The 140,610-nt window shown below is 47.8% G+C and overlaps 3 protein-coding genes and 1 pseudogene across 4 annotated transcripts; 2 read left to right on the forward strand and 2 right to left on the reverse strand.

Moving 5' to 3' along the window:
• Positions 1–761: 761 nt before the first annotated feature.
• On the forward strand, positions 762–874 carry LOC126015356 (uncharacterized; annotated as a pseudogene).
• A 6,762-nt stretch (positions 875–7,636) lies between these two features.
• On the forward strand, positions 7,637–22,502 carry SHCBP1L (SHC binding and spindle associated 1 like). The gene is made up of 9 exons (XM_049776498.1): positions 7,637–7,792; positions 8,260–8,468; positions 9,663–9,749; positions 9,820–10,038; positions 13,306–13,411; positions 14,329–14,482; positions 15,933–16,183; positions 20,005–20,127; positions 22,164–22,502. Exons 1-9 carry the CDS (start codon positions 7,664–7,666, stop codon positions 22,413–22,415), a joined length of 1,530 nt encoding a protein of 509 aa, XP_049632455.1. The 5' UTR covers positions 7,637–7,663; the 3' UTR covers positions 22,416–22,502.
• A 1,022-nt stretch (positions 22,503–23,524) lies between these two features.
• Positions 23,525–54,340, reverse strand: DHX9 (DExH-box helicase 9). Its single transcript, XM_049776414.1, has 28 exons — positions 54,218–54,340; positions 51,132–51,264; positions 48,195–48,335; positions 46,244–46,412; positions 44,697–44,812; positions 43,924–44,072; positions 41,469–41,515; positions 38,597–38,733; positions 38,275–38,364; positions 38,021–38,182; positions 37,817–37,894; positions 36,835–37,026; positions 36,243–36,384; positions 35,864–35,946; positions 34,934–35,090; positions 33,553–33,653; positions 32,326–32,539; positions 31,938–32,032; positions 31,166–31,239; positions 30,542–30,694; positions 28,086–28,246; positions 27,891–28,002; positions 27,371–27,532; positions 27,136–27,263; positions 26,288–26,517; positions 26,072–26,187; positions 24,904–25,104; positions 23,525–24,242 (listed from the first exon to the last, which is right to left on the reverse strand). Exons 2-28 carry the CDS (start codon positions 51,240–51,242, stop codon positions 23,792–23,794), a joined length of 3,972 nt encoding a protein of 1,323 aa, XP_049632371.1. The 5' UTR covers positions 51,243–51,264; positions 54,218–54,340; the 3' UTR covers positions 23,525–23,791.
• A 2,837-nt stretch (positions 54,341–57,177) lies between these two features.
• On the reverse strand, positions 57,178–77,754 carry NPL (N-acetylneuraminate pyruvate lyase). 2 transcript variants are annotated; one of them, XM_049776584.1, is made up of 11 exons: positions 77,687–77,754; positions 72,931–73,004; positions 70,511–70,598; positions 68,996–69,053; positions 66,801–66,876; positions 66,279–66,371; positions 64,027–64,175; positions 63,866–63,912; positions 61,614–61,698; positions 59,773–59,812; positions 57,178–57,362 (listed from the first exon to the last, which is right to left on the reverse strand). In XM_049776584.1, exons 1-11 carry the CDS (start codon positions 77,752–77,754, stop codon positions 57,178–57,180), a joined length of 963 nt encoding a protein of 320 aa, XP_049632541.1. The 2 variants fall into 2 exon arrangements, with proteins under 2 accessions (XP_049632541.1, XP_049632542.1); XM_049776585.1 differs by lacking the exons at positions 57,178–57,362; positions 61,614–61,698 and having other exon boundaries at positions 59,791–59,812.
• Positions 77,755–140,610: the final 62,856 nt, after the last annotated feature.

The raw sequence follows: 140,610 nt of genomic DNA on the forward strand, positions 1-140,610 counted from the left end.
GAGGTGCCCCTGGGGATCATATAGGCTCTGGAGATCAAACCTGGGTCAGCCCCATGCCAGGTAAACAAATACCCTTCTTGCTGTGCTATAGCCTCCCAGAGTCCCTGTCTTTAATCATGGGGGCAGAGTTGCTGTTGTTTTTTTTGGGGGGGTCACACTCAGGGGTTACTCCTGGCTCTATGCTCAGAAATTGCTCCTGGCAGGGTCGGGAGACCATATGGGATGCTGGGATTCGAACCACCGTCCTTCTGCATACAAGGCCCTGCCCTGCCTCCATGCTATCTCTCCAGCCCCTGTTGCTGTAATGTTAAGTCTTCTGCCACACTTGTCCCCCTGAAGACCTTGAAATGAAAAATCTGTACTATGGTGAAGAAATAGGGTGTTTGCCTTGCATGCAGAAGGACGGTGGGTTCGAAATCCCGGAATCCCATATGGTCCCCCCGTGCCAGCCAGGGGCGATTTCTGAGCACAGAGTCAGAGTAACCCCTGGGCACTGCCGGGTGTCTTCATCCAGTGTTTTGTTTGTTTTTGTTTTTGTTTTGTTTTTGGTTTTGGTTTGGGGCCACACTCATTTGACGCTCAGAGGTTACTCCTGGCTATGTGCTCAGAAATCACCCTGGCTTGGGGGGACCATATGGGATGCCGGGGGATGGAACCGCGCGGTCCTGATCCTTGGCTAGCGCTTGCAAGGCAGACACCTTACCTCTAGCGCCACCTTCCCGGTCCCGTTTTTTGTTTATTATAACTAAAACTCAACTACAGTGATTGCTTCGGCAGCACATATATTAAAACTGGAAAGATACAGAGAAGGTTAGCATGGTCCCTGCACAAGGATGACGTGCAAATTTCGTAAAGCCCAACTATAAACATGCTTGTAATCATGGTGCTTAAATAAAGATACTTAAAAAATAAAGAAGCAGAGCCCAGGGACAAGCGTGGGTAGGGGTTGAAAATTCTTCCTCCCTAAGACTGCAGGCTATGCTGGACATCAGAGAGGAGACTAAAGAAGTTTCAGACCTCAGAGGATTATGCTCAGCCATACCGCTCAGTATTGCCTTGTCCTCAGGCAATACTGCTGCTGAGTCAGGCTAAGAGTGGCCTGGAGAAATGAGTTTTCCAGCCTCCATCACCCCACTGATGAACAAGCCTGAAAACAGGCTCAAAGCTCTCTCGTGCCCCTTGCTGGCAGAAAGGAGAAACTACAGGCTTCTTACAGCTCTTAACTAGCGTTTTTAAAGATTTGATTGTTTACAATTGATGGGGAAAAAAAAGGATTTGCAGAAAATAACACCCATGTATCTACTCTGCAGATCTCTTCTTATTGACTTTTATTACAATAAAATGAACCAATCTTCACACATTATTACAAACCTAATTCCCAGTGTGATCCTTTTGAAAAAGAGTAGCCAAAAGGGGGCCGGGCGGTGGCGCTAAAGGTAAGGTGCCTGCCTTGCCTGCGCTAGCCTTGGACGGACCGCGGTGTGGCCCAAAAATCAAAAAAAAAAAAAAAAAAAAAAGAGTAGCCAAAAGGTACCAGAGGGATAATAGTTGGCAGGGTGCTTGCTTTGCATATGACTTAGCTGGCTTGAGTTCTGAAATCCCATATGGTTCCTGAGCCTGAGCCAGCTAGGAGTGACCCCTGAGTGCAGTCAGAAGAGAGAAAGAGGGGCCGGGTAGGTGGCGCTGGAGGTAAGGTGTCTGCCTTGCAAGCGCTAGCCAAGGAAGGACCGCAGTTCGATCCCCCGGCGTCCCATATGGTCCCCCCAAGCCAGGGGCGATTTCTGAGCACATAGCCAGGAGTAACCCCTGAGCGTCAAACGGGTGTGGCCCAAAAACTAAAAAAAAAAAAAAAAAAAGAAGAGAGAAAGAAAGAGGAGAGAGAAAGAAGGAAGGAAGGAAGGAAGGAAGGAAGGAAGGAAGGAAGGAAGGAAGGAAGGAAGGAAGGAAGGAAGGAAGGGAGGGAGGGAGGGAGGGAGGGAGGGAGGGAGGGAGGGAGGGAGGAAGAATGGAAGAGGGAGGGAGAAAAGGAAGGAAAGAATGGAGGAAAGAAAGAAGGAAGAAAAAAGGAAGGAAGGAAAGGAGGAAGAGTAAAGAGGGGAGGAAGAAAGGAAAGAAAGTAGGATGTAAGGAAGTAAAGAAGGAAAGGAAAGAAGGAGGAAGGAAGAGACAAAAGGCCAAAAAGGATTGAAGGGTTGATGTGGCTGGAGTAATTGTACAGCAGGAAGGCCATTTACCTTGCACACAGCCAACCCAGGTTGGATCTCTGGCATCCCATAGAATCATCCGAGCCTTGGGGCTGGAGGGATAGCATGGAGGTAGAGCATTTGCTTTGCATACAGGACGTTGGTTCGAATCCCTGCATCCCATATGGTCCCCTGTGCCTGCCAGGAGCGATTTCTGAGTGTAGAGCCAGGAGTAACTTCTGAGCACTGCCAAATGTGACCCAAAAAAAAAACAAACAAAAAAAGAATCCTCTGAGCCTGTCAGAAGTAATTCCTGAGCACAGATCCAGGAGTATCCCCTCGTGCTGCAGGATGTGCACCCCCAAAATAGCGCAATGGGGATGGCACTTGCCTTGCATATAGCCAACCTGGGTTCCATCCCTGGCATCCCAGATAGTCCCCTAAGCACCATCAGTCATAATTCTTTTGGGAAGGGGGGTTGGGTCACACTCAGCAGTGGTCAGGGATTATTTCTGGCTCTGTGCTCAGAAATTGCTCCTGGCAGGCACGGGGGACCATATGGGATGCCAGGATTCGAACCACCGTCAGTCCTGGATCAGCCACTTGCAAGGCAAACGCCCTACCGCTGTGCTATCTCTCTGGCCCCCACCAGTCATAATTCTTGAGTGCAGAGCCAAGAGTAAGCTCTGAACATCCTGGGTGTGCCCTCCCCCAAAAAGAATGACATCAGGATTCAAAAACCTGGGAGGCTAGGCAGGTGCTCAGTGGACATTTCACCTACCTTTGTTGGTTTTGCATATGGGAACCTTGGGTTTGATCCCCAGCACTTCATGCTCCCCAACCCCAAGCCCCAAGCCCTAGGTGCTGCGGCCAAGTGCCATGGTGAGACCCCCAGAATTTCTGGGTGTAGATGCAGAAGGCAAAAAGAACATTAGACCCAGATTACGTCCTCTGGGCATGGGCGGTTAAGAATGTAAAGAATGTTCCCTTATCTTGTCTTCCCCCACAAGCCTGTGTAAGAATTACACAGGGGCTGAACCAGGAATCTGAAGGTCTCAGAGACCGGCCCATGGGGGGTCTGATGGTATTGCACTCCTGCCAATGGTCCCACCTGACTGCCACTGGGGGTGGCCCAAAAGACAAACAAAAAAACCCCCACATCTTCTGGGAACAGAAAATTAGAACAAGACTTTATATGCCCATAATGCTGGTTTGATCCCTGAAATCACAGGACTCCCTGAACATAGCAGGTTTGGTTCTAGTCACTCCCACAGCATACACATCTTCAGGCCCTGCCAGCCCTGGCGATGCTCAGGGTTGACTCCTAGCTCTGCTCTCAGCGATCACTCTTAGCGTGCTCGGGGGACGATAACAGTTCTGGTGATGGCTGGGTCTGCTGCCTCCAAGGCAGGTGCTCTGACAGCTTCACTGTCATTCTGGCCTCAGTTTTATTTGTATTGTATTTTATTTGTATTGCTTTAATTCTTTGCAGAAAGTCACACCACACCAGTAGTACACCACACCCACACCCACACCCACACCAAACTTCAGTAAAGAGGAGAGAGAGAAAGAGAGAGAGAGAAAGAAAGAGAGAGAGAAAAAAGAGAGAGAAAGAGAGAGCTCAACCAGCTAAACCTCTCAATAGGATGAGCCTAGGCTTTGCTTGCAAGAGATCCAGGATTTTTGAGATCATTATCCAAAGTTGGTACGGGGTTTAAAGGTGAGGGAAAATTGATGTGCAGAGAGGTGAAATGGAATTTCCCTTTATCTGCAAATTCTTCTGACTAAGCCAACTTAGTGCAGAAGCAGATAGCATAAAGAATGGTAATAAATGGATGTGTTGGAGACAGACCCACAGTGCATCTTCTACATAATCTTATGAGGAATTAGAAGCTCCTACAAGTAGTTGCAGTTCTCTCCAAGCTTCTGAACATATGTTGTTCCTTGGACATGTTTAGGAAGCTGGATTTCAGGTGCTGCTGAATTTATCTGCCCAAGGTACACATTCCTGGTAGACGCTGCAGGCTCCGAATTGTGGAGAAGAAAGAAATGATAGCAGGAGAGATTTTGGTGGGAGAAAGAATCGCATTCAAGTCACCATGTGGATTATTAGGCAGAGAGGAGCTGAAAGGGCAGGTGTGGATCCATTGACCAGATAGAATAATCTAGAGCGTTATTCCCATAAACTGCACCCCTGCTCTTGAAAACATCAGAGCCTATGTTTACTTTAGGGATGGGGGACAGGCCTAGCAGGTCAAAGAACAGGAAACACAATGAGGTCAAAGAAAAAGTTAGAGTTTCCCAAGGGCGACCTAGCGCTCTGCCCTGCCCTGAATAGAAAGAAGGAAAAACCTTCTTTGTACTCAAAGCCCAGGATTTTATCTCGAAGTTATTGTGTTGAGCATTTGGACGGCTTTAATATTAACGGTGGGTTGGCGTTCCCAGCCTAAAGGCTTTTGGGCAGGGCTGCGAGATGGCGCCAAGGACGGGATCCCTCCCTGGCTTCTGTGCTCCAGGGGTGCTCTTGGCCATGCTGGGAGCTCCATTCAGTGCCAGGGATGGAACCCGGGTTTCTTGTATGCCAAGCAGAGTTCCACTGAGCTCTTTTGAGCCCGTGTAATACTGTTTATGTGAGAATTTGAGCAGCACGACAGGCCTGGAAACAGACCAACCCTCCTCGCAGAATGCGGACCTGTGCAAAAGGGCTGGGATCAGCTTCCTGTGGTCTTATGCAGAAGGCTCCAGTTACCTAGAGGCCTAGACCTTAGACCAGGGGTCTTCAAACTACGGCCCGCGGGCCACATGCGGCCCGCAGAGGAGTCTGATCCGGCCCGCCAGCATTGAGCGCTATTTGTTTGCCAAGATACCTGTCAGCATATACACTCAGTGTATATCCAAATATCAGGAACCATGCACTCAAAATGGTAACCATCTCTGGTAGCACTTATGCCTGTGAACAGACTTTTTCAAGAATGAAACATCTGAAATCTCCAACCAGATCAAGATTAGCTGATGCCCACTTGCATCACTTGTTACGGCTGGCAGTGACAAATATGGAACCGGACATTGACCATCTCATTAGCCAAAAGCAGGCCCACAGATCCCATTGAAATACTGGTGCGTGATCTGTTTATTTATAAATGGTTTTCATTTTATTTATATAAGATATGTGCAGTGTGAGTAGGAATTAGTAGCTCATATAGTCCGGCCCTCCAGCTCTCTAAGGAACCGTAATCCGGCCCCCACTTTAAAAAGTTTGAAGACCCCTGCCTTAGACTAACTGACAGGCTGAGGCACTACCTAATGGGGGCGCCGCACCGTGCTCCATCCACTGCATCCCCTCATCCCTTCATCTCCGAGGGAGCTCTCAGCGCACAGCGCCCCGCACTGCACCGCATTCCACGGCTCTCAAGTACCTGGCACACCCCGCTCCATCCTTCAGGTCTGAAAACCCTCTCAGAGACGGCCCCACCAGGATCCATCGCTTGAGTCCCGCCCACAACACTCTTCTTCCAGAACCCACCCACAGCGCCCCAACCTTCCTAGAGCCCCACCACAACCCCTACCCGACCTGAGCCCCGCCCCTCTCCCGGAACCCCACCTACCGCGCCCCACCTTCCCCGGGCCCCGACCACAACAGCCACTCCTCTTCCAGAGCCACACCCACGGTGCCCCACCCTTCCTCTGGCCCCGCCCACAACACCCTGCCCCTCTTCGGAACCCCACCGGCATCCCAGCTTTCCCTCTGAGCCCCGCCTTCCTGGAGCCCTGCCCACAACACGGCCCCGCCCACAGGACCCGTCCCTCTTCCAGAACCACACTCAGTGCCCCACCCTTCATCTGGCCCCTCTTCCGGAACCCAACCCGCAGCGTCCCATTCCCTCTGGGCCCCGCCCACATCACCACGCCCTCCACGGGCCACGCCCACTCACCCCACCCACACACACACACAGCAGGGCCCCGCCCACAACACCCGCCCCTCTTTCGGAATCACTCCCACAGGGCTCTTCATCTGGCCCCGCCCCATTTTCTCCATGAGCCCGCCCACAACAGGGCCCCGCCCACCAGCCTGCCCCTTTTCCAGAACCACACCCACAGCGTCCCACCTTTCCTAGTTAGCCCCTCCCACAGCCCCAACCTTTCCTGAACCTCGCCCACACTCCCCACCCACATCAGGGCCCAGCCCACAACACCCCGCCCCTCTTTCGGAATCAACCACCGTGCCCCTTCCTCTGGCTCCGCCCACTTTCCCATCTGAGCCACGCCCATAATGCCACGCCCTTCAGTCCCCGCCCACACCGGGCACCGCCCCATTCCGGGGCCACACCCCTCTGTCCCCGCCCACCCGGGGCACGCCCATCAGTGTCACTTTGTATTCGGAGCTCCGCCCCCACCTCCCTCGGCCTATCCCGAGCTCCGTTCCCTTCCGCTGGCCCCGCCCCGCCCCCGCCGTCCGGGCCCTCGAGCCGAGCGGGCGGGCGCTCGTTGCAGCCGGTGGCCGTGGCTCTTCGGGCCGCGCTCGCCCGCGCGGTAGCCGCTAACGGCCGCGGCGGCCTGGGGCGCGGGCGGAGGCGATGGCGTCGGGATCCTGGGCCGCGGTGCCGGGGGACCCGCCCGGGACCGTCCGCAGTACGGGCGGGCGGAACGAGCTGGCGAGCGGCGCGCTCCCGGGGCTCCCCGCTCCCGGCCCGGCGCCCGTGCGGCCGGTGGTGGCGTCGCCGCGGCCGGTGAAGGGGAAGGCGGCGGGCCGGGAGGGGGCGAGGCGGCGGCGGCGGCGGCGGCCGCTCGGGCCCGGCGCGCAGGCCGAGGAGGGGCTGGAGGCGGTGCCCGAGGAGGACGAGGACGGGGACGCGGACGGGGACGGGGAGCGGCCCGAGGATCTGGAGGAGGCGGCGGCGGCGGCGGAGGAGGAGGCGCGGCCGCTGCCCGCCGTGTGTGTGTCCCCGATGCGGGGCATGTGGCGGGAGGAGACGGTGGCGCTCTACTGCGACGAGGTGCTGCAGGGCTGCAAGGTGACAGTCGGACGCTGGACGCCCTTGGACGTGGACCCCCGGGGCTTCGGATCTCTCCTGGGGTCCTTATCAGGCCGGGGGTCTCTCCGCTAGCTCTGGGGTCTCCCAACAAGCTGGGACCTCTGGGGTAGAAGATAGGTTGATCCTTCCATCTGAGCCTCCAAACCGGCCCATCACCCCAACCCCGAGTGGGGTGAGCCCTTGCTAGACCTCTCCAATGACTTTTGCGGGGAGATGGCACACCCTCAGGGGTTACTACTCTTGGCAGCCTTGGAGGGTGGGCCTATGGAATGCAGGGAATCGAACCTGGGTCGGCCATCTGAAAGGCAAATGTCCTCCTCCCGGGTCCAATAACTCTTCCAGTAACTTCAACCCAACAGTTACCGACACAAAGCAGCGAGCAGCAGGGACCTTGGGGTTCATGCAGACCCTCCCCCCCTCCACTAGGCCGAAGATGCCGACCAAGCTATGAGCAAGTACCTCTCTGAAAAGCTCAAGTTCCGAGAGCATTGGCTGGGCGTCTGGAAGACAAACCCCGAGCTGTTCTTTGTGAAATATGAGGAATCTTCGATCCCTTTTGTTGGTATACTGGTGGAGGTGAATCTTTTTTGGCCTCACCTCTGTGTTCTTGAGGGAAAGAAAGGGTAGATCGAGATAGATTAGACTGAGGCCTGATCCAGGATTTGTCCCACTCCATGGCCAGTGGACATTATCCATCATCCCATCTTCCTCCAAAAGTAGATTATGGAGGCATAATTTAAAAAATTGGGGCCACAGTGAGAGCACAGCAGGGCAGGGCGGGCACAGCCTTGCAATTCACTGACAAAACCAAACCAAAAAAAGGCATATCATGAAATACATTTCTTTTGTCTTGGAGCCACAACTGATGGTGTTCAGGGGTTACTCCCGGCTCTGCACTCACCGGGGATTGAACCCTGTGGGCTGTGTGCAAGGCAGATTCCTTACTGGCTATACTATTGTTCCTCCCCAGGAAAACACTTTATAGACAGCATATATCCGACATAAAAAGCCCCATAGTGACAATGGTCTAATATTCATCTTAGGTGACCTATAAACCATGCCAAAGCTCATCATCTTGTTTCAAAGTCACAGTGTCTGTGGCTGAGCCCTTTTCATCCAACATCGCAAATATTCCAAGGAAGCTGGTGCATGAGATCCTGGAAGAGCTGGAGCATAGCGTACCCCTCTTGGAAGTGTACCCCGTGGAAGGACAAGATACCCAGGATATTGCTTTGGCATTGGAAGTTGTAAGGTAGTGGGACTTTTTTACTTTGTGGACCTCTGGAGCATTGTTCAATTGAAGTTCTGTGCAGGGACTCCACGATGCCATAATGCTTTGGGGACCAGGAGGTGCTGGGGATCAAACCCAGAATTCCTGCATACAAAGCCTATACTTTTTAGTAGTAATAAGTTCTCAGATTTAGGGCCAAGGATATGACTCATTGATCCAGCACTTATGTGAGGCTCTGGGTTTCATCCTTGGCACCTCATGGTCTCCCAAGAAGCACTTGGGAACTGCAGATGTAGGCCCCTCACCCAATAGTTCACACTTAAGCATCTTAGCATATTTTCGTTTTTCACATTTAAGGACATTATAAACCTAGATTCATTATGTTTCTCAAGAATTAGGACAATTTGAGGAAAGCTCTAAACACAGAATTTGGGGCCTCAAATTCCACATACAAATTTGATTTATATCTTAATTTCATTGTGATAAAATAGGAAATCTGGAGCTTTTATTGTATGATCGTCCTTCAAAAAATTGATCTGAAAAAGGGGCCAGAGAAATAGCATAGCTGTAGGGCATTTACCTTGCAAGTGGCTGACCCACAACTGGCATTGGTTCGAATCCCAGCATCCCATATGGTCCCCCATGCCTGCCAGGAGCGATTTCTGAGCGCAGAGCCAGGAGTAACCCCTAAGTGCAACCGGGTGTGGCCCAAAAACAAAAACAAACCCAAAAAACTGAAGTACTTAAAATAGGATCCGAAAAGATAGTACAGAGGGTAGGGTGCTTGCATTATATGCAGCTGAGCTGGGTTTAATTCCCAGCACCACAAATTGTCCCCTGCCCTGACTCTTAGGTGTGATCCTTGAGCAGAGAGCCAGGACTAAGCCTGGAGTTCCATTAAGTGTGGCCCAAACTCATCCCACTTCCACAAAATAAATCCGATTTTCAGAATATTTTTATGGGAAGAGGCATAGCCCCCCATACAGAGGTACTCAGGGCTTATTTCGAACCCTGTGTTCAGGGATATCTCCTGGTGGTGCTTGGGGGGGGGGGCATTTGGAATGCTGGGAGTTAATCTGGGACAGCTGCCTGCAAAGCAAGTGCCCTACCCAATTTTCTATTTCCTAGGGTCCCCCCACCCCATGAATTTTTTTAAAATTGTAATCATGGTAGTGGCTATCATCACTCTATCCTCTTGATGTAATTTGATCACAGGTTTTTTTATGACTTTCTTTGGAGAGCCTGGGATGATGAAGAAAGTTGTGAGAATTACACAGCTTTGATCGAAGAAAGAATTAATTTGTAAGTATGATGAAAACTCACTCAGCACACTGTAGCAGAGGAACACTGCAGTTACGTGGTTCCTTTTCAGGTGGTGTGATATCCAAGATGGAACAATACCTGGGCCTATTGCACAGCGGTTTAAAAAGACTTTGGATAAGTATAAAAACAAACGTGTCGAGCTCATTGAATATCAGAGCAACATCAAAGAAGATTTGTCTGTTGCAGAGGCTGTTGAATGCTGGAAAAAATACTATGAGATTGTCATGCTCTGTGGATTACTGAAAATGTGGGAAGATTTACGCCTCCGGTAATGTATGATCATTCTACATTGGTAGAAAGAGCAAGGTTACATGCAGTCATTTCATTCATTTTCTTGTCATATTTTTTTGTTTTGTTTTGTTTTTTTGGTTTTTTTGGGCCACATCCGTTTGATGCTCAGGGGTTACTCCTGGCTATGCACTCAGAAATGGCCCCTGGCTTGGGGGCACCATATGGGACGACGGGGGATCAAACCTTGGTCCATCCTATGCTAGCACTTGCAAGGTAGACACCTTACCTCTAGCGCCACCTTTCCAGCCCCTTTGTCATATTTCTTACCCTGATTGAAATAACAGAAAGCACCAGCTGTCCAATTTGGGGTAAAAACAGTGCAGTTGGGCCCGGAGAGATAGCACAGCAGCATTTGCCTTGCAAGCAGCCGATCCAGGACCAAAGGTGGTTGGTTCGAATCCCGGTGTCCCATATGGTCCCCCGTGCCTGCCAGGAGCTATTTCTGAGCAGACAGCCAGGAGTAACCCCTGAGCACCGCTGGGTGTGGCCCAAAAACCAAAAAAAAAAAAACAAAAAAAAAACAGTGCAGTTGCTAATACTGAAAAATATCGTTTTTAGGCTACAACTAGTAGTGCTTAGTTGCCTACTCGTGGCCATGCTTGGGGGGCTATGTGGGGTGCTAGGGCCTTGTGGAAACTATTTTTAGAGGAAGTTTCGGACATACCTGGTAATGCTCAGAGGTTACTCCTGGCTCTGTTGTGGGCTTGGGGACCAATTGAGATACCAGGGATGGAACTGTGTTGGGCACATGCAAGCAAACCTCCAGCCCAGAAACTATTTTTCGGAGTGCAATTCACATAAACCCTTTTCTTGGAGGGGGAAGTCTTTGTTTTTTTTTTGTTGTTGTTGTTGTTGGTTTTTGGGCCACACCTGGCGGTGCTCAGGGGTTACTCCTGGCTGTCTGCTCAGAAATAGCTCCTGGCAGGCACAGGAGAGGGGGGGGCATATGGGACACCGGGATTCGAACCAACCACCTTTGGTCCTGGATTGGCTGCTTGCAAGGCAAACACTGCTGAGCTATCTCTCAGGGCCCGGGAAGTCTTATAAACCTAGTCCATTTCAGATTTGAAAATCTTTTTTTTTTTTTTTTGTGGTTTTTGGGTCACACCCGGCAGTGCTCAGGGGTTACTCCTGGCTCCATGTTTAGAAATTGTTCCTGGCAGGCACGGGGGACCATATGGGACACCGGGATTTGAACCGATGACCTTCTGCATGAAAGGCAAACGCCTTACCTCCATGCTATCTCTCCGGCCCCAGATTTGAAATTCTTTAGCCAAAGAATAATAAAAGAGGAGGGCTGGAAAGACAGCAGGGGGTTAAGATGCTTTGCACACACTGACCCTGGTTTGACTCCCAGACATCGCATATGGTCCCTGAACATCACCAGGGATCCCTCCTGTGTACAGAGCCAGGCATAGCTCCTGAGTACTGTAGGATGTGGCCCTGAGCCAAAATTATACTCACATATTTTTCTTTTTCTTTAAACGTTTTATTTGGTTGGTTGGTTAGTTTTGGTTTTGGGCCACACCTGGCGGTGCTCAAGGGTTACTCTTATCTCTGGGCACAAAAATCACTCCTGACAAGGTCAGTGGACCATATGGAATGCTGGGGATAAAACCCAGACTGGCTGTATGCAAGGCAAATGCCCAACCTGCTGTGCTATCTTTCCAGCCCCTCAGATTTTTTCTTTTTTTTTTTTTTTTTTTTTTTTTTTTTGGTTTTTGGGCCACACCCGGTGACGCTCAGGGGTTACTCCTGGCTATGCGCTCAGAAGTCGCTCCTGGCTTGGGGGACCATATGGGACGCCGGGGGATCGAACCGCTGTCCGTCCTAGGCTAGCGCAGGCAAGGCAGGCACCTTACCTCCAGCGCCACCGCCCGGCCCCCAGATTTTTTCTGATGACACTTATATGACTAAGAGGCAGGAAATTGGAACTGTAAAGAAAAGCCAGAACTAATGGAGCAGCAGCAGTAGTGCAGAGGGGAAGGCATTTGCCTTGCATAGTGACCTGGGTTTGATCGTAAGCATCGCATATGGTCCCCCCTGAGTACAGAGCCAGGAGTAAATTCCTTAATACTATCCTGTGTGGCCCCGAGTCTTTTATTTATTTTTTTGTTTTTTTTTGGGGGGGGGCCACACCCATTTTATGCTCAGGGATTACTCCTGGCTTGGGGGGACCATATGGGACGCCTGCGGATTGAACTCTGCAGTCCTTCGTTGGCTAGCGCTTGCAAGTCAGACACCTTACCTCTAGCACCACCTCACCAGCCCCTATTTTTTATTTTTATTTTTATTTATTTATTTTATTTTTTGGTTTTTGGGCCACACTCGGCAGTGCTCAGGAGTTACTCCTGGCTATCTGCTCAGAAATAGCTCCTGGCAGGCATGGGGGACCATATGGGACACCGGGATTCGAACCAACCACCTTTGGTCCTGGATCGGCTGCTTGCAAGGCAAACGCCGCTGAGCTATCTCTCCGGGCCCATATATTTTATTTTTTAACAAGTTCATTTTATTTCTGTTTTTTAGGTCACACCTGGCAGTGTTCAGGGGTTACTTCTGGGGCTTTATGTTCAGAAATCGCCCCTGGCAGGCACGGGGGACCATATGGGATGCTGGGATTAGAACCACTGTCCGTCCTGGATTGGCTGCATGCTAGGCAAATGCTCTAATGCTGTGCTGTGTCTCCAGCCCCTCCCCCCAAGTCTTTTAAAAAAACAAATCAGGGGCTGGAGCAATGGTGCAAGGGGTAAGGCCTTGCATGCGCTAGCCTAGGATGGACCACAGTTAGATCCCCTGACGTCCCATATAGTTCCCCAAGCCAGGAGTGATTTCTTTTTTTTTTTTTTTTTTTTTTTTTTTTGGTTTTTGGGCCACACCCGGTGACGCTCAGGGGTTACTCCTGACTATGCGCTCAGAAGTCGCTCCTGGCTTGGGGGACCATATGGGACGCCGGGGGATCGAACCGCGGTCCGTCTCCTAGGCTAGCGCAGGTAAGGCAGGCACCTTACCTCGAGCGCCACCGCCCGGCCCCAATTTCTGAGTGCATAGTCAGGAGTAACTCCTGAGTATCACCAGGTATGGCCCAAAGTTCCATATTGAGCTCAAGGTACTGAAATGTAGTGAAACCTCTATGCATGCTTAGCACCAAGTTGTTTTATTCTTTAGAGGGTAGACTGTTTTTCACACCTGTTATCCTAATTTATTTTTCTTCATCAGAAATGTATTATTTTCCACTCTCTAGAGTTCATGGTCCTTTCTTCCCAAGAATTCTGAGGCGAAGGAGAGGAAAAAGAGACTTTGGGAAGACAATAACACATATTGTGGCAAAAGTGATGACCACTGAAATGGTAATAAAAGAAACGCCTTTGGTTCTCTTTTCATATAGTCAGAGAAGAATTTTTATTTTGGTTTTTGGGTCACACCCAGCAGCGTACAGGGGTTACTCCTGGCTTTATGCTCAGAAATCACTCCTGGCAGGTTCAGGGGACCATATGGGATGTTGGGATTTGAATCATTGTCCTTCTACATGCAAGGCAAATACCATACCTCCATGCTATCTCTCCAGTCCCAGAATTTTTATTTTTTTATTAATTGATTGGTTTATGGCCCACAACCAGCAGCACTCAAGGGTTGCTCCTGGCTCTGCATGCACTCAGAAATGACTGCCAGCAGTCTGGGGGACCACATGGGTTCCGGGAATCGAACCAGGTCCCTCCTGGGTCAGCTGCATTCAAGACAAACACTCCATTGCTGTGCTATCCCTCCAGTCTCCAGAAAAGAAATTTTTGTTTTTGTTTTTTGGGTCACACCAGCAGCTCTCAGGGGTTCCTCCTGAGTCCACTCAGAAGTCACTCCTGGAAGGCCTAGGGAGATGCTGGGGATTGAATGCAGGTTCATCCTGGGTGGGCTGCACACAAGACAAATGCCCTACCACTGTGCTATCGCTTTGGCCCTGCAGGATAAATTCTGTTTTCAGGGCACACTTAGAGATAATCACATAAAGAATAAAACTTGGGGGACCTTGTGGAGTGTTTGAAATCGAACCCAAGCAAAGCAAGTGCCTTGCCTTACTTGCTATGCTCTCTTTGGCCCCCATGAGCTTTTCTTAATTGATGGATTGATATTTTGGGTATTACAAGCATTAGTATATACAGTATTTATAGTTATAGTGTCATCTGTAAAAAGCCAGCCTTTGAGAAGAGGCTGTTCATACAGATCGACTATTTCCTGTTTCACTAAAGCTACATTGATGGCTCCTTTTCAGGTAAAGGACTTGTCTTCAGACACACTTCTTCAACAGCATGATGACCTGGATTTAGCTCTGGACAGCTGTTACAGTGGAGATACAGTGGTCATTTTCCCAGGCGAATATCAGGCTGTCAATCTGGCTTTACTGACCGATGACATCATTATTAAGGGTTAGCAGGGCTCCCTTGGCCATCTTTTCATAGCACTCAGTGTATGGTGAACACTTTCTTTTTGCTTTTTTGGGTCACACCTAGCAGTGCTCAGGGGTTACTCCTGGCTCTGCACTCAGAAATTGCTCCTGGCAGGCATGAGGATCATATGGGGTGCCGGCAATCAAACTGATATAGTCCAGTGTTGGCCACGTGGCAAAGCAAATGTAATAGACTTTCTTATACAGTGTGCTTTGGGGCCAGAGAGAGCACTGTGGAGAGGGTGCTTGCCTTGCATGCTGCTGACCAAAATTTGATCCCCAGCATCCCAGATAGTCCTCTTGAACCCAAGTACAGAACCAGGAATAAGCCTAAAACACTGCTAGGTATGACCAAAATATTATAATATATATGAACTATCTATATGAGAAGAAATAAGACTAGCAAAAATTGGGCCAGAGGGAAGGACAGTGGGTAAGGTGCTTGCCTTGAATGTGGCTGATCTGGGTTCAATTCTCAGCATCCCAGGGTTGCGCAAGCCCACCAGGAGTGATTCTTTTTTGGGAGAACTTGGGCCACATCTAGTGGCACTTGGGTTGCACCTTGTTCTGTGCTCAGAAATCAGTCTTGGCTGGACTATATAGGATGTAGAGGATCGAACCTGAGTCAACCATGTGCACAGCAAACATCCTACCCTACTGTACTATTGGCTCCAGCTCCCAGAAGTGATTTTTTTTTTTTTTTTTGTTTTTTGGGCCACACCTTATGTCGCTCAGGGGTTATTCCTGGCTATACTCTCAGGAATCATTCCTGGCTTGGGGGGACCATATGGAACACTGGGAATTGAACTGAAGTCCATCCTGGGTCAGCCACGTGCAAGGCAAACGCCCTACCACTGTGATATCGCTCTGGTCCTCCCAGAAGTGATTGAGTGCAGCATCCTGAACACAGCTAGGTGTAGCCCAAAGTCAACCCCCCATATTAAAAAACAAGATGAGCAAAAACGAATACGCATCTTAAAACTGTGGGTCTAGGGGCCCGGAGAGATAGCACAGTGGCGTTTGCCTTGCAAGCAGCTGATCCAGGACCAAAGGTGGTTGGTTCGAATCCCGGTGTCCCATATGGTCCCCTGTGCCTGCCAGGAACTATTTCTGAGCAGACAGCCAGGAGTAACCTCTGAGCAACGCCAGGTGTGGCCCAAACACCAAAAAAAAAAAAAAAAAAAAAATTTGGGGTCATGGGCATGGGGCTGGAGTGGTGGCCAAGTGGTAGGGCATTTGCCTTGCAAGCGCTAACCTAAGACTGACCACCGCGGTTCGATCCCCCTGTGTCCCATAGGGTCCCCCAAGCCAGGAGCTATTTCTGAATGCATAGCCAGGAGTAGCCCCTGAGCATCACCAGTTGTGTCCCCCCCCAAAAAAAAAAAAACAACCGAGTCAGACTGAATTCTGGGTTTCCTCCCTACACACAGGAGTTGGGAAGAGAGAGGAAATCGTGATCACTTCCGAACCATCCCATGACAGTTTCGTGGTGTCCAAAGCGCAGAATGTGAAACTCATGCATCTGTCTTTGATCCAGCAAGGGACGGTGGACGGGATTGTGGTGGTGGAGTCGGGGCACATGACCTTGGAGAACTGTGTGCTCAAGTGTGAGGGCACAGGAGTGTGTGTGCTCACAGGTGCGGCTTTGACTATCACAGACAGCGAGATAACTGGTGCCCAGGTATTTTATCTTATTAGCAATCACAGAAAGTTTTTTTTTTGTATTCAGGCTGCTCCTGGTTCTGTGCTCAGGGAACCATGAGGTGTCAGTGGTGGAATTAAGCAAAGAATGAGTTAAATTCTTGGCAAGTGGTTCTGAATGAGACAAGATATTTTATCAAATATTTTAGTTTTCTTTTCTTTCCTTTTTTATTTTTTTGATTTTGGCCCATACCCAGTGACACTCGGGTTACTCCTGGCCATGCACTCAGAAATCGCTCGTCTTGGGGGACTATATGGGATTGAACTGCGGTCCTTCCTAGGTCAGAAGCATGCAAGGCAAATGCCTTACCGCTGTGCCTTGGCTCCAGCCCAATTTTCTATTGTTTTTGTTTTTGGGCCACACTCAGTACTCAGGGCTCAGGGTCATTCCTGGTATACTCAGGGACTATATGGGATGCTGGGAATTGAACTCGGGTCTGCTGTCTTTTTGTTGTTGTTTTTGTTTTTGGGTCACACCCAGCAGTGCTCAGGGGTTACTCCTGGCTCTATGCTCAGAAATCGCCCCTGGCAGGCACAGGGGACCATATGGGATGCCGGGATTCGAACCACCGTCCTTCTGCATGAAAGGCAAATACCTTACCTCCATGTTATTTCTCCAACCCTGGGTCTGCTGTCTTTTTTTTTTTTTTTTTTGTTTTTGGGCCACACCCGGCGATGCTCAGGGGTTACTCCTGGCTGTCTGCTCAGAAATAGCTCCTGGCAGGCACGGGGGACCATATGGGACACCGGGATTCGAACCAACCACCTTTGGTCCTGGATCGGCTGCTTGCAAGGCAAACGCCTCTGTGCTATCTCTCCGGGCCCGGGTCTGCTGTCTTTAAGGCAACTTATTCGCTATGTATGCTCTCTCCAGCCCCTAATATTTCACTCAGCAAGGCAATTAAGTGCCTTAACCTCTATATTAGCTCTCTGGCCCTAATTTAAACATTAAAAAAAAAAAGTGCTTTTTTGGAAGGAGAAAGGGAAGTGGTGGGGGGACCAAGGGTCGGGGCTCCTGGGGGGTGGAAAGTGGCAGAGCTAGACCCAAGCAGACTCAACTTTGTTTCTGTTTTTTTTTTTTTTGGGTGGGGAGCTCTTTGTGCTCAGGGGTTACTTCTGACAGGTTTGGGGCCCCTATGGGGAGCAGGAAATCAAACTGGGTCCTACCTGGGTTGGAAGCATTGCGCAAGGCAAATGCCCTACCTATTGTGCTATTGCTCCAGCCCAACTCAACCATTCTGGACAACACAAAGATCTGAGCTGAAACCACTGAGCTTAACATGCCTGTCAAAGGGGGGTGGTGGTGGTGGTAGGAGTAAGGTGGGATGGGTATAGGAGCACTGGAGCACTGGGAATGGAACTGATATAGAAATAAAACTCAATTATCCATTACTTTATAAACACAGTTCTTTAAATTAGATAATGGTGCCTGGTTCGATTTGAAATTTTTTTTTTTTTTTTTTTGGTTTTTGGGCCACACCCTGTGACGCTCAGGGGTTACTCCTGGCTATGCGCTCAGAAGTTGCTCCTGGCTTCTTGGGGGACCATATGGGACGCCGGGGGATCGAACCTCGGTCCGTCCTAGGCTAGCGCAGGCAAGGCAGGCACCTTACCTCCAGCGCCACCGCCCGGCCCCCGATTTGAAATTTTTAGTCAGGCTTTTTGTTTTTGTATTTGGGCCACACTCCGTGATGCTCAGGGCTCCTGGCTATGCGCTCAGAAATCACTTGTGGCTTGGGGGACCATATAGGATGCCTGGGGATCTAACTGCCGTCTGTCCCAGGCTAGCACACGCAAGGCAGACACCTTACAGCCTGGGCCACAGGTCCGGCCCCTAGTCATTTTTTTTCCTCATGTGGTTTTGTGACTTGAAAAATCTTATTGCAATTTCCAGACTAGTTGAGTAGAAACCAAAGAAAACCAGACTTTGACTTGCGCGGGACAGAGGTAAACCAGGTTTTCTCTTTTTGGTTTTTGGGTCACACCCGGCAGCACCGAGGAGTTACTCTTGGCTCTATGCTCAGAAATCGCTCCCGGCAGACTTGGGGACCATATGGGATGCCTGAATTCGAACCACTGTCCTGCATGCAAGTCAAATGCCTTACCGCTCTGCTATCTCTCCAGCCCTAAACCAGGTTTTCTAATTATGAAAAGAATTGCTTTGGGGCTGGAGAGATAGCATGGAGGTAAGGTGTTTGCCTGGCATCCCATATAGTCCCCCGAGACTGCCAGGAGCGATTTATGAGCTTAGAGCCAGGAGTAACCCCTATGTGCTGTGGGGTGTGACCTCAAAAAAAATCCAACAAAAAACAAAAACAAAAAAAGAATTGCTTAAAGATTTTATAAGATCAACTTTTTATAAAGAAAAAAATTTTTTTTTGGTTTTGGGACCACACCTGATTACTCCTGGCTCTGCACTCAGAAATTACTCTTGGGGGCCGGGCGGTGGCGCTAGAGGTAAGGTGCCTGCCTTGCCTGCGCTAGCTTTGGATGGACCGCTGTTCGATCCCCCGGTGTCCCATATGGTCCCCCAAGCCAGGAGCGACTTCTGAGCGCATAGCCAGGAGTAACCCCTGAGCGTCACCGGGTGTGGCCCAAAACCCAAAAATAAATAAATAAATAAATACATTACTCTTGGCAATGCTCATTGGAGTACTGACCTTATGGGGATGCTGGGAATTGAACCTGGGCCTGCCACATGCAAGGCAAAAATATACTTTACCTGCTATACTATCCCTGGCCCCAATATTTATTCTGGGGGAGGTCACACCCGTGGGCACTCGGGTTACTCCTGGCTCTCTGCTCAGAAATCACTCCTGGCAGGAGACCAGATGTGAAAGAGGGAATTGAACCCAGGTCCATAGCACACACTATACCATTGTGCTATCTCTCTGTCCTGCCCCAATATTCTTTTTAAACATATTTTACAAAGAAATTTTCCTTTTCTTTATAGTACTTGGGAGAGGTTGGAGAACAATGGGCTTTAACCTTCACCTAATTGCTCATTTTCAGCATACTTTTCCCGGTTTTGGGACCACACCCACTGATGCTCAGGGGTTACTCATGGCTATGCACTCAGAAATTGCTCCTGGCTTGGGCGACCATGTGGGATGCTGGGGATAGAAACCGAGGTCTGTCCTGGGTCAGTTGCATGCCTTACTGCTGCGTTATTGCTCCAGCCCTGATTTTCAGCATTTTTGGAGGAGTGATCATAGCCAGCAGCGCTCAGGGGTTATTCCTGGCAGGCTGGGGGACTATATGGGATTCTGAGAATTGAGCCACTATCTGACCTGGATTGGCTGCAAGCAAGGCAAATGCCCTACCACTATCTTTCTGGCCCCTCATTTTCAGCATTGTATCGTGTTTTACGGATTGTGCTCAGACATTATTCATGGGTCTCAAGAGTCTCTAGGGGCTGAACCTGGGTTAGCCACCTATAAGGCAAATGCCATACTGGCAGTATATTACCTCTGGCCTGCCATTTTCAGTATTTTATAACAGGTCTGACCTGTGGTTGAAATTGCTGAGAATCACCATCAAGTCCAAGGAAACTCAGTGATGCATATGCGTGGGATGCATATGCGTGGGTTCCACCTCTTTTCTTTTTCCCCTTTTGCTAGTTTGTTTTGAGGGCCATGTCCTGTGGTGCTCTGGGTTTGACTTCTGGCCCTGTGCTCAAAGAGCTGGCAGGGCTTGGAGAACCATATGGGGTGCCAGGGATTCAAACCTAGGCAGGCCACATGAAAGGCCAGCATCCTCCCTGCTGTGATCTCTCATTTTTAGGATTGTTTGTCTCCCTAGGGGGCAGGGGTCGAGCTATACCCTGGAAGCACAGCTGTTCTGGAAAGGAATGAAATTCACCATTGCAATAATCTTCGAACTACTGACAGTTCCAAGAGCACTGTAGGTGGAGTAAATATGAAGGTATTCTCTCTTTTAATACAGAAATAGGTTTAAGAAAGCTGAGTATAAGCAAGGTTAGCTGGGTTGAGTGGTTATTTGGGGGGGGGGTGGTTTGCACACCTGGAGGTGCCTGAGGGATGAACCCAGGCTTCAGCCTTTGAGCTCATTCCCTGGCCTTTTAACTGATCCTTTCTATTTGAATTACCGTATTTTCCAGCGTAAAAGACAACTTTTGAAACAAAAGTCAACCGAAAATTGGGGGGGTCATCTTATACACCGAGTATATCCTGAAAAATGTTTCAATAAGCTGCTAAACGAAAATTGTCTGAATATTGCCACAAAACGAATTTTCCAACTCAATCCTGCACCAATCACTGCAAGGCTGCTCGGACCGCCTCTCTTTTTAATATATTTTTTATTTAAGTAACATGATCATAGTTGGGTTACAGTCATAACCAAAACACCCCCCCCCCACTCACCAGTGTAACATTACCCCCTTCCCATCCTCTGCCTGTATTCAAGACAGGCATTCTACTAGTTTTTTTTTTTTTTTTTTTGGTTTTTGGGCCACACCCAGTGACGCTCAGGGGTTACTCCTGGCTATGTGCTCAGAAGTTGCTCCTGGCTCGGGGGACCATATGGGACACCGGGGGATCGAACCGCGCAGGCAAGGCAGGCACCTTACCTTTAGCACCACCGCCCGGCCCCTAGTTATTTGTTTTTAAGTTCAGTAAGTTGTATTTTTTTTCCCCTAAAGGATTAGTAAAAAAAATATAGTAAAGGTGTGATAGTGGCAATCACCGTTGTTTGCATAGGTCCAGAAAAATGGGGAAAATGAAAAAGAATCCTTGACCTGATGACAAAAAGGCCTCACAATAGAAGTTTATTGGCGGGGCTGGAGAGATAGCATGGAGGTAAGGCGTTTGCCTTTCATGCAAGAGGTCATCGGTTCGAATCCCAGCGTCCCATATGGTCCCCCGTGCCTGCTAGGAGCAATTTCTGAGCATGGAGCCAGGAGTAACCCCTGAGCACTGCCGGGTGTGACCCAAAAACCAAAAAAAAAAAAAAAAAAAAAAAAAAAAAGAAGTTTATTGGCATAAGACCGACTCTGGGTACCAGTCTTCCAACTCGAGTCATTCTCAAGGTCGGACCGCCTCTCTTAACTCAGCCAATCGAAGCAGGCTTTTTATGCATGCAAATTAGACAATATTCTGTACTGAATCTACACTGTAAAAAGCCTGCTCAGATTGGCCAGTCAGAGAGCCTTTGTTATGATTGGCTCACTGTGGTATATGAGCACAGGAACGTTGTCTGATACAGCGAATATAGGCCTAAACCTATGTTTTAACTGCAAAATTAGGGAGTCGTCTTATACACCGGAAAATACGGTATTTTGTTTTTTGGACCACACCCAGTGGCGCTCAGAAATTGATCCTGGCAGGCTTGGGGGACCATATGGGACACGGGTCCATCTGGGTCAGCCACGTGCAAAGCAAATACCCTACTGCTGGTTATCACACTGGCCTTCTATTTGAATTTTTTTTTGGGTCACACCCAGCAATGCTCAGGGGTTACTCCTGGCTCTGCTTTCGGAAGTCGCTCCTGGCAAACATGTGGTCCGTCTTGTGTTGGACGCATGCAACCACTGTGTTATTGCTCCGGTCCCAGTTTGAATGTGAGAAAGGGGCAAATACAAGTGTTTCAAACATGCACATACTCATTCTCTTACAGTTGGATTTTGGGCCATACTTGGCAGTGCTCAGGGATGGCTTTTGGCTCTATGCTTGGCAGTGTTAGGCAGACCATAAAAGGGGGCCGGGATAAGGCAAGTGCCTTTACCCTGTCCTATTTCTCACACCGCCCTTTTTTTGATAGTAATTGAATTCAGGGTATACAAGGCCTGAAGGATGGCTGGAGTGGGAACATATATACCTGAGTGCACTAAAGAGCCTGGTTCTGTGCCTACACTGCAGGTTGTGTGACCTAAGAGATCGGTGTATGAGCTCTCTGGTCATTTTTTAAAAACCACAAAAAAACTGACCTTGATAATCTGACAGGTTCTTCCGGCCCCCAAACTTAAGATGACAAATAACCACATTTACAACAACAATGGCTACGGTGTAAGCATCCTTCAACCCATGGAGCAATTCTTCATTGTAGCTGAAGAGGCCCTCAACAAACGAGCCGCCTCAGGAGATAAAAAAGAGGATAAGATGCTGGCCAAGGTGATGCAGAACCTGAACGTAGAGATGAATGACAACAAAATAGAGGCCAACCTGAAGGGGGATATCAGGATTGTCACAAGCTAAGGCCAGAGCCTAACCTTCCAGCTTCATAGCTTAAGAGAAATTGTATCTTACATGGATAAACGTAACAAAATACACTGACTGCAGTGATTCTGCCTGATGACTCATTTTTTCGCTTGTTGAGGTTGACATTTCTGCACATCTTCAAATTTGCATCCCTGAAACGTCTGCTTCTGTGCAAAGCTAAAAAGTGCACCATTCGACCCCTGGCCCGTGTATCCTTTACACCTAGAAATTCTACATGGCTGGAGGGGTTGGTTAAGTGTTCTGCAACTCTTTTTTTTTTTTTTTTTTTTTTGGTTTTTGGGCCACACCCATTTGACGCTCAGGGGTTACTCCTGGCTATGTGCTCAGAAGTCGCTCCTGGCTTGGGGGACCATATGGGACGCCGGGGGATCGAACTGCGGTCCGTCCTAGGCTAGCGCAGGCAAGGCAGGCACCTTACCTTTAGCGCCACCGCCCGGCCCCAAAAGAGAACCTTTTTTTTTTTTTTTTTTTTGGTTTTTGGGCCACACCCTGTGATGCTCAGGGGTTACTCCTGGCTATGCGCTCAGAAGTTGCTCCTGGCTTCTTGGGGGACCATATGGGACGCCGGGGGATCGAACTGCGGTCCATCCTAGGCTAGAGCAGGCAAGGCAGGCACCTTACCTCCAGCGCCACCGCCCGGCCCCTGTGTTCTGCAACTCTTAATAAAACTATGAGTCTAGTAATAGTACTCTGTAATCTGAGACAAAGCAAGCAAACCACCCAAGAATTTTGTTATGTATTACACTGACAAATTTTATTTAAACAGAAAGGTATCAAGTCAATAAGAATTAAAAAGGGTTAAGAAAAACTTAATTCTGTCTACAATGAAATGAAGAGACTGCTCACTTAAATCTTATTAGAAACTGTTTAGCCCCAGTTCATTCACACTTGTGTTCTGGAGAGGGTTCACGTGAACAGGTAATTTTCTGCAAAAACACTTCAACTCCAAGGCTGGTATAGATAGGATCAAGCAGTAGTTTTGAAACAGGAAGTAAAATTTTTTTCTTCTGATGTTTAAAACAAGTGTAAAAGGCATTGTAAAATATTCTCAACTTTGAAGGTCAACCATTAATATAGGGCCAGTATTCAGTGTAATACTTTATTCCCTACTATATTCATAAAACAAGAGGCAGGAAAATACTTTAAAGAAAAAAAATACAAACTGTGGTACTATCTATCATTATTTTACATAATATAAACAAAAATCACTAATGGGCCTATATGCTTGGTTTTGCAGCAACTACAAGCACAGAACCTGGGAACCCTGGGCTGAGGGGAAAAATGGGGGAGTGGCGGTGACACCCCAGAACACTCGGTAGCATGCATCCGCCAAGGTCTCGATGTGCTTGTGGCTAATAGCCCCCACCTCTTCCTTGTCCAAAATAACCCCCACCAAAACCTCCACCTCGTGGGAACCCTCCAGCCCCTCGGAAGCCTCCCATTCCCCCCCGGAAGTCCCCTCCTGCACCTCCCCGGAAGTCCCCTCCTGCACCCCCTCTGAAGTCCCCTCCTGCACCCCCCCGGAAGCCCCCACGCATGGGGCCCCGGAAGCCCCCGCCACCCCCATAGCCACCCATGTAGTTGTTGGAGCCACCATAGCTGCCGCCAAAACCGCCACCCCCACCACCACCCCCATAGCCCCTGCCCATGCCGTAGCCTCCAGAGCCATAGCCTCCAGAGCCGTAGCCTCCAGAGCCGTAGCCTCCAGAGCCATAGCCTCCACCTCCCCGACGATAGCTGCTCCCGTAGCCGCCACCGTTGTCATAGCGTGCCATCTTGGGGGGCCGGGGCCCATCTCCGTACCTGGGGAGATTTACACAGTAAGCACCGTATGGAAATCTTGCTCCCCATTCTCCCACTGGAGCAAGAGATTCTGCCCTCCAGCTTCCTGCCTGTGCCCATTCCCCAGTATTTTTTAACTTGCTGACTCATTTCTGAACAATGGTCTTAGCTTACACTTCAGTGTTCTCTGCAGCAAACAAAAGATTGGGGGGTGGCACAAGCAAATGGGCAACAGAACACTCCAGTAACTCAGGTCTTCTGGACAAGAGTCCAAGTGTTTAGGACCTGCTGGCGCAGTTGCCCGGAAACTGCTACCCATCCCCATTTCAGTCTTATTCGGGGCTGCCTCCTCTCCGACTAACTCACCTACTCCCTCCCTCCCTCTGAACCCTACTTGCAGCCATTTATTCAGGCCTCCAACCTGCACATACCCCCTGCAGCGTCACTCCCAAGAAACAGGTATGTGTATGGCATACACATATAAACTATAAAGTGCTGATCATTACTACATGGAGGTCAAGAGACTGTGGGTGTTTGCTGGAATATTTTGCCTTTTCTGTAGTTAAATCCCTTCCCAAGTGTGCTGGCCAGAATTGGCCTGAGCTACTGCCTTAATCCAAGGCCTCCATCAGGCCCAAGATCCTCAGTGTGCACAGGGGCCGGGGTGGCATGGAAGTCTTACCGGACACTGCCGATCATGAGATTGATGCCTGCAGCTGAGGGCCGAGAGATCTGGCGGATCATATTTAGCATCCGCTCGTTGACTGGGTCCAGCTGGCTGATGATGTCAGGCCGCTTGGTGACTTCCACCACCAGAGCCTCCATGGCGGCCCGGAGGCCTGTGATGCAGGCAGCAGCTTCATGGGAGATTTGCAACCTAATCCTAAGAGTGATGAGAAAAACACACCCTTTAAAACCAGCACCTCCTAATCGTAAGCATAGCCAGTGATGGGATAGATGCACCTCTGGCCGTGTGTCTGCCTCAGTCTGGTGCCATTCCAGTCATCGGAAGGGTTTTAAGCACATGGCCAGAGGTGCATCTATCCCATCACTGGCTATTAGGAGGTGCTGGTTTTTAAAGGGTGTGTTTTTCTCAGGAGCAGAAAGGCCTGCCACCATTGAACAAAAGACTTAGTTCTCAATGGACTCAAGATGGTCGCCATTTTCTTGGTTCTATGCTCAGAAATCACTCCTGGCAGGCTTGGGGGACCATATGGGATGCTGGGATTTGTATCACTGTCCTTCTGCATGCAAGGCAAATGCCCTACCTTATGCTCTCTCTCCACACCCCCCATTGTTTTATTAATATTTAAAATCTAAAGTCCTAGTGTTGGGTGAGGTCTTCCTCGGTAAGGTTAAGAGGCCAAGCCCCTCATTAATCCTCACCCCATGTATTAAAGCTAGTGGACACGGGCAAACCTTAAAGGCTTTTGTTCCTGCTGGCCAGCTTTTCTCAGGACAAGAACATGAAGGCATTTTAGTGTTACAAAGGACAGAAGAGCAGGAGTGAGATCCCAAGGCTAAGGGCTCCTTTGGATGTCACATGGCTCTAGACACCTGCCCACATTTTGAATGGTATATTGGTTCTCGCCCCTCTGTAAAAGCCAGTGCTCGCTTTCTTTCACACATGACATCTTATTTTGCAGGGGTAGACCCCACAACATTCTGGGAGTTTATTCCCAGCTCTACACTCAGGAATCAGTCCTGGTGGGCTTGGGGGTCCATGTGGGTGCCAGGGATGGAACCCAGATAAGTCACATGCAAAGCAAGTGCTCTCTCCCTGGCTGCTACACCACTCTGACCCCTGTGCATGGTATCTGGAACAACACCAGAAAAATCCACCACCCTACCAGTCATCCACCAACACGATCTGGCCGTCAGAGAAGACTTTCTTGGAGGCAAAGAGCAGCAGCTGCAAGGGGGTGACCAAGGTCATGCCTTTTGCAGAGATGGCCCGAGTGCGGATCTGCAGAAGGAAGGGACAGTTATTGCACCTGCGGCAATCTGGGGCTCCACAGCGATGAAGCATGTGGTGGAGACCACCAGCTGATCCAAACATGACTCACCTTTTCACCAAAGACAAAGAAAGGTGAAGGGTACTTCATGTCCTGACTGCTGAAGGGGCAGTTGACTGAGGACTTGTGGATGAGCGCATTTCGGCCCTCTGTGGTGAGGATCTTCCGCTTCTCCTTGTGGTAACACACATTTGGGTATACACCAAAGGCCAAGAGAGAGATGACGACGTCCAGGTTATTATCTGGTCCGGTGTTTGTGAATACCTGTGTCAACAGGCAGTCTTCAAAGAGGAATGGGGAAACATTAGACACTGCCTCTCTGGGATTTTGGTCACATCTCAAGACCACCATTCTGAAGTGACTTCTCTCCCTCATCAAAGTACCTTGAGAAGCCCTGACACCCAAACCAGAATTTCTTTTTACCCAGCAAGAGCCAGAAAAACTCCCAAGGGAGCAGTGACTTGCTTTGTGATGGGGCACCAGATTGTTCAAAGTTTGGATTCTATGGTGTTAGTTTGACCCTTGCGGTGCTGCAACACTCTGGTCCATGGGATGTGGGGGCAAGATTCAGACATGTGCCCCAACTCGCTGACCCATGGCCCCAGTACCACCCAGACACTACACTGGCTGCCCATCCACAGTGCCCCTGAGCACCAGCACCTCCTTCAACAAAGTTAAATTAGGGACTATGGGAATAATACAGGGACGAAAGTGTTTGCTTTACTTGTGACAGGCTGTTTCTCCTGATCTCCTTCCCATATGAGCATTGCTAGAGTGACCCCAACCGAGAGCCAGAGGGGCGCAGGCCTGTACTGTTGGTTATGGCCCAACAAAGGCTGTCTAAACCCCATTAATAACCAAGAAACCACCAGAGTGCAGAGGAAGCTCAAGCATGGTACCTTCAGGGAAGCCTGAATTAATGAGGATCTCCTTGAGCTGGACCTTGGCCTCCCAGGTCATCCTCAGAGTGGCCATGTTGAGCCTCTTGTGCTCGCAGAAGCGTATCTCTGCTTCTTCACCTCCCATTCTGAAACACACACAGCAGCTGAAGATCACCGCCTTTGTCCCCAGCAATGCCTCCCCTTCATTCACAGCAGCCCTCTTCTCTTCCCTTCACCTCCTCTCCCGCCATACCGAGCATCATCCCAAGCTTGGAACACAGAGAGCAGGGCCACATGATCAGAAAACCGGTTCCCAGCGAAGTTGCGATGGATGTAGCCGAGCCGCTTGCCCTCACTGATGAATGGCTCAGGAAAGCAGGTGGCAGCAGAGATAGTGCACACAGCATCTCCCACACTGTGAAATAGGGTAGGGGGGGCCCAGCACGTTAGACAGGGGAGTGGAAGTACACCAAAACTATCGAAACAGCCCATTTCATTAGCCCACCACTGGCTGACTTAGGAGAACCGGACAGCTGCTCTCTGCAGGAGCAGAAAAGAAATCTGGCACCCATCCTGACTAGTGGGGTGGGGGGCAGATGTGGTCACTTTTATCCCAAGATTCCAGGCCCTTTCCCCAAGTGGCCTACACTTCTCACTCTGCTCCCACAGCAGCTAATGGCTAGAGGACACAAATTTCTCCTCCCCTACACCGGAGGAGCAGCTTCTGAAGTTCTTCTACCGTTCTGCTGTGAGTGATTGAACATAGCACTTACTAAAAGATACACCCCATTATCATCATTTTGCCAAGACGGGGCTCAATGGGAAGCTTCGCCAAGATTCGGCCCAAGGGAGTCAGCTCATCATTGGCATCTAGTGCATCCAACTCTGTGGGCGCAAGGAGATGCCGGTGAGCAGATGGGGCGGGCCCGCAACCGCCCCCCCCCCCAATCTCTACTCCAGGCATGTACCTCTGAGTGTGTGCTCAGCTTCAATCACAGCATCCAAAGGCGGAGGCTCTATGGCCTTGGCTAGGAACTGGCCGATTCCTCCCAAACGGAGAAGCTTGATGCTCAAGGCAATCTCATGTAGGGGGGTTCGGAACATCTCAGGGATCATGTGTGTCTCAAGTCTAGGGAGAACAAGGGTGAAATAAAGAACTCTCCCCCACAATGTCACCAAGGCAGACCAGGCTCCTGCAGGACAACCAGGGGTCCAACACTTTCCACAAGCACCCACCAAAGACTAAGACTCTAGGCACCACAGTGAAAAGCTGAGCAAGGGAAGCCATGATTGTGATGGTGCCTTTAGCCGAGCAGTGGAGGACACAGGACAGCTCAGATGTCTGTAGGGACTATGAACACCCAACATTCCCCTCAAAATCCGCTTTTCAACATAGCCATAATTTTGTTTTGTTGATGACTCTTAACATCCTTTCACTCTACAATAATACAGGCATGTAATGATTGCATACTATGTTAAGCACAATTCTCAGTGTTTACATTATTGGCTCACGCAGTTTTCAAATGTCCCTTTGCGTTAGCCATTAAACTCTTCCTTTGTAACAAGGAAACAGGTGGTTTCTCATTTCATAGATGGGAGAAATATTGCAGCATTGTGCATTGTACAGGAATAAACAGTATTTAAATCTGTTAGACCCGCCGGCTGGAAGGGCTTCCAGATGTGTGGCCTGGGATGGAGGTGAAAGGCCTCTCCATCCCATCACCATCCAGCCCCATCCAAGGGCTGATATGCAACAAGAATCTAGATATGAAAGCCTCAAATTTAGGCTTTTTCCTATAAATATTCACAATGCAGGTTCCCATGATCCAGTTACAGTGATACCAACACTGCTGGAACAAAGTGATCAACTTCGGGGCCGGTGAGGTGGCGCTAGAGGTAAGGTGTCTGCCTTGCAAGCGCTAGCCAAGGAAGGCCACGGTTCGATCCCCTGGCATCCCATATGGTCCCCCCAAGCCAGGGGCAATTTCTAAGCATTTAGCCAGAAGTAATCCCTGAGCATCAAATGGGTGTGACCAGAAAAAAAACCCACAAAGTGATCAACTTCGACAGATAATGAACTATCTACACCACATGATAGTGAAAATTAAAACTCCCAGGGCCGGAGAGATAGCACAGCAGTTTGCCTTGCAAGCAGCCGACCCAGGACCTAAGGTGGTTTGTTCAAATCCCGGCACCCCATATGGTCCCCGGTGCCTGCCAGGAGCTATTTCTGAGCAGATAGCCAGGAGTAACCCCTAAGCACAGCCGGGTGTGACCCAAAAACAAACAAACAAACAAAAAACCAAAAAACAAAACAAAACAAAACAAAAATAACCAAAAAAAAAAATTTATAACTCCCAAGGTAAGATTCCCCATGCCTTTACATACACACATACATAAGGCAGTGGTTTAACTTCCTTATCAAGCATGTAAAGCATGGTGCTTATTTCTGAAGATCACACGACAACTGAAATCATCATATGTACTTTTTTCTTGGAGAGATGGAGGTGGGACACACCTCCAGTGTTTAGGGGGAACATGTTATTGAGGACAAAATCAGGTTGGCCAAAGCAAGTAAGTGCCTCACTCACTGCATTATCCCTAGCCCCACCCTTAACTTCTGAGGCTCAATAGCCCCATGCTCACCAGCATGATAGCAAATCCCCATTAGTCTGCCTAACAATCTCTCACATAGATTTTATGCTCAACTAAGTAAAAGGACTTAAAGGAGAAAAAAACATGCCCCTATCTCAAAAGGCCTTGAAGCTTCAATGCAAGAAACCTGGGCTTTGGGCCAGCGAGGTGGTGCTAGAGGTAAGGTGTCTGCTTTGTAAGCGCTAGCCAAGGAAGGACCGCGGTTCGATCCCCAGGCATGTCCCATATGGTCCCCCCAAGCCAGGGACAATTTCTGAGCACTTAGCCAGGAGTAACCCCTGAGCATCAGATGGGTGTGGCCCGAAAAACCAAAAAAAAGAAACTTGGGTTTTAATCAGGCTCTAGGGCAGTACTACTGTACCCTTAGGCAAAGATTTTTCTATGGTTCTATGGTGTTTTTGGGGGGAGCGGGGCCATACCCGGCAGCGCTCAGGGTTTACTCCTGGCAGGCTCCAGGGACCATATAGGATGGTGGAATTCGAACCACCATCCTTCTGCATGCAAGGCAAATGCCCTACCTCCATGCTATCTCTCCAGCCCCTGTTCTATGGTTAACCTGAGAGAAGGTACTACGAGAAGAACAAATATCAATGACAGTACGTTCTCCTCCAAGTCTGGCCAATATCCGCAATATCTGATTTCAACCTCACCTTCAATAGTCCAACAACCCAGTTTCTCTTTATACACAAAGTCAGCAGCAACAATAGCTTCTACCATGTGGGGGTAGGGGTGAGGGTGAGGAGAGAGAGGAAAGAGAAAAAATGGGTACCGGTCAAAGCGAGCACGACTGCAGAGGTGGAAGCAGAAGCCAGGGCGTACTCGGCCAGCTCGGCCTTTGCGCTGCTCCAGGTTGGTCCTGGAAGCCCACACCGTGGCATAATTGGTCATGTTGTTGTGAGCAGTGAACAGCTTCACTTTCTGCCTGCAAAACAAGAGCCTTTTGTTCACCTGGGGCAGGGCAACTGGGAGAGGTGCTGTGCAGTGAGCCAGGCAAAGGAGATAGCTGTACTAGTGCCTGACAAGCTCAGTTTGATGGAGCCCACTACTTAAGGCCAGAAGACCCCTAGCCAAGTGACCCACCCGCTGCACCTACTGTGCTCATGTTGGAACAGCCTCTTCTCTGCCAACTCCTGGGGTCTGAGTCCTCAACCAAGAGACTGCATTTACGCCTGGTGATGCTTAAAGGACCATATGGATCACCCATGGACCAAGTACGCAAGATTCCCACCTTGATCTCCCCCTCTGCCCCTGGAATTGCCTGTTTTTGGTGAGTAGCACAATGATCACTAATCTTTGCAGAGAAGCGATCAGCAGCATTGGCAAGCTAAGATGCTTTTCAACTCTTAATAAAATATTATTATTTATTCTAGGATGAAGAGGTTCCCCGACTTACTTGCAGGAGTCAATGACATAAACAACATCATTTATGGTGATGCTTGTCTCGGCAATATTTGTGGACAAAATAACCTGAAGAGCAATGATGAGTAAAACATTACAAGCTGAAAAGTATTTTCCTGTATGACTTAAGTAAACTTAAAAAGGGTTAAACAAGGTGCCCGGAGAGATAGCACAGCGGCGTTTGCCTCGCAAGCAGCCGATCCAGGACCAAAGGTGGTTGGTTCCAATCCCGGTGTCCCATATGGTCCCCCGTGCCTGCCAGGAGCTATTTCTGAGCAGACAGCCAGGAGTAACCCCTGAGCACTGCCGGATGTGGTCAAGAAAGAAAGAAAGAAAGAAAGAGAGAGAGAGAGAGAGAGAGAGAGAGAAAGAAAGGGAGGGGGGAGGGAGGGAGGGAGGAAGGAAGGAAGGAAGGAAGGAAGGAAGGAAGGAAGGAAGGAAGAAAGGAAGAAGGAAGGAAGGAAGAAAGAAAGAAAGAAAGAAAGAAAGAAAGAAAGAAAGAAAGAAAGAAAGAAAGAAAGAAAGAAAGAAAGAAAGAAAGAAAGAAAGAAAGAAAGAAAAAGGGTTAAACAAAAAGCAACACCAAAAAATCTTATATACTGCTCCCACATAAGACAGGGATACTAGAATACCCAAGAAGACACACAGAAGACTGAAATGAAACCCTTTCAAACTTCTCTTAAAGTAGCACCAATTCAGAGGAGAGCTCTGAAGGTCCCTATATTTGACTAGTGGCTCCTCTTATAATGGCACTGATTTGTTTTTACCTTGGTCACTCCATCTGGTACTGGATCAAAGACTTTGCGCTGTTCCTCCCGAGGAATCTGAGAGTGCAGAGGTAGGATCTGGTACCTGTGGCTGCCTGCAACAGGAAGGCAGGGTGAAGGACAGCTAGAAACAGCTCTGCAGGTTTGTGTGCACGGTGGTCCCTGGGCCACCCACCAGCAATTGCTCAAGGGCAGTAGTCCTTGGGGTTTGCTCTTGGTAGTGCTGGCAGACCCAAGGATACTGGGAATTGAACTGAACTCTTTCTCTCAGAGCCAAGTATGTGCTCCAGCCCTCTATTTCTCTCTAGCTTGCCAACACATGTATCAATTTACAAAATCTTGTAGTATGCTTTTGTTTTTAGATTCATGAGAACTAAGAGACCCATACCAAAATGTGAATTCATTTCTAAATGCTTCTGCATGGTATAAATCAAATTCCAGCCAGGCAGAAAAACCAACACGGCGCCAGGAACGTTAAGTGTCTCGATGTATTTAAGAAGAGCCTCGATGAGCTCAAAAGGAGTCTCTTTCTCATTCAACAGAGACATGCTCATCTTCGTTTCTGGGCCATACTCTTCACCACAGATCAGATTGCAGTTTGCCTGAGCAAAGAAACAGCAAAATATTATTAGAGCAAAATTCTTTTTGATTTGTCCTTTATTTTCAACTAATGGATATACAAAAATGCCTTTAATAATTCGACACATTCTATAGAAATTTAATGCCTCCTTACAACAGAACACAAAACATTATTAGAGCAAAATTCTTTTTGATTTGCCCTTTATTTTCAACTAATGGATATACAAAAATGCCTTTAATAACTCGACACATTCTATAGAAATTTAATGCCTCCTTACAACAGAACCTTCCACCTATTTTTTTCTGATTAGACAAATACTTCCCCCCACTGAACAATGACTAAAATCATGGAGCCAGAATAATAGAGTAAGTGTGTAGGCATTGGCTGTGCCCAGAGCTGACCCTGGTTCAATCCCATGTCCTTGAGCCCGTCAGGAGGGATCCCTAAAACAGACTAAAACTAAGCAGTTCTGCTTCTATAACCACTGGGTGTGCCTGGCTTGGCCCAGAGTTATGTCATGTAGTGCCTGTGCTTAAGGGGGCATCTATTTGCATCAGCCACTGCCATCACCCAGGCACCATAGACATTGCCTCCCTATTCCTTTGCTGTAATCCTCCCCTTCTTACTCTGTTTTGTACTCGTTGCTCCTTCACTCAAGTCATATATTTAACCCAAGCCACAGACATGGCCTCCAAGTGTCCCTGCAGACATGGATCTCCAGGAAACTTCGTTAAGACCTGTCCATCACTGTGCATGTAGCACTCAGACCTTCAGAGTGGCAAAGCTTGAACAGTGATCTTTGCCACACATGCCAACAGATAGCTTGACTCATGGTTTAAAAAGAGCTTCTGACTTATCATGAACTTTTTTTCATCATGAACTTTTTAGGGATGAAATATACTGCTTAATCCAAAGACAAACATAACTTAGTTTCTAAGCCTGCTGTGCTTTTTAGTATCCTTTGACTACAAAGCACTCCTTTCAGAAATACTAATTTTTCCCAGAATAATTTCATTCTCTAAGAAATTCACTTACATCATCTTCATCACCACCATCATCATCCTTGTCTTTCTTCTTCTTGTCTTTGGGTGGAGGAATAAAGTGGGTCATCTGAATACAGTCTTCCAGAAAGTACTCTGTGAGGACAGGGGTAGGTGAGCAATAGGCACTTTCCAAGCAAAGTTGCCCTAGCACTGGAGCTTAGACACACAGCTCACATGCCTGAGCACCCTTTAAGGGGACTGAGTGGAATTCCTGTGAAAAGTGACCCATCTCTTGGGTCTAGGATAGTAAGGGCTCTTGAACATGTTCCCCAAATGAGCATCAAATAAGCTTGTTTTACTCAGTCCCTGGAAGGAGGGCCAGTGAGAAGAAGGGAACACTCAGATCAACAGCCCTGAGATGCTTGGCTGGACTCAGCCCATTGTCTTTGTTTTTTTTTTTGTTTGTTTTTGGGCCACACCCACAAACACCTAGACAGAAAAGCCAAATTAAAAGTATAAAGAGCCACATGTGGCTCGCAAGCCGCAGGTTGCCAACCACTGACCTAGACCATGGACACTTCTTGCATCCTTAGGATTCTAAGATAAGGTATCGGTGGTTTCTATGGTACCAACTGTCCCAGCATTGACAATTAACAATGTTCCAGTAACCTTGTATCCTCCTCTCCCCCAAATTTTCTTTAAATAAGCTCACACTTCCTCCCCCTTTCTTCTGGCACTGCTGGGAAGTCCCCTGACCCAATACCACACAACCGTCACATCTTGTTCCCCATCACACTCTGCCCACATCTAAACCTTAATTTGACAGTGGCCAGGGCCCCATTATGTCGTCTTTCTGAATTCCCCACCCAAGAGTAACACAACTAATTCTCAAAATTATCCTGTAAGCTAGAGTAACACTTGTTTTGGAGCATTAAACACCACTTTCTGTTTTTTGTTTTTGGGCCACACCCGGCGATGTTCAGGGGTTACTCCTGGCTGTCTCCTCAGAAATAGCTCCTGGCAGGCACGGGGGACCATATGGGACACCGGGATTCGAACCAACCACCTTTGGTCCTGGATCAGCTGCTTGCGAGGCAAACGCCGCTCCGGGCCCTAAACACCACTTTCTACCTACATAGTATCCTTCACAGCTTTCTCACACAAGGTCAGAATTCACTTTTTTAGCCAGGCTACTAGAGCAGCTTTTCTCATCCAGGGGCCATGTGGCTTCATGTAGATCCCCAGGATATTTCAACAGGACAAGTGAAAAGCATGTCCTCTAAATAAACTATTATCAGAGACTACCTCAAAGGACGCTATGGCTCTACTTGCTATTGTAATTTGGCCTGTATTTAAAACATCTTTTAAACTATTGCTCCCAATGCCAGTGAGATGAAACCTTGTAAAAGATCCCCCACCCCAACAACGCCTACCTTGTACAGGGAAAGTCCTCCCATACACTTCAATGATGGGGCAATTGAAGAAATAGTCACGGAACATGGTGGTGTCAATAGTAGCAGACATGAGAACAATGCGAACTTCGGGGTAGGCCTGAACCACATCCCGCAGCACGACCAAGAGGAAGTCAGTCTACCAAATCAAACAAGCCAAGTACTGCATCAAGCTCGTGTGAATGAGAAACGGTACAACAAAAGTCCTAGTGTTTTCCACTATATGTGTGAAATTAAGTTTTAGTCATGGGGTGAGGTGGGGATTGGTTTGGTTGTAGTATTTGGAGTCTGGAGGACAGCAACTACAGTACCATAATAATGGATTAAAAAAAATAAATGTTGGGCCGAACGATAGCATAGCAGGTAGGGCATCTATCTGCCTTGCACACGAACGACCTAGATTAGATCCCTGGCATTCCATTATGATTCCCTGAGCTTGCCAGGAGTAACGTGAGCATACCTGCCAAAAGAATGCTATTGGATTCAAGGAAGGATAATTGCCAATTCTATTATTTATTCTATAATTCACCATAAATTCCTGAGTTTCCCACATAAAGTGACTAACTTAGGTGTTAAAACAAAAACAACACCACCACCTAAAAAGCTTCTGCAAAGGCATTTTCTATCTATTAACATTTTATAATGTGGAGAGTATATACTACATGGTTTAGAGAGACAAATAGTCCAGACATGAAAATCTTTCAGAGAAAGGAACCATTTAATGCTTTCTTTGTTTGGGACCAAACAGGCCAAAGCCAAAGATTACCATGGCCCCACCCAAGTTCTAATGTGCTCATTTTTTCGGTTTTAAACAGTAATAGTTCCCCCATCTGGCCCCCCAAAAGAACACAGTAATTTAAACTCCATGCTACTACAACTACTTCAGTCAAGGCACCACCTTGCGGTACTCACGTTAATGTCTCTCTCGTGGATTTCATCTACAATCACGTGACTGATTCCACGGATGCCTGCCTCCAATTTCCTCAAGAGCACACCTGGAAAAGAAACCGAACCAGGTTGTGGTGATTCAAATCGGAATCATGAAAATGGCACAAAGAACTCTCTTCAGATACTCAGGCTCTGGTAGCATTTTAGGGGAGAGTGAGTGTTTGTTGTGCTACTAAATACAGAAAGACAGAAATCGAGCAATCTCAGACGGTTAGTCTTTCTGAGCAACATACAGCAGGAGGTGCTGTGGATGGCACCTGCCATTCAGTTGGTGATCACTGAGCTTTCTGAATCACAGCACTCCAGCAGCCCAGAGAAAAAAGCAGAATAAGCAGTCACTGACCCACAGTGCAGAACATGATGCTGGCGTGCGGGCGGGGAAGGACGGACTCGAAACGCACACTGTAGCCACAGCTTTTCCCAGGCTCCTCTCCCCGCTCGTATGCGACTCGCTCTGCCACAGACACAGCACTAATTCTCCGGGGCTGAGAAGGGAAAGAGAAGTGACTCTCAGTGCAGTTACAGGAATCACCTTTAGGAAGTTCTAGTAAAAAAAAAAAAACCATCCATGAGACCCGAGAGATACCATGGAGGTAGAGCGTTTGCCTTTCATGCAGAAGGACAGTAATTTGAATCCTGGCATCCCATATGGTCCCCTAAGCCTGCCAGGAGCGATTTCTGAGTGTAGAGCCAGAAGTAACCCCTGAGCGCTGCTGGGTGTGACCCAAAAACCAAAACAAACATCCCTGAAGGATGCAGTAAAATTACCACTTAATTCTACAGCAGACACTGAAAAGGAAGCTTCACCATAGGCCCCAATTTCTCCTGCCTCTTGGTGCTTTATCCTCTACCTTGATGGAGGTGAGGTTGGCAAACGAACAAATAGGGAACATATACTTATTCTCTCCACTATGAACATCAACTGTGGCCCCTACCTGAGTCACAACAATATTGCATTCAGCCGCTCTGTCGCTCTGGATAAACTCGTCTAGAATGAACTGAGGCACCTGAGTGGTTTTCCCACAGCCAGTAGCACCTCGAATAATGACAACTGAATTTTGACTAATTGCTTCCAGAATTTCATTCTCAAATTTCTTCACAGGCAGTAATTCTCTCTCTTGCAAAACCTGTAGCCGGAAAAAATAAGACAACTCAGATTTCTACCAACAGCAGCAGATGCAAACATCTTTATATTTGCCATTTCTGGGTAACTTAATCCTTACCAAAAGGTTTAGTACAACAAACACATAATTTCTAATTTTTCCCCCTCAAAACACATAAACTAACCATCCCAGTGGCTTCTGTCCTACCCTATTTTCTTCCTTCTCTCCCCCAACATCCCTATATGATCTTTCCCTCTTTTTGAAGTATTATGAAAGCACTATACAGCTGTATTTCTGGGGACAGAGCGATAACACAGCAGTAGGACATTTGCCTTGCATGCAGACAACCTAGGTTCATCCACGCATCCCATATGGTTCCCCGAACCTGCCAAGTGTGCTCAGAAGCAGAGTAGGAGTAACTCCTGAGCACTGCTGGGTGTGGGCCCCTTCCAAAAACTGTATTACTTGGTTGGACTATACTGGTGACCATCAGGGGTCAGTCCTGGCAGGCTTAGAGGACCATATGGGATGCTAGGGAGTGAACCCAGGAGGTAGGCCACCTAAAAGGCAAAAGTTCTACTCGCTATGCTATTGCTCCAGTCCTAAAAAAAAAGTTGTATACCCCAAACACTTCACTTTCACTCACAAAGAATTCCAGGCTTTTAACCGAAGCACAACTATTGGTGCTAAGTAGAAATAAGCAGTTCAATGATGCCTTCAACCTTCCCTCCAGGAAGAACCATTGCTTCTTCACTGCCCTTTTCTGCCTTCCTGAAAGCCCCAAAGTGCCTTCTAGAACACACCACAGACTTACTGCCTGCAAGTCCCGATCCTGCTCCAACTGGTACATGAGCTCATTCTTGAGATCCATGCTGATTTGCTCCGGAGTAGCCTAAAAAAGGGCAAGGCCACACTCAAAAGCAGAGAATTCCATTGCCAACCAGAATACTTTTTCGTTCCACCAGGTTAAAAAAAAAAATCAAACACCCCAATCTGGCCTCAAGGAGTCAGTACTCACAAAAGCGAGGGGTCCCTCGTCAATGTTGCTGCTCGTCCACGGGTTCCAGTTGGACTGTGGTGGGGACCAAGGCACCACACCCACTTGGTTCTGGCGCTGGGCTGGCTCAAAGTGAGCCAATTTACCAAGATTGAGTGCAACAGGCGCTGAAGGATCCTCTGGCTATTAACATAAAGAGAAAAACAAAGATATTCAGACACTTCCCTGGGCCTAGATGTGACATGGAAAGGTGAGTTCTAGCGTCAGGTGCTTACCAGGGGCGGGATCTCCAGATCCAGCTCCTGAATGATGTTTTGTAGCTGGTGCTCTAGATCCTGAGAGATGTTGACTTTGTAAGGCTCCACCTACAAGACAATGTCCATGAATACCATTGGGAGTGGGGGCCTCTGAGCATAGAGGTTAACTTGGGGCCTGCACTCTTCCTATTAGTAGGCTCTCTAGTCTGCCTCACTCCTATCCAGCTAGAGTACAGCAACCCGCCAGCCCAGGCCATCAGTAGGGCTGTAAGTGGTATAGGGTCCAATCACATGCCAAACCCTCCAGCAGCTCTCTGGGCTCTGACAGCTAAAGACTCACTGTCTCTCCTTCTTTCTTCTTGGTGAGTCCAGAATAAGCTTCAATCACTTCAAGATGGTAGAGCTGTCTGACAAGTGACAGGGCACAGGACTGGGCTGCCAGCTTCTTATTTGACCCATGCTCTCGTGCAAAAATCCCTAGGAGGGTGACCAAAGGATAAACGAAATCAAGAGAATGTTAAGGTACAAAATCTGTCTGTAGGGGCCGGAGAGATAGCATGGAGGTAAGGCGTTTGCCTTTCATGCAGAAGGTCATCGGTTCGAATCCCGGCGTCCCATATGGTCCCCCGTGCCTGCCAGGAGCAATTTCTGAGCATGGAGCCAGGAGTAACCCCTGAGCACTGCCGGGTGTGACCCAAAAACCACAAAAAAAAAAAAAAAAAAAAATCTGTCTGTAAACAGTCAGGCTTGATGTTCCTTTCCATGCTATGTGCTAACCCTCCAACAATTAGTCTGTCAATTACACACTGAGCAACTTAATTACAAGCTAATTAAGAATCCAAGTCATTCCAGTGCTACATGGTCTCTTTCCCATACCTTCCCAGCAGGAAGGTTATTTCTTTTTTTTTTTTTTTTAGGAAGGTTATTTCTAACAGAGAGCAGGCTGCATTTGACCAAATGACTGTTGTCAGCTTGCTTATGTGGCATTAAACGGAAATAAGCATATCCTCAAAGAAATCATTAACAGAAAATAATCCAGCTTTAGAAAAAAAATAAAGCTGACACACACTCTCTCTCAATGGCTTCCCACAGCAGGGAACAGGATGGTTGCTGCCTCTACCCGGGTGTGTGCAGGGAGCCAGGCATGTCTTGAGGACTTGTTCCCTCGCTTCCGCCTGGACCCTGTGCGCCAGCATCTGCCCTGTCCTGGCCGCGGTTGCCTTGAGGACTTGGAGGCACGCAAGGCGCATCTTCACTGCTGCAGGTGACCTGGTGACTGAGGCTTCACGCTGCCCTCCCTCACCCCCCCTGCATGTCAAGGGCTCTCACTCCTGGGGGTTGGGGGGGAGCGTCCGGTGCCCAGTGGTCTGGCCCTAAGTGGCGAGGCAGCTCGAGGCTGAAATGGGCTCCTACCCTCTCCCTCCTCGGGGTCTGGGTTGTTTGTCCTCTGCCCACCTCCCCTCGGGGAGCGATCCCCCCCAGTAAGGGGTTTCAGGTTTTTTTTTCCTCTGCTTCTCTGGCAGCCCGGGGGGCCGTGCGAAGTTGTTCCTCCTAGCCCCCAAAACTGATGGTTGTGGTGGTTAAAAAAAAAAAAAAAAAAAAAGGGCCCGGAGAGATAGCACAGTGGTGTTTGCCTTGCAAGCAGCCTATCCAGGACCAAAGGTGGTTGGTTCAAATCCCGGTGTCCCATATGGTCCCCCGTGCCTGCCAGGAGCTATTTCTGAGCAGACAGCCATGAATAATCCCTGAGCAACGCCGGGTGTGGCCCAAAAAGCCAAAAAAAAAACAAAACAAAGAAAGTATACAGATTACCTTCTTTTTGTGCCATACACAATGGTGATCAGGGGTTGATTACTTCTGATTGTGTATTCAGGAATCACTCCTGGAGGGGCCCAGGGGACAATTACGGGATGCTGGGGATCATGCTGGCTACATGCAAGACATGTGTTCTCTCTGGACCTAGATACCTTCCTGTCTAAGTAGCCATATTATGGAAATCAATTCTTATGCTCTGATCAACAGATGGATAGAAGTCAATTAATCTTTATCCTTTTCCCTTAACATTCAATCCAGAGCAATTTATACTGTGGCCACACCTGCAATGTTCAGGGGACCATATGGTATGCCTGGGATTCAAACCCAAGGCAGTCATTATATAAAGTGTAGTATTGCTCATATGCTGTACTATCACTCTGGCCCCAAATCAACTTATTTTTAAAGTCTTAGGTTTATCTTAAATAGAAACACCAGCTGATGATTCATTTAAAGATTTGAATCGGGCCAGAGAGATAGCATGAAGGTAGGGCTTTCGCCTTGCTGAAAAGAAGGACGGTGGTTTGAATCCCAGCATCCCATATGGTCTCGAGCCTGCCAGGAGTAACCCCTGAGCAATGTGAGGTGTGACCCAAAACTCCGCCCCGCTAAAAGAACAAAGTTAAAATGTGATGCTGCCCCATCATATAGCTCTCCCTTAATCTACCTGTACTTCTCATGCAAGAGTCTAATCCCTGTATCATCAAATTTTTCTCTTGGTAAGCTTTTTCTGAGGGGGTGGGGAGGTGGTAGTGTATGGCAGCAGGACAGATGTTCACTCTCTACCTGGCTTTATCTTAAGATATATGGGGCCAGGGCCCGGAGGGCGTTTGCCTTGCAAGCAGCTGATCCAGGACCAAAGGCGGTTGGTTCGAATCCCGGTGTCCCCCGTGCCTGCCAAGAACTATTTCTGAGCAGACGGCCAGGAGTAACCCCTGAGCACCGCTGGGTGTGGCCCAAAAACCAAAAACCAAAAAAAAAAAAAAAAAGATATATGGGGCCAGAGAGATAGCACAGCATTTGCCTTGCACACAGTAGACCTGGGTTAGATCTCCAACATCCCATGTGGTCCCCTGAGGCTGCCAGGAGCAATTTCTGAGTGTAGAGCCAGGAGAAACCCCTGGGTGCCACCAGGTGTAGCCCAAAAGCCAAAATAAAAAAATTAAAATACAAACAAGATAAGACAAAAATGTTTGCCTCTGGGGGATGCCAAGTTGGCCAGCCATAGTTCCCCCTTTAAAGTATTTCTCTCGTCCTATTCTTACAAGCACATTAGATCCAATTCATATAAGCACTGTTATCCTAAAACATCCTATATGCTATCCCATGCATAAGGCTGCTGACCACCCGGTACAATTATGACACCCGTAAATCAGTATCAGGGAAGCAGTGGAACTTACTTCTGCCCAGCTGCTTGATATAAATGGTCATTTCTGCAATAAAGCTCCTGTAACAACATACAACAAGATTAGAAATTATGAAATTACTGTGGAATTATGAAATTCAGGACTCTCAAATTGGGCAGGCTTCTCAACTATTTAGGCAAATCCAAGCAAAAAACCACAATGACCATTTGTGTTCGATCCTAGACCAAACGAAATACGTAAACCTCAAGTAATATATAACATGGTACAAGATAGCGACAATCAAAGTTGATGAGCCAGTTGTTCTTGAAGAGAACAGGTAAGGGTTTCTGGAGCTGCTTTTACTTACTTTCTTATTCCAAAGGCTAAAGGAAATCCAAATAGCTAGAACATTTCCCACTTTAGTTTGAGGCAGAAAAATAGAACAAGCCTGAAACTTGTCATACTCGCAATTACCTTATGATTCCTTTGCACGGGCCATACATGCCTGGATGTTGAAAAGCTAAATATACAAAGCAGGCACACACACACACACACACAGGGACAGACAAGCATGGGCCGGGGGCACTCAGGCGGGCTTCTAGGATCTGCCTGCAGTTGGAAGTAGCCCATCAGCATTAAAAACAAAAAAAAACAAACAAAAACAACAATAAAAAAAAAACCCTAGCTAATTTATAATCAATTGTATTGATTTAAATTAGGTCCCAGCAGACTCAACACTTTGGAACCTGAAAGCTTAAAAATCGCTAGTAGATTCTCAAAAATGAATTTAGGTTGATACAAAGGCAAACTGTCCTTTCTTTGTCAACCAGGCCTCCTGGCTTTCTGACCCTTCCACTGCTCAGGCACATTCTAATCTTGCCTTTGTGCTGTGAATAGAAGGTTAGGTGAGGCTGGAGGACAAAGGAATGTTAGGCTCCTTCCTAGAACTCTGGAGAACTGACCTTCAGGCACAGCGGCTTCGGGGGTCAAAGGCCACTGGCTTTCAGGGAAACAACATCCACCCTTTCATTAATGCCACCGCTGCCAGTATGTTTCTCAGCCAGGCTTAAAGTCAGCACCCAATCTCATCCTCCTCCACCTAGGGGGAACAGCGACACCAGAAATCAGTTTACAATAGTCTCCCATGTGATTGCTTAGTTCAGCCTAAGCAGCAGCACATGTGTCTGAACACAGACCTCTGGTGTTGCTGTCTTTATGCCTTTAAAGAAAGGACATATGAGGAGCTGTGCAGCCCCACTTCCCCCACTCAGTGTCACATCCTGAATTCTTCTACAAGTCAATAATGACAATCAAGAAATAACAAGCGCCAGGCAGGACACCAGGTATTTCTTTTTGCTTTGGGGCCACACCCAGCAGAGCTCAGGGGGTTAACTCCTGGCTGTGCTTGGGGGACCACGTGGGTGCCAGGAATGGGATTGGGGTCAGCCACATGCCAAGCAAATGACTGAACCCCTGTCCGATCTCTCTGGCCCCCAGATACTTAATTTCTTAATGCCATCAAGCACTTTAGTTCAGATGGACAGATCATTTTGGAAAACTAATCAGTATCTTTGTTACAGCCTCTGGAGGACTCTACTAAGAGTCTGATCTCAGAACTGAGGATGAGAATTCAGGATGGAACGGAAATGAAGGAAGCAGAGGCAAACATGCTCCAAGCAGCCTTTAGACCACCAGGCCAAACTGTGGTTCTTATTCATTGGCTTTTGGGTTGCTGAATGCAGAACCCAAGGAGGATTGGTTTTTTGATTTCCAATTATTTTTTCATGTGTTTTGAAGAATTGATTTCATGTTTATTGAAGGGCATCAAATTAAATCATTCCAATTTTCATCATTTAACCTGCCCTCCCTCTTCCAGTGGAAACACGGTGCCCCCCGGAAGAGTCTAATCCGTTTGAGCCAGTCCTGGGAGTAATAATTACTACACCCTGGAACGCTCTCAGGAGAACAGCAAGCAGGCTGAGAAACATACTGTCACTCTGACCCCTCTGCAACCGCAGAGATGGAACCAAACTAACGGTGGCCACACGCCCAAGCCAAGAGTCAGGCCAGCACGAGCTGGACAGAGCCCTCTGAACCTGCACAGACACACGGCTCTCCGGCCAGGCCACCAATCTACCACCGCACCACATCACCACAGGAAACCGCACTGCCTGCTACACCACAGAACACACCCGCCACTGCTGCTGGTTTGCCAGGCGAGCAGACAAACCAGCACTCGTGGCTCGGACTTGGATCTCTCCGATTCCTGCCAGGACCATGCAGGTCTCATGACACAGCAGGCCCAGCAGCTCTGGGCAGACGTTCTGGCACAGTTCAACTCGCGCCCAGGAAGGCAACCACGACAAATCACACGGCCAAAATCAAGTAATTTCTCATCTGCCACCGAGTCACAGCTAAGCCACCAAGAGAACCAGCTACCAGACAAAAAGGAAGCGAAGGGTCCACAAAGGCGCCGAGCAGGCCATGAGGGAGTGTGAAGCACGCAAACCTGTTGTGATCAGGGCCCACTTGGGTGTACTTATATTCTCCCTGGATCTTCTCTTTCTGAAAATACTGGTTCAGACGAGCCTTCGCATTTTCCAAGGTCCAGTTTCCATGAAGTCCAGCATTTAAGTCCACTTCTTCAGATTCCAGAGTCTGTTGAATCAATGATAATGAAATGAGACCAAGAAAAGTTCTGTTCTTTCCTGCATATTGGTAGTACAGGAACAAGACCATGCTGTTTATAAGTTTCTAGGCAAAACTGAGCTGGCATGCTTGCCACTGTTTTTTTTGTTTTGTTTTTTTTTTTTTTTTGGTTTTTGGGCCACACCCGTTTGACGCTCAGGGGTTACTCCTGGCTATGAGCTCAGAAATCGCCCCTGGCTTGGGGAGACCATATGGGACGCCGGGGGATCAAACCGTGGTCCGTCCTAAGCTAGCGCTTGCAAGGCAGACACCTTACCTCTAGCGCCACCTTCCCGGCCCCAACTTGCCACTGTTTTAAAGAAATCATGGAGCACACATCATGACCCTGGCGCTTTCAGACGCACAAGCCACACTGGTCTTCTTCCCTTCCAGCACCCCAATTTGTGTGAATTACACAGGTCAGCCCCATTTACCAAGAAGCTAAGTTTAACACAATGGAAGTATTCCTGAGCGACCATTAGTGATTGCCTGGCACCTGTTTTAATGCTCCAATTGTGCCAGAAACTATGGCCCACCTGAGCCCTAAAACAACACATGCCCAGGACAAGCACGAGGGGGGGGGGAGATGCTCACCGCTTGGACTTCCTGTTCTTCCTTTTTTGAGTAGTAATCCTTCATGTTGGTAGGAGACCTGTCCCAGGGAGGCACAGGAGGACCATAGCCAGAGGACCCTGCTGCAGAATTGTTTTCTGTGTGAAAAAAAAAAAAATGACATTCTCAGGATAATCAGAAGTATGACGTGAAAGCACAAGCACACTCATCACTGGATCAGGCCGAGCACTTTGACATCTAGGCAGCAATTCCTGGATAAGGGGCCGTGACTCCAACACTGGGGGCAAGTGCCAGCAATGAGCCCAGGGCACTGCTTCTTGGCTAACCAAGGTACTGGCAACAGTCACAGGGAGCTACTGAGAAAGGCCAGGAAAGGAAGACTCGATGCCAAGGACTCAGTGGAAAGAGCACTACATGAGGATACTCTCAGCTGCGGTAGATCATTCTTCTCTTTTCATCAACACTGGGTTCCATGGTCAATACAGGCCTAGCTTGTGGACACAGCATACCCAAATGCTGGTTATGAAGACCACAGGGGAACCTGGACCCAAGAGGTAAAGTCTCTTCCACAGTGGAAGTTATGTTGGAAGACCAATTCTAAAGCCCTTTTATCCTAAGTTCCGGCCTGTGCCAGTATCTACATCAAGGGGAGTCTTGCGAAGCTAAGGAAACAGCATTTCTCAGACAGGGAACTATCTGAGATTGTACACGCACAAAGGCTCCCTGTTCCCTGTGGCTCATTCTTTTTTGTTTCTTGGGTCACACCCGGCAGCACTCAGGGCCACATGGGATACCGGGATTCAAATCACTGTCCTTCTGCATGCAAGGCAAATGCCTTACCTCCATGCTATCTCCCCCCATTCTTTTTTTTTTTTTTGGTTTTTGGGTCAGCGCTCAGGAATTACTCCTGGCAGGCACGGGGACCATATGGGATGCCGGGATTTGAACCATTGTCCTTCTGCGTGCAAGACAAATGCCTTACCTCCATGCTATTCCCCCCCCCCCAGTGGCTCATTCTTGAGCCTAGCAGTTGTAGTGTACCCAAAACCCACCCATTTCTGGGAGGGGTCTTGGGAACCGGATAGTAGGTGTAACCCTACCTGCAAGACCCGGCCCATTCCTGGGAGGTTCCTGGGAGGGGTCTTGGAAAGAATAGATAAACCTCTGAGCCAGGGGATTGGCCCTGAAGATGGCTGAAGTGAGTTAAGACGCAGGGCTAGCCTAGAATGGCTGAATGCTTGAAAGGTTATGAGTAGGCCACACACATGTGGTGAACAGGGCATGAATAAAGTTGTTGCTTCCTGACGCCTGCCTGTGAGTGAGTGATTACGCCGATTACCTGGGCCTGAAACCTGCCGGCTAAATGGGGTTGCAGAGCCATGTGGCCTGGGGTGGCAAAAAGAAATCCATCGCCATCCAGCCCCATCGTTAATTATTTCATGCTACCGGCTAAATGGGGTTGCAAAGCCATGTGGCCTGGGTTGGCAGAAAGAAATCCATCGCCATCCACCGCCATCCAGCCCCATCGTTAATTATTTCATGCTACAGCAGTGACATGACAGCCTTACCTGCCTGGAGAGCCAGGTGTGGTGGGAGAGGGCCTCCCATGGGCGGTGGAGCACTCCCTGCAGCTGGGGTGGCAGTAGTGGTGGCAGCAGCAGTAGCAGCACCAGCAGTAGCAGCAGCATTGCCAGTGGAGTCTGGTGAATCAGTGAGCACAGGTGGCGGTGGGGCTATCTGTGAGACAAAGGCAAAGAGCAGAGTCAGTATTTTCTCTGCACTAGAAGCAGCACCACTTGGGTACTTAAGGAACATATCCCATCCCATTTCCCCCAAATACTGGCATCGTTTTCAGTGATCCTGGAAAGTCCCATTTCAGACAGAAAACTTTGTATATGGCAAGATGCAGAGATCATCAAATGCGGGAGTCTTATCTGCTGAAATCATGTCTATGTTGTAGCAGGGAGGGTGAGACTATATCCCCATGGAGCATTGTCTGGCATCCAAAACTATATCCAAACAGCTATGACTCTTGAGTGGTCTAGTGAGAGGTTTTAGCAGGGGAAAAATAACTTAAGGGGCATTCAGAAAAAGACAAAGGAGTTGGTTAGAAAAGATGGAGTAAGCAGAGTCTGTGGAGGATAAAGGATATGAAAGCCAGATGGGTGCTGCTCAAAGTTCTCAATTTAAACGGTTGAGAGCACACGAAGTATCAGGCTTAAAGCATAGGGCTGGACTGGGGCAAACAAAGATAGTACAGTGGGAGGGTGCCTGCTTTGCACATAGCTGACCTGGATGTGAGCCCCAGTACCTACCAGGAGTGATCCCTGAGCACTACCATGTGACCCAAAAGCAGAAACTACAAAATCTAGTTAGACAATGAATAGCCAGTTAAAGGGGTTGAGGGGCCAGAGAGATAGCATGGAGGTAAGGCGTTTGCCTTTCATGCAGAAAGTCATGGTTCAAATCCCTGCGTCCTACATGGTCCCCTGAGCCTGCCAGGAGCGATTTCTGAGCATGGAGCCAGTAGTAACCCCCGAGCACTGCCGGGTGTGACCCAAAAACCACACACACACACACAAAAAAAAGCCCGATCAGGATAAATACCAAGAAAATTGTTGACTTCCATTTACTGTATTTTCCGACATATAAGATGACTTTTGAAACGAGGAAAGAAAAAAAAAAGTCAACCGAAAATCGGGGTCGTCTTATACGCCGAGGATATCCTGAGAAAAGTTTTGATATGCCGCTAAACCAAAACTGTCCGGATACTGCCACGAAAAAGCAGGCTTTTTATGCATGCAAATTATACAATGTTCTGTACCCGAATCTATACTGTAAAAAGCCTGCTCAGATTGACCAGAGTCAGAGAGGAAGTCTAAATAAAAGCCAGAAAATACGGTAATTCGTCACATCATGGTCAAAAACAAAACGAAACCCAAAATGAATCTAGATGAGAAAAAGACCACACATCTAAATAGGAAAAAAGATAGACAGCACAGCGGCGTTTGCCTCGCAAGCAGCCGATCCAGGACCAAAGGTGGTTGGTTCGAATCCCGGTGTCCCATATGGTCCCCCGTGCCTGCCAGGAGCTATGTCTGAGCAGACAGCCAGGAGTAACCCCTGAGCACTGCCAGGGTGTGACCAAAAAAAAAAAAAAAAAAAAGATTAAAGTGCTTAAAAGTCAAGGAAAATGGTCCCCACTATTCCCTGGATGGAAATATTTTCAAGAATGAAGGTAAAAGCAAAACATCTATACACAGAGAATGAGAAAAACTGCTATCATAGAAGACATTCCAGGTAATGTTGGCTTAATACAGAACATGGGCTAAAGGGAGTACAGTATAGGAGGGAGGGCATTTGCCTTGCAGATGTGATTTGATTCCTGGCACTTCTTGCTGCCCTGAGAACCACTGGCTGTGCCCCCAAAACAAAATACAAGACTACCATCCTGGGTCTCCATAAGCACAGGAGTAGTCTGACTCTTTATTTATCGAGTGTGTGGCTAGAAGCACTTACCCCAACAGCCGGGACTTCTTCACTCTTCACTTCATTAACTCGCACCAGATAGTTGACAAAGTCTCTGGCAGCATTGCTCTGTGCATCCTTTTTATTGGTGGAATTGCCCATGCCTGTGTAATTAAATCCTTCCACTCGGACCTTGTATCAGTCAAGAAAAAGAACGTACAAAAAGATTAATTTGGGCAATACCAAGATTAAAAAAATTTCCAATTCAACAGTCCATTAAGAGATGTGAGTTTAGAGGCTGGCGAGGTGGCGCTAGAGGTAAGGTGTCTGCCTTGCAAGCACTAGCCAAGGAAGGACCGCGGTTCGATCCCCCGGTTCCCATATGGTCCCCCCAAGCCAGGGGCAATTCCTGAGCACTTAGCCAGGAGTAATAATCCCTGAGCGTCAAACGAATGTGGCCCGAAAAACCAAAGAGAGAGAGAGATAGAGAGAGAGAGAGATGTGAATTTAATGGGTAGGGATCCAGTATGAGTTAGCCCCAAACTATTATTTGTAGGACTCTATCTCTTCCTGTATAACAAAATTGGTCTATCAAAGACTGATATTTGGACCAGGGAGGTAGCTCAGGGATCAACTCCAAAGCTACATTCACCTCCTCAATCCTCCCAATCCAATTTTGTATGTCTCGAAGAACTAACTCTCCACTTGTATGCAGTACTTTTTTTTGGGGGGGTCACACCCATCAGCATTCAGGGGACCATATGGGATGCCAGGAATTGAACCCAGGGGATGGCTGCATGCAAGGCAAATGCCCTACTGCTGTACTATATTCTGGGCACTGTATTCAGCACTTTCTATAGGAGCTATTAATACTGGATGACAGCTGATGCAACTTTTCAAACCTGTACTAACATTGTGAAGCCGAGTAAGATACATGTTCTAATTAGAAAAGCTGACCTGGGCCCGGAGAGATAGCACAGCGGCATTTGCCTTGTAAGCAGCCGATCCAGGACCAAAGGCGGTTGGTTCGAATCCCGGTGTCCCATATGGTCCCCCGTGCCTGCCAGGAGCTATGTCTGAGCAGACAGCCAGGAGTAACCCCTGAGCACCGCCGGGTGTGGCCCAAAAGAAAAAAAAAAAAAAAAAAGAAAAGTTGACCTACCAGACTATCAAAAGTGTAGGGTTTTGAGTTCTGAACCAGGGAAGCCATTTAAAAAGGACCACATTTAAGGCTTCTTTCTCAAACCTAAGTTTCCATTAACACTGTCCCAGCAACCTGGCCATACCAGGTGCTTATCTGGAAAGGACACAAGGGAGCGATAGGTACTCTAGATAGCATCCAACCATTTTAAAGATAATCAGAATCTAGAATCCCCCCTCCCTATATAAAAAATCTTGTAACCTTGGGCACGGTTGGAAGAAGACCATGGATCCTGGGCCCGGAGAGATAGCACAGCGGTTGTTTGCCTTGCAAGCAGCCGATCCAGGACCAAAGGTGGTTGGTTCGAATCCCGGTGTCCCATATGGTCCTCCGTGCCTGCCAGGAGCTATTTCTGAGCAGACAGCCAGCAGTAACCCCTGAGTACCGCTGGGTGTGGCCCAAAAACCAAAAAAAAAAAAAAGACTATGGATCCTAACAAAAAGTAATGTTCAGTTGAAAATAATCCATAACAAGGGTCTGCAGTGATAGTGCAGTGGTAGGGCATCTGCCTTGCAGGTGGCTTACCAGGATGGACCTGGGTTTGATTCCCAGCATCCCATATGGTCTCCCAAGCCAGGACTGATTTCTGAATGCATAGTATCACTGGGTGTGGACAAAAAAACCAAAAAAGAAAATAATTTCACAAGTAAATGGAGTAGCACAATAAATATTCTAGGGGCGGGAAAGATAGCATAGCGGTAGGACATTTGCCTTGCAAGCAGCCAAGAGAGATGGTGGTTCAAATCCCGTGCCTGCACTCAATAGGAGTGCGCCAGGTGTGACCCCACCCCCAAGAATATCCTAGGGCAGGGGTCTTCAAACTGTGGCCCACAGAGGAGTCTGAGTGAGCGCTGTTTGGTTGCCAATATACCTGCCAGCATATACACTCAATGTATATCCAAATATCAGGAACCATGCACTCAAAATGGTAACCATCTCTGGTAGCACTTATGCCTGTGAACAGACTTTTTCAAGAATGAAACATCTGAAATCTCCAACCAGATCAAGATTAACTGATGCCCACTTGCATCACTTGTTACAGCTGGCAGTGACAAATATGGAACCAGACATTGACCATCTCATTAGCCAAAAGCAGGCCCACAGATCCCATTGAAATACTGGTGCGTGATCTGTTTATTTATAAATGGTTTTCATTTTATTTATATAAGATATGTGCAGTGTGAGTAGGAATTAGTAGCTCATATAGTCCGGCCCTCCATCTCTCTAAGGGACCGTAATTCGGCCCCCACTTTAAAAAGTTTGAAGACCCCTGTCCTAGGGCCAAAACCATAGTCCAGGTGCACTCGCCTTGCATGCAGGACCCCCAGCACCTCCAGATGTGACTAGATTGAGGCAAGTACCTGTCACACATACATGAACACTTGGGCCAGTGTGCTAAAGAGAGGGGGGAAAACTGTCTCATGCGACATCCAGTCCTCTGGGCCAGAAAGCTGATGGGGCTGGCTATCATGCAAGTACTAGGGGCTAGAGCTAGGCCCAGGGGTGACTAAACATGAAACAAACCAACTCGGGGCCGGGGAGATAGCATGGAAGTTGGGCGTTTGCCTTGCACGAAGGACAGTGGTTCGAATCCTGGCACTCCAATGGTCCCCCTGAGACTGCCAGGAGCGATTTCTGAGTATTGAGCCAGGAGTAACCTGAGTGTTGCCGGGTGTGACCCGCCCAACAAACAAACAACACAACCCCCTCCACAAAGCCCAAATTTTGTTCTTTTCACACCAGAAGACACTCCATAAACACATCATTGTAAATTATACTTTCAGTACCTCGCACATGAATTTCTGCCTGTTCTTGTTCCCAACAGCTCGAATCTCATAAGCTGGAGTCATCTTCCTTTTGCCACACCAGGCATACAGAAAATTTTTAATGTCACCCATGATTCAAGTGTCCTCTTCAGACCTGGGGGGAAAAGGGGTTATAAGGAGCATCATTGTAAGAGCAAAAAAGCTAGAAATTGGGACTGGAGTGGTGGCGCAAGTGGTAGGACGTTTGCCTTGCAAGTAGCAGGCCGCAGTTCAATCCCCCAGTATCCCATATGGTCCCCAAGCCAGGAACAATTTCTGAACGCATAGCCAGGAGTAACCCCTTAGTGTCACCTGGTATGGCCCAAAAAAACCAAAACCAAAAGATAAAAATTAACAAAAAAGGGTAAACTACTGAAAACCAAGATTAAGAGCACTATATCATGCTTATATTTAAAATGATATCCAACACTGTAACATTAAAGTATATGGGATGCTCTAAGAAAAACCAGGCGCCAAACTCCAATTATTTGACATGAACTAGCATAAAAGATATATAAAGATCAAGGTAAGAATCCTGGAAAGAAATAACCAGGTGACTGGAGCCGGAGAAATAGCATGGAGGTAAGGCGTTTGCCTTTCAAGCAGAAGGTCAGTGGTTCGAATCCTGGCATCCCATACAGTCACCCGTGCCTGCCAGGAGCGATTTCTGAGCATAGAGCCAGGAGCAACCCCTGAGCGCTGCTGGTTGTGACCCCACCCCCAAAAAAAACAGGTGATTGACTTTTTCTTAAAATTAAAGAGATGGTAGGGGGCCAGAGAGATAGCACAGCAGTACAGCATTTGCCTTGCATGCGGCCAACTCAGCACAGATCTGGTTCAATCCCAGCATCCCTTATGGTCGCCAGGAGCGATTTTTGAGTGCAGCCAGGTGTGGTCCAAAAACCAAAATAAAATAAAAATAAAGAGGTGGGGGCTGGGTAGTACAGTGGGGAGGGTGCCTTGCACACAGCCCACCTGGAGTCTGATATGGTCAAGCACTCTCAACCAGGAATGAGCCCTGAACATGCTGAGTGTGGCCTAAAAAGAAAATCAAAGGAAGAGAAAGAGGGTGAAGCTCTCCTTGACAGAAAGAATCTTGGGTTTTAAATCCTTTAACTGTCAAAATGGCAAATATTTTGTGGTAAATACCATATTTTAAAATTCAGATTAAGAATGTTTCAATTAAGGGCTGGGATTCCAGCCCAGCACCAGAAAGCATTTTTAAAGCCACCTACTATGGAGATATCTAAAAACAAATTTAAGTATTAAATGGTTTGCAACACTGTGTTGTATTCCAACAGTTCAGATTTAAGTATAAACCCACCCAGGACCACCAGGGGACCCTTTTCTTCACTGCGGTGTCTTATCTGGATCAGATCAACCACTTTCAAGCTACTCACAGAGTTTGTTAAAGCCTAGGACCAGGGATTATAACAAAGCTGATTACAAAGTTGAAGTGAAGGAAGGTGCCCGCCCTGAATAATTAATTCAAAAGCAAGCCCTTAGGGATATGATCAAATTCCTTCCTCCTAGTGAGTCTCATCTAAGGTTCAAATAATTCTCTTATCAGTCAGATGCTAATATCCAAATATGCCTTTTTTCTTAGCCCCTTCCCCCCAATCATCTATCCAGTCAGTAGGAACAACACACCCTTTGAACTAAGCCTTGAGCACCATTTGGTGTAACCCCTACCCATTTTTCTCTTTAGGGTACAAAACTAGCCCAAAAGGTTTCCCATGCAGGTCAGGGGCGGGCGACTCTCTCCCAGGTACATACAGTATGCTCCAAGCCCCCCAAAACAATCTAAAGCACAGGGCCTGGGGCACTAGGTGGAGAGCTAGCAGTGGTAGGGCGTTTGCAGATCCAGGACAGGTAGAATCCCAGCATCCCAAGTGGTCCCCAGATTCTGCCAGGAGCGATTCCTGAACCGAGTAACCCCTGAACGCCACTGGCTGAGACCCAAAAACCATAAAACAGTAACAAAAAGGGGACACAGGGCCTGGGCCGGAATGAAAACTCAGCAGTAGGGCGTTTGCCTTGCACGTGGGCAACCGGGGATGACATGCAGGCTATTTTCGTCCTATTTATTGCCAATAAAAATCTCTGATTGGTGCATCTTTTTGGTATTCTTGTCAAGCCAGGGCATCAAGACGTCTCCCCCTAGGGGCCCGACAGAGAAACGAAGCAGGAAGGAAGGGCGCCAGTTCTGCACGTGGCCGACTAGGGTTCAATCGCGCGGGGAGCCTCCAAACGGAAAACCTGACCCGAGAACAGCGAGGTGGGGGTATTGAATACGCTCGGGCGGAGAAGCCTTGGGTTCTGATCAAATAAATTATAAACTGCACAATTTGGGGCACAAGAGCCCCAAATTTCGGGGAGGGGAGTAAGGAAGACTCCTTAAGGACCCATTAAAATTCCATTGCCCCCCCACCTTGAGATACCCCCAAAACTAGTCCACCACACCCGTGTCCTTCTCCCCCCCCCACTTCGTTCAGTTTGCAGCTGGGCCTCCTTTTCCTTTCGGTTTCAGGGCTCCACATCCAACCCACCCGCCCCCCAAAAAAAAACCCCACCCGTCATCGTTCGTTACCCAACTAGCTCCCCTCCACCAGGCTGCAACGGGGCACGATTCGGTAACTCCTAAGGGCCGCCGCCTTCCTATTGTCCGCGGGGTCGGGCCAGGCTCGAGCGCGGCCCCCCCCCTCCGAACCGCCAAGCGCATGCGCAGACCCGATCAGAGCGCGCCCCCCGCGCTCCGAAACGCTCCGCGCATGCGCAGAGCGGGCCGGTGACGTCACGGCCGCCCCGAACCCGCTCGTCCGGCGGCTCCCGAGTCCCGTTAGGCGCGGGTTGGGGGGGGGGGACTAGCCGGGCTGAAAGGGGGAGCGACCTCGGAAAGGCCTTCAGAGCGGGAGGGCTGTGGGAAAGCCAGAGAGCGGGGCGCGGGGGGCAGCGCGCCCAACCCCCACTCGCGTCGCCCCTCCCCCACCCCACGGCAGGGTCGCGGGGCATCCCCTCCCCGAAGAGCCCAAAACGGCGTCATCGACACCCCTCGTTGCTTTACCAACCTCGGCTTCTCGATATCCGAAAGCGCGGCTTGCGATAAACGGCCCGCGGCGACGGCCTTCCTCACAGACTGACGAGAGGCAGACGCAGCGCGTCTCGCATGGAGGCGGCAGCGGCAGTAAAATGGCGCCGGGGGCGTGGCCTGTCGTGGCGCATGCGCACCGGGCGGGGCCTCTCCCGCGCGCGCGCCCCCGGGGAAGGGGTGGGGCCACGGCGCCCGCGGCGTCTCCTGTTGCCTAGGAGCCGGGTTGAGGCCTGCAGCGCCGCTGTAGTAGTCCCAGCCTGGGCCTTGATTGAATCAATGGGAGGGATTTGGGCGTCTTGTCTGAAAGGCTCCTGGAGGGAAATTCTGGCCTTGGCGGTGTAATATGTATATCCCCCAAATCCGAGATTCAAGGAAACACAAAATTTGCGCCGTAGAGATAGTACCAGGTTTTTTTTTTGTCTTGCACATAGTGACCAGGATTTGATCCCATAAGAATCCCTCAGATTGTAATTTTTTTTTTTTTTTTTTTTTTTTTTTTTTGGTTTTTGGGCCACACCGGGCGTTGCTCAGGGTTACTCCTGGCTCAGAAATAGCTCCTGGCAGGCACAGGGGACCATATGGGACACCGGGATTCGAACCAACCACCTTAGGTCCTGGATCGGCTGCTTGCAAGGCAAACACCGCTGTGCTATCTCTCCGGGCCCAGATTGTAATTTTTTAATTTTTATTTACTTTTTGGTTTTGGGGACACAGGCGTTCAGGGATTCCTCCTGGCTCTCTGCTCAGAAATCGCCCCCTGGGCCGGGCGGTGGCGCTGGAGGTAAGGTGCCTGCCTTGCCTGCGCTAACCTAGGACGGACCGCGGTTCGATCCCCCGGTGCCCCATATGGTCCCCCAAGAAGCCAGGAGCAACTTCTGAGCGCATAGCCAGGAGTAACCCCTGAGCGTCACAGGGTGTGGCCCAAAAACCAAAAAAAAAAAAAAAAAAAAAAGAAATCGCCCCTGACAGGCTCGGAGGGCCATATGGGATGCCTGGAATCGAACACAGGTCCGTTCTGGGTCAGCCACATTGCAAGGCAAATGCCCAACCGCTGTGCTAGCTCTCCGGCCCCTGTAGTTCAGTTTTTAATTCAACCCTTACTCCTTGAATTAGAGAGAGCTATAAGAAAATAGAGAACTTTCTTTGGGATGTTTCTGTGCTACAATGTAGTTCAGGGAACTAATCCTGGGGATTAAACCTGGGCTTTCACATGCAAGGCACAGGCACACACACCCATTTCTTTCTTTGTTAGTTTTTGGACCACACCCGGTGGCACTCAGGGATTACTCCTGGCTCTGTGCACAGAAATCGCTCCTGGCAGGTACGGGGTGGGGGAGTGGGACCATATGGGATTCCAGGATTCGAACCACCCTTGGTCCACTGCTTGCAAGGCAAACTCTCTACCGCTCTGCTATCTCTCCGGCGTGCCATTTTTGATCAAAGAAGACTAGAGACATAGAAATGATTCCTCTTGGCCTGGAGAGATGGTGCAGGGTTAAGGCACCACAAATGCTCCCCTGAGTAGAACCTAGAGTAGACTCCCTTGAATACATGGTCCCACTAAAATAAGAATAGTAATCATAACCACTTATTTTTACATTATTATTTTGTCTTTTCCTTCCCTTTTGTGGTTACAGAGCCTGGTTTCACACACTTAATTGTGATGTTACAGTCCAGCTGGAGAGAAGTATGCCATTCTACCTGGGAGTGGGGGGTTGCAATAGGGCTGAAGGGGACCCAGAGTTTGCAAAGCTCCACATTTGTGGCACTGAGGAGCATAGGTGGCATCGTGGGATGGCACCAGGGATCAATCTGTGAGAAGGTAGCCCTCACTGCTCATTTCCAGGCTCTGCTCAACAACATCCACACACACACACACACACACACACACACACACACACACTTTTTTCACATACAAGAGAAACTAAGTAAAACTGTTGAGAATCCGAATTTTTTTCCTCTGCCTCCTAGGAGCATTCAGGTAGGATAATTGACAAGTGGGGCAGACCAAGTGCCAGAAAGCCCGGCCCTAGACTTGTTAATGGAGGGAACTCAACTAGCCAGGAATTCCTCACAGAGAAGACAGCCCTTCTCCCAGGGATATCTATTACCAAAAGGAAAGGAACTGAGGAAAAGGAAGTCACGATACCTTCTGAGTGCTGATTGAAGCTGATGGGCTATTCTCCTGAAGTTTTGGGGAAAGTTCAAGAAATCAAGATTGCAGCTCTTGGTGGGTAGAAGATAAAGCAGTTTATTTGCAAGGAACAAATTTCCAAAGATAGAAGCAAGCAAACAGATAGACATAAGCAAAAATTCAGCTGAGGCTTAATGTGGTTTTGAAGAACTCAATACACATTTTTTGGGGCCATATCTGGTGACGCTCAGGGGTTAGTTAGTTCTGGCTATGCGCTCAGAAATTGCTCCTGGCTTGGGGGAACCTTATGGGACGCCGGGGATTGAACCAAGGTTCATCCTGGGTGAGCTGCGTGCAAGGCAAACACCTTACCACTGTGCTACTGCTCCGGCCCCTTAATACACATTTTTTTTTTTTTTTTGTGGTTTTTGGATCACACCCGGCAGTGCTCAGGGGTTATTCCTGGCTCCATGCTCAGAAATTGCTCCTGGCAGGCACGGGGGACCATATGGGACACCGGGATTCGAACCGATGACCTTCTGCATGAAAGGCAAACACCTTACCTCCATGCTATCTCTCCGGGCCCCTTAATACACATTTTTAAGGTCCCAGAGTGAAAGGTAAAAAGCCTTAAAGGAGTCAGGTGTTCTGGGTGTATCACCCCATTCCCCAAAAAAGTAAAATATGTATCGACTGAGATTGCAATTGCTAGGAAAGCGTATTAGGTTAGGCAAAAGATGCAGGGGAAAGGAAGGCATTATGGGACCTGGCAAGTATCTCTAACCAGCTTCCAGAAAGAGACCCTAGTTACAGGCTTCTGAGCTTCCACTCTGGGAACCTGCCAAAGAAAGGAGCTCCAGACTCATCAGTTTGGCTTGGGCTTGATGAATGAAATCCTGGGAGGCTCTCTGCAGAGGTAGCCTGGGTGGGCCCACGTCGATCCCTGAGACCAAGCTCATCATTGCTTTGATTTGAGGCACCCCAAAACCTAGAGGGGAAAAATCACAAGCGAGACTTGCTGGGGCTGCACATATAGATGTGACATTCCTACAAGCCAGGCCAGGCCTAGAATATCAATAAGAATTCTAGAATACCTAGAATAGCGATGGCACTATTTGAGCCAAAGGGCAGGATGAGCAGACATAGGAAACCCTGTTCCTGCTTCCAACATACCCTTATTGTCAAGGCATGCAGCATGCATGTCTCCATTATTAGGGAAGCATGCACCAGACGAGTCTTTTGGTTTTCCTGGTGCAGTGCCTGATTTCTCCCCAATAAATATATTTCAGCCAGAAGGCCCATTGGAGAAGTCAATCATAACCCCTGCCTGGATTACTGGCTATATTTCTGACATGGCTGTGACATTATATATCTCTTTATTTTTATTTATTTGATTTTGTCTCCCTTGCAAAACTAGAAATTCGGCTTTAGTTATCCTGCAATCTTATAGAAATTTTCAGTGCCAAAAGCTGCTAAGTTCCCCGCTGGCTAGTTTATTTGCAGCTCAAAGATTGAGTCCAGTAAGTAGCCAGCTACCAGTTTTTTTTCTCTTGCTATTAGAAGCTGCAAAACCAGAACACCTCCTTTCTAAATTAGAACTTCCTCCATTTCAGCTAAGGATTTCTTTTTTTTTTTTTTTTTTGGTTTTTGAGCCACACCTGGCAGTGCTCAGGGGTTACTCCTGGCTGTCTGCTCAGAAATAGCTCCTGGCAGGCACGGGGGGGGGGGGTGGCGGGGGGGGGGGACCATATGGGACACCGGGATTCGAACCAACCACCTTTGGTCCTGGATCGACTGCTTGCAAGGCAAACGCCGCCGCTGTGCTATCTCTCCGGGCCCCTTAGCTAAGGATTTCTTTCTCACCTACATTGGGTAGTTATTTGATATGTAGATTCTAAGGTCTGTACCATTGTGTTGTCCCTCCTAATGATCCTCTGCTCTTTGTTTCCCTGAAAATACCTTGCATACCAGAGTTGTGCTTAAAATGTCATCAGCTGAAAAAGTAAAAGTGGGTCCCCATACAATGCATTTTGTGTGGTCTCAATTATTTCATATTTCATATTCGTCTGCTTGTGTACCTGTTTTCCTCTTGTGAAAGTACTATGACCCACGAGAATTGCTGAGACCATCACGTCCACAGCACTTATAGGTCTATTTCTCTCTCTCTCTCTCTCTCTCTCTCTCTCTCTCTCTCTCTCTCTCTCTCTCTCTCTCTCTCTCTCTCTCTCTCTCTCTCTCTCTCCTCTCTCTCATTTTGGAGAATTCCCCCCATGTATCCTGGCTTCACTTGGGGATTGGAGGGTGTCCTTTAAAAATAACAAGGGCTAGAACGCAGCAGGTAGGTCAGGTAGGTCATTTGCTTGCCTATCAGAGGTTACTCCTGGCTCTTGCTCAGAAATTGCTCCTGGCAGGCTTGGGGAGTATCATATAGGATGCCAAGGATTGAACCTGGGTCTGTCTCAGGTTGGCAGTGTGCAAGGCAAATGCCCTATCACTGTGCTATCACTCCAGTCCTAGGTCTATTTCTTTCTGTGTCTGTCTCTTCTCTTCCTATTAATCTGTCTCGGGTCTCCGAGGTGGTGCTCAAGAGGCCAGAGAGTGATTCTTCGTCAGCTGGACTGGGGTTCAATGCCAGGGTCCCAAGATCTGATTGTCAAGTGCTGGCAATGCCCAGGGCCATACCCAGGGAATCCCAGAGAATCATAGTGATGGGAATTGAACCATGGTGGTCTCACGCAAGGCATGTTCCTTCCTTAAGGCCTGTAACCTGGGGTGGGGGTTTGTGACTGGGGTTTGCTTTGAACGGTTATATGTGGTGCTGGGACTGCTAACTCAGGCCTCCTTACACAGTCTCAGATCATGTGCTCCAGCCTATTGAGCTTTCTCCTGGCTCTGATGCTAGGGCTCTTTGTTGTTATTGCTGCTGCTGTTGCTGTTGCTGTTGTTGTTTGGGGTCACACCTGGCCGTGCTCAGGTTTTACTCCTGACTGCACTCAGGAACCACTCCTGGCTAGGGACCTTATGGGAACTACTGGTCCAGCTGCATGCAAGGCAAACAAATGACCTACCTGCTGTGTTCCAGCCCTTGTTGTTGTTTTTAAAGGATACCCCCTCCCCAAGTGAAGCCAGGATAAATGGGGGGGGGACTTCTCCAGTGCTGGAGAAGTGCACTCAGCAGTGCTTGGGGGCCAATGGCACCAGGCATTAAACATGGGTTGCATCCCCTCCCATGTGGGGCCAGGAATCAAACGTGGATTGCCACCCCCTTCCAGCTCTCTGTGATACTCCCACCCCTGATTGTAGATTCTTGGATGGCACAGGAAGGTAAGGAAAGGGGAGTGCTGATAGTGTTCCATCTGCTGGACACTTCTGAGAAGCGGATACAGCAGGAAACTTACCCAGCTTGATCACAAAGTTCATAAATCTCTGGATGCAAAACTAGAAAGGAACAAATCTCAAGTCAATGGTGTTGAGTTTCCATTCAGAAGTTCAGGAACTTTTATTTCCCCAAGTACTGTTTGAGGTGGAGGCAGTTCGAAGTTGGACTCCTCTTAGATGGAGCAGGGCTTTTTGTTTGTTTGTTTGTTTCTGGCCACACCAGGTGGTGCGCAGGGGTTACTCCTGGCTCTACACTCTGAAATTGGCAGACAGACTTGGAAAACCATAAAATATGTTGGGGATTAAACCCCAGTCTGTTGTGTGCAAGAGTAAAGTCCTACTGGCTGTGCTGTGCTATTACTCTAGCCCCTGGAGCAAGATTTTTGGCAAGGGAGGGTTTATAAACAAAAAAACTCAGTGACAGAACATCAGATTAGAGGGTGACGCAGGCAGGCTACCAGTTTTGCAGAATATTTAGCAGCTAGTACATTTTCCAAGGGCAGTACTATCTCTTCTGCGGTACTTTGTTGTTGTTTTTTTTTTTTTTTTTTTTTTGGGTTTTTGGGCCACACCCAGTAACGCTCAGGGGTTACTCCTGGCTATGTTCTCAGAAGTTGCTCCTGGCTTCTTGGGGGACCATATGGGACGCTGGGGGATCGAACCTCGGTCCGTCCAAGGCTAGCGCAGGCAAGGCAGGCACCTTACCTTTAGCGCCACCGCCCGGCCCTGTTGTTGTTTTTTTGAGCCACACTCTGCAGAGCTCAGGGCTTAATTCTGGCTTTGCTGAAGCAATCATATGAGATTCCAGGGTTGGTGTTCAGAGAACCATATGGGAGGCTAGCAATTGAACCTGGGTTGGCAGCATGCAAAGCAAATGCCCCGTCTTCTGGGATACTTAATGTTTTTTTTTATATACTTAATGCTTTTATTTTTGTTTTTGGGCCACACCCAGCCGCGCTCAAGTTCTCCTGGCTCTGCACTCAGAAATCGCTCCTGGCAGGCTCGGGGGACCATATAAGATGCTGGGAATCAAACCCAGGTCCATCCTGGGTCAGCTGCATGCAAGACAATTGCCCTACCACTGTACTATCTTTCCGGCCCCTGCTGGGATACTTCCTTTCCTTTTTTTTTTTTTTGGTTTTTGGGCCACACCTGGCATTGCTCAGGGGTTACTCCTGGCTGTCTGCTCAGAAATAGCTCCTGGCAGGCACGGGGGACCATATGGGACACTGGGATTCGAACCAACCACCTTTGGTCCTGGATTGGCTGCTTGCAAGGCTAACACCGCTGTGCTATCTCTCCGGCCCCCTGATTCTTGTCTATAAAAGCAAGGGTATGAGGAAGGCTGGGGAATTCTTCAGCCTTATCCACTGAATAAAGCAGATATCTCCTGAAGCCTGACTGCCTGTGAGTTTTCTACTCACCACTATCCTGAACCCTCAGACCTGCTGGCTGAACAGGGTGGCAGACGAGTGGTCCAAGCTGGAGGAGAAAGACCTCATCCTCCATCTCATCACCTTCTAGCCCCATCAAGTGCTGAATTACATTGGGGGTGGACCAATAGTACAGTGAGGGGGGGCATTTGCCTTATATTCAGCTGACCCAGCTTCGATCCTCAGCATCCCATATAGTCCCCCAAGCCAGTCAGGAATAATTTGTGAGCGTAGAGCCTGGAGTAACCCCTGAGTGCCGCCAGGTGTGCTTTCATACCCCCCAAAAAAAGCAAGAATGGAAATGGAAGTTAAGGAACTAAAGATGACCTGTTGGAAAAGGGATTGTGCTGGTACACTGAATGCTTGAGACCCAAACATGGGTAAATGTGTAATTCATGGTGCCTAAATTGAGAAAAATAAAATATTACCTGGTAGTTGAGAGCAGAGGAGAAATCATTCCGTTTAAAAGCCTCCAAAATCAGATTGTTCTGCTTCCCCAGGTAGTTATAGGTGCTGAAGAGAAAGAGGAAACCCACAAGATGAGAGGTCTGGATTTTCACATATCCTGCTTTTTTTTTTGGTAAGTGAACACATTTTTTTTAAATATAATTTTTATTTTGATCATAGTGGCTTTTAAGAAAAGATCACAGCTTCCCTTTTTCCTACTCCATTCACAGGTTGTAAACCCCAAAGGTGGGTGGGGGCACTGAGCTTATCAGCAACATAAAAGTGTCAAAAGAGAAAATGGGGAGAACATTGCAATTAAGTTCAAAGGAGGAAAAAACACCAGAAACATAAGTATCTAGGGATGAAGCTATCGGACAGTGGGGAGGGCTGTTGCCTTATACTAGGCCCACCCTAGGTCAATCCGTGGCATCCCATAGGGTGCCCAGAACACCAAGAGTGATTCCTGAGCTCAGAGTCAAGAGTAGGGCCCTCAGGCATTGCAAAGTATGGTTCAAAATAAAAGCAAAACAAAACAAAAAAAAAGTACCCAAAGAGTAAGACAAAAAGATTCTCAGTACAACTGTAAGGTTAGAGTCTAATGCCCAGTCCCACATGGACACAGCATGCTGCTTTGTACAGCTCTACTGTGTGTGTGGGGTGGGGGGGGACTGGGCTGCACTTAGTGCTAAGTGGCTACCTGCCCTCCCCATGCTCTAAAGGTGAGTTAGGGGTAGAGTGTGTGATCAGAAAACGCCAAGGAGGGAACCCCGAAAGTAGCTCAGCAGAGCATCTTCTGCTGCATGAAGTGCCTGTGTGCTCTGGACATACTGGTCCTATTGCCTGGTACTTCAGGAGCCACACTTGGGGCTAGGGCGGACCCTGTGCATGCAGAGTAGCAAAAGTTCAGTGGGAGAGAGAACTAGAGGGGAGCTAGAAGGAAGGAAAGAACAATGATTAGGGGCGGGAGGGGCGGGTGTTTGCCTTGTATGCAGCCTGCCCATTCAGGTTCTATCCCCAGTATCCCATCAGGTCCCCCCAGCCTACCAAAAGTGATTCCTGACCACAGAGCCAGGAGTAACCCCTGAGCACTGCAGGGTATAGCTCAAAACTAAAAAAATAAAATTATAGTGACTGGGCCGGAGAGGTAGCATGGAGGTAAGGCATTTGCCTTGCATGCAGAAGGTTGGTGGTTCGAATCCCGGATTCCCATATGGTCCCCCAAGCCTGCCAGGAGCAGTTTCTGAGCGTAGAGCCAGGAGTAACTCCTGAGCGCTGCTGGGTCTGGCCCAACAACAAAAACAAAAACAAAACAATTATAATGATTGAGTTTTTAACAAACACTAAATCCTACTGAGGTTTTTCTTTCTTTTTCTTTTTGTTTGTTTTGTTTTTCTTTCAGTTTTGGTTTTCTGCTCACACCTGGTGATGTCAGGGGTTATTCTTGGTTCTCCACTCAGGAATCACTCCTGGCTATGCTCAGGGGACCATATGGGCTGCAGGGGATCAAACCCAGATTAGTTGTGTGCAAGGCAAAAGCCCTTCCTGCTGTCGTATCTCTCCAGCCCCTGAGGTCTTTTTTTTTTTCTAAGTTTTTTTTTTTTTTTGGGCCACACCTGGCGGTGCTCAGGGGTTACTCCTGGCTGTCTGCTCAGAAATAGCTCCTGGCAGGTACGGGGGACCATATGGGACACCGGGATTTGAACCAACCACCTTAGGTCTTGGATAGGCTGCTTGCAAGGCAAACACCTCTGTGCTATCTCTCCGGGCCCTTTCTAAGTATTTTTTATTTGTGCCCCACCAGTGGATGCTCAGGGCTCCCCCCTGGTGGTTCTCGGGGGACATGTTACCAGGGATCAGACCCAGGCCTTCCGCACTCAATCCTGGAGCTGTCTTTCTCTGACCCTTCTTTTGTAAATGCAGTTTGTGTAGTGGTGGTGGTGGTGGGGAAACAGCATCTTTTGGGGGCAGGGGATTTTAGGCCATACCTAAAAGTGCTCAGAACTTACTCCCTGCTCTGGACTCAGTGATCATTCTTGGAAGTACTTGGTGGATCTATGGAATGTTGAGGACACATACAAGGCAAGGGCACTCCGCAGTCTACTATCCTTTGACCTCGAAAGAGCCACTTCTAGTAGAAAAGGTGCCCATGAAAGGGCCACGACTCAGGCCATGATTGGCAGCAGTGGAGACGGGACTTCTTTAGGCTCCAGAAGACAGGGGATGTCCTGCTTACCTGCCCACAGCTCCTGTGGCCCCCATCACCAGCGCACTCAACAGTTGCTGAAGGGAAACAGAGAGAAGGTTCATGTGGACAGAACAGAGCCAAAGAAAACATGGGCCTGAAGGAGCAGTCCCCGGGAGCTGTTGAGGAGGGTTTCTCAAACCATAACCCACCTCGTCCACCCCAAAAAGGAAGGCAAGCTGCTGTGTGCCGTTCTGGTCCACGCACTGCCCGAAGTCCAGGAGGTCTTTGTCACTGAATTTCACTCCCTGGAAGCTGGGAATCTCTTCCTGGATCCTTTCCAGCAACTCCTCAGCACGAACTGCTCAAAGCAGCATAGCCTGATCAATTCACACATCTCCAGACAGTCACACCACAGTTTTCAGAGCCTTGAATGGCTTCAGGGAGCTGCTGTAACTACCTGCCTGATTATCAGGGTTCTTCCAAACCTGTGAACTTACAGGCCTTAATGCATCTAGCCTTGAAGACACACAACTTCCACATTCCACTCCCTCTCTACTTTGTGGATGGTTTTTCTTCACATCCAAGGTGCTCATCCAGGATGCATGATCCTCATGCCTTCCTACATGCAGAGATGCACTCAGCCTACTAAAATATAATTTTAATTTTGACAACATTAGAGGTGCTCAGGGGTTATTTCTAGCTCTGTGCTCAGAAATTATTCCTGGCAGTCTCTGGGGACCATAGGGATGCCAGGGATCGAACTCAGGTTGACCATGTGCAAAGCAAATGCCCTACCCACTGTGCTATCACTCCAGCCCCTAAACTATACTTTTACTTCAAAGAAATGAGATTTTTTTTTTTGGAGTGAAGCACACCCAATAGTGCTAGTTTACTTTTGGCTCTGTACTCAGGGGTCACTTGTGGTAGTGCTCAGTAGACTCTGTGGGGTACCTGGGTTGGGTGCTTTATCTGCTGTATTTTCTCCCTTAGCCCCAGGAACTAATTTTTGGGGGGTGTTTTAGGCCATCCAGATGGTGCACAGGGCCCTACTCCTGGGATCACTTCTAAGGTGCTTTGGGGGACCTGATATGATGCTGGAGATCAAACCAGTTCAGCCACCCTGCAGGACAAGGCCTGGACTATCTCTACAGCCAATGAATGGTTTTTGTTTTGTTTTGGTTTGGTTTTTTTGGGTCACAGCGGCAGCGCTCGAGGAGTTACTCTCCTGACTCTACACTCAGAAATTGCTCCCTAGGGGCCGGAGAGGTAGCACAGTCGGCATTTGCCTTGTGAGCAGTCAATTCAGGACCTAAAAAAAAAGAAAATCATTCTGACAGGTTGGGGGGAGATGCTGGGATTCGAACCACTGTCACTGCATGCGAGGCAAAAGCCCTACCTCCATGATATCTATCTGGCCCCTGAATGGGGTTTTTATTATTTATTTATTTTTTTCTTTGAATGGGTTTTTTAAAAGATAGTTTAATATGTCCATTGATGGGCTAGTATTAGGATAGTCCCAGCAGGGAGGGCACTTATGTTGCATGCTGGCTGTCCTGGGTTTGGACCCCCACCACCTCATAGGATCCCCTGAGAACCACTAGGTGTGGTCCCAAACAAAACAAAATAACTATTTTGGGAAGACCACACCCAGTGGTGCTCAGGAGGTAATCCTGACTCTGTGCTCAGGAGTCATTCCTAGTGATTCTCAGGGGTTCATATGGGATGCTGAGGATTGAACCCAGGTTCGGCCATGTGCAGAACAAATACCCTGACTGCCATGCTATCACTTCACCCACCCCCCCTAATTTTTCTTTTTGGGTCCACCTAGCATCGATCAGGGGTTACTCCTGGCTCTGTGCTCAGAAATCGCTGAGCGATTCGAAGGCCTCAGAGGACCATATGCGGATGCTCGGGAATCAAACCAGGTTCGCCAAGGGTTGGCCGCATGCAACAGGCAAAGTTAAATCTAAGCAGTTCATTGAATTTAACAATCTTCCTGGATCAATGCAATAGTACAAATAGGTAAGAAAACTTACCTTGCAGGTTGCTGACTCAAATTCAATCCCTTGACACTTCAAAGGGTCCTAGCCCCATAAAGAGTGACCCCTGAGCACAAGTCAGGAGTAAATCCTGAGCACCACAGCGTGTGGCCCCCAATCTTTTTTTTTTTTTTTTTTTTTTTGGTTTTTGGGCCACACTCGGTGACACTCAGGGGTTACTCCTGGCTATGTGCTCAGAAGTTGCTCCTGGCTTGGGGGACCATATGGGATGCCGGGGGATTGAACCGCGGTCCGTCCAAGGCTAGCGCAGGTAAGGCAGGTACCTTACCTCTAGCGCCACCGCCCGGCCCCATGCCCCCAAACAATCTTGATAAGAAGAGTGGGGTAGAGTGGGATGGAGATGGGGTGTCTTAGTGTGGCAACCAGGGAGGACAGGTGTGTGTGGTGAAAATAGTACTTACTCTTCACCCCTGTTAAGGAAGGGATGTGGTAGTAGTAGAAAGGCAAAGTGGGGGCCCGCAGCAGCCACTTCCTCAGAAAACATACCAGGGCATCTGCAAATAGGAAGAGGTGAATTGTTTGGTTTATGTGTGTGTCTGGGGTCAAACTCAGGCTGCCTACAGGCAAGGCCAAAGCCTTCCCCATGGGACTCTCTGGCATCTCAAAAGAGATTTTTATTTTTTTCTTTGCTTTTTTCTTTTTTGTTTTGGGGGGAGGGGAAGGCCATACATGGCAGTGGCGGTGGCGGTGGCAGTGGCTGCGCTCAGGGGTTACTCCTGGTTTTGTGCTCAGAAATCGCTCCTGGCAGGCTCGGGGGACCATATGGGAATCCAGGGATCAAATCTGGGTCTGTTCCGGTTTCAGAGCATACAAGGCAAAAGCCCTACCCCTGTGCTATCGCTCCAAGCCTCCAATTTTTATTTTTTCTGAAGAGAGACCCTAAAGAAGGGGCCTTGTGCTCTGTGCTTCCACTTGTCAAGTACCTTTGTTTGTGGGTTTCAGAAAGAAAGGGGCCATGACTGCGATCCCATCGGCTCCTATTTCTGCTGCGTGTCTGGCCTTTAGAAGAGAAAGAAGGACATTTCAGTGCAAGTAATACCCCATCGTGGCTAGGCATATTCCACATTTTCAACTTAGTTCTCACACCAGCTCCTCTCTAAGGGCACCAAAGGGTCACAGGAAAAGTCCTCAGACCCATAACAGGCATGTCAGGCCCCTTCTAGCCATCAATAGTGATCACAGTTCAGACGCTTCCATACTCCCCTTTCCAGCCTATCATGTTTGGATATCTAAACTTGTTAGCGTGGGTCACAGAACTCAGACAAACATGCTACTTAAGAAAATTGGGGGCCCGGAGAGATAGCACAGCGGCGTTTGCCTTGCAAGCAGCCGATCCAGGACCAAAGGTGGTTGGTTCGAATCCCGGTGTCCCATATGGTCCCCCGTGCCTGCCAGGAGCTATTTCTGAGCAGACAGCCAGGGAGTAACCCCTGAGCACCGCCGGGTGTGGCCCAAAAACCAAAAAAAAAAAAAAAAAAAGAAAGAAAATTGGGGGCCAAAGTAGTGGTGCAGGCAATAGGGCCTAGCCCCTTAAGCATTGCCCGATATAGCCCAGAAACCAAAAAAGAAAAAGAAAACAACTGCAAAGGAAAGAAATTCACTTCTCGGTGGAAAGAGCTAAGCAAGTCTAAAAAGAACTCAAGGGCCAGAGTGATAGCATAGTGGGTAGGGTGTTAGCCTTGCATGCGGCTAACCTGTGTTCATCTCTGGCATCCCATCTGATCTCCTGAGCCTGCCAGGAGTGATTTCTGACCACAGAGCCAGGAGTAACACCTGAGTGCCACTGAGTGTGGCCCAGACATCATATAAAAATAATTCATCTCAAAATGCTGATTGAGGCTGTTTTTGTTCATTTGTTTATGGCCCACACCCAGCTATACTCATGACTTTCTCCTGGCTCTACACTCATAGATCACAACAGGCAGTGCTTAGGATCCATATGGGATGCTGGGGATAGAACCTGCAACACAAGTATCCAACTCTCTGTGCTATCTCTTTAGCCTCTTTTTTTTTTCTTTTTTGTTGTTGTTTGGGGTCACACCTTGCAGCACTCAGGGGTTACTTCTGGCTCTGCTCTCAGAAATTGCTCCTGAAAGGTTTATGAGATGCCGGGCATCCAACCAGGGTCTGTCCCGGGTCGGCCGCTTGCAAGGCAAAGATCCTACTGCTGTGCTAGCGCTCATGCCCCAAGCCTCTTCTTTTCTTTTGGGGGACACACCTGTGGTGCTCAGGGCTGACTCTGAATTTAAGGGTCACTTCTTTTTTTGGGGAGGTTTGGGCCACAAAGGGTGGCACTCAGGGTTTACTCTTGGCTCTATGCTTAGAAATCGCTCCTGGCAGGCTCAGGACCATATGGGATGCCATGAATCGAACCCAGGTTCATCCCTGGTTGGCCACATGCAAGGCAAATACCCTACCACTGTGTTATCTCTCCAGGTCAAGGGTCACTCCTGATGGGGCTTGAGGATCATATGAGATCAGGGATGAAACCAAACCACCTCCTCTTTTATTGCTCCAGTTTTCCTCTTCTGCAGTTTTAGTTCTTTCCTTTCCTTTTTGGGTCACTTTGGTGGTGTCAGGGGTTACTCCTGGTTCTGCACTCAAGAATAACTCCTGGTAGTGCTTGGGGACCATATGGGGTGCAAAGGATTGAGCCAGGTCAGCCAGGTGCAAGGCTTGTGTCCTATCCACTGTCCTATTGCTCTAGACTCCCAATTTTCTAGGTGGCAAATCTTCATTTTTACTGCTCTGCACCCCTAAGCCCTATCTTTCTTCCCTATCAGAAGGACTTGAGTTTTTCTTTCCTTCCTTTTCTTTTCTTCCTTGCAGACTTAATTCTCTGTCTCTGTCTCTCTCTCTCTCTCTCTCTGTCTCTCTCTCTCTCTCTCTCTCTCTCTCTCTCTCTCACACACACACACACACACACAGAAAAAAAACCACAACACACACACACAGACATACACCTGTGCTTGCTTCTACCAGGTAAGCTTCAGGCCTGATGTTCTCCAGCACAGCAACGAGTAAGTAACAGAGAAGGAACCTTACTTATACATCAGTATCAGAATGGAGGGGTCCTCCCCATCCCCATGGTCTCTCCCAGTCCTACTAACATACACACCAATTCTTGGGATTCCTTCAAGCTCAGGGCACCCACATGAATCACCACTTGGTCCAACCTGCAAACCAGAAAATGATATGGCTGATGTTGAAGTTGTGAGGAGATCCCAAGGGACCTGATTTGTGTTGTACTGAGCACAGTGGTCCAACCTGATTCCTGGCAAGGCTGTTCAACGCCACCAAGAAGGTTGAAGTTTAGCTGTTGAATTGTTTTGTTTGCTTTTGTTTTTTTGGGTGCCACACCCTTGGTGATGTTTAGTCAGGGTTTTAGTCCTGATTGTTTGTGCTTGGGGGACCCTATATGGTGCAGCAGATCAAACCTGGGTTGGCCACATGCAAGGCAAATAAGTGTCTTAACCCCTGTACTAAAATCTCTAGCCCTTCTTTTTTTTTTTTGTTGTTGTTGTTCTTGGGCCACACCTGACAGTGCTCCGAGTCCTGGCTCTGTGCTCAGGAATTACTCCTGACAGACTTAGGACCATTAGGATGCCAGAGATCGAACCCAGGTCATCTGGATGCAACCTACCCCTTATACTATCGCTCTGGCCCCTCCAATTTTTTTTTTTTCTGAATGGGTCTCTCTTTTTATTTTTTTGGTTTTTGGGTCACATCCAGCAGCGCTCAGGGGTTACTCCTGGCTCTCACTCAGAAATCACCCCTGGCAGGCTCGGGGGATCATATGGGCTGCCAGAATTTGAATCACCAACCTTCTGCATGCAAGGCAAGCGCCTTACCTCTATGTTATCTCTCCGGCCCCCTGAATGGGTCTCGCAATGTTCAGCAGGCCCAGGGGTCACTCCTGCTGATACCTGGCCTGGGACTAATCAATGCAGTAGTGCCAGGCCTGCTAAGGGTCAGCTGGTGGCATTTTAGGGGACCAGGGGAGTCAGGGATCAAACCTTGGCCTCCTGCATGCAAAGTCTGCATTCGGCCCTTTAAGCATCGATCCAGCCCCAAATGCTTGACCTGTTTATCCCAGGTGCTTTGCTGCATTACACCCTAAAACTTTCAGCACCGCCTTCTCCTGTCTCACTGGTAACCCTTACTGTTTCCACCTCCCTTCGACCCTACCGCTAGGAAGCACTTGGGAGTCACCATTGGGTGGGATACTGGACTTTGCAAGGTTTGGACTTCAGAGGCCAAATGCTTGACCTGTTTATCCCAGGTGCTTTGCTGCATTACACCCTAAAACTTTCAGCACCGCCTTCTCCTGTCTCACTGGTAACCCTTACTGTTTCCACCTCCCTTCGACCCTACCGCTAGGAGGCACTTGGGAGTCACCATTGGGTGGGATACTGGACTTTGCAAGGTTTGGACTTCAGAGGCCAAACTCAGAGAGCTTGTGGCCAGAACAAGCTGACTCCACAGAACTTTCCAGGCAGGTAGGATACCTCTGCTTCAGCTTCTGTGCCCCGCCCCTCTGGTCGGGGTCCCACCAGCCCAGTCCTGGAAGAAAGAACTGGGTTCGCAGTCACCAGCCAGGATGTGAAGGGGGAGAGGGTGGTATGACACTCACTTATTCTTCCCTTGTGTCACCCACTCCTTGGCCAGCAGGCGGCGCTCGTCGAGGCTCAGAGACAGGCCTTCTCCTGTGGTACCGTTAACTGGCAAGGAAGAAAGAGGAAAAACAGAGCTGGAGAGGAGGAGATGTGGGGCGCAGTGCGGGGATGGGCGAGTTGCCCACACACCCTGCCTAGGCTCCATCCTCATTTCCAGAGCAGCTGGAAGGTTCTGTATGGGAGGAGAAGGGTCCTGCCTGCTCTCTCTCAGCCCAAACTGCTAAGCACTGTTGTATGAGCTCCCATCTACAACTAGCCAAAGAGTGTCGCTGTGTGGGGTCAGTCCTTCCACAGGACAGCAGGTGAGTTTATTTGGGGGCTTTGGGGTTCAGTTCTGGTGGTGGTCAGGCGTTTACTCTGGGTTCAGTGCTCATGGGGGGTCTCTCAGGGGGGTCACTTTCTTGTTTTGAAGTCACACCGGCCATGCTCGAAGATGACCCCCTGGCTCTGTGCTCAAGCGAGCACGCCTGGCAGGGCTCAAAGGTCCTATGGGATGCCAGGGATTGAACTCAGGTTAGCCTCGTGCCAGGTAAATGTGCTTCCTCTGGCCCCTCAGGGATCACTCCTGACAGTGCTTGGGAAAGGAGGGAGGGATTAAACCAGGATTAACCCCATAGATTATCTCTCTGGACCAAAGAAACCAATTCTTTATATTGTTTTTGTTTTGTTTTGGGCCATACCCAGCAGTGTTCAAAGGTTACTCCTGGCTCTGTGCTCAGAAATTACTACTCCTGACAGGTTTGGAGGAACATATGGGATGCAAGGCAAACACCCTACCTGCTGTGCTATTGCTCCAGCCCCAGGAAACTAGTTCTTAAGAAAGTGAAAAGTTGGGCCCGGAGAGATAGCACAGCGCGTTTGCCTTGCAAGCAGCCGATCCAGGACCAAAGGCAGTTGGTTCGAATCCCGGTGTCCCATATGGTCCCCCGTGCCTGCCAGGAGCTATTTCTGAGCAGACAGCCAGGAGTAACCCCTGAGCACCGCTGGGTGTGACCCAAAAACCAAAAAAAAAAAAAAAAAAAAAAAAAAGAAAGTGAAAAGTTGGGCTGGAGAGATAGCATGGAGGTAAGGTGTTTGCCTTTCATGCAGAAGGGCAGAAGGTCATTGGTTTGAATCCTGGCATCCCATCTGGCATCGCCTGACCAGAGCGATTTCTGAGCGTAGAGCCAGGAGTAACCCCTGAGTGCTGCTGGGTGTGACTCAAAAATAAAAATTTAAAAAAAGAAAAGAAAAAGAAAGTGAGAAGTTCTGGATTTTGTTATTTCGTGATACAAATAATGAAGAAAGGAGAATGGGAGAGAGAAAGAGATGCTGGGGTTTGAACCCAGATCAACTACTTGCAAAGCAAGTGCCCTATTCAATGAACTATGGATCTGGCCTTTAAAAGTATATCTGTTGGGGGGCCAGAGTCATAATACAGGAGGTGCTTACCTTGTACATGTTGACACTTTGTCACCCCCAGCATTGCCTATTGTTACCCCAAGCACTGCTGGGGTGATCCCTGAGCACAAAGCCAGTAATAGCTTCCCATACCACTGGGATGGTCCTCAAACAAAACCAACCAAAGCCCACATGTGGAAGATACCCAAATCTATTATATTATCTATATTTGGAGGATTACCTCCCAAGCAGGACTCAGGGGACTTCAGAGGACACTCTTGGCAGTACTCAGCCAACTTGGCTGAAAGGTTCAATAGACAGACTTGGTGACAAAGTGTTGGGGGCCAGTAATGCTGGGGTGGGGGGCGGCAAGTGCAGTGCTGATTACTGAAGTCAGGGCTCTAGTGTGTGTCAGGCCAGTCCAGCCATCTCCTGGCCCCCAGAGGACAATCTTTTTTTTGGGGGGGCACACACTAAGTGGCACTCAGGGATTACTCCTGGCTTTAAGCTTAGAAATTACTCCTGGCAGCCTCGGGAGACCACATGGGATGCTAGGGACCGAAACTGGGTTGGCCATGTACAAGACAAACACCCTACCTATTATACTATTGCTCTGGGCCTTAGAGGACAATCTTATGAAGAAACCCTTCAAGTAAGAATTGCTGCATCTCAGGGCCGGAGAGATAGCACAGCGGTAGAGCAATTACCTTGCATTCAGTCAATTCAGGACGGATGGTGTTTCAAATCTTGGCATCCCATATGGTCCCCTGAACCTGCCAGGAGCGATTGCACAGAGCCAGGAGTAACCCCTGAGTGCCACTGGGTGTGACCCAAAAACCAAAACAAATAAACCAAAGAATTGCTGCATTTCTGGGTGTCTGCATATAGCAAGGCCTGTCCCTCATCTACACAGAGGGGTATATGACACTCTGGCTAGGGATTCTGCAGGCTTAACTTTCTGCAGTCTGAGCTAGAGGTAAAACCTGTGATGACTTACCAAAAACATTCTTCACCCCCTGTTCTTCCACAAGATAATTCACATAGTGGCCAATCACTGAGATATTGATTTCTCTAAAAGAAAGCAGGTCAAAAAATGGGAGAAAAATGAATATTTTGTCTTTCAGATGATTCATCAACCAATCCCCAAGCACCTACACAGTTCTATTAATTGTGTTAGAAATAAACAACAGGGGGGCCCGGAGAGATAGCACAGCGGCGTTTGCCTTGCAAGCAGCCGATCCAGGACCAAAGGTGGTTGGTTCAAATCCCGGTGTCCCATATGATCCCCCGTGCCTGCCAGAAGCTATTTCTGAGCAGACAGCCAGGAGTAACCCCTGAGCGCCTACAGGTGTGGCCCAAAAAACAAAAACAAAAACAAAAAAACAACAGGGGCCAGCATGGTTGCGCTAGAGGTAAGGTGCCTGTCTTGCCTGCGCTAGCCTAGGACGGACAGCGGTTCTATCCCCCGGTGTCCCATATGGTTCCCCAAGTCAGGAGCGATTTCTGAACGCATAGCCAGGAGTAACCCCTGAGCGTTACCAGGCATGGCCCCAAAACAAAAACAAACAAAAAAGAAATAAACAACAACAACAACAACAAACAACAGGAGGGTGGGGAGGGCACTTCTCTTGCACACAACCTAGCAGAGTTCTATCCCCAGCATCCCATAGGGCCCCCTGAACACAGCCAGGACAGATCCCTGCGTGCAGAATCAGGCATAAGATGTGAGCACTGCTGGATATGGCCCCAAACCAAGAAATTACAACAAAATCGCCCCCAAGTTGCATTCTAGGGGGCTGGAATGATAGCACAGCAGTAGGGCGTTTGCTTTGCACACAGTTAACCTGAGATGGATCTGGGTTAGATCCTCAGTATCCCTCCCATATGGTCCCCCGAGCCTGACAGGAGTGGTTTCTGAGCACAGAGCCACAGTTATCCCTGAGTGCCACCAATTTGGCCCCCTCATTGCGTTCTAAAATGTATTATATTTATTCGAGTATAACACACACCCATGTATAACGCACACCCTTAATTTTTGATTAAAAATTGGTATAAAATTTTGTTTCACACCACGCATTGTAATCGACAAAAAAACGTTGTTGAACACATGCGGCCATGGTAAAGATCATTGACAATGTAAACTGGTATAAACACAATATCGAAATAAAATTACCGGTAACAATATTTATTTAAAATTCTTCCAAGTCAGATTCATCGTCAGATACACTAAAGAGTTGTTCCCATTCTTCTCGAGTTAATTTTTCATCAGTGTCCCAGTTGGCAGGAACAGCTGTTTCTCCAGTTTCTTCTGAGTCTGAATTCCACAGCAGGTTGTCTTCTGTGCCGTTCATTTGATTTTTGATGCCTGTCTTCAAAAATCTCTTGATCATTTCTTTTTTTTTTTTTAAAGTTTTGTTTATTATATTTGTGTGCATCTATTTCTTTCTTTCTTTTTTTTTTTTTTGTGGTTTTTGGGTCACACCCGGCAGTGCTCAGGGGTTATTTCTGGCTCCAGGCTCAGAAACTGCTCCTGGTAGGCACGGGGGACCATATGGGGCGCCGGGATTCGAACCGATGACCTCCTGCATGAAAGGCAAACGCCTTACCTCCATGCTATCTCTCCGGCCCCTCTTGATCATTTCTTTTGGTATGTCTTTCCATGATGTTTTAACCCAGGATGTCAGGAGAGAAAGGCCAGGCTTCTTTTTTTTTTTTTTTTTTTTTTTTTGGTTTTTGGGCCACACCAGGTAACGCTCAGGGGTTACTCCTGGCTATGCGCTCAGAAGTTGCTCCTGGCTTGGGGGACCATATGGGACACCAGGAGATCGAACCGCGGTCCGTCCAAGGCTAGCACAGGGAAGGCAGGCACCTTACCTTTAGCGCTACCGCCCGGCCCCAAGGCCAGGTTTCTTGAGGGCTTTTTTTTTTTTTTTTTTTTTTTTGGTTTTTGGGTCACATCCGGCAGCGCTCAGGAGTTACTCCTGGCTCTATGCTCAGAAATCGTCCCTGGCATACACAGGGGACCATATGGGATGCCGGGATTCAAACCACCATCCTTCTGTCTGGAAGGCAGACGTCTTACCTCCAGGCTATCTCTCCGGCCCCCAAGAGGTTTTTTTGTTCTTCGCCCTTGCGTACAGTGCGTGGCTGTGGCCTGGAAAAGGCGCAGTGCGAACTCACAATTTGCCTGCGCTCTCATTGGACTGGCCGCCACTGCCACCCCACCCCAGCCCTCGTTTATTACGTGCATCCAAACTTTGTTTTCTTTTTTTGGTAGAAAATGCTGCGCGTTATACTCAAATAAATACAGTATATATGTATATGTACATACACATATACATGTATACATATATGTATACATATATATCACAATTTCCCCTGGTGGGGCTTGGGGGACCATATGGGATTCCAGGGATTGAACTCAGGTTGGCTATGTTCAAGACAAGCACCTTACTGCTGTGCTGTCTCTCTGGTTCATGCAGTCTAATTTTTTTGGAGTGTGAGAGGATCAGCTTGGCTATCCTTGGGGAAACTCTCAGAGGTGCTGGGTGTCATACCCTACCATATGTGACCAGGGGACATTCTCCATGCTGTGAAGTACCACACAGAACATTGAGTTTTTTTTTTTGTTTTTTTAAATTTTGGGGCCACACTGAGGGATGCTCAGAGGAACTTCCTGGCTCTGGGCTCAAGAGTAACCCTGTATCACTGGGGAACCACATGGTTTCAGGGCTCTGGGGCTGGCACATGCCCAGCAAGTCTAATAACAACTGTGCTCACCCTCCAGCCCCACACAGAAGATTTAAACTCATGACCCTGCTTGCAAGGCATTCATTCTAAGCTTGGCTGTTCCTCCAGAGCCTGCATTTTTTCTCTCTCTTTCTCCCTTTTAGGGGGCCATGCTCGGCAGTGCTCAGGGCTTATTCCTGGTTCTGCACTCAGGGATTACCCCTGACAGTTCTTGGGTGGCCCAATGAAATGTCGGGGAATAAACCTGGGTCACTTGTGTGCCAGGAAAATAACCCACCCAGTGTACTATCTCTCTGGTCCCCAGCACTGCATTCTGATTAGGATCTGATTGTCCATCTCGAAAAAATGAGGGTCCTAGAAAATGGAAATTGATGCACCAGAGAAAATAGAAGCACATTCACTTCAATTCTATAGACTCATTTCCTGTCCAGGCAGGAAGCAACTGTAAAGAGAGAAAGAAGGCTCTCTGTCTCTGTTTTTGGGTTTTGGACCACACCTAGTGGCGGTTGGTGCTACTCCCAGCTCTGTGCTCAGGAATCCATGAGGTACTGGAGAGCAAACCTCCAGCCTGCTCTGAGCCTGCAACTGAGTCCCTGATACCTACTCTGCAGCCCTCCTTGATGATGGTAGAAGCCACTTCCAGTAAAGGGGACTTGTTGAGAAGGTTAAAGTGGCATCTAGCAATTGCAGCAGAGGGTTGAGTCAGCAAATGGGATCTCTCTCCTGTCAGGAAGTGAATCTTGTTTCCGGCCCTGTAGAGTTTTTGCTTTCAACTGGCCAAGCCTGGAGAAAGCGCTGATTTCAGTTCTTGGAAATCAAGAGGGTTCAGAACTATGGAGCAACTCAAATGCCGTCTCAGCAAGACCATGATTGAGAAGTGAGATCACAAGGTTTTACAGGAACTGTAGAAGTCAGGAGGGAGGGTGGGAAAACCCTGGCCCTGTGTGTGACAGGCCCTGGGTTCCATCCTGGGTACCACCTGACCCCACAAAAGAGGAAGAGATGAAAGTAGAAGGCCAGGGGGGGGGGGAAAGCGGCTTAAAGGATAGACATAAGCTCAGTGTGCCTGAGTGCTGGGGGTTCATCATTGGCACCACTGGAGCCCTTGAGTACGTGTAGCCCCAAACAACAAAAGCAGCTGGAACACTGGTATTTTGAACATCAACTCTGAGGGACAATCAGATGTAATGTCATTTCCTTTAAAGGACAGGACTTAGGGGCTGGGGTCATAGTCCAATGGGGAGAACATTTGCCTTGCACGTGGCAGACCCAGGTTCAGTCTCCTGTATCTCTTATAGTCCCCTGAGCACTGTCAGAAGGGATTCTGAGTACAGAGCCAAGAGTAAGCCCTGAGCACTGTTGGTGTGGCCCTAAATCAAACCAACCAACCAACCAAACAACCAACCAACCAACCAACCAACCAACAGAAAGGGCTCAAGACTCAGCCCTTGAAGGCCACTGACATGGAGAGTATTTGTCTTGCACGTGTCGAACCCAGGATTGGTTTTCCACCCCATATGGTCTCCTGAGCTCTGACAGGAGTGATTCCCAAGCACAGAGCCAGGAGTAAGCCCTGAGCACTGCTGAATGTGACTTCAAAAGTGAACAACAGCAGCAACAAAAACAAAAACAAAACCCCCAGCCCCAAAACACCCAGAAGAAACTTAAGTCTTTGTTGTGGAATGATTCATCAGCAGCTATTGGGGTCCTTGAGTTCCCCAGCATTTAGGGGGAACTGAGAGGTACCATCCAAGTTGGAATTGCATGACAGGCTGGCCACAGGCCTCAGATCCAGCACAAACCCTGCTCACCCACCTTCTTTGGGAAATAAATGCAGCACTGGGGTGGAATCCTTTGGGCAAGATTCCCAGCTGGGCCCCTTTACCCAGGCCTACCCTCTGAGGTGGAATCAGCGACCACCTATGACCCAGTTCTCCAGCACAGAAACTGGAGTCAGTTCTGAGGGAGGGGAATCAACCTCTGTAGGTCTCCAGGACAGTTACCCGAGTTCTGTCATTGGCGTGACGGTTGCTGCCACCAGTCCTTGAAGTTTCTTCTGAGTGGAGGCCATGGAGCTGCAGAAAACAAGGTTGGAGAATGCACAATGCACCCGAGGCTGGTCTCTGCACTGACCATTAATGACAAAGTGCCAGGACAAAGTCCACCTGCTCTCAATCCTGCAGTCAAGATTTCCAGGAAAAAGAGTCTGGCAGAGCAGGTGAGAGGCTACCTTCTGGGGCCAGAAATGAGGTTTCAAAGATAAGGAGAGAGAGAATTGTGGTTATAATTAAGCTCAGAGGGCCCGTGTGGCTTTGAACCCCACAGAGCAGAGGGAGCAAACTCAAGAAGCTAGGGGTTACTGACATTGGGGCTGGAGTGACAGGATAGTGGGGAGGATGCTTGCCTTGTATGGACTGGCCCGGGTTTGATCCTCAGCATCCCATATGGTCACTGAGCCCCACTCAGACCCACCCTGAGTACAGAGCCAGGAGTAAGCCCTGAGCACTGTGAGGTGTTCAAGAAGTTAGAATTAGGGGCCAGGGCAATAGTACAACAGGTAGGACATTTGCCTTATATGCTGCTGACCCAGGACAGAGCCCAGTTCGATTCCTGGCATCCCATATAGTCCCCCAAGCCTGCCAGGAACAATTTCTGAATGCAGTGCCAGGAGTAACCCTGAGCACTGCTGAGTGTGGCCCCCTCAAAAAAGTTAGAATTAGGGGCCAGAGCGATAGTATAGTGGGTAAGGTGTTTGCCTTGCACACAACCAACCTAGGTTCGATCCCCAACATCCCATATGATCCCTGGAGCTTGCCAGGAGTAATTTCTGAGTGCAGAGCCAGGAGTAACCCAGGAGTGTTATTAGCTGTGGGTAACCCATGAGTGTTTTTGGGTGTGGCCCCAAACAAAACCAAAAAAAAAAGAAGTTAGAATTACAAGGCTTGAGAGATAATATAGTGAGTAAAATGCTTGTGTTGCATATGACTGATCCAGGTTCAATCCCTGGCACCCCTGATCCCATGTGGGATCCCATATCCCAATTCCTGATATCCCATATGGTCCTCTGAGCATTACCAGGAGTAATTCCATAATGTTCCTCCCCACCAGGAGTGAGCACAGAGCTGTGAGTGACCCCTGAGCATTGTTAGGTATGGCCCCAAACCAAACCAAACCAACAAACAAAAGTTGGAATTATTTCTGGCTCTACACTCAGGAATCACTTCGGGTAGCACTCAGAAGATCAGATGGGATGCCGGGGAATTGAACCCAGGTTGGCCATATACAAGGCAAGCTCCCTACCTGCTGTCCTTTTGCATTGAGGTTCTAATTTTAAAAAATATCTACATATGAGCAGGATGCCAATTTTAGTAAAGGCCAGGCCCCCTAGTTTGGTGCCTTTTTGAAATATTCTAGTAACATAAAAACATTTTTTTGGGGGCTGGAAAGATAGCATGGAGGTAAGGCGTTTGCCTTTCATGCAGGAGGTTATCGGTTCGAAACCCGGCGCCCCATATGGTCCACCGTGCCTGCCAGGAGCAGTTTCTGAGCCTGGAGCCAGGAATAACCCCTGAGCACTGCCGGGTGTGACCCAAAAACCACAAAAAACCCCCCAAAAACCCAAAAAAAAAAACAAAAAAACCATTTTTTTTGCTGTTATTGTTTGGCCACACCCTGCAGTTCTTACTTCTGGCTCTGTGTTCAGGGCTCACTCTTGGTGATGACTGGGATCTCATGCCCTGCCAAGGATCTTCACTGTCATCTCAGCTTCCTGGGTCCCACCACCTCAACCTGCATGACTTATCCTTGTAGGAAATAATCACTGCAATGAACTGACCTTAATTCTGCACTATGAGCTGCTCAATCTCTGCTGTCTCTCATCTCCAATTCAAGGGGTGCAAGCCCACATAACAGGACCTACAAGAGCCCTCCCACCGTGTCTCTCTGTCTCTGTCTCTCTCAATTTGGTTTCTGAGCCAGGTCAGCAGTACTCAGGGGCTACTCCTGGCTCAGTACCTGGTTCTCAGGGGAATATGTGGGGACAGGCAGAAACTGGCGATCCAGCATACAAAGTCTGGGGTCAATTCTTTGAGCCATCTCCCAGATCCTCATTTTTAGTTCTTCTATTTATTATTTATTTAGGGTTTTTGGGCTATACCCAGCGGTGCTCAGGGATTACTCCTGGTTCTATGCTCAGGGATAACTTTAGGAGGTGCTCTGAGACCCTACAGGGATTGAAGTCAAGCTTGCTACCCATTGAACTCTCTCTCCAGCTCCTATTCTGGTTCATTTAACTGCATTTATTGCTGACCTGGACCACAGATAAAAGTCTCTGAAGGATTCCCAGAGCTCCGAGGGGTGATTTATTTTTTTATTATGTCTTAGGCTGTCTTAAACATATGCACACATATGTTTTTAGATAGGTTAAAACATTCAAAACATGGAGGAGAGACAGCTCAGAGTGGGAAGTGTGCTATGCATGTTCAGGGACCCAAGTTCAATCATGGACTCTGGGAAGCTGCCTCCCCTTCATTCCACCATGAGGTGTCACACTTGAGCACTTTTGGGTGTGGCTCCAAAGCCAAAAAAGGTGGGAAAATCACGCCTGGATAGGGGAGATGGTGCAAAGAACTGGATAGCAAACCTGGTAAGTGGGGAAGCTGTCTTGGGTTTGACCCTCAGCCCCACTTTGTCTCCAAGCACAGCTGGGTGTGGCTACTCTCCAGAATCCAAGGGACAGATCTTGGGCTTCTGGGTCCTCCCATTCCTTATTCCTGTTTCTATTTTCATTTTGGGCCACACTCGGTGGTGCTCAGGTCTTACTGCTGGCTCTGCACTCAGGGATCACTCTATCGGGGCTTAAGGGATCCCATAGCAGGGATGGAGCCCTGGTGGATCCTGTGCGATGTAAATATCCTCTCCTCTGTCCTATCTCTACCTCTCCCCCATTCCTCATGCCTTCCCCCTCTTTCTAGGCCCATAACAGGCGGGTGACTTCTCTCTCTCTCTCTCTCTCTCTCTCTCTCTCTCTCTCTCTCTCTCTCTCTCTCTCTCTCTCTCTCTCTCTCTTTCTTTCTTTTAGGTTTTGGGGACCACACCCAGCGGCGCACAGGGGAGTACTCCTGGCTCTGCACTCAGAAATCACTCCTACCACCCTGGTGGGGGATCATATGGGATGACTGGGTCGAACCCGGGTCAGCCACGTTCAAGGCAAATGCCCTCCCCGCTGTGCTATTGCTCCTGACCCCTGGCAGGTGATCTTTTTAGTGCTAGGGACATTGGACGTTGCTGATCTGGTCCTGCTCAGAAAGTGACACTGATTTTTTTCTTATGTCCCCAAGGTCAAACCAGATTGGGCTGGGGTGTCTCTGACTGGGAAGAAGGAGCGGCTCCAGAGTAAGGGTCTGCAAAGAGCCCGGGAAGGAGAAGTGGGGGTGGTCGTTGTGTCTGTGTAGAGGTTACACTTCCTCTCTGTCTCCTTTGCCTGGGGGTGTCGCCTCCGCCTGCATCTGTCCCCAGAAGTTAGGGGGACCTGCCAGTCTGTCTGTCCATCTGTCCTTCTGCACCTGTCTGTCCTGTCCTGTCCATGATAGCGGCACGGCTCACCTGGTCTTGGGGCCGTCGGGGGTCGCTGCTGCTTCACTGGTCAGGTTCCGAGAGACCTAGGGGTGCAGGGATCCTGGGACCGGGCGCAGGTCTGAGCTCAGGGTCGGGGTGCAGTCTCCGCGCCTGCCAAATTGCCCTTCCTTGCAAAGGCACCTCCGGAAGGAAACTCGAGGGTGCGTCCCGTGCCTGGGTGTGACCGGGCGCGGCGCCACCTGCCGGCCACACCGTGCCACGCTCCAGCAGCGATCCTTCCTTTCTGGGGCTGAGCATAGCCCTCATCTGGGGACCCCAGCTTCCCTCATCTGGGCAACGCCTCTCCCAAGTCCAAACTCCCAGGTACTTCCTCTGAGTCTAAACCTCCAGATGGTCTTGACTTACAACCAAAATTTGAACTTCCTTCTGTCCCACCTGTGCCTAAGGCATGGTGTGAATAAGGCCTGGAAGCTCCTAGGGTGCTTGAAGCTTGCCTTGGGGAGGAGGCGTGCTTTGCTCATGACCCTCTCTGGAATCTGGGGCTTCCTGCTCTGTGCCTTTCACCGGGTCTCTCTAGAACTGTGCCCTAGGGGTTTCTGTCCCCTCAGCTTTCCTTCTTTTCTCTCCGTAGATGGCCTGGTCACCTCATCCTTCCTTGCCTCCTGAATCTGTTTCTTCAGAGTGGTTGCTCCTGACTTAACTTTCACACCCCTCTATCGCTGTGCTTGTTTTCTTGGTCCCTCTTTAAGTTGTGGGGTTCCTGGGGTTCACCCCCACATCCTGTACTTATAATCAACTAATAATGACTCAGCAGAGTTCAGGGGACCACAGACAGTGAAACCATCATAATCCGGGGCACATTTTATTTTGTTATTGTTAGTTTGGTTTCTGGGCCACACTAGGTGGTGCTTAGGAGTTACTCAGGGCTCTGTGCTGGGGGGAGGGGGTTATTCCTGGTGGTACTGGGGGACCCCACAGGATGGCGAGGATCAAACCCAGGTCAGGGGGCCGGAGAGATAGCATGGAGGTAAGGCATTTGCCTTTCATGCAGAAGGTCATCAGTTCGAATCCAGCTTCCCATATGGTCCCCCGTGCCTGCCAGGAGCAATTTCTGAGCATGGAGCCAGGTGTGATCCAAAAACCACACACACACACACACACACACACACACACACACACACACACACAAAACAAAAAACAAACAAAAAACAAACAAAAAACCAAAAACAAAATAAAACCAGGTCAGCCAAGTGCAAGGCAAATAACCTTCCCACTGTGCTATTGCTCTGGCACCAATCTGGGGCTTTTTAAGGGGGCACAACTAATGGTGCTAAGGGATCACTCCTGGCTCTATGCTCAGGGATCACTTCTGCTGGTGTTCAGGCTTGAGGGATGCATGGGTTGAAAGAGAAGCCATGTGAGTGTTTAGTCTGCTGGACTGTGTCTCTTCTGTAATTAATACACAGCAAAGCCTTTTTGAAGGATGTTTTTCTGCTATGCATTCTCACCTGTATGGCCAGGAAGGCTTTTGGGAGGCACATCCCAGCCAGGCCTGTGAAGTAGACTCAGATAGAAAGAGGCTCTTTTCCCAGTGTCTGGAGATGAACTTTCTGCTCTTTTTGTGCTGAGGATGAATCTCACCACTAGGTGGCATCCTGTTGGCAGAAATGGTTTTTCTTTTTTTTCTTTTTTTCTTTTTTTTTTTTTTGGTTTTTGGGCCACACCCGGCAGTGCTCAGGGGTTACTCCTGGCTGTCTGCTCAGAAATAGCTCCTAGCAGGCACGGGGGACCATATGGGACACCGGGATTCGAACCAACCACCTTTGGTCCTGGATCGGCTGCTTGCAAGGCAAATGCCGCTGTGCTATCTCTCCGGGCCCAGAAATGGTTTTTCTATGCTAACCTTTTCCAAAGGGAAAGTTTCAAGTGCTAGCAGATAGACTGCACTAAAGCAACTTTAAAAAAAGGGGGGAGGGCATATTTAGAGATGCTCAGGGCTTCCTCCTGGTTCTGCTCTCAATGATCACTCCTGGTGAACTCCAGGGACAAAAGGCAAACCCCGTGTAAAAGGCAAACCCTTTCCCCATAGTACTATTGCTCTGGCCCCCAGAGCAATATAAAACATTTGATGGCCTTTTTCCTTTTCTTTCTTTTTGTAGGGAAACACCTCGAAGTGCTAAGGTTCTGACTCAGGCTCTGTACTCAGGAATCACTCCTGGGCTGGGGGAAACTATATGGGATGTTGGGGATTGAACCTAGGTCAGCTGCATGCAAGGCAAGCGAGCACCTTACATTCTTTACTATCTCTTGAGCCCTCAGTGGACTTTTTCTGTCTTCCTTCCTCCCCAAATCTATGCACCAATTTTAAGGGTAATTGTTTTAATATTAATATTAAAATCATGGGCCAGAGAGAGGAGAGAAATCACAGAGGGCTGGGACTCGGGTTCGATCCCCAGCACCAGATAGGCTCCCATGAGTACTGCTAGGGGTGATCCCTAAGTGCAGAGCCAGGAGTCATCAGCTCTGGGCACCCTTTGCAATGGTAGGGATAGAACTGAGATCAGCCGGATGCAAAGCAAGCCCCTTAAGCCTTGTACGATCTCTCAGGTTCTGGTTAACCAATTTTATATTCCCAATACATGGTGGGTGGGGGTGGCACATACACATTTCCCAGGTGCAAAGGGGGCTGCAGGTGGGTAATTCAGAGAAATTTTTTTTTCCGGCCACACCCAGGGTCAGGGGTTACTCAGGGGTTACTCTTGGCTAGGCGCTTAGAAATTGCTCCTGACTTGGGTGTCCATATGGGATGCCGAGGGATCTAACCTTGGTCCATCCTAGGATAGTGCGTGTAAGGCAGACGCCTTATAGCTTTGCGCTACCGCTCTGGCCCCAGTTTTTTGTTTTGGGGCCACACCCGGTGATGCTCAGGGGTTACTCCTCGCTATGTGCTTAGAAATCGCTCCTGGCTTGGGGACCATATGGGAAGCCGGGGGATCAAACCGTGGTCCATTCTAGGCTAGTGCAGGCAAGGCAGACACCTTACTGCTTGTGCCACTGCTCTGGCCCCTGAGAAACTGTTTTATCTTGTCTCACGTGAGTAAGAAGAAAAAAAGGCAGCCTCTCCACCCTCTCTATTTTCCCACACATTGAGAGATGCCTCAAGGAGGGAGTCTACCCAAGAACAGATGTGTTTATATATCTGAATTCAAGGGAGAAAGAGTAGTGAGTTGTGTGTGACTCTACTCACCTTTCTATGTGTGCAGATTATCGAAGGAGTATGGTGATGCTCAAGGTACTGGATAACTGGGTTTAGCGCTGGCAAACCAGGGTGCTGCTAGCTGTAGAGTGGGGGTGGGGGGATATCCCAAAGAACCTCTCCCCAGAACTGAGCTCTAAAGTTTAAGGCTGGAATGAAACGTAGGGGTGTGTGGGAACAGAATGGCAGGTGCTTAGAATGATAAGCTGTTTGTATCCCTGTCGGGAAATATTTAAGCATGTTAACAAGCTGTGCCATGCTTATTGGCAGGGAAAAGGCAGAGAAATCTGCGACTTTCAGTGTTGGAGATACAAGGCTCACCCATGCAAGGCAAGTGCTTGAGTTCTGAGCCACCTGCTGGAAGGGAGATATAGCTTCGGGCAGAGACTGGAAGTTCAGGAACTGGAGAGATAGGACAGTGCTGAGGGCATCTGCATTGTGTTGCATGAGACCCACTTAGGTTCTATCCCCAACACCACATGTGGTCCCCTGGACCCACCAGGAGTGAGCACTGAGCAAAGAACCAGAAGAATTCCCCTGAGTGGGTCAGAGCGATAGCATAGCATAGGGCGTTTGCCTTGCATGTGGCTGACCCAGGATGGACACGGGTTTGATTTCTGGCACCCCACATGGTCCCCCATCTCTAGCCATCCAAGAGTGATTTCTGAGCCTAGAGCCAGGAGTAACCACTGAGTGCCACCAGGTGTGGCCCCAAAACAAAATAAAAAACAAGAAGAAAGAAGAAGGAGGAGGAGGAGGAGGAGAAAGCCCTGAGCACTAACGGGTGTGTGCCCTCCCAATGAAACTAAAACTGAGAAGAAATGTCTGCAGTCCAGGCACCTGAGAGCTCAACTTTGCATGCCATAGGAAAGGGGGAGGCCTGGAGAGCCTGGAGCCAGGTGTAGCCCCAAACACAACTCTTATTTATTTATTTTTTGGTTTTTGGGTCACACCCAGGGATTCGAACCACCATCCTTCTGCATGAAAGGCATGCATGCTACCTCCATGCTATCTCTTTGGCCCGCCGCCAAACACAACTTTTTTGGCATCTTTGCATCATTGGCTTCTCTCTGTATTCCCAGAGAGAACTTTGCTGGTGGGGAGCAAAGTTTTGTTTTTGTTTTTGTTTTTTTTTTTCTTTTTGGCCATACCTAGCGGTGCTCTGGGGTTACCCCTGGCTCTGCACTTCGGGGGTCATTCCTGGAGGTACTCGGGGGACCATAAGGAATGCTGGGGATTTAACCCGGGTTTAATTAGCATGCAAAGCAAACACCCTCCTCGCTGTTTGGGAGCAAAGTTTTTGAAGCCTGTTCTCTTACCCCACTTTGACTAGAACCCCTGTTCTTTTCTGGGGTAACATGTGGATGAACAACCTTTCCCATCTCCCGAATTTTTCTCCTTTGAGATGTTGGCGCCCCGACAGTCCTCCCTACCCCGTGAGTCTCCCCACTTCTCCCCTACCCTCCTCCTGGGAATCCCTGTCGCAGCCCGCGAGAAGGCCACTAGGGGGCAGTGTTGCACCTCGGTCAAGGGGATGAAGATGCACCATTGCTCTTGGCTGATCCTGGGACAACCAAGGTCACCGGGTCGGAGGCGCTGCCTTTGTCTTGTGCTTTGTCACGTGATTGCTGCCCATCACCCCACAGCATACCTGTGGTCCTCCTTTCCCTACTGCCAACAGGCCCCCTACACCACTATCCCTACCCTTAAGCAGGACCCAATTGGGTCACGTCATTAACTCTATTCCCCAGGCTGCCTCCTTCAAGTCTTATTTTTCTTTCTGGATCCGGAGTCATAGTACAGCGGGAAGGGCCTTTGCCTTGCAGGCAGTGGTCCGGGTTCCATCCTTGGCACCCCATATGGTGTCCCAGGCACCATCATGAGTGATTCCTGAGCATACTCTCAGGGGGTAATCCCTGAGCACTGTGCCTCCAAATGAAACAAACACAAAAAGGGAAAGAGGGGAGAGACAGGAGGAAGAAAAAGGAAAAGGGGAAAAGAGGGAGGAGAGGGAAAGAGAGAATAGAATACTCAATCACTTGTGGCTGCCCATACAGCTAATTAGCATCTCTAGTTCCTAAGCATTCCCTTTCTCCTCTGCACCTAATGTGCATATGTTATAAGGCTCAAGTCTTGCAGGAAAACCTGATTTTTCATGCCTTTGCACATGGTAATACCTTTGCACACAGCCTCGCTGGCTCCACAATTTCTCTGTTCTGCAGAGAAAACTTGGACCAGGTGCAGAGAGGCAGTGATGATTATAGAGTTCACATGGAACACGTATGACCAGAAATGACCCTGGTGTTCACATACTAAGATTCTAGCTGTCCCTAGCAAGGGTAGAAAATCCTGTCCAAATAAAACCATCCACCAGGCTGTCCAGCTTTGTGACTACCCCTACTTACCAAGTCAGGTTTGAGAAAATTTCCCTCTGAACTCAAGAGCAGGTCCTGAGCCTGGAACCTGGGTTTTGGGAGACAAGGAGAAGACACCAGGGTGCAAGATCGGGCACACTTAGGGGTTAACAGAGGGGACTCAATTGTGTGGGCCAGACAATTAGGGAACAAGATGGTGTGTAATTAAATGCTAATTGGGAGGCCCAGACATGGTGTGTGGTGCTGGGAGGGGGCTCTGCCCCAGGGCATTTTAGAGATGGGGTGTCAGCCCCACAGCCTGAGAAAGAACCACTCTTCAGCTAAGAGTAAAATCCAAAGGAATGATCTGGTTTGGGGGATTGAAAGAAACTATGGGGAAGGTAGTTGGTTGACTTGCAGGCAGTTTATTCAGGTTTGATTCTTGGCCACATCATGAGGTGCCCCCCATCCAGCCCTGCTAAGGGTGACTCTTTTTTTTTTTTTAGTTTTGTTTTTTGGGTCACACCCGGCAGCGCTCAGGTTACTCCTGGCTCTTCGCTCAGAAATCACCCCTGTCAGGCACGGGGGACCATATGGGATGCTGGGATTCGAACCACCATCCTTCTGCATGCAAGGCAAATGCCCTACCTCCATGCTATCTCTCCGGCCCCAAAGGTGACTCCTGACCACCTTTAGGTGTGACCTCCCTAAACAAAAGAAATGCTGATTTTCTTTTTTATTCTTGGAGGCCTCACCTGGCAATGCTCAGGGGTTACATCTGGTTCTGTTCTCAGGAGTCTCTTCTGAGGTGCTCAGGAGACCATATGTGAGATGCTGGGGATTGACCCTGGGTCAGCTGTATGCAAGCTAAGTTTCTTTCCTGCTATACAATTGCTCTGGCCTCAGAATGCCTGATTTTCTCTACTTCCTGCTAGTGGCGATCCAGAATCAGAACTGTGACGCAAATGTACTAGTCTTTAAAGAAAGCAGGGGTTTGGGGAGATAGTTTAAAGGGATACACATATGTAGATTGCATGTGAAAGACCCTGAGTTCGATCCCTAGGGTACATGGTCCCCAGACCAGGGCTGGGAGTAGCCCCTCCCCTAATAACTGCTGTGTGTTCCCCCTAAGAAAACAAAGAAGATTCAATGTCAAAACTTTGTTTTGTTTTGTTTGGGGGGGGCGCACACATGGGTTACTCCTCAGGGACTGACCATACAGGATGTTGGGGATCCAACCTGGGTTGGCCACGTGTAAGGCAAACTCCCTAGTCACTGTGCTATCACTCCAGCCCTTCAAAACTTTTTTTTTTTTTTTTTTTTTTACCAATGATCAATACTTGACCACATGATGAGTAGATCAGAATTTTCTTCTAAGCATATTTAGAATATTCTCATAAGCATAGGAGGGGTGGGAGGTTGGAGATATTAAGGTATTAAGATATTAAGCTATATGGGCTAGGGACCTCAAACCTCAAAAATTCTTCTACATACCCCTGCCCAGTTCCACTTCTGGAAATTTTTCCAAAGGCTGAAGTGATGACTGATGGCAATAATAAGTTTTCTATGGAGATAATGATCCCTGTGTTGAGAGAAACAGTGAACAATCAGCCCTAGTCAAAGGGTTGATAAAATAGATGAACATGGATTTATTAACTAGAAGGAATTGCTGAAATGCAGCGTAGAAATCTATTTCATCTGGCGGAAAAGGCTCACAATGGAAAGATAAGTGAGAAAAAGCACATTCGGATACTTGTACTACAGGATTCTATTTTTTTTCTTAAAAGTGTTTTATGTAGAAGAAAAAGCTGAGGGATAAAGTGAGATGTAAGTTCCACTCAATGCTTTTGTGAAACTTCTCAACATTTTCCAAGTTACTGAATTTCGTTAAGAAAATTGTGACACACACAATCACAAAACGTTTTTTTTTCCCCCCACTTCTGGCAGCACACAGGGCTTGCTCCTGGCTCTGTGCTTAGAAATTACTCTGATCATATTGGATGCCAGGGATTGAACCTTGGTAGACTGTTTGTAAGGCAAACACCCTCTCCACTGTACTATTGCTTCAGACCCTGGAGTTTTGCATACTTGAGCCCAGGTTCAACCCATGGCATTTCATGATCTCTCTCTCTCTCTTTTTTTTTTTTTTGTTTGTTTTTGGGTCACACCAAAGCAGTGCTCAGGGGTTACTTCTGGCTCTATGCTCAGAAATTGCTCCTGGCAGGCATAGGGGACCATATGGGATGCTGGGATTCGAACCACCATCCTTCTGCATGAAAGGCAAACGTCTTACCTCCATGCTATCTCTCTGGCCCCATTTCATGATCTCTTGAGCACTGAGCTGGTAGTAGCCTCTGAGCACTACTGAGTGTGCAGCACTCAAAATAGAAAACTAAAACAAGGGGGCCGGAGAGATAGCATGGAGGTAAAGTGTTTGCCTTTCATGCAGGAGGTCATCGGTTCAAATCCCGGCGCCCCATATGGTCCCCCGTGCCTGCCAGGAGCAATTTCTGAGCCTGGAGCCAGGAATAACCCCTGAGCACTGCTGGGTGTGACCCAAAAACCACAAAAAAAAAAAAAAAAAAAAAAGAAAACTAAAACAAAACAAGTCTGAAATTAATATTTCTGGGGAAGGTGGAATCCAAGTCAACCAGGGCTTTGCCTGGAATCCATGTGGGGCAAGTATAATTGATGAAAAATCAAACAAAACAAACAACAAAAAGGCAGGAAATATTTGGAAAGAGCTTTGGAATATTTGGTGCACAGGATTTTCCATGTCAGAAGTGAAAACAAAACCCCTTTCCTGTTCAGGAAATTGTATTTAGAAGCAATTTTGAAAGAGGCCTTTTACGGAAACATCTTCTTCCTAAACCACTTTTATTTTCTCCCGCAAGTCATGGATTCCATTTGCTCAATTTTGACAAATGTGAGGGCTTGAAATCTATTATGTTTCCAACTCCTCTTGGCTAATCATTTAATTTTACCTTCTCTCTTCTCTTTCAATTACAAAAGAAAACACAGCAGCCAGACTTTTACTTTCTTTATTTGGTGGAGAGGGGAGAGATGCTACACCTGGCAGTGCCCAGGGCTTACTCCTGGTCTGTGCTCAGGGGATCACTCCCGGTGGGTTGGGCCGGGGCTATGGGGTTTTGTGCAATTGGTTTTGTGCAAAGCAAGAGCCCTCTCCACTATACTATTCCTCTGGCCCCTTCATTCATTTGTTCTTTCGTTCATTTGTTTCTTCCTTCCTTCCTTCCTTCTTTCCACTTTTTGAGTCATACCTAGCAGGCCTTGGGGGACCCTTACAGGTATGAGAGATTGAACTAGACCAGCTGTATGCTAGGTAAATGCTCAGCAGTAGCTTTGCCCATGGGAAGCTCTGGATTCAATCCCTGATGCACCAAAAACAAATATACAAACAGTACTTTAACTTGTGGGCCCACAGCATATCTTTGATTGTACCTCAGCCGTGTTCAGACTTTTGTTCTTTTTTGCATGAAATGATGGTGCTCTCAGTTCTCCTATTTTTGCTTCGTGGTGAGATTCAGAGGATACCCCAAAGGTTGGATATGGGTGAGTTATATTTTTCAAAGAAGGGAGGAGCAGAGAGGCTTGACCTGGAGGGATAGAAGAATCTGATAGCTAATGCTGCAGCCCAGAACCCTAGTAAGCATTATGGGGGTTGGGTTTGATCCCTGGGCACACCAGGACCTACATAGTGGTTCCAAGCATTGTGTTAGGAGCTACCTATGGGCATGATTGGTCTGGCACCATCCAAAGGAAGTTACTTGCTGCAAAAGTGCCAAGGATGGGAGTGCCAACAAGGACTTTGGCTGGATCCCCAACCTTGCTGGTCTCCCAGCTCTGCTGTGCGGAGGGGCCCCATCCACTGAGATAAGAGCTGAAGCAAGGGCCCGGAGAGATAGCACAGCAGCGTTTGCCTTGCAAGCAGCCGATCCAGGACCAAAGGTGGTTGGTTCGAATCCCGGTGTCCCATATGGTCCCCCGTGCCTGCCAGGAGCTATTTCTGAGTAGACAGCCAGGAGTAACCCCTGAGCAACGCTGGGTGTGGCCCAAAAAAAAAAAAAAAAGAGCTGAAGCAAGAAGTTAAAGAGTAGTCACATGCACCAGGGTTGTGAGTGTGACCTTTCTCTTACCTTAGCATGGCTTGGCAGCCTCATCTCTATGTAAATCTGTCCAACAATCAGCACAGTGCACCAGGCCAGGAAAATAGGGGACTGGCTTCCAGCTTTGCCCCCAGCCTCTGATCTTGATAAGCTCTGATTTTCTGAGGTTCAGAGGGTGAGAGGGCTGGGAAGTGTGCCAGACATCCTAGTCAGAGGATGACCAAAGAAGCTTGTGGGTTTTTCTCCTGCTCTGTGGGAAATGGCCATTGAGCCAAGACTGGACAGGGCATTTCTTTCCTGATTCATTTCTTGAGAAAAGGACATGTCAGACCCTGCTGCCACAGTGGCCTTTCATCATGCCCTTTGAGGTGTCCTGCCTGTCGTCCCACTACTGGCTGCTGAGGCTGTTCAAATGCAACCCCAGGAGGATCCTCACCTCTTGATTTCCCATTATTGCTCAAAGGCAGCGCAAGGCCAGGAAGCTGAGACTAATTCCCACAGGGAAGATGCTCAGAGTTTCCCGAAGAAAGCTCTTTGGCATGAGCCCAAAGTAAATTCTTGAGGGGATGCTATCCTCATCAGACTGTCTCTCAGTGTCCCCTGGGTCAAGTGACAAGGACACAAAAATATGCGGCTTCCTAGCAAATTGCTTAGTTTGACCGGATTTGATTCGGATTAACATCTCATCTTTTCAAATTGGCTTTTTTTTCTTTTTTCTTTTGGGTCACCCCCACCAATCCTCATGGTTACTCCTACTCTGTACTTGGGGATCACCTGGTCATGCTCAGGGGACCCAATGGGATTCTGGGGGATCAAACCCAGTTCAGTTGTGTACAAAGAAAGTGTCTTCTCAGCTGTCCTATAACTCTGGGCCCTGGGATTAGCATCTGGTTGAATGAGAGAGAATTGGACCAATCTGTGTTTCCTGGGTAATTTTATATTCTCAGTATGTTTGAGACAAGGTCAAACATTCATTCAACATTTTCCAAATGCCTTTTGCATTAAAAACCAGTAACTATGGTGCCGAAGAGATAGCATGGAAGTAAGGTGTTTGCCTTTTATGCAGAAGGTCAATGGTTCGAATCCCGGCATCCCATATGGTCCCCTGAGCCTGCCAGGAGGGATTTCTGAGCATAGAGCCAGGAGTAACCCCTGAGAGCTGCCGGGAGTGACCTAAAAACCCAAAACAAACAAAAAAACAAAAACAAAAAAAAACCCCAGTAACAATAATTTAGCAGATAGCTTACTGGAGGAAGGGGGTTCACCTTAAAATTATCTTCATGGTTAACCCAACCCCAGCACTCAATTACTGGTGGGGTAATTCATCCAGCAGTCTTTTTTTTTTTTTTTTTTTGGCCACACCCGGCGGTGCTCAGGGGTTACGCCTGGCTGTCTGCTCAGAAATAGCTCCTGGCAGGCACAGGGGACCATATGGGACACTGGGGTTCGAACCAACCACCTTTGGTCCTGGATCGGCTGTTTGCAAGGCAAATGCCGCTGTGCTATCTCTCTGGGCCCCAGCAGTCTTTTTTCAATTTTATTTTCAGAAACAAATTTAAATTATCATCTAGGCAAGGCAGTTATAATAGTGTTTCTTCCTTTTAAATTTGTTTTTGTTTTTTGGGTCACACCCGGCATTGCTCAGGGGCTACTCCTGGTTCTACACTCAGAAATCGCTCCTGGCAGACTCAGGGAACCATATGGGATACCAGGATTCAAACCACTGTCCTTCTGCATGCAAGTCAAATGCTCTACCTCCATACTATCTCTCTGGTCCCTCTTCCTTTTAAATTTTATTTTATTTTTTTGGTCTTTTGGGCTACACCCATTTGACGCTCAGGGGTTACTCCTGACTATGTGCTCAGAAATAGCCCCTGGCTTGGGGGGACCATATGGGACACCAGGGGATGGAACAGAGGTCCATCCTAGACTAGTATTAGCAAGGCAGACGCCTTAAACTCTAGCGCCCCCCTCTTCAGCCTTTTAAATTTTATTATTAAAAATATCTTTTAGGGTGGGCAGACCCCAGTGGTGTTCAGGAGCGACCCCTGGTGATGCTCAGGGGACCATATATGTGTAAGATGACACCCAGCTATTAACCCAAAACAAAGGCATTCTTCTATTTTTTACTTTCCCTTAAATCTCTTCCTTTGATATGTAAAAGCCCACCTGAATAACTTTACCTCGTTCCACTCTGGTGAATTTTGTTCTGGTAAATTTTATTCTGGAAGAATAAAGAAAGCAGTTAAAAATTTTTTTTTCTTTTTTCTACTTTTGTTCTATCCAAGTATGAACCAAAGATAAAATGAAAGAAAAGGAAGGAAGGACGAAAGGAGGGAGAGGAAAGAAAAAGAAAAAAGAAGAAAGAAAAAGGAAAGAAAGAAAGAAAAGAAAAAAAAGAAAAGAAAGAAAGAAAGAAAGAAAAGAAAAAGAAAAATCCCTAGCTCTCGCTAGCCCCAGGTTGGCTACATGCAAGGCAAATGCCCCACCACTATGCTATCTCTCCAGAAAGAGCTGTTTTGACTGGGTGTGTGGAGAGAGAGATACCAATGGCATAGAGTCTAGACTGACTCCATGACTCTCTCCTTACTGGCTTGGCTTATTAATTCCTCGCTGCTACCAGGCTTCTTCAGACCCATCCACCTGGTGTTAGAAGTAAGGTGCTTGGGGTGATCTCACAATGTGTGGGGATTTGCTTTACAATGTGGACCCAGTTTGAACCCCTGTCACTGATCACATTAAGAATAGCTCAAGTTGGATATATTCTTCTAGATCTTTTTGAAAGATGCTTATATTTAGCAATATTCGAGAAGTTCTTAGTCTCATAAACTCAGATGAGGAGGTGCATTTTATTTTCTGGCCACACCTGTCTATGACCAAGGCTTATTCCTTTCAAGTGAAAACAGTGACAGCATTAGAAAGTCTCAGGTTCAAATTTCTCTGAGTTATAAAAACCCAAGGGAGTCATCTTAGAGCATATAAACATGTGAATTTTCAATGCACAGCAATGGAAGAGAACAGTTTATTGTTGGCACCAATTTGTTATTGTTTTGGAGCCACACCTGGCTGTGCTCAGGGCTGACTCCTGGCTCTATGCTCAAAGATCATTCCTGGCAGGGCTGTGAGGGACCCTATGGGGTGCAAGAAATTAAACCCAGGCTGACGTGTGCAAGGATAGGGTCCTCCCCACTGTACTACTGCTCCAACCCCTGTCACAGATTTTCTGACCCTTTGCAAACATTTGTAGCTCTTCAGTTGTTAGCTGAAATTGTCCACTTCCAAAGCTTATGGACTTGTGGAATACAGATATTTCATGGGGGATCTATGCACAGGACAAATCTTAACCTGACCCCACCCATTCCCTCCTGGGGTTTGTGAGATATGAGAGTTTGTTTGCAAGTTTTCTGTACCCCATACAGCTTGGAAAGGAGGAAGGATGCTGTATGGAGAAGGCGCCTTCCTGAGACTTGAGTTCCCACAGACCATTAAGAAGGTCAAGTTCCCATTGAATAGATTGAGAATGTCATGCTGACAACGTAAAAGCATCCCACTGTGATGGATGTCTGACTGCTCCATAACTCCCCGATGCAGAATTTATCATCGAAAAGGGTCGATGAGGAGAGATGATGACTCCTAAGCTTTCCCCAAACCAGCATTTTTGTTATGGGGAGACACACACACACACACACACACACACACACACACAAAAGAGGAGCAGGTGAGGGGCCAAAGACATAGCATGGAGGTGGGGCATTTGCCTTGCATGCAGAAGAACGGTGATTCGAATCCCAGCACCCTATATGGTTCCCCAGAATTGCCAGGAGCGATTTCTGAGCGCAAAGCCAAGAGTGACCCCTGAGTGCTTCTGGGCGTGACCCAAAAAGCAAAAAAAATTATAAATAAATAAAAATAAAAAGAGCAGGGCTCTTTTTATATAAATAAATATAAATAAAATTTTATAAAATTTATAAATTTTATAAATAAAAATTTTTATAAATAAAAACATTTTATAAATAAAAAGTGAGGGCTGGAATGATAGCAAGCAAGGAGGGTTTTTGCCTCTTGCAATGGCCTACCTGGGTTCGATTCCTGGCAACCCACATGGTCCCCTGAGCTGGCCAACAGTGATTTCTGAGAGCAGGGCCAGGAGTAATCCCTGAGTGTCACTGGGTGTGGTTTCCAAGCCAAAAAAAAAAAAGAAGCAGGTGGGGCCGGCGAGGTGGCGCTAGAGGTAAGGTGTCTGCCTTGTAAGCGCTAGCCAAGGAAAGATCGAGACTGCGGTTCGATCCCCCGGCGTCCCATATGGCCCCCCCAAGAGCCCCCCCCAAGCCAGGGGCAATATCTGAGCGCTTAGCCAGGAGTAACCCCTGAACATCAAACGGGTGTGGCCCGAAAAAAAAAAAAAAAAGAAGCAGGTGAAGATGGTATTTATAGGGGAGATTCATTATCGCTGTTCAAATCAAGTCCAGACAGAGGCATAAACAGTTCTGGGGAATGGAAATTCTGTGACTATTTGGCTGTGCGTTGCAGAAACTGCCCCTTCTAATTCAGGGCGCTCAGAATGAAAATCCAGGTGCCGTCAGCGACGGAGGCAGAAAGATGCATTTGATTCAGCCCATTGAGATCCTGAAGCCAATTTCCTTCCTTTATTCCCTTCTCTCTCCTTTCTCCTCATCAAGGATCTAAGAATAAAAGCCCCTGGAACCTGCTGATTTATTTTTCACTTCAGAAACTGATTAATGAGGGTTGCTGGGTTTAATCCATGGTTGTCTATTTCAGCTTAAAAAACACTATTTTCAGGAAGTAGGAAAAAACATCGGCAATTATCTACCTGGGGAGCCAGCTGCATTATTTGTTCAGTAGTTCAAGGGATAAACATGGGCATTAGAAAAGCCTGGGTTGGGGGCCTGGAGAGAGAGCACAGCGGTGCTTGCCTTGCAAGCAGCCGATCCAGAACCTAAGGTGGTTGGTTCAAATCCTGGTGTCCCATATGGTCCCCCGTGCCTGCCAGGAGCTATTTCTGAGTAGACAGCCAGGAGTAACCCCTGAGCACCGCTGGGTGTGACCCCAAAACAAAACAAAGAAAAGCCTGGGTTGAGATTTTTTTCCCTTCCCGTGGCTTGGGAATCTTTCAGATATGCATGATTCTGAACACTGACCTCACTGTCCCTGGAGATTTAGTCCCTGGACTCTGGGGATCTGCTGGTGACACACAAGTCTTCTAGTCTCTGTCATGGCTACAAATCTCTCAGCACTAAAACACTTGAAGCTAGGGGGCCAGAGTCATAGGACAGCAGGGAGGATGCTTGCCTTGCCTGAGGCTGACCTCCGTTCAATCCTTGGCACCTCATATGCACCTCCAAGCACTGAGAGCAGAATCAGGAGTAATTCCTGAGTATTGCCAGGTATGGCCCCAAACAAAACCAAACAAAAATGACAGGTCTTGTCTCTCTCCCTTCCACTCTGTCCTTTTCTGTTGTCTTTACAGAAGGCAGAGAAAGAGGCTGGTTCTAGAAGCTTCCAGGTCAAGGGCCTGTTTTGTTCCTGTTCTGTTTTCTGGATCCCTTTGTCATTGTGACTAAATTTTGAGAGCCAACCTCATGTCTCTTTCTTTCTTCCTTCCTTCCTTCCTTCCTTCCTTCCTTCCTTCCTTCCTTCCTTTCTTTCTTTCTTTCTTTCTTTCTTTCTTTCTTTCTTTCTTTCTTTCTTTTTTTTCTTTCTCTTTCTTTCTTTCTTTCTTTCTTTCTTTTTCTTTCTTTCTTTCTTTCTTTCTTTCTTTCTTTCTTTCTTTCTTTTCTTTCTCTTCTCTCTTCCTTCTCTCTTCCTCCCTTCTTTCTCTTCCTTCCTTTCTTTCTTTCTTTCTTTCTTTCTTTCTTTCTTTCTTTCTTTCTTTCTTTCTTTCTTTCTTTCTTTCTTTCTTTCTTTCTTTCTTTCTTTCTTTCTTTCTTTCTTTCTTTCTTTCTTTATTTCTTTCTTTCTTTCTTCTTTCTTTCTTTCTTTCTTCTTTCTTCTCTCTTCTCTTCTCCTTCCTTCCTTCCTTCCTTCCTTCCTTCCTTCCTTCCTTCCTTCCTTCCTTCCTTCCTTCCTTCCTTCCTTCCTTCCTTCCTTTCCTTCCTTCCTTCCTTCCTTCCTTCCTTCCTTCCTTCCTTCCTTCCTTCCTTCTTCCTTTTCTTTTTTTTATTGTGAGGGACACACCCAGTGGTGCCCAGGGGTTATTCCTGGCTCTTCACTTATTCCTGGCAGACTCAGGAGACCATCTGGGATGCCAGTGATTGAAACTGGGTCAGCTACATGCAAGGCAAATAAATGCCTTACCTGCTGTACTATTGCTCCAGCCCCTTAAGTTTCTTAAGTCTCTGCTTAGAACCCCCTTTCATTTTTGTTTGTATGTTTTTTAGTTTCGGGTCACACCTGGTGGTACTCAGGAGTACTCCTGGCTCTGCACTCAGGAATCACTCCTGGTGGTGCTCAGGGGACCCTATGGGTTGGTACTGGAAATAGAGCCCGGGTTGGCCATGAGCAAGGCAGGTGCCCTCTTGGATGTACAATTGCTCAGTCCCTCATCTTGCTATCAAAAAGTAGATTAAGGAATTTGTTGTTGAGCCCACGTCATTGAATTTTTAAAGGAAAAGCTATAAAAATAGTCTCAGTCCTGATGATTTATCTTGTCTGGTCCTTTCGAGATCCCTGGAACTGTAGGTGTGGAGGTGCTATCTCTATGATCAGAGAGAGAAAATAGAGTACCCCAAAGCAAGGAACTGGGGACACACATGGGTGAGGCTGATGGACTCAGAGCTCCCAAATCCATCACTGTGCTGCCACCTGATAAAATCTCTGAATCTGGACCCTGAAAATTGAGTCAGGGTTCTCTGTGGGAAGTAGAAACTACCCCAGCAATACCTGGCAACACCACTCAGGGCTGACTCCTTTCTCTGTGCTCAGGGATCACTCCTAGCAGTGCTCAAGGGACCATATCACATGCTGGGGATCAAACTCAGGTCAGCCACATGTAAGGCAAGCACCTTAACTGCTTGTACCATGGCTCAGGCCCCACCCTAGGAATTTTTGTTTGTTTATTTAGTTTTGGGGCTACACCTAGCAGTGCTCAGTGCTGACTCCCTGACATGCTCCAGGGATTATATGGAATGTTGGAGATCCAATCCTGTGTTTAGCCACATGCAAGGCAAGGAGCCCTTCTCCCTGTTACTATCACTCTGGTCCTTTAGGGTACCAGATGGGGTACAGAGATTTAATTTTCCATTTTCTTTGGAGGCTAACTCAATGTTTTTTGGGGGCTGCTCCTGGCTCTGTGCTCAGGAATCACTCATGATGGTGCTTGAGGGATCCTTTAGGGTGTTGGGATCCAATAACAGCCCACTGCCTTTTCTCTTGCTCTCTTTTTGGCTCTTCTGGCTTTATTTTCTGAGAAGTTGCCAAGTGACAATGCTCAGTTCGTTCTCAATGACAGACTATTATCTAATTGCGGATCTGCATTTTGCCCATTGTCCCGGTTGGGGCCCTTTGGAGAACAGCATGGCTTTGTTTCGAGTCCAGGATCTCATCCAAAGAGAGCATCTGGGAGGGTTTTCTGGCCTCGATTTCCTGTTCCCTGACATGGACGTTTTTGGGGGAGGAAATTCAGCCGGTTATTTCCCTGCCTGTCCTTAAAGCTGGGTTTTGTCTGGAAGTTGCACAAGATTAGAATCAGCATATGGAATTAGGGCAAGAAAATGAAACAAGAAGTCCTCTTTCTTTTTCTTTTTTTCTTTTTGAGGGGCTACATATGATGATGCTCAGGGCTGACTCCCTAGCTCTAGCACTAAGAGATCCATCATAGTCCAGGGTTCAGGAATAATATGGGGGTACCAGGGATTGAACCTATGGTGCAAGGCAAGAACCTTCCATTCTACTCTCCCTTTGGCCCTCATTATTTATTTTTATTTTTTTGCCTTTTTTTTTTTTTGGGTCACACCTTGGTAGTGCTCAGGGATTACTCCTGGCTTTATGCTCAGAAATTGCCCCTTGCAGAGGCACAGGGGACCATAGGGAATGCAGGATTTGAACCACCGTCCTTCTGCATGAAAGGCAAAACGCCTTACTTCCATGCTATCTCTCTGGCCCCTTGGCCCTCATTATTAAGAATTTTTTGTTTTCGTTTGTTTGTTGGTTTGGGGGCCATCCCAAGTGACACTCAGAGATTACTCTGAGCTCTGAGCTCAGGAATAAACTCTTGGCAGTGCTTGGATACTGTATCAGATGCCAGGATTGAACCTGGATGGCTGCATGTGAGCAAATGCCCTTCTGGCTATGTTATAGTTACTGGTCCCTATCAAGAATATTTATTCTTTTTTTTCTCCTGATTTTAAAAGAAATCACAGTGAGAATGTCTCTCTGGCTCCATTGGTGCTGCTGTATCATCTTCTAGCAAAAACTTTTTTTAATGCTGGGGAGGCCCACATTTGATGGTTCTTAGGCACTACTCTCTGCACAGAGCTTAAGATCACTCCTGGTATTTCTTGGGGGGGCCCTGCAGTACTCAGGCTGGCATCGGGGACTACTGCATGCCAAGCTGGAGTTTCACTCAACTGTTTCCTTGCCCCAACGAGGGGTTTCCTTTGCTAGAAAGTTCTTTCTAGTTTTGCTTTGATTCATTATTATTTTGTTTTGGGGACACACCCTGTAGTGCTAAGGGCTTACTCCTGGCTCAGTGCTCAGGGCATCTTGGGTTGTCAGAGATCAAACCTGGGTGTGCAAGATAAGAGACCTATCTGCTTGCCCCAAAACCAAACAATAACATTTTGGAGCTGGAGAGATAGTATAGTAGTTAAGACACTTGCCTTGCACACAGCTAACCTGGGTTCTATCTCTGGCATCCCATACGGTTCCTCTAGTAGTTTCAGGAGTAATTCCTGAGCTTAGACTCAGGAGTTACTTTAGCATCATTTGGTATGGCCCCAACCTCCTCCACAAAAAATATAGTGTTCAGGGCTCAAAGAAAGCAATCTTTTTTGTTTTGTTTTTGGGCCACACCTGATAGTGCTCTGGGGTTACTCCTGGCTCTGAGCTCAGATATTGCTACTGGAAGACTCAAGAGACCATATGGGATGTTAGGGATCAAGCCCAGTTGGTCACATGTAAAGTAAATGCCCTACTCGTTGTGCTATCACTCCAGCCCTAGAAAATGAGTTCTTTTTTTTTTTTTTTTGTTTGTTTGTTTGTTTTTGGGTCACATTCAGCAGCACTCAGCGGTTACTCCTGGCTCTATGCTCAGAAATCACTCCTGGCAGGCTCAGGGGACCATATGGGACGCCGGGATTCGAACCACCGATGTTCTGCATGCAAGGCAAATGCCTTACCTTCATGGTATCTCTCTGGCTCCAGAAAATGAGATCTTAAGCTATGAATGAAGACTGGCAGCTTCTTCCCAGCTTGTTAGGAAGTGAGCTTGCCAATCAGAAAATATCTCCTCTTGATGGTACCAGTGCTTTGGCATTGAAAAGGGCAAACTCTGGGGATGTGGAAAGATCAGGGCTGCATGTAGCTGGGGGCCCCTATACCAGCAGGACACCCAGAAATTTTCAGGGCACTGAAAATTCTCACATACTGTAAGGAAGAACATTTGCCATTTTATATCCAGGCAAGCTCCTGAAATTGACAGTGCCAACAATGCAAACTTGATGTAAATTCCTGGGTTTGAATGAGAATGAAATGACAGATGGTGTCATCTGTGACAAATGTCTCTTTCTATGGGACTGCTGATAAAGGGGGCGTCTGGGCAAGACAAGGGTGGGGTGGGAGATATATATGGGGAAATCTATGCATTTCACTCCATCTTGTAACTATGGATTTAACCTGCTTTGAAAGTATTTCTCAGAAATAATGATGGGGGAGTGGAAGAGATAGTACAGCGGTTAAGATTCATGTCTTGCTTAGGACTGACCCTGGTTGAATCCCCAGCAGGACCTGATCCTCTGCACATTTCAGGGGGCTACTCTGGAGACCTCACAGTTCTGTGCTGTGTCCCAGATCATTCCTGGTACCTTAAGGCCCAATAAATACCCAGTACTATGCTAGTTGGTGCATAGGGACCCCAGACCTTCCAGAGCACTGCATGAGATACCTCCTATTAGTTATTATTTAGTTTTAATTTTGGGGCCATATCAAATATTAATTTAATATCCCTCAGATTCCACCTTTGGAAGGCTAGTGAGCCGCAGGTCTGGGGTGAGAGGACGGTCTGGAAAATAACTCATACACACACAACACACACACACACACACACACACACCACACACAACACACACCACACACAAATGATGAGAAAAGGTTTTGAAAGAGTTCCCCATGTTTTTTTTTTTTTTTTTTAGTTTTTGGGTCACACCCAGCGGTGCTCAAGGGTTACTCCTGGCTGTCTGCTCAGATATAGCTCCTGGCAGGCACGGGGGACCATATGGAACACCGGGATTTGAACCAACCACCTTTGGTCCTGAATCGGCTGCTTGCAAGACAAACGCTGCTGTGCTATCTCTCTGGGCCCAAGAGTTCCCCATGTTACTATACACTCCATTAGCTGGTCGACAATCCAATCTGCTTCCTGGAGCTCCAGAAAGCAAAAGGGAAAGACCTTTATTTCTATCCAATCAAGCATTTTATCTGAGGAAAAATTGTCGCAACTGGAAGGTGGAACATCCAGATTTTCACCCCTATCCAAGACTATCCTATCAAGGATCCGATGAGAAACAATGCGTGAAGATTGAGGCAGATACAAACAAATCCTCTAATTCCATAGGGCCATATCCAAACAGTGCTCAGGGCTGACTCCTGGCTTTGTAATTTGAGATCACAACCCCATCGGGGTTCAGGGAACTTCATGGTGGAGTGCAGGGGAATTAGACCGGGGTCAGTCGCGGGCAAGTTATTGCCCTTCTGCTGTGCTATAATTCCATTCCCAGTACATTCTAGTGCTTGAAGGTTGGCTCTGCTTTTGAGGGAGAAAATGCAGCTAACTGCGTGGCTGTGTAAACTTTGCCAAGAATCACATGCAGCAGCCACAGGAGCAAGTAGGAGTGAGAGCCTACTTGTGCCTGACTGATGCCTGCCTCCAATCGACCTGGCTGACACCAAAGTGGGTTGAGCATCTCACACGAAAGCAGTTCCCAGATGGAAATGGGTTCCATCTGGGATGTTATCAGTTCTCTGGGAACAATGATTGTATCATGCAGAGTATATGGTGAACTGATGATGATTTGATTCCTGGTTTTAGTTCCATATAAACAGCTATGGTTCCCATTCCTGACCAAGCAGGTAGGTCTGTTCTTACAAGGTTCTGTTCTGGCCCATTGCTTTATGGTTCAGTACCTATCAATGTCGCTCAGCTCCTAGACTGGGCCACCCTATGGTCTGCTTCTAATCTCTTCTGCTCTTTTTCGTTTGTTTGTTTTGGGGCCACATTTTGGCGGTGTTCAGAGGTCTACTCCTGGCTCTGAGTTCAAGAATCACTCCTAGGCAGTGCTTGGGAGACCATATGGATGTTTCTGGGGATCAAACATAGGTGGGCCACATGCAAGGCAAACTATGTGCTATCGCACCAGTCTCTCTCTCTCTCTCTCCTCTCTCTCTCTCTCTCTCTCCTCTCTCTCTCTCTCTCTCTCCTTCTCTCTCTCTCTCTCTCTCTCTCTCTCTCCTCTCTCTCTCTCTCTCGCTGTTGCTCTCTCTTAAAACAGGATTTTTTGGGGGCCAGCGAGGTGGCACTAGAGGTAAGGTGTTCTGCCTTGCAAGCCCTAGCCAAGAAAGGACTGCTGTTCGATCCCCCGGCGTCCCATATGGTCCCCCCAAGCCAGGGGCGATTTCTGAGCGCTTAGCCAGGAGTAACCCCTGAGCATCAAACGGGTGTGGCCCGAAAAACCAAAACCAAAACAAAACAAAACAAAAGCAGGGTTTTGATTTGGAAATTCTGAGGAAGGGGAGGGAGAGGACAAGAAAGGGAGAGAGTTATGTGCTCAAGAGAGAACATAGGCTTCTCCAAAGGCAGAGAGAAGCCTGGTACCCAACATAGTGTGGAAAGGAGGAAAGAAAGTAAGTCACATCCTAGGAGGGGAGAGTCTTCCGATGGTTTGTGCATTTGGGGGACTATGTGCATGGGTCCAAGGAGCACACAGTGCCTCTTGCTTCGGCTCCTAATTTCCCTGAAACGAACCCATAAGGAGATGAGGAGCGCCAGAAGCAAGGTGGCGGGATATCGGGTTGGCAAGGAGCAGGGTGCCTTTTCCTATACCTGCCTAGCTATGTGACTTTGCACAGGAAAATCCTTAGTGGAAGCCTGTGTCCCTCTCCCCACCACACCCCTCAACTCTGGGGGGGCACATCGAGCCTCGGCAGGTGTCCCAAGCTCTTTTCCTGTGGCCTCTGGGGGGCTTGTCTGGTCAGGTCATGCTAACTTTAGTCCTGCAGAATGGGGTCAGTACATTAGTGGCTAAAATTCTCCCCATAGGCCAAGGAGCTTTTAGGTAGCAGAAAGGCCAGGAAGGAAACAGATTTAATCTATTCCGTCTGGGAGAAGTTATTCTCCAATTCTATGGAAAGTGGTGTGTGTGTGTGTGTGTGTGTGTGTGTGGTGTGTGTGTGTGTGTGTGTGTGTGTGAATGTAAGTGAGAGAGAGAGAGAGAGAGAAGAGGAGAGAGAGAGAGAGAGAGAGAGAGATGCTCTTATTCCCATAACAGGGGGCTCCCAGGAGCACTCAAGTTCTCTCCAAGACTCTGCCTGCTTTTCTTAAGAGATGCCTGGCACAGAGAGTTGGAGCAGAGTCTGTGCTTGCTTTGGTTTGGGATCACACCCAGCCATGTTCAGGGGCCATACCTGGTTCTGGGGATCCAGTCCAGTGGACTGCATGTGAGATAAGTGCCTTCACTCCTGCCTTGGTTCCTTGGTTCTTCCACCCAGTATTTTTTGAATATTTATTTATTTATTTATTTATTTATTTATGTTTCTGAGCCACACCCAGAGGTATGGAATCAATCCAGAAATCAACCTTGGTGGACTCGGGGGACCAGCAGACCTCCCTGCTGGTCTTGCCTGAGATCTTAGGCCTTCTATAGGAGAAAGTTGGGGAACCTGCAACTTTCTCTTGATATAGAGAAATTCTGAGCTCTGTCGCTCATCTGGTTTGAAAAAATAGAGTCCAAAACTAAAGGATATAATCACCCTAAATTTAATCTTCCTTCATCTCATTTCTTTTGTTGTATTTATTTTGGAGGGAGGCCACATCGATAATGCTCAAGAGTTACTCCATGCCTAATGCACTCAAGGATCATTCCTGGTGGTACTTGGGGGACTATATGGGAGGCCAGAAATTGAACCCCAGTTGGCCACATGCAAGGCAAACGCCCTCCCTCCAACCCCATCATCTTATTTCTGTATTGTGTAGAAAGCCTCATAACGAAGTTATTCTCAGCTTACTGCCTGAGTTGAGGCACTCTGGGTGGTGCTGGTTGGGGGCTGATATAGGCTACATATAGGGAGGTCAAACATGCAAAGCTTGTGATCAGTTCTTGGCTTGTGCTTTATATTTTTTGGGCCACACCTGGCAATGCTCAGAGGCTACTTCTGGCTCTGACCCCAGGGATCACTACAGACAGAGCTCAGGGAATAACTCCTGACTCTGCACTCAGGAATTACTCCTGTTTGTTGATGTATGGAAGTTGGACTTGGACACACCCTTTGGATAACTCCACCTTAATGACAGCTGAACCTGGACATACCCTTGGATATGCTCCATGTCCAACATGCCCCTTGTCATGCTGGGTTATAAAGGAAAACTTGAATAGTTGGGGGGGGCAGGATAGTGACCAGAGAAGTGCCTGTTGATCCATGGGGGGGCAGAGATAAAGCATCAGAGAGATGCTGCTTTGTATCTATTCCTTTATCTCTTTTTTGAACCTAGGCTCACCCCCCCCCACCCCAGCCACCCTCTGGCTGGGTGAATTTCCATCTCTCTCTCTCTCTCCTCTTTCAGAAACCCCTGGGCAGTGGCAGGAGACTTCAGGAGAGTAAACAGTATATTTTGGTCCTCTCTCTCTCTCTCTCTCTCTCTTTCCTTTCTCTTCCCTTTCTCTCTCTCCCCTTTCTCTCTCTCTTTCCTTTCTCTCTCTCCCCTTTCTTCTCTCTCTCTCTCTCTCTCTCTCTCTCTCTCTCTCATCTCTCTCTCTCTCTCTCTCTCCTCTCTCTCTCGTCCTGGGTGGGTGGTCATACCACTGTTGGGCATAGGGGGATGAGATGCTGGGGATGGAACTTGGCCTGGCTGCACGCAAGGCAAACATCCTCCCCAAAACTCTGATCCCCAAAGCCCAAACTTGGTGCTATTGGTCCCGTGAAGGTCCTGGTAGATACCACCCAACTGTGGAGCTATTTCCCCTTCCCACCCCACACCCACCCCACCCCACCCCTAGAATTACTGTTGTGATCCTGAAGGTTGAGTTGCAGGCCCAGGCATTGTCCCCCAAACCAGACAGCAGAACACTGGGGAAGTGTCACTTCTCAGTGTCTCTTTCCTTTATTGTCCAGCAGGGAGGCAGGCAAGTCCTGGTGTTCATTGAGAATTACAAGGGGGGGTAATTAATTCATTAGAGTCACAGGGCAGAGAACAAGGCCTTCAGTCAGCTTCTAATTGGAGGCTCCATGTCTCTGTACGACCTCACTTCTGTCACTGTGCTGATGAAACCAAGCCCCATGGCTGAGCATCTAGTCTGTACATGCTCCTGGTTTGCTTGATTATTTTTAATTCTTTTAAAAACTTTTTAAAGGGGCCGGGAGAGATAGCATGGGAGGGTAAGTGCGTTTGCTTTTCATGCAGGAGGTCATTGGATCGAATCATGGCACCCCCATATGGTCCCCCGAGCCTGCCAGGAGCAATTTCTGAGCCTGGAGCCAGAAATAACCCCTGAGCACTGCCTGGTGAGACACCCCCCAAACCCCCCCCCAACCAAACCCAACTTTTTAAAAATAAATTAATACTCAAAAAATAAATTAATACTCTAATGAATCACCATTAAATAAAGTTACAAAATTATTTATGATTGTGTCTCAGTCATGAGACAATGTCCAACACCCTTCACCAGTGCAGTTCCAGTCACCAATGGCCCCAGTTTCCCTCCTACTCTCACCCCTCTGCCTGCCTCTGGGACAGAAAAATTTCTTCTCTCTCTTCCTTCCTTTTATTTCCTTTTATACACTATAGTCTGTAATATTATTTGAAGGGATATCATGTATATCACTTTCTCTCCTTTCAGCACCCAGTTCTTGTCTAGAGTGAACATTCCCAACTCTCATTGTCCTAGCGGTCCTTTCTCTGTCCTACCTACCTTTCCCTGTTCTTTGTGACAAACTTCCTACCCTGGACCAATCCTCCTGGCCCTCAACTCTATTGTCTCTGGATATTAATGCCATGCTATTTATTTATTTATTTTTGGCAAATCACGACCATTTTCTGTCTATCCCTCTTCCCTGTGCCTCATTTCACTCCTTTTGCTGGTTTTGATGCATATTCTCAGACCTGCTCTGCGCTGGTATGGCACCTTGCCTCTCACAGCAGCTTTGCAACTAACTTTCAGGAACCCCCTTTTCAATTTTACACACACACACACACACCACACAAAACACACACAATTTTTTTCTGTTTGTTTATTTGGGGGGCCACACCTCGCTCATTCTCAGGAATCTCTCCGGGCAGGGCTCAAACCACCATGGACTGCCAGGGATCAATTCTGGATTGATGACATCAAGGCAATCACCCTCCCTGCTGTCCTTTCCCCTCCTGCCCTGGCCTCTTTTTTTTTTTTTTTTTTGGTTTTTGGGCCACACCCGGCGTTGCTCAGGAGTGACTCCTGGCTGTCTGCTCAGAAATAGCTCCTGGTAGGCATGGGGGACTATATGGGACAACGGGATTCGAACCAACCACCTTTGGTCCCTGGATCGGCTGCTTGCAAGGCAAACACCGCTGTGCTATCTCTCTGGGCCCCTGACCTCTCTTTTTGACATCTCTTGATTCTTCCTGCTTGCAAAGGGCTTTCTTGGGGGGATAATCTTGTTTCTGTGCTGGAATAGAGGAGGACTGGGAACAGATGAGATATTCCTTGGTCTGATTCTCAGTTATATGACAGAAACAGGCAGACCAGCTCTACCCCTTTCATCAAAGTTCCCTTAGGCATGGACTGTAGGCAGGAATTTTGGGCAAACAGGGACACTAAGAGGAAGGGGTGCATTCTTAGATGGGAAATAGTGGAATTCACTTTCTCTTTTTTGGCAAAGCTCCCAGTAGAGTCTCTGAGGGTTTGTCTTCTTGCCTGTCTCTGCAGCTGCCACGGTAGCTCTGGCTCGCCTGGTACGATTCATGAGCCCTTCCATTGAAAATTAACCCAGGTCTAAGATAGAGGCTGGCACAATGCAGACCCTAAATGGCTTTTTGTCCTTGGTTCCAACAGGAATCTGTTTGGGGGTGGGGGTAGCCCAAGGCAGCACTTAGAGCTGGTCCAATGGGATGAGGATTTCTTGTGCCTGGTCTCAAGGGCAAATCTCTCAGGGGTTTGCAAAATGTGCTCACAATGTTGTGTGACCCTATGATTCCAGGGCAGGCGGGTCACCTAACTTTTCTGAATGGCACTTAGTGGCAGCCCGAATCTTAGTTTTGCATTGAGGGATTGAGATGGATTAATTGTTTCTGATGAAATGGGGAGTCATAAAGGTGGCTGTTGGGGTGCAGACTGCAGAAAGAGACATTCTGCTGACCAGGTGGGGTAGCCTGTTCTAAGGTGAGGATGAGGTGAGACAGTATTAGATACATTAGATCTTCAGATACTGGGGTTGGGGCTGGGCTAGTGAGATGTAAAATAGCGAATGTTTTGGGTTTTATACCCTGCACCTCATGGTTCCCCTAAGTTCTGCAGGGTGCAACCCCCTAAACCTCCAGTCCCCTAGCTGAGTGTGGTCAGCAAAACAAATCCCCTCTCCAAAAAAGATAGATCCTAGAGGGGGCCAACTTCTATGAATGGTCTATTTACTTAGCAGACAGGCATTTTGGGGAACACTTTTAAACTGGGGCATTGACTGAGGAAACAATGCATAAGCATTAAAGTTGATGGGGGGGGGTGGTTTCTGCCTTAAGCAAAGATTCTATTTCCTGCATTGCTAGAGATGGGGGTGCAAAGTGAAGGTACCTCAAGAAGCAGGAGTGGGGGCCGGAGAGATAGCATGGGAGGTAAGGCGTTTGCACTCTCATGCAGAAGGTCATCGGTTCGAATCCCGGCGTCCCATATGGTCCCCCATGCTTGCCAGGAGCGACTTCTGAGCCTGGAGCCAGGAGTAACCCCTGGAGCACTGCCGGGTGAGACCCAAAAACCAAAAAAAAAAAAAAAAAAAAAAAAAAAAGAAGCAGGAGTGGATTTGAAATGGGATCCCCACATTCCAATGTTTTATGTACTATCATTCCAGACCCCAAAAGTCAATGGTTTATAGAATTGCCCTTCTTTAAATTTTTTTAAGTGTCTAAAGGCTGGAGTGATAGTACAGTACGTAGAGCATGTACTTTGCATGTAGGCCAACTAGGTTCAATCCTCGATATCTTATAGGGTCCCCCAAGCCGACCAGGAGTGATTTTTGAGCTTAGAATCAGGAATAGTCCCTGAGCACCACTGGATGTGACCCAAAACTAACAGATTATTTACTTTTATTTATTAAATTTTATTTTGGGGAGCCACATGCAGGGTACTCAGGGCTTACTCTTTGCTCTGTACTCAGGGATCACTCTTGAACCATATGGGATCCTAGGGATGAAACCTGGGTTGGCTGCATGCAAGACTAGTGCCTTACCAGCCATATACTCTCTCCACCCCAATACAAAAAAATTTTAATTTCCTCATTACTTTTATTTTTTGTTTTGTATTTTTTGGATATTATTTATTTTGTTTTAAGACACCATGACTTGTAAAGTATTCCTAGTTGAGTTTCTGGCATAAATTCCACTATTGGTGGCATTTCAGCCCCAATTCCACTATTACCTTCCTCTCCACCAGTGACCCCCAAACTTTCCTCCCATCCTCAGCCTGACCTCCTTGTCAGGCACATTTTTCAGTTTGGCTGTTGTTTGATTTTCCTTGCAATCACTGCTTTTGGTTGTGTGGTTCAGAAATCTATAGACTTATCACACTTCTCTATCACCAAGTTGTCCCGGGGTCTTTGACAATTCAGAGTTTGGTCCTTTACTTCACCAGCTAGATTTTCCTCTTTGAAATCCTGGTAGCTTTCACTTTTCTTCTGCAAAGTTTGACCCTTTCCCAGCCAGCTCTGAGCAGACACAATTTTCCCAAGCCTGCACCCCTTTCTTTGGGGAACGGGGGGGGGCTCATAGTCTTTGGGATCCAATGAACCATCTGGAAGGTGCAAGGATTTGGGATGCTTCTCAAAGTCTGTACATACTCTTCCTTGGGGAGGAAAATAGCAGGTAGGGAGGAGAGAGCAAGATAAGGGTTCTCAGGCTACGGGAAAGCAATGAGAGTCAAACATCTCTCTGGGAGTGGGAATGGTCACCTGGGCATACCATGGACAGTCTCTGCTCTGGGGCTCAGGGGGGGTTGACTGTTGAGTCTCACGGAGCACGGTGATGGCAGTGACTCATGCGTTCCCTGGGGGGGAGGGCTATGGGGTTGTTGGCAGTGAAGAGGTCAGAATTCAAGAGGAGAGTTGGGGGGCGTGATTGACAAGAGCCCTGGCTCCCCCCGCCCCTGTGGTTCTGGAAGAATCTCGCCCTTGCTGTCTGTCTCCCTTCAGGGTGATCCGCTTTGTTGCCAGGTAACAACTGGGGCTGCAAAGGCTTCTGGGAGGTGCTGCTGGCGGGGTGCGTGGAGGTGCAGGGGGCTGGAAGCCTACACCCCTGAACCAGAGAGACTGAGACCACCCCCTTCTCACTGTGCAGGGAGGTGAGTCCTGAAGTGGGGACACACAAGAAATCCTCAACACCTCCTTTCTGTTCCCCACTATCCCTACCCCTGCACAGAAATCCCGGCAGAGATCAAAATCCAGAAAATACTCTATTTTTACAGCCTCATTACCTTATGACATCAGCGCATCTTGTTTAAATTTTTGATGGTGCTTGCAAAATTAAAAAAAAAAAAAAGGCTGTGGGCCGAGAGATGGTACAGCGCGGGAGGGCGTTTACCTTGTATGTAGCCATGTAAGTTTGAGCCTGGCACCCTATTTAGTTCTCTGACCTGTCAAGAATGAGCCCTGAGAGTATAGAGCCAGGAGTGAGCCCTGAGAGCAGATCCAGAATTAGTCTTGAATACCAAATGAGAGAGAGAAAGAGAGAGAATGTACCCCTTTTATTTTGTTTTGGGGTCACACCTAATTATGTTTAGGAGTTCTTCCTGGCTTGTGCTCAGGAGTCACTCCTTGCAGTGCTCAGGGACCTTATAGGATGCTCAGGATTGAACCCATGTTGGGTGCATGCAAGACAAGTGCCTTCCCCACTGCTGATATACCACCTGGTGCTATAGCTCCAGCCCCAAGAATACCTCCACCATCCACACCTATTAACTATTCTTTCATAAGCCTTCAGCCTTTTGCTTTTTATCTGGGAAGGGGGTTTGTTTTGGGGACACCCCTGGCTCAGTTCTTGGAAGAACATGTGGTGCCAGGGATGGGACCTGAGTCTCAGGCATGCAAAGCCCTTTGAGAAATCTGGGTTCCTATAAAATGCTTCTGAAATGGTCTTTCCAGCCCCCCCTCCCCCTGATGATGCAGTGTCTTTATTCTCCCTCCCTCTGAATGAATGGCTCTGCCATTCATCTCTGAACTATTCCCCAGACTTTGTCTTGCCTCCCGGTCCTTAATCAGTTTATTCCTCTGATACAATTATTCCATCTCACTGTCTTTCTCAATTAATGACGCCAGCTAATGCAGATGGTCTTCATTGATGGTTCTAGTTATTGATCTAGCCCTTCATCATTTCCTGATTTCCCATATTTTCCAGGATCTATTTTTAATTTTTATGCCGGGTCTGGCCAATAAAAGAAGGGTGTATGTAGAGTGGGACTCTGGCAAAGCTCAAGGAAAATAGGGAAGTCAAGGACACATTAATTTGCTTTTACTTAGTTTTGGGGCCATATCCAAAGGTCCTTCAGGGCTATTCCTGACTGTGCTCAGAAGCTCATCCTGGAGTTGCTCAGGAGACCATAGGCAGAGCTGGAATTGAGCGAGGGTCAACCATAAGCAATACAAAGTAAGTGCCTTAACCTCTGTTTTATATCCCTCTGGCTGGAAGTTCTGTTGTTAGGTGAACAATTTTTTGTTGTTTGGTTTTGGGGTCAGACTCAAGAGTTTCTCAGGGGGTTACTTCTGGCTGTGCACATCAGGAATCACTCCTGGCAGGCTCAGGGGACCATATGGTAGAACCAGATATCAAACTTGGTTGGTCGCATGCAAGGCAAAGGCCCTCTCCCTGTAGCGGTCACTCCGGCTCAACTTTTTGTTTATTTATTTGTTTTTGGGCTTGGGGGGGGGCCTTAGTACTTCTGACTCTATACTCAGGAATTACTCCTGGGTGGTGCTCAGGGGACCATCTAAAAGATCAGGAATTGAACCCAGGTCAATGAGTGCAAGCAAATGTCCCAGCTTCTATGTTATTATTCCTTAACATTTGGTTTAAATCGTAGTAAGTCAGATCCGCAGGAGAGAAAATTGATGTAGTGTCCCATGCTAGATTTTTCCCCCTGTGATCAATATCTTTGTTCTTCTGGCTAAATATTTTCATAAAATTAAATTCAGGGCTGGAAAGAGAGACTATATGGGTTAAGGAAGGTGCCTGCCTGCAGCCAATCCTGGTTTAATCCCTGACATCTCTGAGTACACTCCTTGAGCCCCCCCAAGCACCACAGGGTTATCTTCGGTATCCCAACACTAAAAAATGGAGAAGCCCGTGTCCTTGGATCCTTGCACTGAACTACTAACCTGGTTAGCCAAGAAGCATCCGTGGGGCTTCAAGTTTCCTAACCACCACTTGGGAGACCCTCTGTCCCCCTTCCCAAATTCAAGACTAAATCTGGCCTGCAACAAACCCCACCCTATTATTGACTTGACACAGAACCAATCTGTGTCTCCCCCCCCCCCCGCCCCGCCCTTTTTTGAGCTTTGTCAGAGAAAAGTTAGAAATTCTTCGGTTCCTACCTGGAGTTATTTAGGTCAACTCCCCTACCTCCTGGGTTAATATTAGTAGATTCTATTATAGGAAGATCGCCTTGGTCAAGGCTAATTCTTACAAAATCACAACCTATAATGAGACAACAGATTGGGGACATATTTGGAACAGCCATAGAATTCAGAAAGATCATCTGTGTGACGAGTCTCAGGATATTAAGACGAGATTGCACCAAGGACAGGAGGTCTTCGATGGCAGCATCGTTCCATCTATGACCCAAGACTCCCTCCCTCCCTCATCTATTCATACATCTCCTTAGTCAGTTTACCCACCCCCATTTACTTATTCTAGTGTTTTTGGGGGCAAAGACACACGTGGTGATGCTCAGGGCTGACTCCTGGCTCTGCACTTAGGGATCACTCCTGATGCTGAAGATCAAACCCTGGTCAGTGGTGTGTAAGGCAAGCACCCTCTCTGCTATGCTATTGCTTTAGCCCCCCAATTTATTCTAGTTTGGGTAAGATGCTTACACATTTTGTCTCTTAGGTTATTTTTTTGTTTTGTTTTGGGGCTGTACCTGATGGTGCTCAGGGGGTTACTACTGGCTCTGTTCTCAGGAATAACTTTGTGGCAGTGCTCGGAGTCCCTATGAAATGCCAAGGATTGAATCTAAGATGGCCGTGTGCAAGGCAAACACCCTATCCACTGTACTATTGCTTGGGCCCCATCTCTTAGGTTTTGATGGGCATTGTTACTTCAACTCTATGCCACCAAAATGTCCAAGACCTTTGGCAATGACCTGAGCTAGTTTATTCACCTGTTTATTTAAAATCTTGCTAATACAACAGGCAGCTAATCAGATGGTGGAGATGGGTTTAATCCCCAGCATCCCATATAATCCCCTGAGCACCTCCAGGACTAATTTCTGAGCACATAGCCAGAAGTGAGCCCTGAGCATGTCTAAGGGTGTCCCCAAAACATCAACAGCAAATATCTGTTAAATAAATAACTAGTGGCTAGAAAGAAAGTTCAGTGGGGAAGGCACCTCCCTTTCATGCAGCCCCCCCTTGTTTTGATTCCTGGCACTGCATAAGGTCCCCTGAACCACTCCAGGAATGATCTTTGAGCACAGAACCCAAAGTAAGCTTTCATCGCCACACAGCTTGATGCAGCCCTCAAACAAAAATAAAGCAAAAAGGAAATAACCAACCTTTTAAACTAGCTAGAATTTGGTGTGCTAATTTTGCATACAAGAACTCAAGGATCTACTCAGTAGTTGGCCAGCTTTCCAGTAACACAAGATAATACAAAATAAGGGGGCCAGAGAGATAGCACAGCGGTAGGGCATTTGCCTTGCATGCGGCCAACCCAGGGATGACCGTGGTTCGATTCCTGCATCCCATATGGTTCCCCCATGCCGGCCAGGTAGCCTATTTCCTGACACAGAGCCAGGAGTAACCCCTGAGTGCTGCTGCCGCTGGGTGGTGACCCAAAAACAGATCAAACAACCCCTCCCATACATCAACACAAAGCAGGAGGCTGGAGCAATAGCACAGCAGAAGGGGTATTTGCCTGCCAGGTTTAATCCCACGCATTCCATGGGGTCCTCTGACTAGCCAGAAGTGATTACTGAGTGCAGAGCCAGGAGTAATCTTAGAGCACTGCCTGGTGTGACTCCAAAGCAAAAAAAAAAAATCAAACAAAAATTCATAAAACATCGAAGAGGAGGACAGAAGGAAGCAAAAATGCTAGAAGTGTTTGTGGGCTTGTCCTGGCTTTGCATCGTAACTCTGTCTTTCTCAAGCCTTAAGTGCTGGTGCATTTGTTTTCATGCCAGGAAAACTTTTCAATTTTCACCCTCCTCAGCTCTCTTTTGGACCTGTTTGAATTTGGGCCTAAACAAGGTCTGCCAAAGGCACAGGGGGTTTATTTTAGCACCCCCTTTGCATATGTCCCCTGAAGATGTGAGCTCTTTCCTTGTATTTTTCCTCCTGATGAATATTAATTGGCAACCTAACATTTTCCTTTGTGTTCATATTACAAACTCCCTGTGAGCTCAAAGCACCTTTCAGGGTTTTTCAAACTCCTTGTCAATAATGTTCTGGGAGGGGCTATAATTACCTATTATTTTCTTAGCTTTCTGAATTAAATCTTCATTCATCGCAATAGCAGGGAAAGAAAAAAAGGCTGTTATATCCCTGTAAAATTTTGTTGATGTGAAAAATTTACTGGTCTGTATGCTACTGTCTTTTTTTTTTTTTTTTTTTTTTTTAATTAGGTTTTAACTTGTTTGTGTGGCAAGGAAGCCATAGCCAGAAGGGGACTCATGGAAGTCATTCATCTGTAGAGAAGAAGCTGCATTTTCCCCAGAATAATGAATGATTCCTTGACTTCAGGAACAAGAGGTGGAAAATGAGAATTTCTCTGTGCGGTCTTTGGGAGAAAGCTTCGCCCTTGGAACAAAAACATCTTACTGGACAAACTCAACCTGTTGGATTACTGGGTCCTACCCTGTTTAGTATTTGTTCCCACCCCTAGTATGTGATCTGGTGATTGAGATTACTGAAGCCTTCCTGCTTAGTATTCACTCTCCACCCTAAGGTGTGACCTTGGTTCTTGCTAATAAAAAGCCTGGGTTTCAGGAAGGAAAGGACTCAATTCTTTGGCCTTCGTCCACTCAAGCTGCTTTCCTCTTAGGAACAGGGGCCTTGTATTGTTGAATTCCTGGCTTGAGTGTTGGAATTCCTGAACCCTACTTGCCCTCTTTCACTGTGTGGATTATTTCTTGCCTGATGTTTGTTTCCAGTTTTGCCTTTTTCCAGGTCCTGTTTTGGAGCCTGAGGCTTCCTTCAAATCAAACACCTTTCCAGACATTTTTTTCCCAGTGACTTTAGCACTAACTTTTCTGCTTCTGGGAAAATGCACTTTTTGAAGATTTTAGCTAGATCTATTCTTTTGTTGTTGTTTGTTTTGTTTTTGTTTTGTTTTTGGAGGTGCACACTCTGGCTCTAAGCTCAGAAATCGCTCCTGGCAGGCTCAAAGACCATATAGGATGCTGAGATTTGAACCACTGTCCTTCTGCATGCAAGGCAAGCGCCCTAGTCTCATGCTATCTCTCCAGCCTCCTAGGCTAGATCTATTGCTGATCCCCACCACAAAGGAACTCTCCTCTGTTTTCTCCCTCTTCTGGTTTTATGGGACTTTGTTTTGTTATGTTATGTTTTGTTTTTTTTTGGCAATACTTGAACCTGGCAATGATCACTCTTCCTCCGGGCATCGCATTCAGGGGTCACTTTGGTGGTGCTTGAGATCCTATGGGATGCCGGAGATTAAGCCAGGTGTATAAGGCAAACTTCTATGATCTGGTCCCTTAGGGGACGTTTTTTGTTAGTTTTTGGCCATACCTGGTGGTACTCAGGGCTTACTCTTGCTCTGTGCCCAGGAGATTCTGTAGCATTAGAGGTAGGGTCATATAGGGTTAGCTATGCTTTCTCTCTGATCCTCTGCTTGTTTTTAATGCCTTTATTGTTAGTTTGTAGATGTTCTTTGTTGAATCCCTAAAGATTAATTTTACTGGCTGGAGAGACGATTTAAAAAGGCTGGAGCACAGGCTTTGCATGGAGGAATCATACATTTATACTTTCACCGTATGGTCCCCCTGAGCAATATCAGGGAGTAAACACCAACACTTGTGGTCCCAGAGAAGAAACAAAGAACACCCTCATTTCTACTCTTGAATTTCTTTGGTATTTTCTCTAGTGTTCATGGACCATCCTGACATCTTATTTCTCTTACTTGTGCTAGGAAGTGGGATGTCTTCTTCAAAACCCCAAGAGTTCCTATGGAAATAATGTATATTATATTATTTAGATCATCTGTGTCTTGCTTCCTTTTGCAGCTGGGTACTCAGAGAAGCTTTCCCTCCTATTTTATCCCCCAGTGATTTACAATTTGTAAATATGATCCAAATACAACACAATATAATGCTTATTAATGCAATATGTAAATATTCATGCATACAGACTCCAACCCCCTCCATTGTTTTAGTATCCCCTGTTCCACCCCAATCTCTTCTCTTCCTTTATTTCTAAGACTGTCATGCTTTATGGTTGCAAACTATTCTAGAACATTCTTTCTATCCTGTATTTCAGAATTTTGGCTTTGTTATTTAGCCAGAATATGCCTTTAGCTTTGGCTCAGGCGAGTTTTGAGATCCCAGAAGCAGAACGAATAAATGTTTGCTTTAGTTGAAAAACAAAATGATTTGAATTTGGGGCCACAACTGGAAGTGCTCAAGTTTCACTTTGCATACAGGAGTCCACTCTTGGGAGGTGCTTGGGGGACTGTATGGCTGCCTGGGCTAGAAAACGAAATACCTGCAAGGCCAGTGCCCTTTCTGCTGTGCTGTGCCCTTGAATACCTACCTGCTTTAGCACTACTTTTGATCCCTATAAACTTGAATGTGACAGTGAATATAATTATACAGAATCACTTATTTACAAACCAAACTATCAGTCTAACAATATCAGTCAATGACACACATTCTATTATTGGGACTAGCAGAATGTTTTTTGGGGTATCCTATTGTCAGCTTTATTTTACTTGGCACAAATAATCCCTGGATGTGTTTTGTTCATAAAAATATCTCAGTCCATTGAAGAATGAACTTACATTTATTTTGGCAAGAGGACAATTTGACAATAGCCAGTATGATTGTGAGGACATTTTATTTGTAAAAATAATGACTAAAACAGTGTCATAAATTTTATTTATAATAAAATAACACATTATCCATTGACTTTAAGGAAATGACATCTACCTTTTGAGAAATTTTTGAGGGGCCCTGGAACCCACTCCCAGTGATTCTTAGCACCGTGTCCTTGAACTGTAAATTCCAGAGTCCAGAGTTGTGAAGCTATAGTGCCAGGGATCCAACTCAGAACCTTAAGTGTTCTAATACTTTGAGTTATCTCCTTGGTTCCCAAACTATGTGTTTTTCCGAACATGCAATCATTAGTAATTGTAACTAGCAAGTCAGGGACATGTAGAAGTTACGGTGGTCTAAAATTCATAAAGTTTTATGAAGAAGACTGACATCTTGCCTTTTTTACTCTAATAAAACTAGGTTTCTAATAGAGCCTTTCTTTGACATGTCCATGGTCCATATAGAATATAGTCAGCTAAAAAACAAAGTTCTGCTCTGGTAGGCTATTTTGTTTATTTTGCCTAAAAAAAAGACACTCTGCTTTTGTGGGGGAGGTGTGTGTGTGTGTGTGTGTGTGTGTGTGTGTGTGTGTGTGTGTTTTGTGGCCACACCTGGATTAAACCCTGCTAGAGGATTTAGTATATTTGAAAAAAAGCAGGATTGAGGTGAGAAAGAAGAAGCAAGGAGAGAAGAGGGGAGGTAAGAGGCTGGAGGGGAGAGAAGGGGGGGAAGGGGAGAAGAAGAAAGGGAAGGGAAGAGAGGGAAGGGCAGAGGAGGAAAGGAGAACAGGGAAGAGAAGGAAAGAGAGGAGTGGAGGAGAGAGAAGTGGAGAAGGGAGGGGAGGAAAGAAAGAGGGGAGGAGGGGAGGAAGAGAAGAGAAGGGAAGATGGGAGTGAAGACTTTGTTTTTTTTTTTTTTTTTTTTTTTTTTTTTTGCATCACATCTGGTGTTCAGTGGTTACTCCTGGCTCTGTGCTCAGAAATTGCTCCTGGCAGGCTCAGGGAACCATATGAGATGCAGGGAATTGAACCCGGGCCCGTCCTGGGTCAACTGCATGCAAGGCAAATGTCCTACTGCTATGCTATCACTCTGGCCTCTTGGACCAGGCTTTTTTGGGGGGGGGGGGTATATGGGAAGTGAAGACTTTGAAGGGGAGCAGAGAAGAGGGAAAGGAAGCAGAAGGGAGAGGAGGGAGGGAAGGGGAGAGGCAGGGAGGGCCTGGAAGGGTAAAAGGGGAGGGCAGAGGAGGAGAGAGAGGGAGAAGAGAGGAATGGAGAAAGAAGGAGAGGAGAGGGAGATAAGTGCAGAAGAAAGGAGGAGAGGGGAGGAGAGAATAATTAGAAAGGAGGGGAGGGGAGAGGAAGGAAGGAGAAGAGAGGGGAGAAAAGAGGAGGGAAGAGGAGAGAGAGGAGAGGGGAGGGATAAAGAGTTGTTGGAAAGGAGCGAAGGGGAGAGGAAAGAGCAGAAATGACAAATGTTGCTTTCCAATCTGTTCCCAGATGCACTTGCAAAAGGCACAGCTTTAGGTAGGAATTTCCTGGAGCTGGCTTCCTTCTCTTCCCCTGTCTTTGCACCCTGCTCGAATAGCCCTTTTCTGCCCTTCTTAGAACTTGGCACACTACAGGCGTTAAGTAAATATTGGCTGAGGGAGTGAATAAATTGGGAATTAGTACTGCTAAATCCGGGAGATGCAAAACTGAACTTGGATTCAGGTAGAATGGGAAGGTTGGGGCCCAAGGGAGAAACCAGGAGCACAAATGGTTAATAAGAAGGTACCCTGGATAGACTTAAGGCTCTGGACCTCAGGGCTGAGGGTGTCCCACTGGGTGGGCAGCGCTGAGGAGACAGAAGGGGGGCAGAGTTGAGAAAGCAGAGCTAGACCAACTCCAGGAGCTTTGCAGGACCTGTTAGACAAATAGGGTATAGATCTGGTTGCTAGTGAGGTTTTAGCCATTGGCCAGATAATTTCAATTTATCAAGATGGAAGTTTCAGTGATAAGACATCAGGGAAGGCACTTGCCTTGCACAAACCTAGGTTTGATCCCTGGCATCCCATAGTGTCCCTTGAGCACCATCAGGAGTGATTCATGTGTCAGTCCTGAACAGCACCAGATGTGTCCCCTCAGTCCCCCCAAAATAGTTTGTTTTCCTACTCTTCTTATTGAAAATTGTTCTCTCTGGGTTTAATTTGGGGGCAGGAGACAATTCTTAACCTGTATTAGGGGACCACGAGCATTCTGTAGGAAGGGACAGCTCAGAGATGTAGGTATCCACACTCAGCAGCACTAACTCCCACAGAAACCACCTCTGTGATAAGATAGAGGAAAAAGGGGCTGGAGTGACAGGGCAGTGGGGAGAGCGCATGCCTTGTAGCAGCCGACCCGGGTCTGATCCCACATCCTATAGGGTCCAGGAGTGGTTCCTGCTAGGTGTAGACCAAAAACTATTAAAAAAAAGAAAGGAAGGGGGGGCCAGAGAGATAGCATGGAGGTAAGGCATTTGCCTTTCATGTAGAAGGACTGTGGTTCAAATTCTGGCATCCCATATGGTCCCCTGTGCCTGTCAGGGGTGATTTCTGAGCATAGAGCCAGGGTGTGACCCAAAAACTAAAAAAAAAAAAAAAAAAAAAAAAAAAAAGAAAGAAAGGAAGGAAGGAAGGAAGGAAGAAGGAAAGAAGGAAAGAAGGAAGAACAGAAGGAAGGAAGGGCTGGAGAGAGCACATCAGTAGGGCGTTTGCCTTGCACTTGGCTGGCTCAGCTTGCCAGGTATGATTTCTGACTGTAGAGCCACAAGTAACCCCTGAGTGCCACCAGGTGTGGCCCTAAAACAAACAAAAAACCTCAAAAAGGATGGAGGATGCAGAACCTGCTGGAAAGAGAACTTTGGGGGACTCCTGTGTAGTGAGAAGACTTGCTTTGAGTCACACAGTGCCAAGGTCTGGAACCAAAGAAGCCCAGGAGAGACGGCAGAGGGCCCAGACAACACAAACAGGCCTTCAAACTGTTCTTTTACACTGAGTTTGCTTTTTATAGTTTTAATTGCAGTAGTGGAGTGCGATTACAAAAAAACATTAACCCAAATAAAACTGGGCCACACTCAGGAACTCTTCTCTCACCTGAAATCCAATCTCCATATATTGGCACTGAGAAAAACGGGCACATTCTCCGCTATAGGCTTCAGGGTTATCTTATAGGAGAGTAAAGATCAGTGGGGAGGGCACCCTCTAGCCATCCCAAACCTTGTCTGTCCCTTATGATCTTCCAGCAGTGCCAGGACAGATCCCTGAGCACAGAACCAGGGGTAAGCCCTTGAGTACCACAGAAGTTAGGGAAGCTAAAAGTGAAAAGCTACTTGGGGCCAGAGCATTAGCACAGTAGGGAGGGTGTTTACCTTGCACGCATCCAATCTGGGTTTGATCCCCAACATCCTATAGGCTCCTCAGAGTCTTTTCAGGAGTGATCCTTGAGTGCAGAACTAGGAGTAAATTACGAGCACTGAACCAGGAGTAACCCAAGAGCACTGCTGGGTGTGGCCCTCCCCAAACTAAACCAAAACAAAAAAATCAAAACTGCTGGCCTGCTACTGTGGGAAGGTCCCACAGAACACATGCTGGGCCTAAGTGTGAGAAAGTGAAAGAATCCTAGTTTTGAGATCCCTTACCCCAAGACTGGGGGATAGGCCCCTATAGGTTTCCGATTACGTCCACCCATGAAACAGCAATGATTGATTAAAATAGTAGCATCAAGTAATCCGTGTAACTGGGTTTAGGTGAGCCTGTGTGTTTCCTCCCTCTCTCCCTCCCTCCCTCTCTCCCTCCCTCCCTCCCTCCCTTCCTCCCTCCCTCCCTTCCTTCTTCCCTCCCTTCCTCCCTTTCTTCCTTCCTCCTTCCCTCCCTCCTTCCCTCCCTCCCTCCCTCCCTCCCTTCCTTCCTTCCTTCCTTCCTTCCTTCCTTCCTTCCTTCCTTCCTTCCTTCCTTCCTTCCTTCCTTCCTTCCTTCCTTCCTTCCTCCTTCCCTTCCTTCCTTCCTTTCTCCCTCCCTCCCTCCCTTCCTCCCTCCCTCCCTTCCTCCCTCCCTTCCTTCTTCCCCTCATACCCTTCCCCCTTCTTCCCTCCCTCCCTCCTGCCTTCTCCTCCCTCCCTCCCTCCCTTCTTCTTCCCTCCGTCCCTCTCTTCCTTCTTTCTCTTCCCTCCCTCCCTTCCTTCCTTCCTTCCTTCCTTCTTTCCTTCCTTCCTTCCTTCCTTCCTTCCTTCCTTCCTTCCTTCCTTCCGCCCTCCCATCCCCCCTTTTTTCCTTCCTTCCTCTCTTCCCGTCCGTTCCCTTCCTCCCCTCTCTCCCTCCCTTCCTTCTTCCCTTCTCTCCCTCCTTCTCCTTCCTTCTTCCCTTCCCTCCCTGCCTCCCTTCCTTCCTTCGCTTCCTTTCCTCCCTCCCTCCCTCCCCTCCCCTAGCCCTCCATTCCTTCCTTCCTTCCTTCCTCCTTCCCTCCCTTCTTCCCTCCCTCCAGCCCTTCCTCCCTCCCACCCTTCCTTCCTCCCTCCCTTCCTTCTTCTCTCCCTCCCCTCATCCTCACTTCCCTCCCTCCCTTCCTTCCTCCTTTCTCCTCCCTCCCTCCCTCCCTCCCTCCATTCCTTCCTTCCTTCCTCCCCTCCTTCCCTCCCTTCCTTCCTCCCTCCCTCCCTTCCTCCCTCCCTCCCTTCTTTCTTCTCTCCCTCCCTCCCTCCTCCCTCCCTCCCTCCCTCCCTCCCTCCCTCCCTTCCTTCCTTCCTTCCTTCCTTCCTTCCTTCCTTCCTTCCTTCCTTCCTTCCTTCCTTCCTTCCTTCCTTCCTTCCTTCCTTCCTTCCTTCTTCCTTGGAAAGAAAGTACTCAGGGGTTACTCCTGGCTCTGCACTTGCAAATTACTCCTGGAAGGCTCAGGGTATCTTATGGGATGCTGGGGGTCCAATCTGGGTGGGCCCTGTGCATGGCAAATGCCCTATCTTCTGTGTTATAGCTCTGGCCCAAGATCTGTATATTTCTTTCTTTCTTTTTTTTTTTTTGGTTTTTGGGCCACACCCGGCACTGCTCAGGGGTTACTCCTGGCTGTCTGCTCAGAAATAGCTCCTGGCAGGCACGGGGGACCATATGGGACACCGGGATTCGAACCAACCACCTTTGGTTCTGGATCGGCTGCTTGCAAGGCAAACACGGCTGTGCTATCTCTCCGGGCCCAAGATCTGTATATTTCAAGTATCTTCCCCCTTTACCTTGGCCTTTACTCTTGTTACTGTGGGAATCTTAGGGGGATGTATTTCTTCTTTCTCTTCTTTTGCAGGAGGTCTCCCAAACAGTGCTCAGAGTCCCCAGCACACTCTCAGAGAAACTCAGTCTTTTGGGCAGGAAGCTCCTACCAGCTCAGGAGCTGTGGTACTGAGTATCACCAGTATCCCCATTGAGGGGGTTCCCATCTTCTTTCCCCTGCCTTTATGAGTCTTTAGAAACAGGTCAAGTTTGCAAAGCAATAGATTTATGTCCTTGGACAGACATATACATTTACACTATTATTGAGGCTGAGGTATATAGCACAGCAGAGGAGACTTGCCTTGCACTCAGCTAACCTGGGTTCAATCCCCAGCATCTCCTATGGTCCCAAGCACCACCAGGAATGATCCCTGAGCACTACCAGATGTGGCTCCCAAACAAAACTAAATACAATAAATAAAACAAACCACCATTATTATTATTACTAAAAGCTTTACACTCAGGTTTCTTTTTTAAATTTTTTTGGGGTCATACCTTGTGGTGTTCAGGGGTTACTCCTAGCTCTGTGCTCAGGAATCATTCGAGGGATCATATAGCATGCTGAGGATCAAACCCGGATCAACTGTGTACAAGGCAAACACTCTACCTCCTGTGCTATCCTTCTGACCCCTCAAAAAGATTTTAATTTTAACCTGTTCCTGCCAACCAAAGTTGGGGTCTCCATGACTACCAGAGGGGAGACAGAAGGAAAAGAATTGTTTTAGTGTTGGAACAGTCCAATGCTTGTCTTGTTTTCTTGTAAAATGTGGGTCTTTTAAAGAATGCCCACATTTTCAGAAGGTGTAAACGCTGTTTCTATGGTGCTTTTAAGCGAAGGACATTTTTATGTTCCAACCGTGGGTGTAAAAGAAAACACGGGGAAGGAGGATCCCTGAGGACATGGGTAACAAGTTCACAGGAGACCTGAGTCAGGGCTAGACATTAGATGCAACAAAATATATTTCTTTCCTTCCCACAATCTGGCCTTTCACTAGCCTTTCAGATAAGGTCACAGATAGTCATGAACAGGTTTCCCAGTGATAGTATGAGTTTATGTTTCTGGTTTTTGGTTTTCTTTTATCCAACAGTGTTCTGGGCTTACTCCTGGCTCTGTGCTCAGGGATCACTCCTTGCAGTGCTCCAGGGACTCTATGGGATGACAAGGATCAAACCTAGGTTGGCCACATGCAAGGCAGACACCGTGCCTGCTGTCCTCTCTCTATTTCCTGCTTTTTGAGTTCTTGCTTGTATAAGCCATATCTTTCTTCTTTCTTTCTTTCTTTCTTTCTTTCTTTCTTTCTTTCTTTCTTTCTTTCTTTCTTTCTTTCTTTCTTTCTTTCTTTCTTTCTTTCTTTCTTTCTGTCTTTCTTCTTCTTTCTTCTTCTTTCTTTCTTTCTTTCTTTCTTTCTTTCTTTCTTCTCTTTCTTTCTTTCTTTCTTTCTTTCTTTCTTCTTCTTTCTTTCTTTCTTTCTTCTTCTCTTTCTTCTCTTTCTTTCTTTCTTTCTTTCTTTCTTTCTTTCTTTCTTTCTTTCTTTCTTTCTTCTTTCTTTCTCTCTCTCTCTCTCTCTCTCTCTCATCTCTCTCTCACCTCCCTCCCTCCCCTCCTCCCTCCCTCCCCTCCCTCCCCTCCCATCCCTCCCTCCCTTCCTTCCTTCCTTCCTTCCTTCCTTCCTTTTCTTTTCTTTCTTTTTTGGTTTTTGGGCCACCCCGGCATTGCTCAGGGGTTACTCCTGGTTGTCTGCTCAGAAATAGTTTCCTGGCAGGCACGGGGGACCATATGGGACACCGGGATTCGAACCAACCACTTTTGGTCCTGGATCGGCTGCTTGCAAGGCAAACACCGCTGTGTTATCTCTCCGGGCCCAGAAGTGATTTCTTAGTGCAGAGCCAGAAGTAATCCCTCAGTGCTATTGGGTGTGGTCCAAAAATTAAAATATTTTTTTCTTTGAGTCATACGCAGTGGTGTTCAGGGCTTACTCCTGGCTCTGTGCTCAGAGATGGCTCCTGGAGATGCTTAGGGGAACTCTATGGGATGCTGGGGACTGAATCCAGGTTAGCTGATTGCACAATAGGCACCTTCCCTGCTGTAGTATCGTTCTGGCCCCACCAGGGAATTTTCCTGTTTGTAACTAGCCAACCATCAACCGTTATGCCTGCAGTTACCCAATTCTAATTTCTTTTTTTTTTTTTTTCTTTTGGTTTTTGGGCCACATCCGTCGGTGCTCAGGGGTTACTCCTGGATGTCTGCTCAGAAATAGTTCCTGGCAGGCACGGGGGACCATATGGGACACTGGGATTCGAACCAACCACCTTTGGTCCTGGATCGGCTGCTTGTAAGGCAAACACCGCTGTGCTATCTCTCCGGGCCCCCAATTCTAATTTCTAATACAATCCGTATTCTAGAAGCATTGGGTGATGAAGAGCCAGGGAGGATTATACGGATTGATAGAGTGGGAACCCCAGCTAGCATGTCCTGGAATTCCAGGCATCAAGCTCCCTGTCCCTGCACAGCCCTGGGAGATTTGCAGAACTGGGCCACCATAGTCATGCGGTCAACACAGAAATATGCCAAGTTTTCCAGACATGGGCTTGGAGAGTTCTGCAGCCATGTCCCTTAGCAGGACAATGCTGACCTGCCCTGGTCCCCATCAGAGTGTCTGGTTTAGTACGTTTTAGCAATTCTCCTCTCCCTTCTGGGCCCTGGCCTAGTCAGACGTTCTGCTTCTTGTCAGTTACCCAGCCCATGCCCTATTTTGGTTCTTTGCTCAAGCACAGCAAAGCTTTTGGTATGTAAAGTGTTGGGGCATAAGGCAGGGCCAGTGCCATTTTGATCAAGAACAGGAAGGTAGGTATAGAGTATCTATGTGACTCAGGGAAGAGCTGGGCAAATGAATGGTGGGTAGATGGATAGATAAATGAATGAAAGGAAGAAAGGATGGAGGGATGAAAGGAAGGATGGATGGGTGGATGAGCTGGTGGGTAGATGAGTAATTGATCATGGGTAGAGGGATGATAGATGATGGATGGATGGATGGATGGGTGGGTGGATAGATGGATGGGTGGTGGTTAGATGGATGGTGGATGGACGGATAGATGAGTTGGTGGATGGATGGATGGATAAATGAATGGGTAAATGGATGAATAGATGAATGGGCAGGCAGATGGATACAGGGGATAGATAAGTAGAGTAATGGATAACACTAGCTCACATTCCTGACTCTTCCCCAAGAAGCATTTATGTTCATCCTTGATCAACAGAGAACAGAGTGACTTTAGGAAATCATGGAAAATAAGGGGACCAGGGCTTAAACAACCCTCTACAGACCCAAAATGACATCAGCAGAAGCAGGAGGGATCAAGACTTCTCCAGAGAGAAGCAGTATTGCCCGAGGCTCAAGGAAGGAGTCTCAGGAGGGAGGGGAGTCTGCTAGATGACAGGACCCCAGGTGTCTGCAGTTTAGAGAGAAGGGCTGAGCTCTGAGACCCAGAAAGGCTAGGATAGTTAGCCCTATAGGAAACAGCTTCTCAGGGGATCTGGAGGCCTCAAGCCCAGTGACCAGAGCCTTGAAACAATTCAGCTGAGCTTAAATAATTCTGCCCTGATTTTTTTTTTGGGGGGGGGGCACACCCAATGACACCTAGGGGTTACTCCTGGCTATGCACTCAGAAATTGCTCCTGGCTTGGGGGAACATATGGGACGCCATATGCCACACATGGACACCCCCACTAAATTCTGGGGACCAAGGGCATGGAAGGAGTTGGAATCCCTCATCTGAGCCCTGATTTCACTTACCTGAGGACTGGGGCAGCGGATTCCAGGCCAGTCTCTCATCTCAACTTGTCTTGGAGAGTTTTGACAGGTCCAAGTCTCTGTTACAGCCTCCTGGGAGGAAAAGGGACAAAAGTCAGGGGACAAAGTAGGGACAAAGCCTAAGTGACCCACAGAAGGAAGCAGAACCCTTGGCGGATTTACCCGCTAACGGGCCGCCCTCATCCAGGTGGTCTTGGTTGAATTCTGGTCACTCTTTCTAAGTCATGAGACCTTGCCCAAGTTTTTGGTTTCTCTAAGCTTCCTGACCTCATTGAAACAAGAAACTGTTTCCTGGGTCCTTGTGATGGGCCCATGAAAATGCAATTTTGGTTGCAATGGGCACAAGGAACAATGTGAGTGAACAGCTCAGCATCAGTCTGGTGTGTGGAAATGAGCTAGAACAAATGGTGGTGGCAGCTGTTCTCAGGGAGCTGGGGGGCTACACCACGTGATTCTTGGCCAAGTGGGTCGGATGGTGCTACTCGGGCACTGCAAACCCAGGGCCTCTGGGACTGTGCCTGTGGGACCAGATGGCTCCAGAAATTAAAGCAAGGTGAAGTTCACACAAGGTGTATGCTCTAATCCCTCTGCTCTCTTCACAGCTCCTGTTAAATATTTTCTTTTTCTAATTTTTGGGCTATAGCCAGCAGTTCTCAGGACAGACTCAAAGCTCTGCACTCAGAAATCATTCTAGTGAGTGAAGCAGTCATTGAGGTACCCTATGGAATGCTGGGGATCAAACCTATATACAAGGGAAGCATTTACCCACTGTACTACCACTCCTACCCACAGTGGTTTGTTTGTTTGTTTGTTTTTTATTGTTTTATTGACAATTAGAGAATCCTGTCTGCTGCCTCTGTCCTGGCACTTTTCCTTGTCCAGTCAGGAGATCTGATCCCAAGGGAAGGAGTCACAAAATTGATTCCCTCAGAAATGCTGGAGCTGGGCAGGAAAAGGAACAGACCAGACCCAATACAGACTAAAACCTCCAATACTTGTCCCTTCTGCACACACCCTCCAAGGCTGATTTTGACCTTGTTTTTGAATCTGGATGTACAAAGCCAGGACCAGGATGAGGGCTTGGAAGGGAGATGGGGGTCTGGGTGGGTGGGTGGCCGTGTTCTTGTGAACCTGAGTTTAAGCCCTATTATCTGAGAGGGCAGGAGGCCATGTTCTCAGGTCTACCAGCTCTCAGTGCTCAAAGCCTAGTGAACAGGAAAGAATTTTTATCCAACCTCTATTGTATCAACTGGAGAAAACCAAAAAAAAAAAAAAAAAAAAAAACACAAGATGGTTTCATGTACCAGGGGCCTAGAGAATAATGGGGTGACGAAATGAAATGTAGTAAAGGTGGGATGCTGAGGGCACCTTGAACACCAGGATTTAGGGAGAACAGAAAAAGAAAGAACCAAGGGGGGAGGAAGAAGGTGAGGAAAGGAAGTGATGGGAACCAAGGGGAGACTCCAGTTATTCTGGGGATGTAGAAAGTGGGGTAGCTACACCCAAAGCACAGACTCTACAACTCTGACAATGTGAGATAAGAACTGCAACCACTGAGCTTTGTAAGGTGCCTGTAAAGGGGCAGGTGGAAGTGAGAGGGGACAAGGCCTGGGAGCACTGGAGGAGGGAGTCGACACTGAGAGTGGGACTGGTATGGAAATATTAAATGCTTACAACTCGGGCCCGGAGAGATAGCACAGCGGTGTTTGCCTTGCAAGCAGCCGATCCAGGACCAAAGGTGGTTGGTTCGAATCCCAGTGTCCCATATGGTCCCCAGTGCCTGCCAGGAGCTATTTCTGAGCAGACAGTCAGTCAGGAATAACCCCTGAGCACCGCTGGGTGTGGCCCAAAAACCAAAAAAAAAAAAAAAAAAAATGCTTACAACTCAGCAATCAACAACTTTGTAAATCACTGTCTTTTAATCACATTATTTTGTTTGTTTTGTTTTTGGGTCACACCGGCAGAGCTCAGGGGTTACTCCTGGCTCTACGCTCAAAGATCACTCCTGGCAGGCTCAGGAACCACATGGGATGCTGGAATTCGAACCACTGTTCTGCATGCAAGGCAAATGCCCTACCTCCATGCTATCTCTCCGGCCCTAATCACATTTTTTAACTAAATAAAAATTAAAAAAAATCATTTGATATCGGATGTCAGACTGTAATATTCTTAGGACCATGAGGTGCTGGGGATTGAACCTGGGCCAAGTGCCTGCCAGCTTATTTCCTGACTTATCTCACTGTACTATCTTCCATCCTCTCCCTTCCTCTCTCCCTTCTTCCCTCCCTCTCTTCCCGCTCCTCATCATACTCCTAATGCTGTCAGTCCTGGGGGAGCCGAACTCTGAATTCCTGCACAATCCACCCTTTACTCCTGCTTCGAAATCCCAGGATTTCTCTTTTTGATAGCGCAGGTCTTGCCCAGGGATCCTAGAAGATGCTCAGTTTTCATTCTTTTTGCTCTGGAGTCAGCACACTGCAGGGCTTGGCAGGGCAGCAGCTGGGACTGTCGAAACCGGAGCAGACAGTCATGCAGAATGACAAGGTGACAGGCAAGTCCCCACCCCCAGTGAGCAGCCTGGCTCTTCGGTGGTGGCCAGACTGATGAAGAAGTGGAGAGGGAGGTTCCTGCTGCAGAGTCCGACTATTAGCAACATTTGGATCTTTTGGGCTGGGAACACCCAAATGGAAGCACCTCTGGGAACAACTACATTGCCCAGTAGTGCTAAGTGGCCCCCTGTGGGGGGAGGCAGAAAATTATTAGAGGTCTTTGTTCTTTGTCACCTGCAGATATCAGTGACTGCTTGGGTCCCATTAAGAGGGCAGTTTGAAGACCTTGGTGTTTACTTCATAGCTGCCAACTAGTTGGTGTAGGTCAAAGGACCAAAATTCTTTTAAAAAACAAAATTATTTTGTTTTGGTTTGAGGCCACACCTGGCGGTGCTGAGGGGTTTACACTTGCCTCTGCACTCAAAAAGTACTCCTGGCAGGCTCAAAGGACCATATAGAATGCCGGGGTTTGAGCCCTGGTCAGCTCCATACAAGGTAAGTGTCATCCCCACTGTGCTATGGCTCCTGCCCTGTGTGACAAGGGCTGCTTTCAATAAGTTGAAAATTTCCATCATTGGGATCAATTTTTTTTGTTAAATTTTGTTTTGTTGTTTTGAGTCTCCCAAGTGGGGTTCAGGAGGTTCTGAAGTCTCTTCCAGGTTTCTCAACCAGTAAGACCAGTGGTTCCAGGCACAGGTCCAAGGGCACAGTGCTGATGATTATTGGGGCTACCCTAATTGTGTTTTGGGACCTTCAAGGCTGCACCCAGTAATGCTCATGCTAGGGTTCAAACTGGGGTCCACTGTCTGACAGGCAGGCACCTTAATATGCAATATACTCCAACCTCATTCTGGCTATCTTTTAGATCAACACTTTTATTTTGTTTTGTTTGGGCAATATACAGGGTGCTCAGGGATGACTCCTAGCTCTACACTCAGGAATCACTGCTGAAGGTGCTCAGAAGAACCTATGGGATACCAAGGATCAAACCCTAGTCAGCCACATAAAAGGAAAATGTCCTCCCCACTGTGCTATTACTCTGACCTTAGATCAATGCTTCTTAAACTTGAACCTTTTTTTTTTTTTTTTTTTTTTTTTTTTTGGTTTTTTGGGAACACCCGGCGGTGCTCAGGGGTTATTCCTGGCTCCATGCTCAGAAATTGCTCCTGGCAGGCACGGGGGATCATATGGGACGCCGGGATTCGAACTGATGACCTTCTGCATGAAAGGCAAATGCCTTACCTCCATGCTATCTCTCCGGCCCCAAACTTGAACCTTTTGTGATCTCTTTTTGCCCAAGAAACTTTTCTGCACTCAGTAACTATTCCTGGGGAATATTCCCCATATTTCCATATGGGAAACTATATGAGATGCTGGAAATCAGCATGTAATGGAAATTTACTATTGCTCTGGCCCCTCAGTCAACAGATTTACAAGAAAATACAACAGACCATCAGATATATTTCTAAAATAAGTTATCAACATCATCATCACCATCATATCATCATCATCATTATTATTGTTAATTTTCTGGTTTTAGAGCTACATCTGGCAGTGCTCAAGGCTGACTCCTGGCTCTGTGCTCAAGTATTGCTTCTGGCAGAGCTTAGGGAACTATATTAAGTGTCAAGGTTTGAACTCAGGTCAGCTGCCTGCAAAGCAAGTGCCTTCCCCACTGCATTATCTCTCTGGTTCTAGTGACTTTGGTTCTTACAAGTCATGATATAGGTCATTTATTAAAACTGGGAGCCTGGAGATGTCTGATCGGCAATCAGAAAGGGCTCTAAATCCCGGTGTGGCCAAATTCATCATTGTATATCTTCAGAAAAATTAGTTCTTCTCAGGAGAACTGCAGAACCCTCATGGTAAATAATTCTTGTCCTTGTTGGGCTGATTCACTTAGGTGAGTGAAAAGTTCCTTCAAAAGCAAGATTTAATTTTTGGCAGATGGGGAGGTCATACCTGGCAGCGCTCAGGGGTTACTCCTGGCTTTATGCTCAGAAATCGCTCCTGGCAGGCTCAGGGGACCATATGGAATGTCGGGATTTGAACCACCGTCCTTCTGCATGCAAGGCAAACACCCTACCTCCATGCTATCTCTCTGGCCCAAGATTTAATTTTTTTTACTCCTCCTCACACATTGAATTTTTACTCATTTACAATATTATTGGATTTCAGAGACCTAGTTTATTACCTAAGTGTACAGGATTCACCAGCCCCCAATATTTCAGAGTCACCACACTACCAAAAACCCCTCAACTCATTCAACCCATTTCCCTCCTACAACTTCCATCATTTCACTAAGTCTGGGGTCTATTGTTATGTTTTGCTAGTTCTTTTTTTTTTTTTTTTTTTTTTTTTTTTGTGGTTTTTGGGTCACACCCGGCAGTGCTCAGGGGTTATTCCTGGCTCCAGGCTCAGAAATTGCTCCTGGCAGGCACGGGAGGACCATATATGGGACGCCGGGATTCGAACCGATGACCTCCTGCATGAGAGGCAAACGCCTTACCTCCATGCTATCTCTCCGGCCCCTTTGCTAGTTCTTTTGACCTGAGTTCTCATTCTGGTTTTGAAGAATGGGGGCATATTCAGCAGTTCGTAGGAGTTATTCCTGACTCTATTTCAGGGATCACTCCTGGTGGGGTTTGTGGACCCTATGTGGTGCCAGAGCATGCAAGGCAAATGTCCTCTCCTTTAGCCTATCACTCTGCTCTTGCTTTGGTTCCTTATCATATTTTATGTGTGCAACCATCCCATCCATTGCTATCTTTCACTGGTGATTTACCAGATTTAAAAATTCTAATTTCCCAGTCTATCCAAAGAGCTAATTTTAACACAAAGGAGAGATTGCGTTCATGTTTAATTCCAGCGTTATTTCTATTTGGTGTGTTTAAGAAAATGAGACATGAACCCCAAAGCCTGGGATCATCCTGAGACAGAATATTTCCACCATCTCCCAGAGCTGGTTAGGTCTTGAGCACCACCTGGGGGAGACCCCTGAAAAATAAAGAATATACAAGGACATCACTGGGGATATGACTCAGAGGCCAGAGCGGCTTTGTATGCAGGAAACACACTTGCAAGTACATGCACGCGCACACACACACACACACACACACACACATACACTATCATATATATTTACAGACTAAGTAATCCAATCAGTTGTGGAGTGTTTGGTGAGAGCTATATGATAGGGGTCAGACTGGGACGTCCTGGTTCCACCTGCCCCTTTCCATTTTTTTATGGTAAGTGGGTTCAGCTGTTCCCTGGCCACAGCCCATTCATCAGCACCATGGAGATTAGCTTTGAACCGCTGTCAGCCAATAGCAGGGCAGGATCCGGCCTGACAGCTGGGCCAACAGTTTCATTCTGGGGCCAGCCAGGGAGAAGCAGATGGAGGCTTTGCTCTGGAGCATTGCTCCAGATTTGGATGGAGACTCAGAAGCCAAGACCCAGCCAGGCTCGTGGCACAGCCCCTCATTCCCACCCCACCTAGCTCCCCACAAAGCAGTTTGAAAGCCCCTGGAAGTCTATTTGTGGCTATGATGTGCTGAGTCCCATGCAAACCCCATAGGGTTTGCTTTATCTCCTCATGTGTTAATTAATTCTCAGCAGCCCGCTGGCACTCTTAGGGCACAGAAAATACCAGTCCCCATATATCTGCACCCCAGATATTGGCTAAGGGAATTAGGAGAGCCAGGTGTCTTCCCACCTCACCCCCCCCACCCAGCTGTGGCCCTGGCCCATCACTCTGGGGACTTTCTCTGCAGATGCTTTGCATATCGGGGTGTCCCCCTGGGTGACTGAGGTCTCTTGGGAGCTGAGCTCAGGGAGAGCCTAAAAACTTTGAGGATTCTGTCGTCTGTCCTGGTTGTTAGTGGCGATGCCAATTTGCAGAGGTGGAGGGGAGAGACGTGTGGGGGAAGTGGCCTGGAACTCTCGGGGTTTCTGTCTACTTTGATTTTGACACTCCAGATTCTGCCAAGAGAAATGGTCACTCAACCTAGTACTTCCCTTAAAACCCCCTGAACTTCAGACAGGAGAAATAAAGGGAAGAAGGAGAGCTGAGGGTCACAGAGCCTCATATTTACCTCCTGCCAACCAGGATGGGGTACAGGCAGAGGAAATGAGAATGAGAAAAGATAAACCCAAGTGGCAAAGAGTCACCCTCCATCTGTGTAATCAACAACTGTCAGAATCTTTTGGGGCTTGCATATACCCCCCCCAACTGGAATCATTTGGATTAGCATTAAAATAAATGTCCATTGGCAATAAGGTGCTTTCAACTGTCCCCCCAGTCCCATTTTCATCAAATATGGGAGGAAGGAACCTTTCCAGGCACCTTTATTTTTGTAGGGAGTCCTCCCCTTCATTCCATCACTGGTCCACACTGATCTTTCAGACATGTTGGCTTCAGAAATGTGAAAATGTGAGAATAACAATAACAAAAGGGGTAGCTGGGTTAGCCTGCAAGAAACCCAGAATTTTTTTTTTTTTTTTTTTTTTTTTTTTTTTTTTTTTGGTTTTTCGGGCCACACCCGTTTGATGCTCAGGGGTTACTCCTGGCTAAGTTCTCAGAAATTGCCCCTGGCTTGGGGGGACCATATGGGACGCCGGGGATCGAACTGAAGTCCTGATCCTTGGCTAGCGCTTGTAAGGCAGACACCTTACCTCTAGCGCCACCTCGCCGGCCCGAAACCCAGAATTTTTTTTTTTTTTTTTTTGTCTTCCAACTAGGGCTATGGCTTGAGGAGGGGTGCTGTAGAGATTCTATCCATGGGGCCTGCACTCCCCAAGTACCAGCATTTTGATTCTAGTTGTCAGCTGGAGTTCAGCTGGGTTCAGAGTGCTATTTTTAACAGCAGCTCAAGGGTAGCTTTTAGTCAAGACAAAGGGAGATTCTTTCAGAAGAAAGGGCATGGTGAGACCCAAGCTGCCTCTTTCTGGGAGTAGAGGAGGGTACTGGCTATGAGGGGTTGACCCCCCTAAAGGGTGAGAAGAGGAGGTGCTTTGTTTTCATATTGTCCGGGGATCACACTTCACAGTAGTTGGGGATACTTTCAATTCTGTACATAGGGAGTTGCTTCTGAGAACACTCAAGGGACTCTGTGGGAACCAGGGATCCAACCTAGGGCCTCCTATCTGCAAAGCTTATACTCAACCTGTTAAGTGTTTCCGTCAGGAGTGGGGCCTCTTGCCTATGACGAACTCAGGTTGGAGTTCTCTGGGGCAAGTCAAGATACTTGAACACAAAGGAAACAAGCACCAATAAATCCAAGATGGTGGCAATCCATTCTAAAAATGTCCCCTAGATTATTTGGTTTCTTGCACGCAGACTCTTGCAGTGCAGTTGTGCAGGGGCTGTCAGCAAGGTGGGAAATTGAGGCTGGAAGACTTAGCTCGGCAGAACATTCAACAGAGAAAGATGGTGCTATGCCAAGCTGGGCCTCCCCAACTCTGAATTTCTGCTTTTTCAGTTGGGGTCCCTGGAGAGATAGCATCACTGGATGGAAGAGAAACAAGATATCTCTTGATTCAAGCAGAGGACAGCAGAGAATTAGGGTCCTTTATGAGACCGGCCCAAAGCAGCTGGTCCTTGTAGTTATAGCTACTGGTTTAAGGTCCATGATGCAGCTCAACCTGGTCAAAAGAACCAGCCCTGATGGCCCAGAGGATGGACTCAGATGTGTGGGAAATCTTGTGCCATTCACTCATCGCTGCAATGGTCCCCAGTGGCCGATATCAGAGTTTGAAATCTGGGGCCAGAACAATAGCACAGTGGTAGGGCGTTTGCCTTGCACACAGCTGACCCAGGATGGACCTGGGTTCGATCCCTGGTGTCCCATATGGTCCCCCAAGCCAGGAGCAATTTCTGAACACAGAGTCAGGAGTAACCCTTGAGCATCACAGGGTGTGACCCAAAAAGTGAAAAAAAAAAAAAAAGTTTGGAATCAGATTGATAGCCACATCAGATATGGGATATCTACGTTACCTTTTTTTTTGTTTTGTTTTTTATGGTGTTTGGGCCACACCCGGAGTTCCTCCTGGCTATGCGCTCAGAAATCGCTCCTGGCTTGGGGGACCATATGGGACGCCGGGGGATAGAACCATGGTCCATCCTACGCTAGCGCTGGCAAGGCTGACACCTTACCTCTAGCACCACCACGCCGGCCTCCTGAGTTACCTTTGTGACAAGCAGTGAATCCTGGTGTTAGATGCATTTGGACAGAAAGATAGAAGCAAAGGCCAGTTAGGGAACTGAGAGAGAGGAAGGAAGAAATTCATATGCTTTTTGCTCAGGGAAAGTTTGAGCTGGACTAAGTTCAGGCAAGGGCCAGCCACAGTAAGTAAATAGAAGTTAATTAGGTGAATACATAGATCATCTTTAGAAGACAAACATTTGTTCATTCATTGTCCAGAAAGCAAATCATCTTCATGCAGCTGACCTAGGTCTGAATGCCCGCTACTGACTATGATGTCCTTAGCACTGTCCAGGATTCACTTCTGAGCACAGCCAGGAACAATCCTTGAGTACAATCCCAGCTCTCTCCCAATTTTCTTTTTAAACTTTATTGATTGATTGTTTGGATTTTGGGCTACACCCAGCAGTGCTCAAGGATTACTCCTGGCTCTGCACTCAGAAATCGCCCTTGGCAGGCTGGGGGACTATATTGGATGCCGGGAATAGAACCGGGTTCCTCCTGGGTCAGCCACATGCAAGGCAAATGCTGTAACGCTGTGCTATCTCTCCACCCCCGCCCCAATTTTACCTTACAATTTCTGATTCCCTCCCCTTCCCCTTCCTCTTATAGATGTTGTTGCAATGACCTGGTCACACATTTGCTCACATGTGGTGCTCAAAACTCTAGTTATGGCACATTTGGTGAGGGTACCTCTCCAAAGTGTTCACCAGACCTGGATCTTCCTTTCATAGTGGGTCTTGCATGGGTGTTCATTGGGGGGGGTGACCCCCTTTTTGGTGGCAGGGCATTGCTCACATCACGAAGACAATTGAACTGACAGACACAAATAAAAACCCATACTCAGGGCAAGTGGGTGGCCCCAGGGATCCAACTTAAGGTTTCATACTAGCAAGACAAGTGTATTAGCTCCTTTCAGAAACCTGAGGCTTCTCCTGGCTGCTTGGTTCATTCATTATTTCCATCTATTTTCTAGCACTCTCTGAAGATGTACACCAGATGGGCTGGCATTTTGGCATGCTCATCATGAGCTCACACGCACACTTGTGTGTGTGATTCTGTCAGATACAGTCCACTGAGCTACCTCTCACCCACATGCCTAAGAAGGTCAGACAGCATCATTGTGACATTGACCCCCTCCATTAGTCCTGCAGGAGTGCGAGAGGCCAGGAATTGGCTCTTGTGTGGGGACAGAAATGTGCAGACTTTTTCCTTGGCGTCCCAGCTGTCTCTAGACTGTTTTTGTTGATTTAGTTTGGTTTGGTTTTGGGGCCATACCTGGCAATGCTCAGAGTTCACTCCTGGCTTAGCAATCAGGGTTTACTCCTGGCAATGTTCAGAGGACCTTATGGGATATTGGGGATCAAACCCAGGTTGACCCTATGTAAGTTAAGTGCCCTCCTCACTGTGCTATCACTCAGGCCTCAGGCATGTGTGTTTCTTCATATCAATTTCTATGTGTCTACCTGGGGTAGAGTATAAAGATTCTGTGAGGGAAACTTGGTCCTTTATTCTGAAATTATGTCTTTGAGAACTTATTTTTTTGGTTGATTTTGGATCACACCTGGTGATGCTCAGGGCTTATTCCTGGCTCTGTGCTCAAGAGATCATCCTGTCATGCTCAGGGGATCCTATGGTATCCTGGGCCTTGAATATAGGTTAGTCTCATGCAAGGCAAGTGCCTTTCCTGTTGTTGTGCTATCTCTCCAGTCCAAGGTTCTTTGTTTTTATGTTTGTTTGCTTGGGGAATCACACCCAGCAGCACTCAGGAGTTACTCCTGGTTCTGCACTCGGAAATTGCTCTTGGCAGGCTGGGGGGAACCATATAGGATCCAGGGATCCAACCTGGGTAGGTTCTAGGTCAGCTGAGTGCAAGGCAAATACCCTACCTGCTGTGCTATCACTCTGGCCCAGAAAACCATCTTTTGACTGCTTCTAATTTGGAAAATGAAAGATGGTTCGTTCTGTTTTTGCCACCTGGGAATTTCATACACTTACCTGACATTTCATACATTTACATGACTTATTGAGAGACAAAACTAAGTATTGTCAAGGGCAGAGAAATGGAATTCCTTGCCCTCCACAGCCAGCTCTGCAGGAAAATTAGACCTTTGGGCCAAATAGCTGGTACCAAGCTTATTCCCCAAGTGGTGTTTGATAAATGAACTGTCACGATAGGTGAATGAATTAATGTTCCTGTTCAAGAAAAAGAAATAAACTATCAGAGGAAGAGAAGGACTGACCCAAGTTTCAGAAGAAACACACACAGTAGCCTTCTCAGATAACCTGGAATTTATTGAGTTGCCTGCACCCAGTTTTTCTATTTAATATTAGAAATGGAGTTGGTATGGGCATCTTAAATATGCCTGGTGGTGGTGGGGAGCCTGAGTGACTGATAGTCCAATAGGCAATGCTCTAGTCTTGTACATGGTCAGCCAGGGTTCAATGCCCAAGGCCTCATATGGTTCCCTGAGCACTTCCAGGAGCGATACCTGAAAGTAGAACCAGGAATAATAAGCCCTGAATACTGGTTCCAAAACAAAACAAAAAGATTGGTAGGCAGGGAATAGACTGTAAAAACTGAGATTAGGCTTTAGATTAGATCTAGTTACTCCACAATGTCTCGGTAATTTAGGCTGAGTAACAAAGCATCCAAAATCGTCATGACTGGAAACAAGAACTTTACAGGGTGCTAGGGACTAAATCTAGGTTGTCCACGTGCAAGGCAAGCAAGCTCCCTCCCTGCAGTGCTATTTGCTCTGTTAGTATAGCTGTGGGCATGGGGGGGGGGCAATGGGTACATAAGCGTTCACTTTGAGATTGCAATAATGCTTTGATCTTTTTTTTATTTTTTTGCAAAGTTCTTCCTGTAAGTCTGTTCCAGCCTGTCCTGTTTCTAGCAGAATTTTTCTTGCTTTAGGTCACTGCTTTCCCTTAAGCTTGCTGAGTGCAGGATGCAGAACATATCTTTGGCCTGCATCTCCAGAAATCTCCCATGTGAAATGACTAGCTCAAATAGACAGAGCTAAGGACTGATGTCTGTGTGGTATAACACCACGGTACTCTAAGAGAATGAGCACAGAGCCAGGAGTAATCCTTATACACCACCAGGTACGACCCAAAAACAATCAGGAAAAGGTCAGCAAATCAAGAGGAAAAATATAGTCCTTGCTGTCAGGGCTCTGAGCCCCTTGAGGGGAGAGGGAAGCTGATACTCCATGAAAATCTAGTTGGTGCAGACAAGAACCCTAGCAAAATAAATGGGGTGCACAAGACCAGGCCAAACACAGGGTAAGCCAGGATCAATCTAGATGGGCATGATTTGTGCCCTGGAAGATTGGATAAAGAGAATTTTCCAAGAAGACTAGGAGAAGGGAATAGCACAGAAGGGAGGGCAGGGCGCTGGCCTTGCACTTAGCAGGCCAATCCCTGCATTCTCAATCCCTGCATCACAAAGAGTCCCCCCAAGCTCTGCCAGGAGTGATACCTGAGCACAGAGCCAGGAGTTAGCCCTGAGCACCACCGAGTGTGACATCTTCCCCCCAAAACAAAACAAAGAGGAGGCAGAAGTGAGGAAGTGAAATCACAGAAAGAAGAGGGTATGTGACATTCTCCAGGCTGCATTCAAAATGGGTTTGTGGCTGAAATATCTGTAGGTTTCTGGAAGGACTTTAGTCCTTCCACTCCATATGCAGCCTGTTAGAAAAGCAGGAGGCAGAGGAAGTTGTCCAGGTTTATTTGGGTACCCTTGAACATGGAGCCCAGAATTCCTGGATAGACCTTTTCAAATTCTGTTCTCGGAAGAAAAAGCCTCTTCAGAGAGACTTGCAAGATTTCAGATCTCTCCCCCCCTCTCTCTTTCTCTCTCTCTCTCTCTGTTTGCACATACATTGATACATTGGCATGTGCCCATATGGATCCTAGTCTCTAGGGAGCCGAGTGCTTGTGAGTTGAGAGAAATTGGTCCATATGGTTGGATTTGGCAGCTTCCTTTGTTCCTGGGACCATGAATTCTCCTTCTCCCGCTTGTCCCCTCCTGCCATCAAGCCTTTGCCTTTGCCTCTTCCTCTCTTCTTCTTCTTCTTCTTCTTCTCTCTCTCTCTCTCTTTCTCTTTCTTCCTCTCTCCACCCTCCTCCCCCCATCTTTTCCACACCATTTCTGCCAAGTTCCATGTTTCTGTCCTCAGAATCCCTTGTCATAATCTGGCTCAGCTGCTTTGCTCTTATTTGTTTGTTTTGTTTTGGGGCTATACCTGGCAGTGCTCAGGGGTTTCTCCTGGCTCTGTGCTCAAGGATCACTCCTGGCATTGCTCACAGGCAACTCCTGGCTCTGCACTCAGGAATTACTCCTGGTGGTGCTCAGGTGATCATATGGGATGCTGGGGATCAAACCTGTCAGCCGCATGCAAGGCAAATGCCCTTCCCACTCTACTATTGCTTTGGCCCCAGCCCTCTTGCTCCTGTATAGATGGTGTGATAGTCCTTATGCATCCACATCTCTCCTCTCCTCTGCCTCTGTGCTAAGACCAGGGGTTGATTTTCCACCTTCCTCTTCTGCCCTGAGGGTTCCACCAACCCCAAACTCATTCTGGAGTTTTTCTTTAAGTGGTTCCAAGTGGTTCTAGTAGAGATTCTAGAAGCTTCTCCACTTCCTCCCATCACCCTCTCCTTGCCAAACCGTGGAGCACTGAGCCTGCTTCCCCATGCTCTGCTTCTCACTTGCCTTTCTTATGTCTTGTCTGCTGCGGTTCTCACTGCCTCTTCGCTCGGGCCAAACCCAGCCAAGTACAGCCTTGTTGGAATCTCCTCTGGACAGTTTCTAAGACTCACGCTCTCTTTCTTTACCGAAAGCTTGATTTTATTTATTTTTGAGCCACACCTGGCAATGCTCAGGACTTACTCCTGGCTCTGTTCACAAGAATTACACCTGGCAGTGCTCCAAGAACTATGTGGGATGCTTGGGATTGAACCTGAGTCAGCTGCATGCAAGGCAAACACCTTACTGGCTGCACTATGGCTCTGGTCCTCCACTCAAGGCTATTTACAAATTCATTAGCGATGCACCCTTTTATTCCACCTTCCTTTTATTTCCCCTCAACTCCCTCATGCTCCTGCCTCATGCTTCGACCAAGGATTCTGCCCCTCGAGAAAAAACTCAGACACCCCACACCCCTCTGCACCCTGAGTCTCTCCTCAGCTCACTTCTGAGTCCATTCTGGAGTACTTCTCTGCCTAGCACCTTGCTTTATGCATTTGCCTTACTCACTGGCTCACTTGCAGTCTCCAGGTACTTTAACAGATTATTCCACTGTGTTGAAGTGTAGCCCCCTGGCCCACCCGCAGCATGCTGGGTGAGAAGGTAAGAAGTGACCACTGACAAAACTGCCATGCTGTGCTCATGGGAATCTCTAGACACCTGTTAGCTGGCAGCTGGGAAGGGCCACACAGAAGAATCTAAAATGTCCATTATGCCCAACACACCCCCTACTTCCTCTGCTGCCTTTTTCCCTTTTATCCTTCGGGTCTGGGGTACCCCAACCACATCCTTCATGAGTCCCCGCTTCCTCTGTTTGTGCATTTTCTGCTTGGGTGGCAAGTCTAAAGATGAGCCAACCTGGGGTTCCCGATGTCTGTGGGTGACGAGGCAAGAAGACTTTAGAATCAGAGGCTCAGGGTAGTCGGGTGCTGCTGAGTTGCCCAGGGCTGGCTGCAGAACACCCAAGTGGAACCATTCAGATGACTCAGCATCACCAGTCTGTCCTAGGCACCTCATGGCAGGCTGAGGGGCGTGAGGGAGGGGTACCCTGAACAGGAGAACGGACACTCTCATCCATGGCTAGTGTGCTTGTGTCTGATCAGGGAGCCAGGGAGACAAAATGGAGGGGGCA

Source organism: Suncus etruscus, chromosome 7, assembly GCF_024139225.1.
Source record: "Suncus etruscus isolate mSunEtr1 chromosome 7, mSunEtr1.pri.cur, whole genome shotgun sequence".
NCBI classification, from domain to species: domain Eukaryota; kingdom Metazoa; phylum Chordata; class Mammalia; order Eulipotyphla; family Soricidae; genus Suncus; species Suncus etruscus.

What these genes read in the sequence shown, in the direction of transcription:
- SHCBP1L (XM_049776498.1), top strand. Translation starts at nt 7,664, where the DNA reads ATGAGCAAGTACCTCTCTGAAAAGCTCAAGTTCCGAGAGCATTGGCTG. An exon ending in ATCGAAGAAAGAATTAATTT is followed by an intron (nt 9,750 to 9,819) that starts GTAAGTATGATG and finishes GTTCCTTTTCAG; the next exon opens with GTGGTGTGATATCCAAGATG. An exon ending in CGATGACATCATTATTAAGG is followed by an intron (nt 14,483 to 15,932) that starts GTTAGCAGGGCT and finishes CCCTACACACAG; the next exon opens with GAGTTGGGAAGAGAGAGGAA.
- DHX9 (XM_049776414.1), bottom strand. Translation starts at nt 51,242, where the DNA reads ATGGGTGACATTAAAAATTTTCTGTATGCCTGGTGTGGCAAAAGGAAG. An exon ending in ATGGTGGTGATGAAGATGAT is followed by an intron (nt 32,540 to 33,552) that starts GTAAGTGAATTT and finishes TTCTTTGCTCAG; the next exon opens with GCAAACTGCAATCTGATCTG. An exon ending in AGCTGAGCACACACTCAGAG is followed by an intron (nt 28,003 to 28,085) that starts GTACATGCCTGG and finishes TTGCGCCCACAG; the next exon opens with AGTTGGATGCACTAGATGCC.
- NPL (XM_049776584.1), bottom strand. Translation starts at nt 77,754, where the DNA reads ATGGCCTCCACTCAGAAGAAACTTCAAGGACTGGTGGCAGCAACCGTC. An exon ending in GTGACACAAGGGAAGAATAA is followed by an intron (nt 69,054 to 70,510) that starts GTGAGTGTCATA and finishes TCTGGTTTGCAG; the next exon opens with GTTGGACCAAGTGGTGATTC. An exon ending in TCCTTTTTGGGGTGGACGAG is followed by an intron (nt 63,913 to 64,026) that starts GTGGGTTATGGT and finishes GTTTCCCTTCAG; the next exon opens with CAACTGTTGAGTGCGCTGGT.